General features: G+C 42.5%; 4 protein-coding genes across 15 annotated transcripts in view; 3 read left to right on the top strand and 1 right to left on the bottom strand.

Moving 5' to 3' along the window:
- IRAG1 (inositol 1,4,5-triphosphate receptor associated 1) overlaps positions 1 to 13,509 on the top strand; it is an 82,767-nt gene extending 69,258 nt beyond the window's left edge. For all 4 annotated transcript variants that reach the window (XM_008683771.2, XM_040630780.1, XM_040630778.1 and 1 more), the window contains 3 exons: positions 3,537 to 3,656; positions 5,014 to 5,148; positions 10,114 to 13,509. In XM_008683771.2, coding sequence (XP_008681993.2) covers positions 3,537 to 3,656; positions 5,014 to 5,148; positions 10,114 to 10,357 — 499 coding nt within the window. In that variant the 3' untranslated portion in view covers positions 10,358 to 13,509. The remainder of the gene's footprint in view (positions 1 to 3,536; positions 3,657 to 5,013; positions 5,149 to 10,113) is intronic.
- A 7,757-nt stretch (positions 13,510 to 21,266) lies between these two features.
- Positions 21,267 to 34,645, top strand: LYVE1 (lymphatic vessel endothelial hyaluronan receptor 1). Its single transcript, XM_008683766.2, has 6 exons — positions 21,267 to 21,531; positions 25,146 to 25,317; positions 25,427 to 25,566; positions 31,676 to 31,993; positions 32,633 to 32,711; positions 33,256 to 34,645. Exons 1-6 carry the CDS (start codon positions 21,450 to 21,452, stop codon positions 33,440 to 33,442), a joined length of 978 nt encoding a protein of 325 aa, XP_008681988.1. The 5' UTR covers positions 21,267 to 21,449; the 3' UTR covers positions 33,443 to 34,645.
- Positions 34,646 to 60,914: 26,269 nt separating this feature from the next.
- Positions 60,915 to 99,466, top strand: RNF141 (ring finger protein 141). 8 transcript variants are annotated; one of them, XM_008683777.2, is made up of 7 exons: positions 61,019 to 61,036; positions 62,559 to 62,600; positions 71,023 to 71,215; positions 73,509 to 73,617; positions 80,932 to 81,113; positions 85,298 to 85,405; positions 98,812 to 99,111. In XM_008683777.2, the coding sequence occupies exons 3-7, from the start codon at positions 71,073 to 71,075 to the stop codon at positions 98,975 to 98,977; spliced, it is 708 nt and encodes a 235-aa protein (XP_008681999.1). In that variant the 5' UTR covers positions 61,019 to 61,036; positions 62,559 to 62,600; positions 71,023 to 71,072; the 3' UTR covers positions 98,978 to 99,111. The 8 variants fall into 8 exon arrangements, with proteins under 8 accessions (XP_008682005.1, XP_008681998.1, XP_008682004.1 ...); XM_008683783.2 differs by lacking the exons at positions 62,559 to 62,600; positions 98,812 to 99,111 and adding an exon at positions 99,134 to 99,466 and having other exon boundaries at positions 60,915 to 61,036; XM_008683776.2 differs by lacking the exon at positions 62,559 to 62,600 and having other exon boundaries at positions 60,915 to 61,036; positions 98,812 to 99,109.
- Positions 95,469 to 140,486, bottom strand: AMPD3 (adenosine monophosphate deaminase 3). Of its 2 annotated transcripts, none has more exons than XM_040630777.1 (15): positions 140,380 to 140,486; positions 130,827 to 131,052; positions 120,584 to 120,788; positions 116,947 to 117,109; positions 114,517 to 114,736; positions 112,533 to 112,662; positions 108,221 to 108,415; positions 106,754 to 106,885; positions 106,061 to 106,224; positions 105,201 to 105,327; positions 102,679 to 102,842; positions 101,473 to 101,593; positions 100,212 to 100,385; positions 98,495 to 98,605; positions 95,469 to 97,398 (listed from the first exon to the last, which is right to left on the bottom strand). In XM_040630777.1, exons 2-15 carry the CDS (start codon positions 131,045 to 131,047, stop codon positions 97,222 to 97,224), a joined length of 2,304 nt encoding a protein of 767 aa, XP_040486711.1. In that variant the 5' UTR covers positions 131,048 to 131,052; positions 140,380 to 140,486; the 3' UTR covers positions 95,469 to 97,221. The 2 variants fall into 2 exon arrangements, with proteins under 2 accessions (XP_040486711.1, XP_040486710.1); XM_040630776.1 differs by lacking the exon at positions 140,380 to 140,486 and adding an exon at positions 135,360 to 135,754.
- Between the last annotated feature and the right edge of the window lie 3,693 nt (positions 140,487 to 144,179).

Genomic DNA, 144,179 nt, shown 5'->3' with positions numbered 1-144,179 from the left:
TCTATTGAAAGGGAGAGCTCAAGGAGGTGTGAAAAAGGCATCTTGACATGAATTTAGAAGACCATGGTGAGAGTCTCAGCCAGGCCTACTAAGTACCAATAATATGAACTTAGGCAAGTCACTTAATCAACCTGAGCTTGGGTTTCTCATCTCACAGATGGGATAATATTCTGCATGGGTGGCAATTTTTGCAGGTGCCAGACTTACAGGTTCAAATCCAAACTCTACCATACACTGGTTGTGTAATCTTGAGTTGGCTATTTAACCTCTCTGAGCTTTGGTTTCCTCACCTGCTAACCTGAGCACAATAGTATTACCTATCTTATGGGTCATTCATGAGTCTTAAGTGAAATCTTACCACAGAGCCTGATACATAAGATAAATGTTAGCTCTTCTTAATCACTGGAGGATCAAGCGAGGCAATGTATGTAAAAGCACGTTAAGAACTGAAGCCCCACAGGTGAGGTCGCTAAAATGGGCTTCCTGGCTCTACCAGGGAAAAGTTTTAGTCTCTAGAGAGCAGTGACCTGAGGATAGTGAAAGTCTGGGTTCCTCTGATTCTGCCGTGTCAGAGTAATATAAATCAAGTTCTCCTTTAAAGATATAAATAGTCACCTAGTAATTTCTCAGCTTGGATTTTTTTATGGATCAGGTTTAGAAGAACCTCAGATTGTTCCCCAAATTTACCAATAAATTTATTATATAACTAACAGTGATGATGATAAGGAGGATAAACATCATTTGTGGAGTACTATATTCCAAAAAGTTTACTTATATTTCTTCATTAATTCCTATAGTACCATCATCAGGTACATATTAGTACGCTCATTTTACAGTTGAGGAACCTAAAGTTCAGGAAGGGTTAAGAATTTGTACTTATTGGAGCTGGAATTTGAACCCAAGTTTGCCTCAGGCAGGTTCTTTTTCTCTATACTCCACTATCCTCTTTCATACATGTTTGTCACTAACCTCTTAGGTTGTCAGCTATAGATAAAAGAAATTAAAAGCCTGATATCAATATTTCATTTCTAATATATAAATATATTTCATAAAATAATTGCTTCCCCTGCCCTTGGCTGTAGCTGTGTTTTTCTGCTCTGTTCCAATCATTTGGACAAATAGGAAACAGCACATTAGGCAAAGGTCACATGGAAGGGAGTGGATAATATAATTTGCAAAAGGAGAAATGTTATGAATAGCTGATATTTTTAGAGCGTTATCTTTCTTGTTCACAATGGGTTTTGGTTTCCAGCCTGATGAAATATAAATTTTACAAGGTCTGAGGAAAACTAAGGGATGGGAAGCCAATGCCAAGAATGAGAAATATAAGGCTCACTCGTAGAGCCTATCTGAGAGGTTGGGGAGGGGAGCAGCTGGCGGTCTTTCAGAATCCTGGCTGAAAAGCTCTGCATACTGTTTTGCTTTGTTCAACGGCTCCTCCATGGCTTGACTCCCAGTGGGATTTCAGACAACTTAGGTGGGCTGCAGGGTTTATAGGAATGGCATAGCCATCAGGATACTTCCTTTAAACTCACACTTCCATACTTCAAATGGACTCCCAGCACTGCTCGCCATCCTACTATCATTTTTTAGCGTATTTGTTTTCCACCTTCTCACATTGACTCATTCACACTTCCTCCTCTCTTCTCAAACCTTCTAGGCCTATGTACCTCTCACTCTCAGCATATGACCTTGTCTTCCATTTTATGAAGAAAATTTAAGCTATTAGATAGGAGCCCACTCATCCTCCTTCACCAGATCCCGAACCCACCATCTTTATCTCCTTCCTCCCTTTGTTATAACTGAGAAGTTTCTCCACCTTTCTAAGGTCTGTCCCTATTTCCCTTTTCTTTTTTTTTTTTTTTTTTTTTTTTTTTTTTTTTATTTATTCATTTGACAGAGATAGAGACAGCCAGCGAGAGAGAGAACACAAGCAGGGGGAGTGGGAGAGGAAGAAGCAGGCTCCCAGCGGAGGAGTCTGATGCAGGGCTCGATCCCAGAACGCCGGGATCACGCCCTGAGCTGAAGGCAGACGCTCAACAACTGAGCCACCCAGGCGCCCCCCTATTTCCCTTTTCAAAGAATTTGTTCCTTTGGTCATCCCCTTACTCTCATCCCCTCTACTGGATCATTTCTATTCACATTCAAATGTGCTTTCATCCCCTGACCCACTTCTTCAGCTATGTATCCCACAACACACTCTTCTACTTCCCTTTCCAATCAGATTACTGTGTCTAGATCTTCTTCTTTCTTGCCTCGCATCCTTTACTAAGCCCATTCTAATCTGTCTTTGACTCTCACCATTTCACCAAAGCTCCTCTTGACCTCCATATTATCAAATCTAATAATCTGTAGATTTCTGTACTCATCTGACTTGGACTCTCAGAAACAAACCTGTGATACAATTAACTCCTCCTTGACATGCTCTCCTTTCTTGACTCCCAGGACTCCATACTTTCCTGGTTTTACTCCTACCTCTCTGGCTGCTACTCCCTCTGTAGGTTTCTTCTCCACCTGAGCTAAGGGCAGAGATGCCCAGGGCTTAGTCCTGGGTCCTCTCTTCATATTTCCTCATACTGTCTCCCTAGACAATCTTATCCATCCCCCTGGCTTTAAATATCATCTATATTCTGATGATGCCAAATGTAATCTCCAGCCTCTAGAGCTCTTCTCCAGCTCACTTTGGTATATCCAACTACTTACTTGGCATCTCCACCTGGATATTTCACTGGCATTGAAAATTTATCTTGTCCAAAAGTTAACTCCTGCTTCACTGCCTCTTTTCAGTTCCTCAAGTATCTCTGCATCTTTTGTGTCTCAGGGTCTTCACACATCTGCATCCTCCCCCTAGGATGATCTTCTCTCTGCTATAGATATGATCGACTTTTCATCTTTCGGGTCTTCACTACAGTTAAACCACCTCACAGAGGTCTTCTCTAACCACTCAATCTAAGTAGATTCTCCTCTTGTTACTTTCTGCACTGCACAGAGTTTGTGTCTTTCATAAAAGTTATCACAATTTGTAATTAACTGCATATTTTTTTTCTTTCCTTTTTTGGGCATTCTCTCCTGCTAAGCTCCATGTTGGCAAAGACTGTTTCTTTTATCATCTAATGTGACTGTGACTTAGTCAGTACTCAGTAGATACTTAAATGAATGAAGCAAAAGATGGACTACAGGAATGGAATGACTCTGACTGAACATTTGTCCCTCCTCTGTCTTCCTCATCTTAGTGCTATGGAGCTCCCAACAGCTGTCTGTTTACTCATAGAATCTCCTGGAATAAGAATAAAGGTGGATTTGGGTACATGAAGAAAAAGGGAGCTAGCACATTATTTGGTGTTGGAGGTCTAGGGAGGATTCCTAGACTAGGGACTTTATAAAATCTCATCTCAGGGTAGAAGGATTAAAATGAACTCAACCTAGAATGAGTTTCCTCATTTCCGAAAACTCATCAGGCCAAAGACATGGTTAGGTTTTCAGACACTCAATCTGGCTGAAAGGACACCCTGTACTTCCTTCCCTCTTCTCACTAGTGGAAAGACAAATGGGGACCCAGATTGTGAAGCCTCTGCTCCCATGCCAACTTTGAGTTGCCTGGAGGAGATTAGCCAAGAGACCAAGGCCAGGATGGAGGAGGAAGCATACAACAAGGGGTGAGTCAGACTTCGTCCACCCTGAGGTCACCTTGCAGGTCTCAGAAGATACCTTCCCACGGGCCTTTCCTGTTTCTTAGAGGATTTAAGGAAGCAACCAGTGGCCCTAGGACCTCCTCACCTCAGTAAAGAACTACATAAGAAAGAACAGTACTGTTCCACAGGAAGGACAAGAGGAAGCAGGGTGAGAGGGTGTGGTTAGGCAATAATTTGACTTCCCTCTTTTTAGGCAGAAAGCCACCAGAATGCCACTGTACAGAATGGTCTGGAAATAAGGCCCCTGGGTGGGTTCCTCTTGGTGATGCCTGACGCTTTCTGACACATGCTCAGAGGAGTGATGTTGCTATCAACAATGCCCAGGAGCAGTTGTAATCCTACTTCCTAGAACTGCCCTGCCATCCCTTCTTTCTGTAAACTGGAGTCCCCTCAACTTCCAAATGTCCCCTTTTCTCATTAAGCTTCAATAACACCTTTGGCCTGTTGTCAGTCACTAAGGGGACAGAGTACTGAGCAGGGCCCAAGCCCAGCCAGGTAGAGAAGTATCTCTGACCAGGCATAGCATCCTGAGCTTCTCCTTTCTCCAAAGCTCCTGAGGGAGACACAGCTTCCCATAGTTATAGAACCTGTGGGCTTCTGTGTGGCAGCCATATACACTGTGGTGGGGTTGCCCTAGCCAAACTGTGCTTGTCTTAAACATTCAGCTTATAGGACAAGCAAAAAGAGTACTGATCCTGGGAGAAGGACATCAGAAGGGTATCTCTTGGGAAGCCTATCTTTTCACCCACAACTATCTTTGATACTAAGCATGGATGGGAGTAAACACCTCCATTGGCTTTGTAAACATTTACTGAGTACCTTTCTAGGCCTAATAAGGGCCTGTCACTTCCATAAAACTTCCCAACAAGCCAGTATGATGGGTGTCACCCTTCCTAGGTCAAGTTATATGCCTGGCACTTCCTCAGAACATTCCCACACCCTGTGATATAGGGGCCACCCTTTCCATTTTATAGGTGAGAAGCTGAAGTACCCAGATTACACAGAAAGCAGATGTACTATTCTCTCCACTGAACATTTTGTAGGATAAGAACCCGGTCAGGACTATGCATCCACATTTTTTCCCTGTCAGTTTTGCCACACATTCACATATAAACAGGAAGGATGACTGAGGAATGAGGGGAAATTGTACTGACATGAGCCACCTTGGGATTCAGTAGAGCTTCCCAGCTTTTTCCTGTTGTGTAGAACCACAGGAAGTGTATAATTATTGGAGGTGTTCAAGTCCCCACCTCTAGGAACTCAGGAAAGGATGCTCTGTGCCTGGCCTTTCCAGACTCATTTGTTCCTTTTTGCCCTGCAGATACCAGGAAGGTCTAAAGAAAACCCAAGAGCTTCAAGACCTGAAGGAGGAGGAAGAAGAACAGAAGGGTGAAAGCCCTGAAGAAGCTGAAGAGGCAGAAGAAACTGAGGAAGAAGAAAAGGACCAAAGAAGCAGGTTGGAGCCCTTGCCATTGCTGTAATGGGTCACAATTAATTTAATTGCACAACATCCCTAGAGGTGCCCACTCCAGGGCAGCAGTGGGTCTGGGGCCTAAGTGAACAGCTAACAGAAACCAAGGAGGGCACTCATGTTGAGGGAGGAGGCAGAGGAAGGAGCCAAAATAGTTAACAAGGGGATGTTTGCAAGATCTAGGAGGTCAAAGGTGGTCAAGAATGAGGCTAACAGCAATCAAGAGCTCGTAGAAGCTGAGAAACTACAAGGACCCTGACTGGAGTCCCCCCGCTAGACCAGCTACAGTTAGCTCATTTCCCAGCTATCTCCATGATCCAAAAGCCAAGGTCAAGGGAGCTGGCCTGAAGCCCCAGAGGGGGTTTCTTACAAGAACAGGGGCAGAGAGAGCAGATGGGGGTAGGGGAAAACTCAACTCATTGGCAAGGCAAGTCTCCAAAAGGTTCCATGCTGACAAGATAAGCTTAGATTTTCACTTGGATTAGAAATACTTCGGCTTTTCTTTTTTAATGTACTTTATATTTCAAGTGTATTTTTCCGTAAATGGAGGAAAATATATAACATGTAGATAAACATAGTATAGATCCTGCATTTTGTCATACCTGTGCCCTCATCAGTGTCTTGGATTTTAATTCAAGACCCCCAGGCTATCTTGGAGTCCCATGTGGCTCCAGCCAAAATGACTGTCTAATCAGCTGCTAAACTTGAAACAGGGTATGTGTCTGTGCCTCATTGCTGGCAGACTCAAAATCATGCATGCAGTGAATAAGGTAATAAATAAGGTAATAAAATGAAGATTAGAAGTCAGATGGATATGCTTCAAAGCACATAGGAACAGCCAGTGGAGCCCAGTTGGAGGAAGATTCAGCCAGAGTGAGAGGTTCTCAGCCTACATGGGTCAACCCTAGTGTTCAAGGGAAGAATGGTCTAGGAGAGCTGGAGAAAATGCTTCACTGTTGAAAGCAAACCTATGCTAGGATGTACCACCTCTTCTAATGAAAGAATCCCCAAGTTTTAACAATGAAAGTAGAATCCCTACTCCAAACAGCTGGATCCTATACTCCTTACATCTTCTCTCCCTCTTGGGGGTCCTCTGCTCTTATATTTTAGAGGTCACTACACCGTCTTCTTCCCCTTTAATGCAGTCAAGCCGAGACCTAGACAACAGCCCTTTCTTTGGCTTCTTTGCATACAGCCAAGACAGGCTAGAACTTCTAACACTTCCATGTACTGAGAAAGAACAAAAGAGAACTAAACAGAGTACATGGAATATAAACAGTCTGGTTTACAAAGCACAAAACTGGAATCCTTATCTAGCTAATTTGATCTCAAATTTGAGCTGCTAATCACAGCTCCCTCCCATTTTGTGAAACTGCAGGGAAAGTAAGGCTATGCCTGGGTCCCTCTCTGTCCAGCTCCTGGTCAGCAGCACATAGCAATGGCTGCCTTTCACATTCATCGTCCAAAAGTATCCTCTTGGTCCTGCTGATCCTGAGAGGCCTCATTCTCTCCCCTAACCTTTGCTTCCTCTTGGATTTACTTTTTGATGTTGAGAACATATCTGTACCTCAGGTGATGGATACCAGACATCAGTACAGTCCTTAGAAGGGTCCTCGTCCTTCATCACAGGGGTGTAGCTTCCCCTTTTCAGGCCCAGTAGTGACACATATCTTCTCCATAACAACTGACACTGCTAACATATGAACTGCCCACTCATAGTTATAGGTTCCTTTCCTGTGTCACCAAAGTCAGACTGGTCCTCAGAGCCTATTGTCTTTAATGCCAGGAAATCCCCTCATTCATTCTTGAGTTCTGTAGACACACAGTTGCCTGCAGGCACCTGCGCTCAAACATAATTTTCCCCATTAAATTTTGGCATTGCACTAATAAGCAAGGTCTAAAGTTATTAAAAGTTCCACATCATACTTAGTGCATTTTAAAAACATTGGGCTCACCCCAGCAGCTGACCCCTTGTTTAAAAGATTCCACATCAAACACCAGTCTTTTTGTCTGAATTTCTCCTCTGTTACAACAATATACAGTTGACCCTTGAACAATGTGGGGGTTAGGGGTGCCCATCCCCCACAAGTCAAAAATCTAAGTATAACTTTTGACTCCTCAAAAACTTAACTAGTAATAGTATACTGGTGACCTGAAGTCTTACCAATAACATAAACAGTTCACACATATTTCCTATGTTATATGTATTGCATACTGTATTTTTACAATACGTAAGCTAGAGAAAAGAAAACGTTATTAAGAAAATTATAAGAAAGAGAAAATACATTTTACACTACTATATTGTATTTATTGAAAAAAATTGCATAAAAGTGGACCCACACAGTTCAAACTCATGCTGTTCAAGGGTTAATTGTATAATAATGTAAACTGTTGTAAATATTACTTTCTGGAGGATCAGCTTAAATGAACTTTGGGTGAATCAACCCAATATGTTAACCATATTAAATAATACATTAAGTAATACATTAAACAAGAGAGACTCACAAAGTGCAACAGAAAACTTTAGCCCTTTCTGCCTGTTCAAATCTGCTCTATGGAGTTTAAGACAATATTAGGCAGATTCCTTTACTTTGCCAGTAACTCTCAGAAAGCAGAAGTCCTCTGGTCAAGTTTAAGTCCCAAGAATAATCTAATTTCATTAATTAAAATGGCCAGTTCCCTAAAACAGTCAAAAGCCTGAACTTAAAAAGTTCAACCTTCTTTTTTCCTGCCGTTTGTCCGCTTCAGGAAAGAAGCTTGTAGTAGGCAGGGGGAACGTGGCTTCTTTCTCTCTATCCCTCTTGCACTTCTACCCTCTCCTCCAGTGTTGCCAGTGAAACATCTGACCTCTCTAGGATCAATGCTAGGGAAGGGAAATGAGATGAAGGGTTTGGAAAGGTATTACTTGAATAGTATTGTGAGCAGCTCCAGGGCTTGGCAGGGGTTTAAAGCTGACTTGCTGACTTTGATTAGTGTGTTGCTTTATGGGACATCTAGAGAAAACCACTCCTCCCATGTCCCAGCGTACACACACATTCACACCATGGCTGAGGTCCTCTCAGCTTTTGGTCCCTTTATAAGGTCAAATGCATGTCTTCTAGCTAGCCACTTAAAATCCCTCTCAGTCCTTGGGCAGCTGGAATTACACCTTCACTGTTCAGCTTCTAAGTAGCATTTCTGGGCAGGATCTGTGACGCCCCATGTCAGCTCCCCTTCTTCTGACTACATCCGGTCGAGGCTCACTATTAGTTAAAGGACAGCTTTCCCTATCATGGCCCACCACTCTGATGCCATCAAGCACATCAGCAAGATTCTTGCTCTTCCAACTGCTCATGTGTGAGGCACACACCAGTCCACTGTGTCCCCCAAACCTCAACATATTGAGCTCTCCAAGCAGCATCTCCGAAGCCCCTCTTCCCTAGGCCCAGGAGAGGGAAGCCACCTCACTCCTCCCTATGGGAGATCAAAAATCAAAAATTGATTTCTACAGAGGTTCTATTTCTAATCTAATTCTATTTCTAACTCTTTCCTAGGCTAGAAATGGGAGACCAGCTAAGGGTCACAAAGCCAGATCTTGACTTCCTTCTCAGCAGTCCCACTTCAGAGTGGGTTGACAGTGGGATTCTCAACACTCTAGCAGCTTGTTTTGGAGCATGGAAATACAGCCCCCAAGGAAGACTGCATTTTAGCATCCAGTTATGTCTAAGTAGAAACTAAAAAATCTAAACAGGGCTGAAAGAAAATAAGCTTCCATTTCCAAGATGTCCCTTCCCAACAGTTGTGAAAATAATCAGATTTTCCCCTCAGCTAATGTGCTGTTTTGCTTTGCCTAACTGTTCCTGAAACAACCATCAAATGGTTCCCATGTGGAAGAGAAACCAGTCGATACCTTAGCATCTGAGGCAGGCACTCTGAGCCTCTGGTCCCTTTCCGAGGAAGGTATTGTTGAGTCTTTCCATCAGTCATAAGGCATCTTTTTTCTATTAACTAAATTAGAACTGTCTACTTCTCAGCAAATGGCCTGTATATTTCAGTGTTTATGTGTGCCCCCAGATCTTCAGAAAGCCCTCCTGTCATTTTTCTCACCTCCTCCATTGGTGATCCTCAGTATCCTTATTTTTTATATTATTTTAAAAAATAGATAAGGGATTAGAAATAGGAAAAAATTCTAGCCTAATGAATGTGTCCAGGATTTCGCTAGAGAGCTCGAAGAATGGACTCTGCAAAGCAGGCCATATGACCAAATGTCTTTTCACTAGGTCACAAAGAGAGAGGGAAAGTTGAAAGGCAGTTGGGAAGAGAGGAAGAGGGAAAAGGGAAGTGAAATAGCCAAAAAATGGGGAGGGGGGAGAGAAATGAAAGGGAAGGAGGAAAGAAAGAAAAGAGTAAAGAGGGAAGAAAAAGGAAGAAGGGAAAATAGGGAGTGAAGATTACTGGGGTTGAGAAAATATCTGGATTAAGCCACTGAGAGGTTGCCCCTGGGATGGTTTGAAGTGAGCTCTTGAGGTTGACCTGGCTCCTTGTCACTTAGCATTGAACATGGAGAGTCTTCTGGGGGTTTAGCACAGTTCTACTCTGAACACAGTCAGATGTGGAACTGAGGACAATAAAATGTGCATCAGAACATGAAGGCGGGGGACAGATTAGAACTTGGAACTAATCACTAAATACCACTAAGTGCAGAAAAGATGCTGGTCCCATCTGCATGCATGGGGGTGTAAGTCAGCTAACCTTGTATCCTGGGGATTGAGAGAGTTCAGACATCAATGAACATTTCATGAATAGATGAGGGCATGTATGAATGAATGAATGATCAAACGAGTAAAAAGAGTGTTCTAGCCCAGTAGCTCCCAACATCAAGGCTATGGACTGGTGGCATTAAAATCACCTGGGGAAAAATTTTAATGTGCCTAATATACTAAACCCTTCTCCTATTTTTTCATTTGACAGCAAACTTGAAGAATTGGTTCATTTCTTACAAGTCATGTATCCCAAACTGTGTCAGCACTGGCAAGTCATCTGGATGATGGCCACAGTGATGCTGGTCTTGACTGTCGTGCTGGGGCTCTACAGTTCCTATAACTCTTGTGTGGAGCAGGCTGATGGGCCCCTTGGGAGATCCACTTGTTCAGCAGCCCAGAGGGACTCGTGGTGGAGCTCAGGACTCCAGCATGAGCAACCCGCAGAGCAGTAGGAAACCTGAGACCCAGGTGGTGCCCTGTTCCAGCACACAGCTGACTGCCCTTCCCCAAGCATAATGTTTCAGGCCGGGTGTGGGCATGCTGCCACTAGCCCATCAGGAAATGAGCAGGGTTCTTTCACACTCAGCACCCGTGTGGGAGCTATGCATATACAGAAACTGATGTTCTTGGAGGATCAACAAAACTGCCCTCGTAAAGCATCTGGTGGATGAAGTCACCTTTACCAAGGAACTCTAACAGAAGGGAAACTCATCTGCCCCTAGCTCAGATGGCTGGGGAAAATAAAACACCTTCACTGCAGGAGATAGTAAGAAGCTCACTCTCCTTCCCCTTTTCCCTCTCTGTAGTCAGAAATCAAGACGAATTAATTATGTCCAAAGGCTAACACTGACCCTGACGATCAGACCTAGAATTTGGAGTCACAACATGAATATCATCCCATTTCCTATCTTATCCTCACTGACTCTCCTTCAGCCTCCCCTCCTCCCCTTTGGAACCAGAGTTTCTCTTTACAGAAGTAGGAAAGATTTCTCAGAAAAATATTTAGGCTGAATTTAGACCAGTGCTTGAAATGACATGGGAAGATGTGAGTCAGTATATATGCATCTGTATACACACACAACACATACATACACACAGCATGCATGTGCATGAAGCCAACAACCCTCCAAACATGTGCTCTCAGTGTGTGTTCTGGATAAAGCCAACACACAGAATTTTCACTAGGTGTGGGGCAGTCACCAGGCACCTGTTCAATGAGCTCTCCACATGGATTTAAGGTGTTTGAAAAGCACTGAAAACTCATGGTTTCAACAGCGAACTTGCTGGTCTCCATTTCAAGTGCTAATTCTAAGCTGTTGTATAACACAGTCTATTCCCTATTTGTCCTCTCCTGTTGAGAGCAGTTAACCCACCTCTCAGGTGAAGGAGACACAGTGTGCTTTCAGCTCCTGTGTGCCCACATGCAAACATGCAGTTGCACCTTAGTGCTTTAGTTCAAATGGGATTTCCAACCCTATTATGTTTCAGAGCGTTCCCAGTTGTTTGGCATAAAACTGAAGGAGCACATCCCATCTCCAATTTGACTTCTTGCTCCACCTTTACAGCCACTGCTTTCATTCATCCCTCATCAGTTTTGGGGGGTGTTGGTTTCTTGTGGGTTTTATTGTGGTTGTTCTGCTCTTGTTTTTGTTTTGTTGTTGATGTTGTTTTGTTGCTAACACTCATATAGAACTTACTATGAGCCAAGCACTGTTATAGGTTTTATATAGGTATTGATTCATTTAATCCAAAAAAAAGAAAAAGAAAAAAACTATGAGGTGGGTACTAATCTCCCCATTTTCAGATAAGGAAATTGAACCACAAAAACACAACTTGCCAAGTACATCCAGTTAGTAAATTATGGGCCAGGAACTCAAACCCAGGCAAACAAGCCCCTGCACAAAATTGCCTTTTCCAGTGGTCTCCTAACTGCATACCTTCCATTTCAGTCCCGCTTCCCCAAGTAGCCCTCCAACCACTCCAGATTATTTCTGGTTCCCAGACTAAATCATTTTCTCATAGTTCTTTTCCTCCACTCACCAGTTTTTCTTCCGCCATTCTCCTCTTTTCTACTGGTTACTCTTCAGAACCAAATGCAAAAATTATCCCCTCCATACAGGCTTTGATGATCTCGCTCTGACTCCCTATTCACATAATAGGTCACACCCTCTTCTGTACTCTCTAAACATCTTCATTATTGACAACTGCGGCATTATATCACAATAACTTTTCTGTGTGTCTATCTCCCCTGCTATTTTTGCTCAAAGACAAGAACCATATCTGACCCATTCTCTGGGGTAAGTACCTAGCATGGTGGCTGATACATAGGAGGGTGTCATTAAATGTTGGCCAAAAGAACAAGTGAGAATTAGAGGTGGTAGACAACACCCTAGAGACAGATGACGTTTTGCACACTTCCCAGTCCCAGAACCATCACTGCTACTATCTCAATAAGAAAAATATCTTTATTAGCCTCAACTTATTCTATTATTTTTCAGTCTACTCTGTGAAAGAGCAAAAATGAGACCTAACTGGCAACACCATTCCAAGCTCAAGGACCAGGCTTGATGCAACCACTCCTTTCAGAAAGACCCACCTAGATCAGCCCTACTGTAAAACAGCATGTTGTTTAAAGGTGGGGAGGGCATCCTTTACAGGGACTAGAAAAGCACTGTGAGAGAAGCCCAAGCCAGGGTTGACCAAGAATGTGCCATTAAGGTAAAGAGGTGCAGATCAAGACAGAGGGACTTTGGGGGTCTGGAAAGATGGTTTTCCCTGCTGTACCAGGGGGACTGGACATGCTGAAAAATCTTTTAGGCCTTCAGAGTCACAGGCAGGATGCAAATGGAGCTCCAGAGACAGTAGCTGTGGGGCAGGACTCTATGCTGGCAATGTTCAGTCTCAGCCTCCCTTAAAGAAGGAGCAGGCTGAGCTGGCCCACTCTCCACTTGGCCACAGGGGTCCCACCTTTGTTACCAATTAAAACAAAGGCCAGGAGAGCAGCTACAGTGAGCTCCTGAACCTCCAGCTACTCCATAGAAAAGCCTGCAAGTGTACTTCCAAACATAGGCCCTCACCCAAAGTACTCTGTAAGAAAGGTCGAAGAAAAGAAGAACTGTAAGAGTAACCACATTTCCAAGGGCATTCCTGAAAAAAAAGTACTCATCAGCATTTCTTTTCTGAAAAGCAAAGTTTGATCTGAAGCAGGTAGAACATTACCAAAGCGGCAGTGAAATGGAGAGAAATGGGCCCTGTCTTTCCAACAGTGATATTGATCTAAAATAAAAGTTCCCCTCAAAATGCCTCTGAAGTCTGACATTTCTGCTTAGCCCTAGGACTCTGGGTGCCTATCTTAAGTTTCAGTGATGTGTAGTTTGTGTTGATATCACCTCCTAAAAGGGCCTTCACTTTCTGGCTGCCACAAAATCCATATATATCATTCCCAGTGTACAGCCTGGGAGAGTATATGGAAAGGGAGAGGTCGGATTTGTGTTATCACTGGCTGTCAGTTCCTAATGTTGTTAAACTTCACACAGGTGTGCTAGCATTGAACTATAGAGTGTCACATACCTGAGTTTGAAAATAAAAGCAATTTCCAAACCTCTGGCAGTAGCCAAATGCCTCCTTACTTTATGGAGCTAAGCCACAATTTTGCCCCAATCCTGATTAGATACCCTTATATATTAGTGCTTCCCAGAACCAAGCCAAAAGTCACCAGCCCTTGGGTCACTGTACTATGGGCTACCTCTTAGGGGTTGGATTGTTTCCCCTCTTTCTCCTTCATTCCCGATCTTAGTTTCCTACACCTCCTCAGCCTACAATTTTTTTTCAGGTGTACAATATAATGATTCAATAATTCTTTTTTTTTAAGATTTTATTTATTTTAGAGAGAGAAAGAGCATGAGTGGGAGGGGCAAAGGCAGAGGGAGAGAGAACCTCAAGCAGACTCCCCGCTGAGCACAGAGCCCGATATGGGGCTTGATCTCACAATCCTGAGATCACAACCTGAGCCAAAATCAAGAGTAGGATAGTCAACCCACTGTACCACCCAGGTGCCCAATTCAACAGTCTATAGATTTCTCAGTACTCATCAAAAGAGTGTCCTCTTAATCCCCTTTATCTATTTCACCCATCCCCCCACCCACCTCCCTTCTAGTAACCACCAGTTTGTTCTCTGTATTTAAGGGTATGGTTTTTTTGGTCTCCTTTAATTTTTAAAATTAATACATTTTGCTGTGCTAAAGACTGCTGAATTTTCACCAACATGATTTCCACAGCTAGACTACATTTTTCAGTCTTTCTTGCAGCTAGATGTAGGGGAATGTAGATTTTCAGATGTAATGTCCTGAAAACACTCTCCTGCAATATTTCACACTGTCTGTATTTCCCCTCTTCTTACCAAATTCAGAGGATTTAGTTGAGGACCTGAGGCCTGAGAAGATGGTAGAACCACTAGATGGAAGCTGGATCTTTGAATGGGTACTCACAGAATTCAGCTGTGACATAAGCAAGAAATAAAATTATAGCATATCAAGCCACTGACATTCAGGAATACTTGTTATAGCAGTTAGCCTACTCTGATTAATGCACAGATTTGAACCACAAATGGGGTGCTTCAAGAACAAGTTTTCAAAATATGAGGCACTGGCTTAGCAGTCAAGCAGCAGAAAACAAGAAAACTAATTTCAGGAGCTAGAAATATGGTGACTCATGTGGTAAATAAAACAAAAATACTTAGTAAAGTGTTACCCATGATAATTTGAAAGGCAGCCCATGGGCAGCCTATAGTCCTGGGAGAAGTGGGTGGAATAAATCTGTGTGAACCTTTATTGGCTGCCTTTGGCAAGGTATTGTAAGAAAAAGAAGCACTTGGGAAAGAATTGGCTATTTGGAAGTAGGAAAAAAAAATACAGAGGGTTCAGATTGAAGGCTTAGAAAGCCTGACTGTTTCTAAACTCCGAACAGTAAGAATAAAAAGAGCATTCAGTGGGAAAGAACCAATAAAATTTTTCAGTCGAACTCTGATCAACTCAGCCTATGGCAAAGACCAGATTAAGGATATGGCCCTTCCAACTGTGGTTTCAAATGAACTCAGTGTAGGCACCATTAAATTAGAGAAAGAGAGAGAGGAATGGAGCTGAGAAAACAAAGAAATGCATATTGATAATTATGACTGGGAAAGGATTTGGGGTATAATTATTGGCACATGGAATCAAATGGAAGCAAATAGGTCAGAAATCTAGGTTTGTGAGGAAATTGTATTTACAAAGAAACATAAGCCAAGGTGAACAAGTCCAACTGTTCAAATTAGAAAACAACTTTTGGAATCTTCAGCTTTATACTAACAGAAGGCAGACTGCAAAAGCTGTGCTACCGCCCCTCCCCGGGAGGGCATACACCTTAATTTCTACTTCAAATGTGGCCAAGGAAGATTGTATACAATGAAGGTCTACAGAGATCAGTGGACACATGGGACATGGGAGTTTCTCTCAGAAAGCAGAATCAAGATCTAATCAAAGGTAAATAATTGTAGTAGGAAGAATTTCTAAAACACCCCCCCCAAGATGTTCCACCCCAATCTCTGAAGCTTTTGAATACGAAATATAACTCCTGTTATGTTATATGGCAAAACTGACCTTAAAATAGGGAAATCGTCTCAGTGGGCCCAATCTAATCACATCAGCCCTTAAAAGCAGAGAGCTTTCTCTAGCTAATGGTAGAAGTAGAAGTCAGAGAGATTAAAGGTATAAGAAGGACCCAAAGTGTCACTGCTGCTTTGAAAATAGAGTTGGCCATATGAAAAGAAAAGCAGGCAGCCTTTTGGAGCAGAGAACAGACCCCAGGTGACAGCCAGCAAGAAAAAAAGGACCTCATTCCTACAGCCTCAAAGTAATGAATTCTGCCACCAATCTAAATGAGGAAGAAAGTAGATTTTTCCCCAGGGCCTCCAGGTAAGAGCACACCACTGCCTACACATTGATTTTAATTTTGTGAGACCCACAGCAGAGAACCCAGTTGAGCCCACCAAGACTTCTGACCTACAGAACTCTGAGATAGTAAAAGGGTGTTGTTCTTTGAGAAGATCAACAAAATTAATAGATCAGTAGCCAGACTCAGAAAGAAAGAAAGAGAGGACTCAAAATCAGAAATGAAAGAGGAGAGATAATATGATTTTACTCATATGTGGGATTTAAGAAACAAAACAGATAAACATAGGGGAAGGGGAAAAAAAGAGAGAGGGAAACAAACCATAAGAGACTCTTAATGATAGAGAACAAACCAAGAGTTGGTGGAGGGAGGTGTGTGGGGGATAGGCTAAATGAATGATGGGTATTAAGGAGGGCACTTGTTATGATAAGCACTGGGTGTTATAAGTGATGAATCACTAAATTCTACTCCTGAAACCAATATTACACTCCATGTTAACTAACTAGAATTTAAATCAAAATTTTTTTAAAAAAGAGGAAAAATAACCAACACCTCAGAAATACAAAGGATTATAATATTATGAAAAATTATATATCAATAAATTGGACAAACTAGAAGAAATGGATAAATTCCTAGAAAATATATAACCTACCAAAACTACATCAGAAAGAAATAGAAAATTTGAACAGATCAAATACCAGCAATGAAATTGAATCAGTAATCAAAATACTCCCAATAAAAAAAAAAAAGTCCAGGACCAGATTTTCCCAAATTTCCCAAATTTCCATGGGAAAATTCTACAAAACATTTAAAGAGTTAACACTTATTCTTCTTAAACTATTCCAAAAAATAGAAGAGGAAGGAAAACTTCCAAATTCATTCTATGAGGCCAACATTACCCTGATACTAAAATCAGATAAAGACACCACAGAAAAAGAGAATTACAGGCCATTATCTCTAATGAATATAGATGCAAAAACCCTCAACAAAATATCAGTAAACCAAATCCAACAGTATATTAACAAAATCACTCACCACAGTCAAGTAGGATTTATTCCTAGGATGCAAGGGTGGTTCAATATTTGCAAATGAATCAACGTGATGCATCACATCAACAAAAGAAAGGATATAAACCATATGATCATTTCAATAGATGCAGAAAAAGCATTTGACAAAGCAAACATCCATTCATAATAAAAACTCTCAGCAAAGGTTTAGAGAGAACATACTTCAACATAATAAAGGCCATATATGAAAAACCCACAGCTAACACCATACTCAATTGTGAAAAACTGAAAGCTTTCCCCTAGGATCAGGAACAAGACAAGGATGTTCTCTCTCAGCTCTTTTATTCAACATAGTACTGGAAGGCCCAATCACAGCAATCAGACAAGAAAAGACATAAAAGTCATTCAAATCAGTAAGGAAGAAGTAAAACTTTCACTATTTGCAGGTGATATACTATCTATAGAAAACCGTAAGACTCCACTAAAAAACTATTAGAACTGATAAATGAATTCAGTAAAGTCACAGGGTACAAAATCAATATATACAAATCTGTTGCATTTTTATACACTAATAAGAAGCAGTAGAAAGAGAAATTAAGAAAACATTTACAATTGCACCAAAAATAATAAAATACCCAGGAATAAGCATAATCAAGGAGGTGAAAGACCTGTAGTTTGAAAAACCATAAAACACTGATGAAAGAAATTGAAGACAACACAAGAAATGAAAAGACATTCTATGCTCATGGATTGGGAGAACAAATATCGTTAAAATGTCCATACTACATAAAGCAATCTACAGATTTAATGCAATCCCTATCAAAACACTAACAGCATTTGTCACAGAATGAGAACAAATAATCTAAAATTTGTATGGAACCCCCAAAGACCCCAAATAGCCAGAGCAATCTTGAAAAAGAAAAAAAAAAAAATGGAGGTATCATAATCCCAGATTTCAAGGTATATTACAAAGCTGTAGTAATCAAAGCAGTATGGTACTGGCACAAAAACAGACACAATAGAACAGAACAGATCAATAGAACAGAATAGAGAGCCCAGAAATAAATACACAATTATATGGTCAATTAATCTACAACAAAGGAGACAAGAATACGCAATGGGAAAAAGACAGTTATCAGTAAATGGCGTTGGGAAAACTAGACAGCTATACGCAAAAGAATGAAATCAGACCACTTTCTTACACCATATACAAAAGTAAATTCAAAATAGATTAAAGACCTAAATGTGAGACCTGAAACCATAAAAATCCTTGAAGAGAACAGAGGCAATAATGTTTTTGACATTGGTGGTAGCAACATTTTTCTAGATATGTCTCCTGAGGCAAGGGAAATAAAAGCAAAAATAAACTATTGGGACTTCATCAAAATATAAAGTTTCAGCACAGCAAAGGAAATAATCAACAAAACTAAAAGACAACCTGCTCCTACAGAATGGGAGAAGATACTTGCAAATTATCTATCCAATAAATGGTTAGTATCCAAAATATATAAAGAAGTTATACAACTCAAAACCAAAAAAACAAAAACAAATAATTCAATTAAATAATGGACAGAAGACATGAACAGACATTTCCCCAAAGAAGACATACAAAGATGGCCAACAGACACATGAAAAGATGCTCAACATCACTCATCATCAGGGAAATGCTAACCAAATGACAATGAGATATCACTGCACACCTGTCAGAATGCCTAAAATCAAAAACACAAGAAACAACCAGTGTTGGTGACAATGGGGGGGAAAAGGAACCCCCCTGCAATGTTGGTGGGAATGCAAACTGTTGCAGCCATTCTGGAAAACAGTATGGAGACTCCTCAAAAAAAATTAAAAACAGAACTACTCTACAATCCAGTAATTGCACTACTGGATTTACCCAAAGAATACAAAAACCCTAATTCAGAAGGATATAAGCACACTATGTTTACAACATTATTTACAACAGCGAAATTATGGAAGCAGCCCAAGTGTCCATCAACAGATGAATGGATAAAGAAGATGTGGCATATCATGCAGCCATAAAAAAGAACAAAATCTTGCCATTTGCAACAACGTGGATGGATCTAAAGGGTATAATGCTAAGTGAAATAAGTCAATCAGAGAAAGACACTGTATGATTTCACTGATGTCTAATTTAAGAAGCAAAACAAAAGAACAATGAGAAAAAGATTAAAACAACAACAGACTCTTAAATATAGAGAACAAACTGATGGTTACTTCAGGGGAGGTGGGTAAGGAATGGGTGAAATAGGTGATGGAGATTAAGAGGTACACTTATCGTGATGAGCAAGTAATGCATGGAAGTGTTTAATCACTATATTGTACATCTAAAACTAATATAACACTGTATATTATAGTGGAATTTTAAAAACAAATTTAAAAAAAAGAAAATGGGTCTGGATATTCTGTTTCCTACTCTCCTTTGCAACTTGATTGCTGTTCTCTTCATTTTGTGTAACTTTTCAAATTTCCCTTCTAATTCTACAAATTTTTTCTTTAATTGTTGATTCTCCTCGATTATACCATAAGCTCTTATTTTATTTTACTTATTTATTTTTTAGGGCAGATTGCTACTTTATTTTTTTCATTTAAATTCAATTAATTAACATATAGCATATTATTAGTTTCAGAGGTAGAGTTCAGTGATTCATCAGCCTTATATAACACCCAGTGCTCATTACATCACGTGCCCTTCTTAAGGGACATTAAGCATGAGCTGTTATTTCAGAAGTGGATAGTGCCGCTGCGGTTTGGTTTTGGGTTTTTGTTTTTGTTTTCCATATCCTAAATACTGTTTCTCAAAACAGTGAAGAGAAATTAACTGGCAATATTTTCTTTATAGCTCTCCAGTTTAGCTTTTAGCTCCTGGCAACTAATTCTTCAGAAACTTGCCTGGAGTGAGAGGCCTACAACTGAAGACTGAGAATATCCACATTTAACAAGAAAGGCAACAAGTTCCCATCAAGCATTCTCAATCACATTCCAATGGTGGCTTAACTTCTCTCAATATGGATATCCAAAAAATAACCTACCAAAACAAGCAAGAAGAAGTAGAAAATTTGAACAGATCAAATAAGATTGTTTCCTCTTCCAGAAACTCAATATTAAGCACCAGCACCATCATGCAGACTCTTTTTATCTACTAACTCCTCTTCTAGAAATTTATTTCCAGAATTTAGGTCCTTGCCTTCCATGATTCATTTTTCCCTTCCTGTCTTCCTTCCTTCTTTCTTTTTGAAACACTTTAGCAAATGCTTGAAGGCTAACTTTCTTTCAGGCATGGTGTTAGGCTTTAAGAAAAATGAAAAAAAAAAATGATTCCCGCCTTTTTGTCTACCTGGTTCATGGTGATAGAATCGCATATGTTTCTGAGGTACCTGTAACCTGGGGCTTGTGCTCACCCAAGTAATGAGTTCTATAGATAGTTAAGTATTAGAGATATTTAAGAGTTATCCCCTAGTCTCTTACAAGTTACCTAAGTGCAGAGCAAATTCTTCTTTCATTACTGGTATTTTCTGTACAGAGATCTACTTTTATGACTGATATCACTTGTACAGAAAATAAATTGTTATCCATCCATAAATGAATGACATTCATTTTGGAGAAAACTCATAGACCATTGCTAAAGGCATTATTTGCAAGCCAGAATTCCAAAATTACCACGGAAGACAAACCACTGGATATCCAGCTGGAAAAACAGAGAGCACGGTCTGCTCATAAATAGTACAGATAAACCTCACGTTCATCAAAGAAGAGAGGGGAAATCTAAATTGAATTTTGGTCTACCAGAATGCAAGAGAAGTTATTAAAGAGTTATTATATAAAGGACCCCTGTGGTGATTACTACCATAAAGTCAAAAATCCTTTTGTAAAGTGAAAAATGACTAAAATTTCATGAATTGTCCCCCAGTAGTGTTTTCTAAATATGAATTGTATGTCTTGTTTCTTTAAAGAAAGAATCACTTGCAGTGGTGTAGAAATTCCAAATGTATAAGAAAAAAAGGGAGGCATAAACACCCTGTACTCAGTATTTAAATGGGCATTTGCTTTCATGAGCCTCAGTATCATTCCTCCCCAGATCACAAAGATAAGTGGCTGGAGAAAAAAAAAATCACTGACTGTGGGAGGAAAGGAAGCACAACCCATGCTCAATCTCCTTTAGAGATGTACATTCCTAGGAGTATGTAAATGAATAGGCTCCACAGGTAATAACGATGAACTGTGTGAGAATGAGCTGGTGAGGGAAGTGGGAGGTGGCAGGGAATATGGGAACTGGGGAAACCTCCAGCAGTTCATGCTGTGCTATCTGCCTTCCTCATTCGTGTGTTTTCTGAGTCAGCATTAGTTAAATTTTCCAGAAAGCAATCCACAAAGTACAGCCTGGGCATTTAAGGGACGTCACTCATTTCCCCCAGTGACCTTGACAAGTCAGAAGCTTGAAAGCAGGGAAATCCGGATGTCTCAGTTATGAAGTAGAGCAGTGGGGCTCTAATATATTTCCAGAAGTCTCCATCCAGACTGGTGATTATCTGCCTCCGTTACTGCCAGTGACCATCCAGGGTGTTTCTCTGGCTCAGAAGGGGTTGGCATAATGGCCAAATGCTTCGGCCTGGTGTTGCTTTTTGCCTCCATCTGGACCACAAGGCTCCTGGTCACATCTCTCCGTGTAGAAGGTAGGTTTCTTACCAGATTTTCAACCTAAGGCAAGGCAAGATCTTGCAAACTGTCCTAAGCCTACCAAATGATTAACTGTGGATTGCTGGGAGTAGGGGTTACCCTCAATGTCAACAGAAGATCTAGTTGGTAGGATTGCTCTGCCAGAAATGTTTTCATCATATTGTTGACTTCACCAAAATGATTCACATTTATCTTTATGTTATCTTGACTTTCATTTTTGGTTATGGGATCGTTTTTTTTGTTTTGTTTTGTTTTGTTTTTTTTATTTTTTTTTAAAGATTTTTATTTATTTATTTATTTGACAGAGAGAGAGACAGCCAGAGAGAGAGGGAACACAAGCAGGGGGAGTGGGAGAGGGAGAAGCAGGCTCTCAGCAGAGGAGCCTGATGTGGGGCTTGATCCCAGAACGCCAGGATCACACCCTGAGCCGAAGGCAGACGCTTAACGACTGAGCCACCCAGGCGCCCCAAGGATCGTTTTTTTTTTTTAAATGGGAATATCTTGAATCAAAAACATTGAGGAGAGATAATTTGTTTTTTAAAGTGTTTCATTGCAGAAATAAACCATGATTGTAATGAATTTAAAGTTTGGGGAAAATGGCCAACTTTCACTAAATATTGACCTGTTTTATATTTTTGGAAGTGTCAGCATAATTATTTTAATTTCAATTTTACTATACTACCATATATGTTTTTAATATGAAGTAAACAGCCAATTAACTGAAAAAAATGTGAAAAGTTTGAAAATTAGTCATTAGCTCCCTACAAAAGAAATGACTTTAAGTGATTTCTGGGCTTTTGAGATGTCTAAGCAGTAACCTCATTCCGCAATGTAGGCAAAAATATTGTAACCACAAATCACTCAATTACAGCTACAGGCAAATGAAAATTTGAGCACTTTAAAAGGAAAATTGTGTGTTCCTATGCTGGAAGATGCTCTATGATATAAAATATCCTGGAATCAGACATCCTGAGTTGATTCATTTATTGTTGTATTTAATTTTATGAGAGGCTATAGTTATGTAATTGATTTTTTTCAAATACCAGAACTGTTCCTCTCAAATAAGTTTTGTCCTCTTTTAAATTCCCCTGGGGATACTATTTATTTTTCCCCACAATGATGCCATTACTCAAACTTCTGAAAATTGTTCTATGACAATGATTCCATCACAATCTTTAGACCATCTTTGATGATGGCAAAAATTTCCTAAGGAAATTAAACTATTATATATTACATATGTTATATATAATTTTTATATATGTAATATACAAAATTTCATTTAATCTTCTCAAGAAGACATTTTATAGATGAAGAAACAGGCTGAAGTAAGGCCAAGTGACTTGCCTAATGTGATATAGATGGTAAATAATAAAGCTTGGGTTTGAATTCCGCTCTGTCTGATCCTAAGCATACGATATTTCTACTATGCCAGCTGTTTCCTAAAAAAATCTTAAGGAAGAGATTAGTGGAGTAGCTCTTGGATTCCAGCTCCCTCTTTTTGTCTTTAAATGAAGTAGAAAAGCATAAAAATGACTACTATTTGTTGACTACCTATGATGGACCCAGCCCCTGCTAGGTACAAGTTATCTATTCTGACAAAACTTCTGTGAAGAAGATATAACCATCTCCATTTTATAGATGAGAACACTAACTTGTCCAAGGTCCCAGAGCCAATTAATAACAGACGAAATAACCAAGGCTAGGTCTATTGCCCAGAATAGGTCTATCATTACTCTAAATAATAACGTTTAAGGTAAAAATGCGTTGTGATGAAAAAGTAGCAAGACCACTTATAGTGTAATTAATAAACCTTCTTTGCAGGTATTCCCAAAGCAGCAGCCATGAGATTCGAGCAATAGCAAGCTCATGGACTAAATAAGCCAAATTCCAGGAAAAATGTGTGTTTGGAGAGTCCAGTTCTAGTTGTATCGTGTGTGTGTGTGTGCATGCATGCGCACAAGTGGGTGTGTTCATCTCCCCCATAATATAGTGGGAAGCAGGATAGTGCCCTAGTTAAGAACTGGGATTTTAGAGTCAGTCATAACTGGGTTTGTGCCCCCAATCTGCCTTGCTCTATATCCTTGGGCTTGGGAAAGTTACTTAATCTTCCTGAGCCTCCACTTTTTTTTAAAGGAGACAGGGTTTGACACAGAGTAGCATAAACAGATGATAGATGCTAGAATTAATACTAGCATTAGTATTAATATCAGTATTGGTATAGGTATTAGTATTAGTGCATATAGTCATAAGAGGCTGTTTCGTCACAAACACTCCTATTAGGGTGTTGGCTCTCTAGTTTCTCTTTTGGTGAGAGCAAGTTCTGGAAGCAAGTAAGGCCGTCTACAGTAATTGTACATCATATGCACATCCCCTCCTCCAGCCCCCTGCTCCAGAGCATAGCAAGGTTAATGAAAGACTTAGCAATGTTCATGTTTGCAAGAAGAAATTTTAAATACCAACCTAGAAACTGGTCAAAGCACTTGACTGGGCATCCAGTGCACAGATCTGTGTACAAGCAACTTCGTGGAAGATTGTTATGCCCTCTTATGGACTTTTGTGGGTAAAGCCCAAAAGGAAAAATGTACCTGAATGCAATACAACTTTGCAATTTCATACAGGTCTATAAATCCCAGAACCAAGAAAGGAGATCAAAAGAACTCTTAGATTCATTAACTTTTGAGTAAAATATATTCACAACATATCTGTTCAACTGCCTCAGCTTCCCTAGGGAGATCAATCATTAGCTGACTAAAACCAAAAAGCTTTGGAGATAAAAATAATGATGTTATTTATGATTTATTGAGCATCTACTATGTGGCAGGTACTATGCTAAGCATTTTTATTTAAATTAACTCTTTCAACTCTCCCTACCCTATAAAATAGATAGTTACTTTATCAATTTTATAAATAAGGAAACTGAGGCTCAAAGAGATGAAGTAATTAGCCTAAGATCACAGAGCTAGCAAGTGACATAGGCCAGATTTAAACAGCTCTGACTCTAAAACTCAACCTACTTTATTTGGTTTCTTTGCCATGCAAGTTTTACTGCCCAGTTCCTCCAGGAACTTCTGAGTAAGCCTGCCCCCCAATGGTCAGAGAAGACCTGGGACTGAGAATGCTCACATTCTGTTATACCAAGAGCAACATTTTTCAGCTCATCTCAGAAATAGCGGTATTCCCAAGCCACATTGGTTTGGAGTATTGTTAATTAGTCTATTAACCAGAGCCCTGAATTCTATCTTTCTCAAAGTCTCAGACCTTTCATTTTATAGACTCCAAAAAGGTTTGCAGCAACTGCATCACCTAGACCCAACCCCAGGAACTGGTAGCCAAAGCCTCCACATAAGGAAGAAGGCACCTTAATGCAGTGGGGCATGATAGACTCAGATCTGATGAGAGGTACAACTTGGACAAGAGCAAGGACCCCGCTAACCCAGCAGGATGTCCTTGTGGGAAATGCCTGGCCTGTGTTCTGTTATTTCTAAACTTTAATCCCAGCCATGAGGACCTCACTGCTATATCAAGACAATAATGTTTTACAAAGAAGAACAGCCTACAGGCTGGGAACAAGGACAGCAGCAAATTGAGGACTTCTGTGATTCCTTTGCAGAACTTTCCACCTCAGGGCCATGCAGAATTGTGGGGGTCAACCTTGTGAACAAAAAGACAGCCCTGCAGCTGAATTTTGCAGAAGCCCAGGAGGCCTGTAGGTTGATGGGACTAACTTTGGCCAGCAAAAACCAGGTTGAAGCAGCATGGAGGTTTGGCTTTGAGACTTGCAGGTGAGAAACAACTAGATTCATAAACACTGATGGAGCTCTTTCAGCGCTGTGTTCTTGTTCAGCAATAGAAATAAATGTATCCATTCAAATAATGTGTATTCTGTTGTAGCTATGGTTGGGTTGCAGATAAGTTCTTGGTCATCCCTCGGATTCTCCCGAACCCCAAGTGTGGGAAGAATGGGACAGGTGTCCTGGTTTGGAGAAATTCAGTCAGCAAAAAGTTCTTGGCCTACTGTTACAACTCATCTGGTAAGTCAGATCTATATCCTCTCAACGTTTTCTCTAGCTCTATGATGCATCTAAGAAGAGTAACCGTGAGCAGCAGTAGAAGAAATCATGGTGATGATCATTTAATACTCCCAAGAATGCCTCTGCGACCTGGCTAGAGGGGCCATGTGGCCCTTAGAGGAAAAAGTTAGGGAAATTATGACTAAATGGCAATATAGGGAGAGAGCATCCCAGGAGGCTCCATTACCCATGCCCCCCATCTTAGAAGGTAAGGAAATATCCACTATAGACAAAGCAATGTACGGAGTTATCACAGTGAACCTTGATAATCTTTCTCTGAGGTACACTTTGTCACCCCCATTTTGTAGAGGGGGAAATTTAGCTCAGAGGACATAAGTACATTTGTCTACATTCTCACTACTACAAAGATTTTAACAGAGGTCTAACTCTCAAACCATGCCCTTTCCCCTAACCTTCATTTTTTTTAGAGGAGAAGAAATTCAGATGCTACACTTAACCTCTTCAAGGATAAGACCATTTTATGAAGGAAGGAGTTAAAGCTAGAAAATAGAATTGGTTTGCTCATAGTCACACAGTTGTTCTCTTAACCTTGCTTGGAGACCACAACCATTTTATCCCAAGTGCTTTACCTAAGGAACATCTCAAAAGTTTTTCTTTCACTAAAATACTTGCTCTCAGTTTATCATAAGAACCTCTGCTGATTTATTATTCTTCATACATACTCATAAATCTGACATTCTGAAGGTCAGACAGCTAAATGGTCACACACAAGGATAGATTCCAAAGTCATACTCTAAGATCCAAGAGATAAATATGCACTAGCAACATTATGTTGCCCAAAGGCAACACAGGGTCCAAGCAGTTCTCCGAATCAGGAGGCTTTGACCTAGAAAGAGACCTGAAAGACACTTTGTCTTCTTTCCTCATTTCATGGATGAAATGATAGCTCAGATTGGAGGTTTGGCTTGCTCAGTTGGTGGCAGAGTCAAGACTGGAACATAAAGCTTCTTTCAACATTTGTTTCACCATCATCCTCCTATCCTCTGCCTCTTCTGCCCACCACTTTTGGCTAGGGAACTGGTGGTTCACAAGCCTGTATATCTCATAGCCAGCTCATGCCTGTCAAATGACCTGGTATTTTAACTTTCTGGCTTTCCTCCCAGCTGTCAGTGTGATGATATGATACCCAGCCCTCTGGACCTCACAAAATGGGGTCAGAGGAAGAGGACTGGGATTTGTGTGTTTCCTCGTGGTTTCATTTAACTTGTACTTCCATCCCCTATATTTCCTGTATAATTAAAGTTAGATCCAGAGGCTTGATTCGACTCTTGTTCAATATTTTTGGTAAAAAGACTACATCAAAAACTAATAAGGTACTATACAGTGGCTAACAGATAATAATAAAAAAAAATTTCATAGATGATACCGTGTACTTTAGATCACTTCTCAACAAAACACACTTAATGTCAGTATGTCCCATTATTAATATGCTAATTTTGATCATTTGAATAAGATGCCAGACCTCTCTAAATGAACTCAGAAAGATATGTTTTTCCCCTTGCAATGAGTAGGTAATCTACACTGTGATATTTTGGCACCATGCAAATATTCTGACCCCAACCATCTTGTACCTAGTAGTTTAAGCAGCCATTGGTAATTCTTGCTGGAATCAGTTATTATATGTAGGGTTACAAGATGGTGACTTTCTAAACCTTCCTTCTACATTTATTATTCTTTGATAAAAAAGAATTTCTCTCTCTTTCTCTCTCTCTCTCTCTCTCTCTCTCTCTCTCACACACACACACACACACACACACACCTCTTCCCTCCTCCTTATACTACTATGGACACATGACATTTTACTTATTCTGTGTATTCAACATGTTATAATCAATTTTACAATTATCATTCTTTTATTCTTTTTGATGCTCAAATTGTCCCAAATTTGGTGAGTAGGAGCCCCCTCTAGTTGACTTCTGTGTCCTTTATTCCATTAGTATTAGAGCAATTCCTTTCTTTCTAACATAATAACAGCATGTCCCAGACTTACTTTGTACTTCTCTGTCCCTGGTGTGGAATCAGCTATTTATTGCTCTGAGAAGCCCAGGTTCTTTGTAATGGAAAATGTTAATTAGAAACCAAGATCTGGATTCAAATAATTCTCATTACCACTGGAATTTTCATTGCTTCTCAGTATTTTTAGTGGATAGCTATGTGTATGTTTACACATATATACATATATCTAAAAATTATGAATTTGTATTGATATTTCCAACTCAAATTTAACAATTCAAATTTTTTCTTAGTTTGTTTTATACCTGCATCTTTTTTCTCTTACACAGAAGATCTTAGTTCCCAATAAATAATAGTAATATACTTCCTTATCCTATAAGAGTTTCAAAATTATAAAACAAACACTATTAGGAATAATGAATCTATTGAGTGAAATTTGAGATTTCTTTGCATTTGTTTCAGTCCCCAGAATATAGCCCTATAAGGGTGTACTGTCAAAAAACTACGTGCAAAAGTGACTTGAAAAATTCACAACTCTGTGTGGATATATTATCGTTCTGAAATAAATTAGGCTCACCTGCTTCTGTTTGCCATCTTTGTGAGGATCAGAGTTAACCTAACCCTTATCCTAACACTACTCCTAAACTTATCCTATGTTTCTTTGTTTTTGTAACTTTCTTTTTTATGGCTAACTTGTGAGGTCTGAGGATTAGAATAACCCTAAACCTGACCCTACACCTTATCCTAATTGTTTTTTTTTTATTGCTATCTTTTGTGGGCTTTGGGAGACTAGACCAAAGTGCTCTGAATGCTCTGCATGCGGCATCTGTTTCATGCTGTTCCAACTCTGCCGCAATGCCCATCTTCCTCCCCACTTAGCTAACTGCTACTCCTTATTCAATTCTCAAGTGCCAGCCTCTTCAAGAAGCCTTGCCATACCCCTTACTCCTATCCTTCCTCTTGAGAGTCCAACACACTCTGTGTTTAATATCAGAGTACTTGGCACATTCTAAAGAAATTCTATTCATAGTTTGGAGGGGAAGGAAGAGCTAGGTCCTAACACTCCTAGGTGTGCCCTCAACCCAGTAGGATCACAGGATCAGACTGCTGTTGCTCCCTCACACTGTGGCCCTCTTGGCTACATATAATGAACAGAGAAGCAAAGGAAACTAATTCTTAGATAGATCCTATCTATCATGCGCATATATTATGCTAGGCCCTACACATTTATTATCTCATTAATTCTCAGTAAAATGACACAAATGTATCCTTTCTATTTTCCAGGAGAAATAACTGATGCTTAGCACGTATTTTGCTATGGTCATAGTCAATAAGCGAAAGAGCCAGGATTTAAATATTGAGCCATACTACTTCCATGTAGCACTTTCCATGGTGATTACTACACATCAATAACACACCAGGCCTGGGTTGGGTTCTGGGCATCATGTTTTTTAAAAGCTCCCCAGATGATTCCAATGTATAGCCAGGGTTCAAAATCACTCTTTCCTAGGAGATCTCTAAGATCTAAGTTTTAGGATTCCAGGTACTTCTAGATTCCCCTATTTCTTTGCAAGTGCAATAACCTTCCTTGTTCCTGGATTGTACTCTCTCCCCATTGCATTTCATCCTCCACATGACTCCACTGATAATTGCATTACTCCTCTGCTCTACAGCCCTTGTGTGACTTCCTATTTGAGACTATGATGTAAACTATGAAGCCTTTTACACATAAAAGTGAGCATGTATGAGAACTCCTATATATCAGTTGGGAGGTTTGTGGACCCAGTTGAAAATTCCATCTCCTACAAAATAAATTCCAAATGCTTTAACATGGCAATTATGAATGTCAATACTCTGGCTCCAGCCTATCTTCCCAGTCATCTCCTGCTTGCAGTCTTTCACGCTCCCAATCATATACACACCCTACTCTCCAGCCACACTATACTCCTTGTCATTTTTCAATATAACTACATTTTCAAACTTCTGGATTCTTGGGTCATGCTATTCCTAATGACTGGAATATTCTATTACGTCTTCCATACTAGATGATCTACTGCTGTGTTCCAGCCATACTGGTCTTTTATTCATCAAACACACTGAGTTCATTCAACTTTGGGCTCTTGCCTGTTCTCTTTACTTGGAATACTTTTGCCCTAGATCTTCAATGACTGGCTACTATTTATCATTTAGGTCTCAGCCTAAGTATCACTTCCCCACTTTCTCTTATCATCCTATTCAGGGTATCCATCTCCCATTCCCTACCCCTACCAGTTTAATCTTTATCCTGTTTAATTTTCTTCTTAACATTTATCATCCTCTAAAGTTTCTGGCTTTTCTTTTTTTTTAAGAGAGATGGAGAGGGCCAGGGGTGGTGCAGAGAGAGAGGGAGAAAGAGAATTCCAAGCAGGCTCCATGCCTGGCACAGAGTCCTACACTGGGCTCAATCTCACAATTCTGAGATCACGACCTGAGCTGAAATCAAGAGTTAGATGCTTAACCAACTGAGCCACCCAGGCGCCCCTGGCCTTTTTTTTTTTTTTTTTTTCTTAATCTATCCTTCCATTAGCATATAGGCCCCTTAAAAAGTAAGGACTCTGTCTTCTTTGTACCATGAGTATTTGGCACAGAGTTGGTGCTCAATAAATATTTGTTGAACAAATATGTTAATCCCCTATACCATCTCCTCTGTGAATCCCCAGTGACCTCCTCCTACCTTTAACAAAATACATCTGTCTGATGGAAACTGAAACTATGCTGTATGTCTCTGTATTTTCAGTTCCCAACATAGTATGTTGTACTCAGTATTTCTTTCCCCTGATATTAAAAAATTTTCATTTTTTGAAGGAAAAACTTAGCATGTGCTCAAAAATAAGAAATGTAACTAAAAGTTCAAGGCAAAAGTCAAGGATGATGTGTGTTTGAATAGAGAAGTTTAAAAAGTAAAATAAATATTATAAAATTCTGACTTAATGTGTGTATAGTCAAAATGTTTTATCAGTAGTATCTATGACCTTAATTGATAATTTATTGTATTTTTCAAAAATGAATGGAATAACTTTTTCTTCTTAACTGACATTCCAGCTGATGCTACCCATTGCCAGAAATAAGTAGGAATTTAAAATAGATAGAAATTTGTATTATAATATATTACATGGATCTGTCATTTACCAACTAATATGAATTTGGGCAAGTTATTCAATTTCACTAAACTTCAGTTTCCTCCTATAAAATGAGACTTTAATAAAATTGTTAAATGAAGTGTCACAACTGACTCAGATAAGATGCTCAAAAAATGTTGTGTCCTCTCTATCACATTCAACAGATTAGAAAGCAAATCTATATCCCTCCTCTGCTCCCCTAAAAAAATTTTATTTTGAAGAGCACAGAGAAATCTGGTTTTTGATCTTTGTCCTGAAGTCTATATTGTCATGTGTGTATATTGTTTCCCCATCTACTCCTTCCATCCTGTCACTTCTCCATCCTTTCTTTATTCATTAAATATTTATCGAGCATGAACTATGTGTTAAGCACAGAGAACATACCACGATGACCAAGACAGACAGGGTTCCTGCTTCCAGGGAGCTCAGTCCAGTGTAGAGTGGTGCAATGAGAACCTTGACAAGGGAAGTATAAGGAGGTACAAAAACATATGCCTAGGGACCCAATCTAGTCATCAAGTCTGCCTAATAAAGAGATATTCAATCTGAGACTTGAGGGATAAATAAGCGGTAAGTAAAGAAGGGCAAAGAGTCTTACAGGTAAAGAAAGCATCATGGCCAAAGGCTTGGATATGACAGAAAGCATATCAAAGAACAGAAGAAATCTGGGAAGGCAGGAGGAATGAGAGACACACTGATCAGAGAAGGCTAGCCAGGTCAGCAGGGGACAGATCACTGGGGGCCTTATACGCCATGCAGTAGAGGCAGTCACTGAAGGATTCTAAGGAAGGAAGTGATATGATTAGATTTGTATTTTTGTAAGATCATTCTGGCTGCACTATAAGGGGACTGGAGAGGAGTAAGACTAGAGGCAGGAAGAACAATTAGGAGGCTGTTTTGATACTTACTTGTTACTTTATTTTTCCCTCCCCCAACAGATACTTGGATTAACTCATGCCTTCCAGAAATTATCACCACCAACGATCCCATATTCAACACTGAAGAGGCAACATACACAACAGAAATGATTGTCAGTGACAGTGCATACCCAGCTTCACCTACTGATGCACCCTACTCTGCTACACCTACTCTTGCTCCTACTTCTGCTCTGGTTTCCACTTCTACTCGAAGGAAAAGAAAATTGATTTGCATAACAGAAGGTTTTGTGGAAACTAGCACCATATCTACAAAAACAGAAACCAAGTCATACACTGAAAATAAAGCAGCATTCAAGAATGAAGCCGTCGGGTTTGGAGGTAAAAGCTTTCTATGTTTGCATTGTATGTGTGTGTGTGTTGTGTGTTTATGTGTATATATAACAGACAATACATAAAAACCATGTTGTCTCCAGATTAGGTATTTAGGACCTGCCAAACACAAGTAAAACCTTAATGCAAACTCAATTTTCAAAAAGTCATAGAACTTGAGGACTCTAAAGAACCTTAATGATTAAACTAAAAATCATAAGTATAAAATAGCTTCACTTTTAAAACTCAAAGCCTTTTAAAAATAAATCACTATCTATTAATACATCAAAGTTCTTTTTAAAATATTACCTTAAATGCCTATGATTAAAAAGTTTGTCTTCCTATTTAAAAGGAAGAGTTTGCACTTAATTAGCTCCAAACTTATCATCTCAAGGCCACAGAGAGGAAATGGACTCTCTCATATTGCAATTTATAGAACAGAGAGAGCATGCGAGGCAAGGCCAAGGATTTCTATAGGCAAGAAGCAAAGAAGCAGATGTGGGCCCAACATTCTAAGTAGCCCCTTCGTGATCACAGAGAAGGCTTTTCTCCTGCATTATCTGTTGTCTGGATCGGTAGAATCATTTGAAGAGTCAGACACAACAATGCCTAAGCAAAGGACCAACAGGCCATGTCTGTTTCCTCCAGGTGTCCCCACGGCTCTGCTAGTGCTTGCACTCCTCTTCTTTGCTGCTGCAGCTGGTCTGGCAGTTTGCTACATCAAAAGGTGGGTTTGTTGGCACATTGTTGGTCTTATAATCTATGTCATATTCCTATCTTGTGTTTTTCCAGGGTTGTTGTTAGCATTTTCTTGGTCAAAACAGAAACGATGGTCTTCTTATATTGTAAATTTTCTCCTTCATCTCACCTTTCCTCCCACCACCTGATCTTTCCTACTGTTTCAGCACATGCCTGTCATTCAGCCTTTAGCAACAGGTCAATGCTGCCCCTTTGAAAATCAAGAGATAAAAAGAACAGACTGACATCTAGGGAGAAAATACATGTTTTATTTTGATTCTCAATTCTTTGTTGTTGGTGGGAGGGTTATGAGGTCAGCCTCAAGTCTGGCCCGCAAACTTACTGTCTCATCTAAATGAATCCACTAAGGTGGGGATGCATTAATGTACTTGAGTGTGCATATGTTAGCATCTTTCTGAAATAAAGGTATCCAGTATACTGTGCTAATACGGGCCTTTACAGACAAAGCGTTATCTATTGGCGTATGTGTTACATATAAATCTCTCACTTTAATTTTATAATTATGCCTATAGGTATGTGAAGACCTTTCCTTTTATGAACAAGAATCAGCAGAAGGAAATGATTGAAACCAAAGTAGTAAAGGAGGAGAAGGCCGATGATAGCAACCCTAATGAGGAATCAAAGAAAACTGATAAAAAGCCAGAAGAGCCCAAGAGTCCACCCAAAACTACAGTGCGATGCCTGGAAGCTGAAGTTTAGAAGAGAAAAAAATGAGAGGACACACCAAGGCTGATTTCTTTCCTGATACATATCCTGGCCCCAGATGGGGAAACTTAAAGGGCCAAAGAACCAAACAAGAAAGTCCACCCTTGGTTCCTAAATGGAATCAACTCAGGGCTACCTTTGGACTATGGAGTTCACCAAACGGAATTCCCCTCTTCTTGCTGCAATCAGTTCTGGATCCTATCCTCCTACCTCCAGAGCTTCCCACAGACTGTCTAGCCTGGCTATGTCCTAATAATATCTCTGTGGGAGAAAGGAGCTTTGCAAAGCACAGGGACCTAAAACAGCTAATCAGAACACATTTATAAAGAGGCTTTTGGTTGGCTGAGAATAGGTGAGTTGAGAACCAAGAAACCACTGAGACCAAGGCTTTCTCTATTGATTCCACAAGCCAGATCCTTTCTCCACTCTGAAAAGGTAACACACATCATCTGGCATGCCCTTCTGAGCCAGGCAAGAACAAAAGGAGGAAAGAAAAGTTCAGCAGCTGAAGGCCATGAAGATTCCCATGACTTGAGACCTGATCTCTATAAAGCCAAAATAAGTAAAGAAAAAGAATGAGGCCAAGGATGTTGCCAGCATATTGTCAGCAGGGACTATAAATACAGATAGGGTCAAAGTAGTCATCTCTGAATAATCTGAGTTGGAATCACTTTTTAGAATACACACACTCTCTCTTTTCTTTCTCTTGCTGCTATTTTCTCTAGAAGTATACACTTTTACAAGGAACCAAATTTCTTACAAATTTTTATTTGAGTTTTATCTGAGAAACTATTACTGAGGAAAATTACTGTGTTAAAAAGCAGTAAAATTTAACATTTATTGACTATATCAGGTGCTGGGTATTACATTCTATAATTGAATGTTATTTATCAAAAACTTGTATACAGTAAAATGTATGAAGCTAATTTTTTCAGTTTTGATATTCCTAGCTTATCTACTTGCAAAACTAATTTTTTACTAAGACTAATCTATTCATTATTTTCTCTAACATGGCAGCCATTATAACCTTAATTTATTATTAACATACTTAAAAAGTACGTTATTACCTCTATACACTGAAGCACATTTTTAAAATGTCATTAACAAATGTATCACCAGTTCTCCTTTTTTCAGCAAGAAGAGCCCAAAAGGTGCAGAGATATTTGTGTCAAAAAAATAAAAGTATTTAGAAAATTTCTTTGCTCTCTTATTTACATAGATGCATTATACCTTCCATGCAAAATTGAAGTAATCTGTTTTTTTGCCAAAATAAGAAGGACAATTTTGGTTGTTGAAAAGCAAATATCTGTAAACCAGGTAGTACACATCCCACCATAAGGGGCTATTCTTGCTTCAGGTGATCTTATTTTAAGTCGGTCAAGTATGCACACACAAAACAGTCCTTTACTTAGGATTTGGGTTCTACATTATAATCCATGTCAGAGCTCACAGGGAGCTGAGGATTCGGGATTGTTCATTTGTGCTGTTTCTCTAGCTTTCTCTGTCCCTCTCTCGGGTCTTCCCTTTTGGACTGCTAATATCTTCTTCCCCTCACCAGTGACCCCACAGCTAGATCTATGATCCTTTCAGCTCACAGACCATAAACTGCTGGCACATTCTTATGCAGTTGGCCCACAGAGTATTATCTTAAATTTTGGTTTAATTGCCAAGAATGAAAAATCAAGGGGTGCCTGCCTGGCTCAATCAGTAGAGAATGCGACTCTTGATCACGGGGTTGTAAGTTCAAGCCCCATGTTGAGTGTAGAGACTACTTAAAATCTTTTTTTAAAAAATCAAGAGTTTTCACATATTTATATTCCTGGATTCCCTTGAAAAAATGGGAAGATCTGGAGATTGAGAGCCCATATTCCCCCACAGCAATAATTATCTCAGACTAAGTAGTGGCTGCCCCCTTTAAAAGGGCCTCACTTGCTTCACTTTACCACAGTCTTCGCGCTCTATTACATCTTCATGCCAAAATAAAGGTGCCATGTCCTACGGATCTCCATAACACTATTGCCTTTCTTTTCCTTCACACCCAGCCCATTTCACTCTTTACAATCTTCCTGGCAGTGAGGTCTGTGAGTTTGAAATGCTGGTTTGTCAGTCCTTAAGTTTTATCAGCCTCATCTAGTTCTTAGGGAGCGAAGAAGAAAAAGCAGAAAGAGCCTGTGTAATGGCCTTCCCTCTATGTATGTTAGCTGAAAAATAATCAGATCTTCCACACTAGATCTCCCATCTGTGGGCATCTACTATGTGCTAGGGTTCTATCATCTACTATTAATTTAGACAGATATATGCCCTACTCAGGAGGAGGAAGAGGGAAGGAGAAAAACCTCACCCATCCACATATAATCACTAGCCAGCCCAGATGCCGATTGCAAACATATTGATGAAATATGTAACTTTCATCATTATGGAAGAAAGGTGAGGAGAAAAGAAGGAGAGGAAGGAAGGGAAGGAGGAAGAAAGAAAGGAAAAACACTGAGTACCTACTAAGTGGTAGTCATTTTCACATGTTGTCCTATTTAATCATTGTTTCCCCTGAGAAGAATTATTACTGTCATTTTTTTATTAATTGGGAAATTGGATTTAGAGGAGTTAAATCACTTTTCTATGGTCACAGGTCTACATAAGTACCAAAGGCAGGATTCAATCCCAAGTCAGAATGACTGCAGAGCCCATACTCCTTTCCCTATACAACCACACTTCTTTTGCAAATGACAATATAGCGGTGTCAACTATTCCAGGATGTAAGCTTGAAATTAGTCACTTGCCAAAACAAATAAGAAAAATAACTCAGGACTCTTGTCTCAACTTCAGAGAATTTTTCTTAAATCCATTTGCAATAACAAGGAAAAAAAGAGAACCACTTAAAATCTTTGAGAACTATTCCCTCATTGATGCAGTCACCAACCTCAGCAAAGACTTACCTGGTCCAGCTCATATGGCTAGATTTTGTAAGTCTCACAAGGATCAAAGATAAGCTTCTCAAATTCTTCACAAAGTTAAAAAAATGAAGTCAAATGTCATAGATAGCTAGAAGTACAGCCTGCTCTAAAAGCCTCCTTCTTCCTAGTCAAATTCTCTTTATTCTCCATTGAACAAAGAGAAATTGGAAGAATATGACGGATGACCCCAGTTCAGACCTACAGTCCAGCCTACCAAAGCCAGTCTTCAAACAAGGCAGGTAGACAGCCATCTAATTACGTTTCTAGGTGGTGCACAGGATCTCCCTGCCCAGAAATGCCTCCTCTTCATGCCTGCTTCCCTGGCTCAAACAGTATACATCCACTCCCTTGTGAAGCTATCTGCTTTTTATAAAAACCAGGCCAACTATCACATATAAACATGCTGATGTAGTTCCAATAAAAACAAACTGGTTTCTAAGGGCAGAAAGCTCAAGTAAAGCTGGTGACTTGAGGCCCAGCACATGCTTGCACATAGTGGGAGTTTATAAATGCCCTTTGGCTTGAATAGGATTGAATCATGTTGATTTCCAGAGCAAAGAATCCTACATGTTATTGCCCTTCTCTAAACTTTTATCTAGTGCCCAAAGCAAAATCAATTGCTCTAGGAGAAAGCAGGTTTTAAGGACAATAATAACATGCAAGTAAATAAATTCTTACTAAGAAATGAGAGAGTCACTTACACACCAAAAAAGAAAAGGTTAAGTTTCCTAAAAGGAACAAAAGCAATTATTTGTTAATTCAATGTCCTAGTTAAATGTAAATAAAGTTTAGTTGTTTACCTTACAATAGTCTATATTTAAGGTCAGGTTTGATCTAAGAACATTTTAATCTACTAAAACTACCTGAGAGCACTCTCCTCTATCTATGTATGTTCCCCAGGAAATGCCCAAATTTCCAGACAGTGCTGATGTGATTTAGGATGTCCCCCTTTAGTATCTAGGCCATTTACTTTTTAAAAATAAACTTTTTTAGAATAATTTTAAATTTACAAAAAAAAAAAAAGTGAAGATAGTAACAAAGATTTCTCATATACCCTATACCCAGTTTCCTCTATTATTAACATCTTGTATTAGTATGGTACATTTGTCATGATTAATGAACCAATATTGCTACATTATTATTAACTAAAATTTATACTTTATTCTCACTTCCTTAGTTCTTACCTTAAATCCATTTTTTTTTTGTTTCAGGATCCCATGTAAGATACCATATTACAGTTAGTTGTAACACCTCCATAGGCTCCTCCTGGTTATGAAAGTTTCTCAAACTTTCCTTGTTCTTGATAACTTTGCCAGTTTTTAGGAGTACCGGTGAGGTATTGCTCATAATATCCCTCAACTGAGGTTTGTCTGATGTTTTCTTATGATTACACTGGAAAAGGGGAGAAAGACCACAGAGGTAAAGTGATATTTTCATCACAGCATATCAAACATACATACTATCAACATGACTTATCACTGTGGACATTAACCTTGAGCACCTGACTGAGGTAATGTTCATCAGTTTTCTCCTATGTAAAGTTACTCTCTTTCCCTCTTTCCATACTGTACTCTTTGGAAAAAAAAGTCACCATGCACAGCCCATACAAAAACAGAGGGTGGTTATGCTCTGCCTCCTCAAAAGCAGAATATCTAAATAAATTATTTGGAATTCTGCATAGGAGATTCATCTATTCTCCCTCATTAATTTATTTAATCTTTTATTTACATCAGTGTGGATGAAAATTCATTTTCTACTTTACGTTATAATCCAAAGCTATTTATGTTTTGCTCAAATTGTTCCTGCTTTGATCACTGAGAATCCTTTTAGTTTGTTCCTATATCCCTTTGACCTACCCCCATCATTGTGTTTTTATTGGGTACCTCCTTACTTTCTGACACTATACAATAAACCAGGCTTATCTTACATATTTCCCATCCCAGTCCGAAAATCAGCCACTTCTCCAGGGAACCCTTGTCTCTTCTAGCTTTTTTGTTTGATTGGTTGGGTTTGTTGTTGTTGTTGTTGTTTTTTGAGAATGATATTAGATATAAAGTGCTCATTGCTACTAGGCCCTCTCCCAGACACCCAGGCAATAGCAGTCCCAGTAGTTTCTAATTTCATAGACCAATAATTCTTTTTTAAATTTAGGGGCCGAAATAGGCTTTTTAACTCTTTAATGTTTTCAGATAAAGACATCTGAAAATTATACTTCTATTGCTATCATTTTACAAAAGAGAGCAAAGAGCAAGGATATAAAATCAGAACAAAGAAGTCACTAAATAAGTCTAGTTTTACAAAAAACTGACTACATGGACCTTATTTTCCTCATTTTACCAGTGATGATTCACTCATTGATAAATACCAATCAAAGGAGTGCCCTTTACCAATCAACTAGAGAAAATAATTCTCTGAGCTGTACTTAAGATAACCTTTTAGGATAAAGTGGACATGCTGAGACCTAGTAAACAAGTCCTACGATTGGGATCTAACTCCTTCTACCCTCCTAATTGTCTCTCCTTCCACATTCCATCCCCCTACCCCGGCCTTGCCTACTACATACAGAGACCATTAACATTAAGCAAAGAAAGAGCTCAGTATCTGGAAGGAGAGAGAGACAATTTACAACGCACAGTACTTTGAACCTAACTATACTAAACACTATAATTTAGGCCTGGATAACCAGTTGTGTATTGTGGCTGCTGCCTAAGGTATCATGGTAATAGGGAAGAGATGGGAAAAAATGAAGCTGGGAAGGTATGCAAGTGACCAGTACTGCAGTGTTTCCATTCCTAGGCTCCTGATTGGCTAAGGAAAACATCATGGCATTATGATCATCACAGAGATGTAATAAGATTTTTGGGATTCTGAAATGATTGTAGTGGTAGTGGTGTAAAATATGGACTAAAGAAATTGTTAAGCCAAACCTTGCTCATCATCAGACCCATCTATGGAGATTTGTAAAAGCTCAAAATCATGGGCTCCCAACCCAGCCCAAAATAATCAGAATGTTTTTTCATGCTTAGGACCTAGAGAGCTGTAGTGAAGCAAACAAATAAAAGCAAAAAACTACCAGAGAATCTGATCTAGAGGGTCCCTGGATCAGTGAATGGGAATTGCTGAACTACAGAGAAGAGGGATTAGAGACAGTAAGACAAAGCATGCCAGTGTGAAATGAGAAGGGCTTGGACTCTGGCAATGCAGATAGGACAGAAACTGGATTCCAGAGATATTACCGAGACTAACATCAGAAATACTGGCTAATTGATCAGATATTAAAGTAACCAAAAAATGACAGTGGAGTTTTCAACTTGGGCAACTACACGAATGGTTATTTCACTAGCCAAGTTAGGGTATGAGGAAAAAGGAAGCATATTTGAGATAGAAGATAATGAACTTGGCTTGAGAATGTGCTGTTTCTGGTACAGAAACAGAATATCTGGGTGGAAGTATCTAGAAGACAGGTAAATTTTTAGATTTGGGGAAAGGCAGGACTAAAGATAAAGATTTTTAAGCCATTAACATGCAAGTGTTTTGGTAGGGAATAAGGAGATATTAGTTTGGAGGTAAAAAAAAATGAAGAAAACTAATAGTTGACAGTGAAAACTGTGGCAGGACAAACATTAACATGCAAACTTTACTTCTCCAATCGCCAGTCTAATTTTCTCCATATCTCCCTCTCAAAAAAGGAAAGGTTTACTTTGCTGGAGAGAGAGTCTAAGTCAACCTTAGGAATGACAGGAGGCAGGGATGAAAGAGAAATGAGGAAAACAAAGAATTGCAGGGGGCTAGGTGTCAAGAGAGATTTGGGGGCTTTATGGAAAGAGATGCCCCAGAGTAGCTGGGGTCTGTGATGAAAGTAGATAGGATCGGAAGGAAATTCTTATAGACTTTGCTGAGGCGTATGTATAAACCTAGTTTTTGAGAAATGAAAAAAAAAAGGATTATTTTGAAGTTAATTTTGGTTGTTGTGCTGTATTTCTTTCACTTCAGCACCACTCCATAGATCATGGAGATCTAAACTTAATTAAGGATAAAGAATTATTAGACGTGATAATACAGTAAGAAAGTAGAGTTCCTGGAGTACTATCATTACATTAAAAAAAAAAAAATACAATCCCAAGAGTGGTATCACTCAGGATACCTGAATTAAGGGACAGAGTTTGAATGGTGGCATTAGATATTAACTGAATTGGAATGAACTCAATTTATTTTGTCTTACACATTCTCTCACCTCTCCTTGCTATTTCCCAGACCTGAGTTCAAGCTCTTATCACTTTTCTTCCATACTATTGCTCTGTTTCCGGTCTCAGCAACCTCTCTGTCACACCTACAGTCCATCCTCTTATACTACATAAATGAATTTTCTCAGATGAAGAGTTTATTATACCATTCCTCAGACCTTTGAGAGCTCCCCATTTTTTTCCAGAAGCAAATCTGAACACACTACTGTACTAAGTGGATATGGTGAGTTGGCATTCAGCATCCATTTTAAGTGTGTGCCTTATTTTTTTATAATAATTTTTATTATGTTATGTTAGTCACCATCCAGTATATCCTTAGTTTTTGATGTAATGTTCCATGATTCATTATTTGCGTATAATACCCAGTGCACCATGTAATATGTGCCCTCCTTAATACCCATCACTGGCCCGCCTTCTTAAACTGTAGAGGATGAAAAACTGAAACTACTCTTCCCAGACTGTCTATAGCTGGACTTCTGGAATCAAAGTTCTACCAATTAATGCACATCCACATGAGAAAGAAGGAGAGACCAACTTTATGCTACTTCAGCTACTGCTATAGCAAGCATGATCATGGAGATACTGAGCTTTTCTGCAGCACAGTTCCAGAATCTAGCCTAGCTTCTGGGTATTGAGAGGCAATTATAGTCATAACAGTGATCAGGCTTAGTTCTAAGCACTTCTAGTGATTTCATAAGCACTTCATAAGCACTTCTAGTGATTTCATAAGCACCTAATTCTCCATATTAAACTTTCATAAGCACTTCTAGTGATTTCATAAGCACCTAATTCTCCATATTAAACTTTTTCTGTTTAAAATATTTAGAGAGGTTTCTGTTTCTGTTTCCCTTGAGGGAACCCTTGACTGATTGATACAATGACATTAAACAATTTTACAATTTGGCCTCCAATCCTCATCTCAAACCTTATCTTGAGTCATTCTTACAAGGATACTTCATGCTATAGCCACACAAGATCATTTGCCATTCCAGAATTTAATCTATACTCTCCCCTCTCATCTCTGCAAGTGCCGTTCCTTCTGTTTTCATTGTTATCTATTGCTGCATAACAAATTACCCCAAAACTTAATCGCTTATAACAACATTTATTATCTTGTGTTGTTGTGGGTCAGGAACAGGGTCCTCTGCTTCAGAGCTCTCACAGAATTGCAATCAAATGTTGGCCAGGGCTATATTCATCTCAAGGCTAATCAATTCCAAGTTCATTCATGTTATTGTTGGCAAGATTTAGTTCTTTGTTTGCTAGTGGCCGAAGTTTGCCCTCAGTACTTTCCCATGTGGAACTCTCCCATTGGGGCAGCTCAGAAAATGGCAATTTGCTTCATCAGAGCCAGCAAGAGAAAGAGCCAAAGATAGAGAGTGACAGCAAGATGGAAATCATAATATTTTAGAGCTAATCTTGGATGTGACATTTCATTACTTTAGCTATTATTCTATTCATTATAAGCAGCACTACATCCAGACCACACTAAAGAGGAGGGGATTATGCAAGAGCAAAAATACCAGAAGGCAGGGATCACTGGGAGCCATTTTAGAAGGTTGCCTCCCACCACATAAATGAATCTTTCTCATTCCTTTTCTTTGCAATTTGTTTATATAATGCCACACTCTATTATTGTTGAGTTGTATACATATTTTATTTTTCCTTTTATCTTTAGTACTTGTGTAGTACATGCTAAGCTAGCACATACTTAGTTGGTTCTCAGTAAATGTTGTTGAATGAATGAATGCACGTATTTGGGATTTCATGAGTTCTAAGTCTCACCTTTATCCAGCTATCTGAACTAAGTGTTAAGATCATTTATTATAGGGCCAACTGTTCCTGTCTACCTAAATATTGTTCATCTTGATGTCTTACTTTTGGTGTAGAATGCAGTTGTGAGCAAACCAGAAGAATACATAAAGGCAATTGTATTTGAACTTTACTCTCTGAGTTGGCTATTGACTCACTGCTATAAGCAATCTCATATTAATATTTATTTTAACAAGGAAACTGCAGTGTGTTTTGAACTGTGGGCAAGTCAAAGACTGTGGTGCCTCAGCAACCACAAATCCAATAAATATTGACAAAAATTTGGTTTCTTGGTCTGTAGATTTTTATTTTAGTGTTTGAAGTCTAGGATGGTTTCCTGGCAATCTGGAATTCTGCATACTAAATACTATCATTTTCTAGAAGTTAGATCCCTTTTGGAACATTTACAGACTTCTACTTTTTACTACTCCAATTCTGTTGTTATTTTCTTTGTATTTGGCCTTCAGCTAAGTTGAAGACATTCTTTGTGATCAAAAAAGAAAAAATCAATTAAAAGTAAAATCTCTATGAATATGAAAAGACCTAATAGAACATTCCATGTACATATTCTTTTATCTGTAAAGATTATCATTTCAGCAAAAGTCAACATCATAAATAATAATAATAGCAAATTACAAAATGTATAAAACTGCTGTATCATAACAAAATATCTTAAAATCATATTATGTTAATCTCTATTAGTAGGTTTTTGGAAAGAATCTATTAAAAAGCAGCAAGAGGAAAGAACGACAGTTACATACAAGGGGAAATCCCTATAAAGCTATCTGCAAATTTTTCAGCAGAAACTTTGAAGGCCAGAAGGGAGTAGCAAGACATATTCAAAGTGCTGAAAGGGGAAAATCTGTAGCCAAGAATACTCTATGCAGCAAGGTTATCAGTCAGAATAGAAGGAGAAATAAAGGTTTCCCAGACAAAGAAGAGCTAAAGGAGTTCATGACCACTAAGCCAGCCATATAAGAAATATTAACAGGGACTTTGAGTGGAAAAGAAAGACCCTAAGTGAGAGTATGAAAAGTAAAAAACAAAAAAGCAGTGAAAATAAGTATTTCTATAAAAATCAGTCAAGGGATTCATACACTAAAATGATGGAAAATATGACACCATGTACTTAAAACATGGGGAGGAAAGGAGTAAAGAATGGGTTCAAACTTAAGCAACCATCAACTTAATATAGATTGCTATATGCAGATGTTTTATACAAACCAAATGCTAATTACAAATCAAAAACCAGTAATAGACATGCAAAAAATAAAGATATAGGAATCCAAGTATATCACTAAAGAAAGCCAACAAACCACGAAAGAGAGCAAGAAAGGATCACCAAAAAAAACCTAGAAAAACAAACACAAACAAGTAACAAAATGGCAATAAATACATATCTGTCAATAATTACTTTGAATGTAAATGGACTAAATGCTCCAATCAAAAGACATAGGGTCTGGGTATTTACCCCAAAGATACAGACGTAGTGAAGAGAAGGGCATTATGCACCCCAATGTTCATAGCAGCATTGTCCACAATAGCTAAATCATGGAAGGAACTGAGATGCCCTTCAACAGATTAAGAAGTTGTGGTCCATATATACAATGGAATATTACTCAGCTATCAGAAAGAACGATTTCTCAACATTTGCTACAACATGGACAGCACCAGAGGAGATAATGCTAAGTGAAATAAGTCAAGCAGAGAAAGACAATTATCATATGATTTCTCTCATCTATGGAACATGAGAACTAGGAAGATCAGTAGGGGAGGAAAGGGATAAAGAAAGGGGGTGTAATCAGAAGGGGGAATGAAGCATGAGAGACTATGGACTCTGAGAAACAAACTGAGGGCCTCAGAGGGGAGGGGGTGGGGGAATGGGATAGACTGGTGATGACTAGTAAGGAGGGCACGTATTGCATGTTGCACTGGGTGTTATACACAACTAATGAATCATCAAACTTTACATCAGAAACCAGGGATGTACTGTATGGTGACTAACATAATATAATAAAAAAACATTAAAAAAAAAAGACATAGGGTGACAGAGTGGATAAAGAAACAAGACCTATCATATGTTGCCTACAAGAGATTCATTTTAGACCTAAAGACACCTGCAGATTGAAAGTGAGGGGATGGAGAAACATTTATCATGCATATGGATGTCAAAAGAAAGCTGGAGTAACAATACTTACATTGGACAAAATAGACTTTAAAACAAAGACTGGTGGGGTATCTGAATGGCTCAGTAAGTTGGGCATCTAACTCTTAATTTTGGCTCAGGTCATGATCTCAGGGTCGTAAGATGGGGTATCGTATTGAGTTCTGCACTGGGCACGGAACCTACTTAAAATTTTCTCTCTCCCTCTCCTGCTGCTTCTCAGCCCCTCAAATAAATAAATACATAAATACATAAATAAAACAAAGACTGTAACAAAAGACAAAGAAGGAAACTATATAATAATAAAGGGCATAATCCAACAAGAAGATAGAACAATTGTAAATATTCATGTACCCAATGTGGGAGCACTCAAACACAAAAAACAGTGAATAACAAACATAAAGGAACTAATCAATAGCAACACAATAATAGTAGGGGACTTTAACACACCATTTACATCAATGGACAGATTATCCAAACAGAAAATCAACAAGGAAACAGTGGCTTTGAATGACACACTGGACTAGATGGATTTAACAGATATATTTAGAACATGCCATCCTAAAATAGCAGAATACACATTATTATCAAGTGTATATGGAACATTCTCCAGAACAGATCACATATTAGACCAAAAAATAAATCTCAACAAATTAAAAAAGATTGAAGTCATACCATGCATCTTTTCTGACCATAATACCATGAAACTAGATATCAACTACAAGAAAAAAGTCTGGAAGAAGCACAACTACATGGAGGTTAAATAACATGCAACTTACTAAACAACGAATTGGTCAACCAAGAAATCAAAAAAGAAATTTAAAAATTACATGCAGACAAATGAAAATGAAAACACAACAGTCCAAAATCTTTGGGATACAGCAAAAGCAGTTCTAAGAGGGAAGTTTATAACAATACAGGCCTACTTCAAGAAGAAAAATCTCAAATAAACCACCTAACTCTATACCTAAAACAGCTAGAATAAGAAAAATAAACAAAACCCAAAACTAACAGAAGGAAGGAAATAATAAAGACTAGAACAGAAGTAAATAATACAGAAACTAAAAAAATAATAAAAGATCAATGAAACCAGAAACTGGTTCTTTGAAAAGATCAATAAAACTGATAAACCTCTAGCCAGACTCATAAAAGAGAGAGAGAGAGAAAGGACCCAAATAAACAAAATCAGAAATGAAAGAAGAGAAATAACAACCAACACCACAGAAACACAAAAAATTATAAGAGAATGTTATGAAAAATTATATGCCAATAAATTGGACAAACTAGAAGAAATGGATAAATTCCTAGAAACACATAACCTACCAAAACTGAAGCAGGAAGAAATAGAAAATTTGAACAGATCAAATACCAGCAATGAAATTGAATCAGTAATCATAAAACTCCCAACAAACAGAAATCCAGGACTAGACGGCTTCACAGGCGGATTCTACAACATATTTAAAGAACAGTTAATAATTCTTCTTGAACTATTACAAAAAACAGAAGAGGAAGGAAAACTTCCAAATTCATTCTCTATGAGGCCAGCATTACCCTGATATCAAAACCAGATAAAGACATCACCAAAAAAGAGAACTACAGGCCAGTATCTCTGATGAATATAGACGCAAAAATCCTCAATAAAATATTAGCAAACCAAATCCAACAATACATTGACAAAATCATTCACCACAATCAAGTGAGATTTATTCCTGGGATGTAAGGGTAGTTTAATATTCACAAATCAGGGGCGCCTGGGTGGCTCAGTTGGTTAAGCATCTGACTCTTGATTTTGGCTCAGGTCATGATCTCAGGGTTGTGAGATCGAGCTCCACATTGGGCATGGAGTCTGGTTAAGATTCTCTCTCTCCCTCTCCCTTGCCCTCCCTACTCCTTCTATATATATATATTTGTAAATCAACCAACATGATACATCACACCAGTAAGAGAAAGAATACAAACCACATGATCACTACAAAAGATGCAAAAAAAAAAAAAAAAAGCATTTAACAAAGTACAACATACATTCATGATAAAAGGCCTCAACAAAGTAGGTTTAGAGGGAATATACCCAAATATAATGTACACCCAAACTACATATAAGGCCTTATATGTAGATCCATAGCTACCGTCATATTCAATGGGGAAAAACTGAGAGCTTTTCCCACTAAGATCAGGAACAAAACAAGGATGTCCTCTCTCACCACTCTTATTCAACATTGTACTGGAAGTTCCAGACACAGCAATCAGACAAGAAAAAGAAATAAAGGGCATCCAAATTGGTAAGGAAGAAGTAAAATTTTCACTATTTACAGATGACATACTATATATAGAAAACCCTAAAGATTCCACCCAAAAACTTCTAAAACTGATAAGTGAATTCAGTAAAGTCACAGGATACAAAATCAATATACAGAAATCTGTTGCATTCTTATACACTAATAATGAAGCAGCAAAAATTGAAATTAGGAAAATAATCCAACTTATAATTTCACCCAAACCATTAAAATATCTAGGGATAAACTTAACTAAGGAGGTGAAAGACGTGTACTCTGAAAACTATAAAACACTGATAAAATTCAAGATGACACAAAGAAATGGAAAGATATTCCATGCTCATGGGTTGGAAGAACAAATATGTCTATATTATCCAAAGTAATCTACACGTTTAATATAATCCCCAACAAAATACCAATAGCATTTTTCACAGAATTAGAACAAACAATCCTAAAATTTGTATGGAACCACAAAAGACCCTGAATAGCCAAAGTAATCTTGCAAAGAAAAAGAAAACCAGAGGTATCATAATTCCACACTTCAAATCATATTACAAAGCTATAGTAATCAAAACAGTATGGTACTGGCATAAAAATAGACACATAGATCAATGGAGCAGAATAGAAAACTCAGAAATAAACCCACGACTGCATGGTCTATTAATCCTCAACAAAGAAGGAAAGAATATACAATGGGAAAAAGATAGTCTCTTCAACAAATGGTATTGGGAAAACTGGTCAGCTACATGATAATGAAACTGGACCACTTTCTCACACCATACACAAAAATAAATGCAAAATGGATTAAAGACCTAAATGTGAGGGAGGCCTGGGTGGCTCAGTCAGTTAAGTGTCTACCTTCAGGTCAGGTCATGATCCCAGGGTCCTGGGATCAAGTCCTGCCATCGGGCTCCTTGCTCTACAGGAAGCCTGATTCTTCCTCTGCCTGCTTCTCCCTCTGCTTGCTTCTCCCTCTGCTTGTGCTCTCTCCCTCTTTCTCTCTCTGACAAATAAATAAAATCTTAAAAAAAAAAAAAAAAACCTAAATCTGAGCCCTGAAACCATAAAATCCTAGAAGAGAGTACAGGCAGCAATTTCTCTGACATTGACCATAGCAACATTTTTCTAGATATGTCACCTGAGGCAAGGGAAACAAAAGCAAAAATAAATTATTGGGACTATATCAAAATAAAAAGTCTCTGCACAGTGAAGGAAACAATCAACAAAACTAAAAGGTAACCTACTGTATGGGAGAAGATATTTGCAAATGACATATCCAATAAACGGTCAGTATTCAAAATATATAAAGAACTTATACAACTCAACACCAAAAAACCAAATAACCCAATTTAAAAATGGGCAGAAGACACAAACAGACCTTTCTCTGAAAAAGATGTATAGATGGCCAACAGACACATGGAAAGATGCTCAACATCACTCATCATCAGGGAAATGCAAATCAAAACTACAATGAGGTATCACCTCATACCTGTCAGAATGGCTAAAATCAAAAAAACACAAGAAATAACAAGCGTTGACAAGGATGTGGATAAAAAGGACCCCTTGTGCACTGTTGGGAATGTAAACTGGGGCAGCCACTGTGGAAAACAATATGGAGGTTCCTCAAAAAGTTAAAAATACGCAGTAATCACATGACTGGGTATTTACTCAAAAACACAAAAACATTAACTCAAGGGATACATGCACCATCCCTATTATTATAGCATTTACAATAGCCAAATTAAGGAAGCAGCCCAAGTGTCCATCAATAGATGAATGGATAAACAAGATGTGGTACATATATACAATAGAATATTCTTTAGCCATAAAAAGAATGAAATCTTGCCATTTACTACAACATGGTTGGATCTAGAGGATATAATGCTAAGTGAAATATGCCAGTCAGAAAGACAAATACCACAGCATTTCACTCATATGTGGAATTTAAGAAACAAAACAAATGAGCAAAAGGAGAAAAGAGAGAGGGAGAGAAACCAAGAAACATACTCTTAACTATAGAGAACAAACTGATGGTCACCAGAGGACAGGTGGGAGAGGGGATGGGTGGAATAAGTGATGGAGATTTAAAAGTACACTTATCATGATGAGCAATGAGCAATATATAGAATTGTTGAATTACTATATTCTACACCTGAAACTAATATAACACTGTATGTTAACTATACTAGAATTAACATCTTAAATTTAATTTAAAAAAAAAGAAAATCTATTAAAGATATACTATCAAGTAGAAAAACATAACGGAAATTTCTATGTAGTAGAGGTATGGGGAGATGTCTAAATCCAACTGGACCAAGCATGGAAAATATGTCTGGGTTGTAAATCTAGAAAGGAGGATGGCACAAGGTGTATGCCATCAGTAGACAACAGAGACAATGTGAATTTACCATGCGTATTAACTGGTATCTGAAGAAGCAAACCTGATCCCAATTTGGACTGAAACATGGCTTTGCCTGTGGGGAATCTTGCCCTATTTCTGAAACCCCAATGCAGGTAGATCAAAGTATTAAGATGTTCAGTCAAATAGCACTTTAATAACACTTAGAGTAAGCTGGGTACCCTGAATCTGCACAGGGGAAAAGTTCATGTGGTGGCAACCAGAGCTGGGGAACAATTCAAACTTTAATATAAGCAAGAAAATATTCCCATCCTTGCTCCCACTTCTATATGTCCCCTTCCTAACACCACTCTCCCATGGAAAAGGGAGGTACTAACCCAATTAGTAACAGCCAAGATCTCTTCTGGATCATATTTCCCTGGTAGGTGGAGTTATTCTGCTTTAAATCTCAGTGCCTATTCCTAGCACCCAATGGTCTGTTTTCTGTCTCAGACCATGGCAGGGCCTGGTCCCAAGAGGCCAAGTAGCCATCCTCATCTATCACTTCCACCTTATATATGTGGTTAGATAAGTGGACTTGTGGTTCTTGTTGTGTCCTTCTCTTTCTGGATCCTACTTAAGCCTCCAGGTTTAAAGCCCTATGCTCAAAAGTTCTGCAGAGAGCCCTGCACTGGAGGTTATTGGCTGATATCAACCAAGTCTGGGTAGGGTCAGACATAGTTATCCTTATTACACTGTCTATACTTTCTTTATTCTCTTTTACCAGAATGATGACTTGGGAAGCACCAATTTAACTTGCGTTTCTCTAGATCTGTTAAAGCAGAATCCTGCTTCTTGAAAAAAAGTTAACTAAGTTTATCCAGAAGTAGGACACTCAAACATGTTCACAAGCAAATATGGTCACCTATCATATGGCATTAAATTTTTTTCCCACTGCTCTTGGCCTAGTTACACTCCAGTGAGTACTATCATGTCTTCTACTAGACGCACTGACCACTTCCACTTGTTTCTTTCTCTCCCACCAAGCATCGTGACTATATCCTCTAGGTATCACCACAGCTACCAGATACCACTGCCTCTACTGAGTACTGCTTCTGTATCCTCTGGGAATTGCCACACCCACAAGGTGCCGCTGACTATGCCAAATTCTTTTATTGCTTCCTTGGTGATATTCTAGGTCGTATCTACCAAGTAACAATGCTACTTCACTAGATGATGACTTGTCTACTGGAGACTGCTGCCTTTTCCTCCAGTTACCACAAAAATCTTCAGGCACTGCCATCTCTGCCAGGTATTACTGCAGTTACTATTGCCTGACACCAGTGCTGATGCACTGGAACCCTTGAATTCCCAAAGTGAAGAAATGTGTCTAGATAGGCTTGTGGGATTTAGCAAAACAAATACCAGAAAAATCCAATTATATCTGAATTTCAGTCAATAACAAATAATATTTTATTGTAAGTATGTCCCATATACATGTGTGAAGTAATATCTGAGGCATAGTTATACTAAAAATTATTTGTTTACTTGAAATTCAAATTTAACTGAATGTCATGTATTTTATCTACCAATCCTTGTGTATGACAAGGTAAGAATTAGTACTTCTTGTTCCATTTGTGCTTAACTCCATTAGAAATGGACCAGAGCAGGGATGCCTAGATGGCTCAGTTGGTTAAGTGGCCAATTCTTGGTTTCGGCTCAGGTCATGATCTCAGGGTCCTGGGATCCAGCCCGCATTGGACCACAGCAGTACTTACCATAAGCTAATATACTGTCCTTTTAGTGCAGACAGCTTTGCAGTTTTTATGAACGTCCCTCTATAAATCTGTGACTTAGATTTGGTTTCACGGGAATTGGTTCATGGAAAAAATTTAGTCAAAATTGCCTTGTTCCATCTAAGTCATCTAAGGCTTTATTCCCCATCTAAGCTTTTATTACACGGTCATTCATAACGGCCTGACTTCCTTTTCCCTTCACAGATGAGTTCTCTTTCAAGGAGAAAAAAAAGAGCAGTAAAGGGGAAGGTTATCCCTACAAGATATTAAAACATATTATAAAATCTCTATAATCAAAACAAGTGCACTAGCACTTGTGCGTGAAAAGACCAATGTAAAAGAATAGACAACTCACAAATAGACCTAAATTTGTGTGAGAACTTAATACATGCCTTTTAAAAGGGGACAAACAAGATAGGAGGGGGAAAGATGGACTAAATCATATTGGAACAACTGGAGAATCACTTGGTAAAAAGGATAAAATCAGATCTACCTTTCACATAATATGCCAGGATAAATCCCGGATGGGTCTAAGATTTAAATGTAATAAATGAAACCTTTTAACTACTAGAAGAAAATATGGGTGCATTCCTTTATAATCTAGAAGAGAAGAAAATCTTCCTAACTGTGATGCAAAATCCAGAAGCAATAAAGACATGATTGGTATCTTGATGAAGCCTACATTACATACATATCTTGACCTATTTGACCAAATAAAAATAAAAAGGTTTGCATGGCCCCAAATCCCAAAGTCAAAAGACAAGTGATAAAGTGGGAAAAGGTATCTGCAATTTAAAACATAGACAAAGGGCTAATATACTTAATACATGAAGAGCTCTTAAACATAAAAAAAATTAAACCACTGGGGAAAATGGACAAAACAATAGACAATTCACAACAAAAATGAAAATACCTCTTAAATATAAGAAATAAGCTCACTATCACTCATAATGAGAAAAATGAAAATTAAAACTAATTCTTGCTATACCACTTCTACAGATTGGCACAAATCAAAAAATATGACAGAATATTCTTTTAATCCAGGTGAACAGAGCACTCTCATACATTACTGCTGAGAATTCTTCCCATAGAGAGGACTTCGGTAATATCTGGCAAAAAAAAAAAAAAAAAAAGTGAAATTACCTACATAAAAGATCATTCACTATTGAACTCTATGGGTAAAATTAATCATGTCCATCAAAACAGGCTCAGTTGAAAAAACTATGATAAATCCATATGCTGGAATTCTATGTAGTTGTCAAAAAAATGAGGTAAATCTTATTCTTTAATTACTCTTAATATTAAGTGATCTTCAGGATATATTACTAAGTGAAAAAAAAGAGGAAATCACCGAACTCTATACTTTGTGTAAGAATGGGGTGGAAAACACAAACATATTTTTACTTCTATTTATATTTGTGTGTGTTTGTATTTGCTTATATTTGCAAAAATCCTGTAAAGAAAGACCAAAATATTTAAATATAGGAAAAGGAGGTAACAGGGTAGAAGACTGGGAATGGGCATATTTCTCTAAATATGCCTTATTATGTAGTTCTAACTTTGGAAACAGAGAAAACTTTAACATTTCAAAAGTAAAGCTAAACTTAAGAAGCAATTTCTAAAAATAAAAAAACAAAATGAGGAATCACTAAAAGAAGAATTATTCCAAGGGCCTAGAACACAGCTATTTTGACTCTATATTTTAGTGATGCATATTCTAAGGACAAATAGAGCAGTAAGTACATGTAAATTTAACTCAGTAACCAAATTGTCAGTAGTAATATTGGTATTTTTATTTTGAATCTATTTCCTATACCTTATAATATAAATAATTATTTACTGTTATTAGGTAATAAGATTTTCAATGTGAGATTAAATAGATACAACTGTTAAAATCAATGTTATTTTTAAAATCTTGAAATATTAAATTTAAGTTAGGAATAGCAGTATGAACTCTAAATTGTTATTTTCTTTTCAAACATATATACTCTCAACATTTGCTGCAACATGGACGGCACTGGAGGAGATAATGCTAAGTGAAATAAGTCAAGCAGAGAAAGACAATTATCATGATTTCTCTCATCTATGGAACATAAGAACTAGGAAGATCGGTAGGAGAAGAAAGGGATAAAGAAGGGGGGGTAATCAGAAGGGGGAATGAAGCATGAGAGACTATGGACTCTGAGAAACAAACTGCGGGCTTCAGAGGGGAGGGGGCTGGGGGATTGGGATAGGCTGGTGATGGGTAGTAAGGAGGGCACGTATTGCCTGGTGCACTGGGTGTTATACGCAACTAATGAATCATCAAACTTTACATCAAAAATAAATAAATAAATAAAAATATTTTAAAAAACATATATTCTCAAAAAATAAACAAATAATAAATATATATTCCCCAGCTCTGTCCTCTGAAAAGGACTAGAAGTAATGACAATCCAATAGCTATGAAATACATCTAGCAACCAGATTGTGGTCTCTAAATACTATTCATTCCCCATCGAAAAGATCCAGAACTCCCTGGAGAAATGGCTGGTTCCAGGTCTGGAACAGTTAATATAGAAGATAAGCCAAGAAGGGACCAGAATGCAAGAAAGTTGTCTTGTCAACAAGATAATATGATATGGTTACCATTGGCCAAAGATGGAACTACACAACAAAAGTAATACCAAATGCGATTGATCAAGTATAAAAAACCCATAAATTTGTAGTTATACTAAAAAAATTTAAATTCCACACATTGGACATGATTGCTAGTAACTAGGTACCAACTCCTTAAAAGAAAGAATTTGGCATTTTTCTTCACTTTCCTGTATGAACAGTATTTCAAGGTAACCAAATACCCCTAGTTCATACGGAAAAGTTTTTTTTTTTTACAGAAATGACACTGATAAATAAATAATTAGAAAGTTACCTTTTTTTTTTAAGATTTATTTATTTGACACAGAGACAGCCAGTGAGAGAGAGACAAGCAGGGGGAATGGGAGAGGAAGAAGCAGGCTCCCAGCAGAGGAGCCTGATGTGGGACTCGATCCCAGAACGCCAGGATCACGCCCTGAGCCGAAGGCAGACGTTTAATGACTGAGCCACCCAGGCGCCCCAGAAAGTCACCATTTTGTAATCCCTAATAAAATGGATTCAGACTACCATCCTAATGGATACAATTATTAGATAAATTATTGATGAGAACCCCAATGATCAATCTTAAAGTGGGACAAGCAGATATTGTGGGCTTCCTGATGTAACATGAAGCACACAACACCACCTACAAAGTATTTTTCCAGAAAAGTCTGATGGAGTCTGAATCTAATCAAACCTCTAAAGTCAAACTGCATTTATAGAAAAGATGGGCAGAAAAAGAACAAAGTAAAAGACACTACAAGGAAGAAAACAGATAAATCCAGAATGTAGGAATAGTCTATACAACAAGTGACCTAATGTGATAGTCTTTATGTGTCAATGTGGCCAGACTTTAGTGCCTAGTTATTTCAATCAAACACTAATCTAAGTGTTGCTGTGAAGGTATTTTGTATATGTAATTAAGTCCATAATCAATTGACTTTAAGTAAGGAAGATTATCTTATATAATCTGGATGGGTCTGATTGATCAGTTGAAAGAATTTAAGAGCAGAACAGAGGCTGTTCAGAAAAATTCTATCTGTGCCTAGTGGTTTCAGCTCATGCCCACAAGTTCCATTTCTATCTTGTCTTACCAGCTCTCCCAACTGAGTACCCAATTCTTTGCAATTAATCTCTTACTATATATCTCCCACTTGTTCTGTTTCTCTGGTTGAACCCTAATACACCCAGTTTCTTCAATAAGGTAATAGTATGAAAAAAGGAGGGGAGACGGACTGCTCTCAATTAAAAGAAATTTCAAATATAACAATCAAAATGTAATGAGAGTAAAAATTTACTATCTGTAAAAGACATATTTTAGATAATCTGGGAAATATAATCATGAACTGCCTGCTTCTAGACCTTGTTTTCCATGTAGCAGAGTGATAAACTGACCTGGGTTTTTCTTTCTGGGAGTAAACTTTGTCATTTCCCATTGGTCTGTCTGTGGAAACAAGGACCCAAAGACCAAGGTGGATAGCTTCCAGGATTGGATCAAGTACTCTCTATGTTGTTCTTGAACTTTCTGACTTCATTTCCCCTGGCCCTGTCAGTATACATTGGTTTGATCTTTCCTTGCATTATACATGATAATGGTAAGGTTTGAGTTTTTCACTTGCATAAGGAGAAATGTGACTTCTTTGCTCTGCTGTTATTAGGCTCTGCTGTATTAGGCTTTGCTCTGCTGTTATTAAACAGACTTCCAGCTGGAAGAGTTTAAAGGAGAGAGACAGCTGATTGATAGTATAAAAACACTGATGAGACAGGATGTGACAGCTAGGGAAGAGAATGTTAACTTGTCTCCTAGCCAAAAAGGTTGTCAGGGAAGTAGATTCCTCTGATTTCAGTAAGGTAGAAAGTGTTCAAAGGAAAAGGTAGAAAGTGTTCAAAGGAAAAGCAGATAATGGCAGAGGAGTTGTTGGCAGAAAAATGGGAATTCCTGAGGTCGAACTGAGATAGCGAAGGCAGAGAGGAAGCTAGACTGGGGTGGGTGAAGATGAGGTATGCCAAAGGAAAGTGGGCTATAGAGAGTTGCAGAGATCAGTGATCGTAGGACATAGCAATAAAGGACTGTGGGGGAGAGTGTTAGGAGGTGGTTTGGAATGACATGGTAATAATGGAGGTAGGCAGTATACAGAATGACTCTCCTCAAGATCCAGGTAGATCTTTGACACAATGGGATGGTAAAATCATCCATTTAAAATGAGTTCCCAAACACTGCAGTCCATTTTATTTATATATTCTGGCCTAATACTGAACACCAGCACCTTTATGGTATAGACTTAATAAAGCTAATGTTTTAAGTTGCTTGGTTTGGCAGCAAGATACAAGATGGGCCAAATAAATATGTTCAGGATAAGTTGATCGGATAAGACGTTATACTAATTTATATATATGTCAGATACCAAGGAATTTAGATTGAGATGATAGTATGGAATGGGTTAAGTCCAATAGTAGAAATATAATGCAGTAGATAAAACTTGAGGTTCTGAAATCAGACAGTGGATTTGAATCCCTGCTCTACTATTTATGAACTATGTGACCTTGGGCAATTTATTTAACCTCTCTAGGACCATTTTCTTTTCTATAAAACTGACATGATATTGGTATCTATCTTTCAGGGTTGTTGTGAGGCTTACATAAGATAATACATATAGAACACTTTTGGTACCTGGTACACACTAAAAACTCAAAAAAAAAAAAGGATAAAAGAATAAAACAAGAAGAAATTATAAAGAAAGTACAGGATACCATGACAGAATGCTTTAGGAGACAGAAAGCAATCTCTTCATATGATTTAGCCTGGGAGACCAGAAGGAATACTGAAGCTCCTCTGATATGGAGATTGTTGAATTCAGGCGTCCATTACTGTGGTATATTCATTCCTCTGGGAGATACTCCATATAAATATGGAAATACAGGATTAGAACACTAATGAAGGATAACAATTGGTAATGCTGATTAGGAAATCATCTGAATACAGATGATAATTGAAGCTATGAGTGCCTGAGTTCCCCAAATTTTCAAATATAAAAGCAGAAAACAGAGGACAGAGCTTGAGAAGAAACAGCCAGAAAGGACCTAAAAACCACAAACTGTATCACCCTAGAAAATGATGAAGCTTTAATCTTAATTACAGGTGGCCAGTTGTTCCTCTGTATTCTATACTAATATAATTAAAAGAATTAATGTATTGAGGAAAAGCACTACACTAGTGGCCAGGAAATCTAGATTCTAACCCAGTTTAGTTAACTTGCTCTGTGGTCCTTAGGTCAATCACTTGTCATCTTTGGATCTCAGTTTCCTCATCTATAAATGAAGAATATTGGACCAAGTGATTTATTAGTTCTTTTAACTTCATGATTTTATGAACAAATTACAGGAAGTTCAAAATGTTTACAGTCCAAAATCACTCAGAGCCTTCCTCATATATTCCCACAGTCCTGTCACAGATGTTTAGTGACCTTACCAAAAGCAGGAGGCATTGGACATACTTTCCTAGAAAACGAGTTTCACAAGTCTCAAATTTTCCTAGTCTTCACTACAGGGCTGTGTTTACTACAATTTTCATGGGCAAATACCTATGTAAAATATGAAAATCTGAGTATGTATTACAAGTTACAAGATTCATTACAAAAGGATCCATTTCTCTTAAAAAAGGATTAACTTTATGGTTTCTTCTTCCATAACTCTTGCTATTTATACTTTCGGTTTCCTACATTTTACTACACCTTTTTTATATGTAAGAAAAATAAAGATCTCCTTAGCCAGCTACAACATAACTTCAGAATTCCTTCTAATCTCTTCTATTACAGTTTGTAAGATAATCCTTATTACTGTCTTATGGTTTTATATTTTAGTTAAATCATTATGCTTTGGCAAGTTCAGAAAAAAGCTATCGTGGTGAGAAGAAATTATCTAGAAATGTTGATAATAATACTAACTTTAAAATATTTTAATCTTGTAGTCTCTCCTATAGTGCAATCTTCACTACACTCTCCATGACGTATAAAAAGGACTACTTCAGTTTTATAAATTGAAAGCAATTTGCAGTGATTTTCTGACTCCCAGGCTCAGATTAGGCTGTAATGTAAAGCCTCCTAAAATTTAAATAGGTATGTTTTTCCCTCCCAACCTTATTGAGGTATAATTTGTATATATTAAACTGCATAAGATAAAAGTATACAATTTGAGAAGTTCTGACATATGTATACATCTGTGAAACCATCACTACGAGGGAGAAAATTAACATGTCTATCACTACAAAATATTTGCCCCTTTGTGATACTGCCCTCCCACCCATCTCCATGCCCCATTTTTCAGCCCTCCCATCCCACTGATCTGTAACCACTGATCTGCTTTTATCACTACAAATTGGATTTTCTAGAATTTTATATCAATGTAATCACACAGTATGTATTCTTTTTTGTCTGGCTTCTTTCACTCAGAATAACTATTCTGAGATTCATCCATGTTACTGAGTCTATCAACTGTTCATTCCTTCTTATTGTCAAAACCATTGTGTGGATATACCACAATTTGTTACTATTCACCTGTTGATGGGCATTTGACTTGTTTCTAGGTTGGGCCTATCACAAACAATGAATATTTATAGTCTTTGTGAGTAATACCTAAGAGTGGAATGGCTGGATCGTATGGTAGGTGCATGTTTAGCTTTTAAAGAAATGGCCTGATGAGGGAATGGAAGGCAAGCTGAGGACAAAGCAGAAGCTGACACCCTGCAACAACCCCCCCCCCCCATGGGATATATGTGACATTCCTCAGGCACTCCTGGCTGCCCTAAAGGACAAACAGTTAACCTACAGATACCACAATCTTGCAAGACTTGAGTCTCCCTCAGTTTACAAATGTCTTAGCAGTTTATAAGAACAAAGCTATCAGTAACCTAGCTTCCAGAAGGGAATGTATGTAGACACAATCAAATTTCCTTACTACCTACAGCCCATTGACAAGTCCTTGAAACAGGCACGGTGACATTCCTCTAGGAACTCAGCCGCCTGGATGTTAATACTTTGCTAAGGGCAAAAGGCAGTCCTAGCCTGACCGCCTCCCCTCCACCAAGATCCTGTAAGTCTACTTTAACGTATAAAAATTCCTTTGGAAACTTCCTTTATCTCTAACCCCCCAAGATACTTGTTGGCAATCATCCCCCAAGCACATGGCCCACCAATATACATCTGAAGGGTCTCATGACTCAGGTTTTATTAGACGGTAATGAATGACCTTTTCCCAACAGTAGCTAGCCCCCTCAAAGTCCTGGAAACCTTGCTTCCAAAATTCCTTAGAGACTTACGCTATCCCTAACCCCCTCCCAACTTGAGGGTATATAATGGGCCATTCCTCATGACTCCAGAGCAGCTCTTTCTGCCCACGGGTCCTGTCCCCGTGCTTTAATAAACCACCATTTTGCACCAAAGACACCTCAAGAATTCTTTCTTGGTTGTTGGCTCTGGACTCCACCCCGCTGAACCTCACCTATATTCCACAACCTCATCATGGCCAAATTTCCATTTTAAGAAATGGTCCAATTTTCCAAAATAGTTACATCATTTTATATTCCCAAAATGCAGTATATAAAAACTCCAATTGTTCCATATCCTTGCTAACAATTCGTATGATCAGTCTTTTTAATTTTAGCTATTCTGTGATTAGGGTATGCGGTGATACCTTATTGTACTTCTACTTTGCATTTCCCTGATGACTAAAGATGCTAAGCATCTTCTCATGTGTTTATTTTGTCATCAATGTATCTTCTTTGATGAAGTTTAAATTTGTTTAAATTTGATGCCCAATTTTTAAAAATTGGGTTCTTTGCCTTCTTACTGACCTGAAAGAGTTCTAATTAGAAGTCCTTTATCAAATATATGCTTTGCAAATACTTTCTCCCAGTCTATGGCTTTCCTTTTTACTTTCTTTTTTTTTTTTTTTTAAAGATTTTATTTATTTATTCGACAGAGATAGAGATAGCCAGCGAGAGAGGGAACACAAGCAGGGGGAGTGGGAGAGGAAGAAGCAGGCTCCCAGCAGAGGAGCCTGATGTGGGGCTTGATCCCATAACGCCGGGATCACGCCCTGAGCCGAAGGCAGACGCTTAACCGCTGTGCCACCCAGGCGCCCCTCCTTTTTACTTTCTTAAGTATGTTTTGAAAAGACGTTTTAATTTTGATAAAGTAAAATTTATTAATTTTTCCCTTTTAAGATTCAGGTTTTTTGTGCCATGTTTAAGAAATCTTTGCCAAATCCAAAGTAACTGAGTTTTTTTCTTATATTCTCATCTATGAGTTTTACAATTTGGAAAATTTAATTGATTTTCCTGTTTCTTCAACTGTAAAATGAAGGTATTAATAATATCTACCTCATAGCATTGCTATGAGGATTAAATTAATACCTTTGAAGTACTTAGAACAGGGCTTGTTCTAATGGTCAATAAATATTATCCGTTATTAGACGGCAGGATTAATTCTTCACAGGATAAATCTACAAATGATTGACGGACAAGTGTCCAAACATTAAGAATCATAAATAGTTTAATTTAGCTGCTAAGTAGCCTAATTTAGTTTCATCTACCCTAAGTAGTTTAAACCTGAGTCTAAACCCTTGCTCCGCCGTGTACTGGCTATGTAACTTTGAGCGAACCACTTACACAAGGGCAAGGCCTGGAAGGTGACCTAGTATGGTACGTGGTACACAACAGAGGCTTAGGGGCAGCACTACTATCACCAGCGTGTGTTGAGACTAACTGCTGCCATTTATGAGGGCTTACCGTTTGGGAGCCTTAATTACTTTCCCTACAATCTTCCACGCGTCTTAACCTAGCTGGGTGAGTGTAATCGGCCCCATCTCACGGTACAGGAACAAGATTACCTGTGTGTAGCTATGACGAGTGCGAGGCTGGAGGCCTAGTAAGTGGTGGCTCGGACTCCACCCTCGACCAAACCCGGGATTTACTGTCAGCCTTTGTCAACAGCTGCGCCCTCGACAGCTGCGGCGGAGATGGCGCCAGGAGAGGCGGCGGCCGGCAGGCGCGAGCCACGGCCGCCTCACGGAGCCGCGCCTCAAGAAGCCCGCCAGACGAAGCTTCTCCAGCCGCCTCTTGGGCACGGCCCATTCCTGGGCCGCCACCCTCCCCTCTCAGACCGCCTCCGAGGCTCGGGCGTCGAAGGTCCTCAGACAAAGCGGCGCGAGAGCGGAGCTCAGGGTTGCCGCGAGAGGTCGGGCAACGCGTTTCCAGGCAACGCGCTGGGGGCGGGGCTTCTGCGTCACTGAGGCGCGACCCGGTCGCAGGCCGAGCCCGCGTCGCCGCCGCCTGCGGATCTGAGCTGCGGGCTGAGGCGGAGCTGCTACCGCCGGAAGCGCGATGCCTTGAACCTGGGGTGAGCTGCGCGGTGTTGTCCTTTCGCCGTTTCCCTTCCTTGTTGCTCCAAGACCCTAGGGCTGGGAGGAGAAACACCCGCCAGTCCCCGGCTGCCGAGAGGCGCTTCTTTGAGGAAACAGTTCTGGCCCCGCCACCCTTTCTAGGCCTCGGCTTAGGGCGCAGCGCTGGCTTGGGAGGCCCTTCGTGGACGCTTCGTCCCTAACCCGACAGTTTCCAGTGACCGGGTCTGCAGATGGCTTGTCCCGTTGGATGGGTGATTCTGGGGAACCAGGAGAGAGTTTGTCCTCCTCGAGCTGGGAACCGCGTTTGAATATTGCCGCCGGCGCAGCCAGTGGGCCAGCGGACGTAGCTGTTGGTTAGAAGTGCAGGTGCGCTTAAGGAGGAGCAGAGGCTGCTAGGGTGGCCAGAGGGTGGCGAGTGTGCTTAGCAAACACGCCGATGCTGCAGAAACCTTGTGTGCCCCTGCCGCACTGGACACCGAGATTAGAAACCCTTGCCTCGGGCGATAGCGCAGAAATGGCCAGGTCGGTCTGCTTAGATGGGGTTGCGAAATTACCTTACACTGCCAGTCTTCCCAAAGGGCTTGCCTGGTCGAACCAGCTACCTTGGCTCCGTCGGAGACAAAAAGTTACCTTGCTAATAATTGTAGTAACTGTTCCTGGAAAGGAAGCCTTCTGTGTTAGCTTTTGCAGTGATTTATTGTTATGTGTATCGTGTTACAAAATGTGGATTTACTGCTGTTATTCAAATTTATCCCTAGCCCTTTTATTAAATTTCAGCCTACGCTCATATCCCAACCTGCCCTATTTCATGTTGCCATATGATTTAGTTCTTTCCTCTGGTGGATTTATAAAGCTGCCTTAACACTTACTATGCTTTGTAAGTCTTAGATCTTCTGCATAAAGTTATTCTTTCCCAGCTCTCTACAGCCCGTTCTTGCTAGAAAATAAGCTCCATCCCATTCAGAATTTCATCTGGGCTATGAGGTCTCGGGGATCAACGATCCTAATCAGTAACCTCTATACTGAAGTCATTCCTAAGCCATGATGCTTTCTGAATTAAGAGCTCAAAAGTAGTATCGGTTTTTCTCCTTTCCTTTGATTCTGCCTGACTGCGGTTTCTAAGTAGTTTCCTGCAGAATGTGATCCTATATTTCCAAAATGTGTTGTCATTTGGTGTAAGTGAACGGTGTAGGCTGATCCTTCTTACTTCATGTCTAAACACTTAACACACTTCCCTTCCCCTCCTCCCAAAAAGGCAGGGAAGGTCCAGAGAGAGTTCCTACAAGTCTAGTTAGTATGTTTTTCTCAATATGAAATGTATTTAGTAAACACAGCAATGCTATCAGAAATCCATAGTCTTCGTCTCAAGTACTCTCTTTTTGTAGTTTTTCTTTCTATAATTTTTTTTTTTTCTAATTAAGTGCTTGCCCAGAACAAGCATTCCAGCTCCTATAGTAACTGGTCTAATTGTTTCCTTATGAATCTGTTAATAGCTGCTATTAATTTCTTGTCTTGCAGAACAGCTGATACCTACTTACAGATCTAGAGTTTGATTAAGCAGTGAGTAATAAAATAAATAGTACCAAAAAGGATCTAGTTTTTAGAACTTAGTTTTTACCACTAATGTTAAAGCTAACTTAACAATGAGAGTAGTTGATTATTTCAATTATAAATATCATTTTTGTAAGTAAAAAAGTTGATACAAAAATTCATGGAGAACAGATTTCGGAGAGGTTTTCTAAATATGACAGCACTTGTCACGTAGTCATTTTACTGTACTTTCAGGCTTCTTAACTTTGCTTTAATCCTTTTATGAATGGATATGGTTTAAACATTCATGGAGGTTTTTTGCTTTGTTTTGTTTTTTGTTTTGCCGGTTACCCATGATGTGATTTTTATATCTTTGTAATGAATATTTGAACTACAACAATTCATTTGTTAGAAAAATAAGTGATCAAGTGAATGTTACCACCCACTCGAGAATGTGGCATTTTTGGAATCCTTGATATTCTTATGAGTTTCAAAATAACATTCGTTCTTTATTTAGAAAATCCTTCAATCCTGGTTTTTCGAAAGCACATTACAGGCATACCTTGGCGATAGTGCAGGTTCAGTAACAGACCACCATAGTGAAGCGAATATTGCAGTAAAGCAAGTCAAATGAATTATTTAGTTTCCCAGTGCATATAAAAGTTATGTTTACACTATACTGTAGTCTACTAACTGTGCATTATGTCTAAAAAAACAATGTATATACCTTAATTTAAAAAATACTTTATTGCTAAAAAACGCTAACCATCATCTGAGCTTCCCGCAAGTCGTAATTTTTTTTTGCTGGTGGAAGGTCTTGCCTCAGTACTGATGGCTGTTGACTGATCAGGGTGGTGGTTGAAGGTTGGGGTGGCTATGGCAATTTCTTAAACTAAGACAGTAATGAAATTTGCCTCATCAATTGACTCTTGCTTTCCTGAATGATTTCTCTCTAGCCTGTAATGTTATCAAAATTGGAGTCAGTTTTCAAATTGACTTCTCAAATCCTGTCACTCCTTTGCTAAGTTTATGTAATATTCTAAATCCTTTTTCATTTAAACAGTCTTCACGACATCTTCACCAGAAATGGATTCTATCTCAAGAAACCACTTTCTTTCCCATCCATAAGAAGCAATTCCTCAGCCACTGAAGTTTTGTCGAGATTGCAGCAATTCAGTCCCATCTTCAGGCTCTACTTCTAATTCTCATTCTCCACCACATCTGCAGTTATCTCCTCCACTGAAGTCTTGAACCCCTCAAAGTCATCCATGAGGGTTAGAATCAACTTCTTGCAAACTTCTGTTGACACTGATATTTTTACCTCTTGTCATGAATCACGAATGTTCTTAATGGCATCTAGAATGGTGAATCATTTCCAGAAAGTTTTCATTTGACTTTGCCCAGATCCATCAGAGGAATTGCTATCTGTGGTGGCTATAGCCTCACAAAATGCTAACAAATAAGACTTGAAATTACTCCTTGATCCATGGGCTGCAGAACGGATGTTGTGTCAGCAGGCATGAAAACAATATTAATCTCACTGTACATCTCCCATCAGAGCTCTTGGGTGACCGGGTGCATTGTCAATGAGCAGCAATAATTTGAAAGGAATCTTTTTTTCTGAGCAGTACGTCTTTGCAGTGGGCTTAAAATATTCAGTAAGCCATATTGTAAACAGATGTGCTATCATCCAGACTTCATTGTTCATTTTTAGAGCATAGGCAGAGTAGATTGAGCATAATTCTTAAGGGCCCTAGGATGATCAGAATGATAAATGAGTGTTGGCTTCAATTTAAAGTCACCAACTGCAGGGGCACCTGGGTGGCTCAGTAGGTTAAGCGTCTGCCTTTGGCTGAGGTCATGATCCCACGGTTCTGGGATCGAGCCCCATGTCAGGCTCCCGACCGAACAGGGAGCCTGCTTCTCCCTCTCCCTCTTCCTCTGCCAACAGCCCCTGCTTGTACTCTCTCTCTCCCTCTCTCAATAAATAAATAAAATCTTTAAAAAATAATAATGAAGTCACCAACTGCATTAGCCCTTAATAAGAGAGTTAGCCTGTCCTTTGAAGCTTTAAAGCCAGGCATTGACTTCTTTCTAGCTATGAAAAGTCCTAGATGACATCTTCTTCCAATAGAAGGCTGTTTCATGTACACTGAAAGTCTGTTGTTTAGTGTAGCCACCCTCATGACTTATGTGAGCCAGATCATCTGGATAACTCGCTGCAGCTTCTATATCAGCACTTGCTGCTTTACTTTGCACTTTAATGTTACAGAGATGACTTGTTTCCTTAAATCTCATGCACCAGCCTCTGCTAGCTTCAGACTTTTCTTCTGCAGCTTCCTCACCATACTCAGCCTTCGTAGAATCGAAGGGGGTTAGGACCGTGCTCTGGATTAGGCTCTGGCTTAAGGGAATGGTGTGGCTGGTTCAATCCTCTATCTGGACCACTAAAACTTTCTCCATATCAGCAGTGAAGCTGTTACACTTTCTTACCATTTGTATTTTCCCTGGAGTAGCACTTTTAATTTCTTTCAAGAATGTTTCTTTTGCATTCACAACTTGGCTAACTAGTGCAAGAGGCGTAGCTTTTGTCCTATTTCAGCTTTCGGCATGCCTTCTTTACTAAGTTTAATCAGTTCTAGCTTTTGACTTAAAGTGAGAGACGAGTGACTCTTCTTTTAACTTAAACACTTAGAGGCTATTGTAGGGTTATTAATTGGCCTAATTTCAATATTCTTGTGTCTCAGGGAATAGGGAGGCTAATGGAGAAGGAAAAAGACGAGGGGAACAGCTAGTCCATGGAGCAGTCAAAATATACACAACATTTATCAATTAAGTTTTCTGTCTTATATGGGTGCCATTCATGGCACCCCAAAACAATTACAATAGTAACCTCAAGGATCACTGATCACAGATTACCATACAAATATAATAATAATGGAAAAATTTGAAATAATATTGCAAGAATTACCAAAATGTCTCAAGAAACGAAGTGAGCAAATGCTTTTGGAAAAATGGCACCAGTAGACTTGCTCCATGCAGGGTTGCCACAAACCTTCAGTTGGGGGAGTGGGGGTAGAGGCAATATTTGTTAAGCACAGTAAAGCCACGTGCAATAAAATAAGACGTGCCTTTATATCCTGCCAGAAAGGACTAAATTATAGGTGGCATAGTAGTATGAGAGCTGCTAGTTCTTTGAAATCTTTTGACAGGAGATTTATCTTTTGCTGAATTCTATGCCAGTAGTTTGCAAATTATATTCCTCTGCTATATTACTGTTCCATGATCTGGAGGTAATTATTTTGATAATATCAAATAATGAATATTTCTCAATTTTTGTACACATTAATTTAGTGATACATTTTTACAATTTTATATTTTTTCTTTCATGTATTTTTAAAATTTCAACTTCTCTTCAAGTGATTACTAGGTGAATGAACAAATTAGCAAGAGTCAAAAGAATACTAAGTGAACAATATTTTTTAAAAACCTGTCAACAGTATTTACTGTATCTGTTCATAAACATTTATTGTATGCTTATTTATCTACCAGAAGAGAGAACACAGCTTCTATCCTCAGGAAGCTCACAGAGGGGGGTTGGTCAAGTGACCTAACTGATGATGTGTGCTATTTTATGAAAGAATGTGCAGAGTCACCGAAGAGGGACACTGAAAAACCAGTGGCGGGTGACTGGAGTGTGTCCACAACAGACTGTTTTTGTGAACACGCACCCTTGGTTTTGGTTTTATAATGCACATAGATCACAGAGCTATGATGGATATGCTAGTGATGGATATTAATATTTATCATTATCACTATTTTATGGTATTCAAAATAAAGTGTAAATTCCAGGCCCTATCCACTGAACCAGATTGAGAAGCACTGCCCAGGCTCTCTTAGTGTCTAAATAGTGTCCCCTTTTAATCAGAGGAATTACAGTGATTAGGTTTCCCAGATACCAAATGCGGTTACAGGATAAATTAATATGCTGCCTCAAATTATAAACCTCATTCAGAATTAGGGCATCAGATCAAAACAATGCAGAAACAAAAGGGACCATCTTCTAACTCAAATAAATGGCCTTGGCTGCTTTTTAATATCTATTTGGTAGGCACATTGGTTAAATTATCTCTACATATTTTACACTAAATATTAAGATCATTTATTTCAAACGTTTAATTTTTTCTTTGTTAAGCAATGTAGATGTAATTTAAAGTTTTCAGTCTGGTTGATTAGAATTTTTTATTGTATTTGGATTGGATTGGTACAGAAAAGCTAGAGAGAATTTAACTTTCACTTTGGGATGAAACACTAGGTTAGAAGTCACCTACTCTCTCACCCAAGCAAAAATCTTCTGTAAAACTTACTCATTAGATGAATTTCTAGTCTTTATTTAAACACCTCCACACTTCCAATGAAAACAAATTGACATGCAAGATAGCCCTTAATACCTTTGGATAATTGTGGATGATACGAACTTCTTATTTGACCTGAATTTGCCTAATTTATACTTACTGGCCATTCTTTTCACTGTAATTCTGTAAAATAAATCTTACTTCCTCTTCTACATGAAATCTCTTCAAATGTTTGAACAAACCTATTGGTTGTTACTGAATTATTATCTAGAATAAATCACTTTGTTTCCTTTTCTAGAGCCATAGCATCTTGTATACTCTTCTAGTTATGTTCAAATGATTAATGCCCTTTAAAAGTGTGACTGCTTAGGGGTGCCTGGATGGCCCAGTCAACCAACTCTTGATTTTGGCTCAGGTCATGATCTCAAGGTTGTGAGATCAAGTCCCGTATCAGGCTCTGGGCTAGGCATGGAGCCTGCTTAAGATTTCCCCTCCTGTTCTGTCCCCGCCTCCCTTCCTTAAAAAAAAAAAAAAGCAGCTTTAACTGCCTAGAGCTGACTACAGTACTTCAGTGTGGTAGACCCGTTACAGAGCACAATAGGACTAGGGTCTTGCTCTGGACATCTGCTTCTAGCAAGAGTTTAGGACTATTTTAACATCTTCTTGTCCTTATTTTACTGCTCACTTATTTTGACTAAAACCCTCAGACTTTATATTTTAACTGCTTTTAAGCACATCTTATATATGTGTTTTTGTGCAGTTGGATTTTCAAAACATTCAGGATTTAACTTTTAGTCATATTTGACATAACTTACTCCATTTCAGAAAATCATCATCAATTTCAGTCTTGATCTTAGTACTCAGTAGATACAACTCATTCATACAATTTTAGCCATCCACTTCGATGGGTAGGCTTGCAGGCTTGTTTCAGGTCATCAATAAACGGTAAACAGACCATCTCTTGGTACCAGTCTCCCTCTCCTTCTGCTTTAGTCACTGTAGCCTTTTCTTATTACCTCAAAGGCACCATGCTCCTTCCTACATTAGACACTTTCTATAACCTCTACCTGAAATGCCCTTTCCTCTCCATGCCTCTGCCCCTATTTGGCTAACTCTAACTGATCTCAAATAAAATGTTGTTTGCCCAAGGATTTCCCTGACACAACACTAGGTCAAGCCTCCCTTTTATAGGCTTTTGTAGCACTCTGTACTTGTTTGGCTTAGCTTTTCTCATCTTACAATTACGTATTTATTGGTGTGATTGTTATCTCTTCCCCCACTGTATCATATGCTCCATAATGGCAAGAACCGTGTTTCTTTTGCTCACTATTCATGTACCACAGTGGCTCCCCAACACCAGTTTACAACCCGAACTCCTAATGATGTTTTTACACATTTGAATTAGAACAAAATAAGGACAAAATGTACATGTATATGTGTAGTATATGTCAGTTTGAAGTTGCTGCCTTCTTGGGAAAGACTTATTTTAATATTCTTCTACTTTTCATATTACAAATGGCTCTTTTTAAGTTTTTTGTTAAGTTTTGGGGCTATTTTGTCTATTTTTGGAGACTGTCTCTACTCAGAATAAAAATAAATATGCAAACCATGGTACTTTGATATTTTACTAGACTGTCAAACCAGAAACCACTGATGTTGAATACCCTAGAGACCATCTCTAAACTAAGATCTTTCTCTTTGGATACAGTTGCTATGAATCCACTAGGCCATATTTAAAATACATAATTTCGCCTGAGAGATTTTTTTGGTGACCTGGATCTTCCTCAACAACTTCCTTTCATTTATCTCTGTAATATAATATTTATTGTTGCCAAGTAGGCTCAGATTCAAAACAGTAATTGTTGGGTTTTCTTTTTTAGTATAATAGTACTTTTCCTTTATTTAATGTGACTAAAAGAATAAATCTCAGTACAGTAACCTAAATTTTAATACCAAATTTATTTAATACTAAATAAATACAGTAACCTAAATTTTAATACCAAAAGCAAATTTACATATTGTTACTGAAAACTCTTATTGTAAATGGTTTTATATTTTAAAGTTATACATATTTTATGCTTTAGAATTAGAGCTTTATTATTTTTTAATTAAATAATAAAGCAGATTTCCTGGCAAACATTTCCTATAAAATTATTACTATTTAACCTGCTTTATATGAGTGTTAATTTGTGTGCAATAAAAATGATAGTTTTTGGTGAGTAGATAAAATGGAATTTCTTGGGACAGGGGATCAGATTTTTTTAATTGTAATTCTTTTCTTTTTTAAGATTTATTTATTTATTTATTTTAGAGAGAGAGTGCGTGTGCAAGCGAGTGCCCTCACATGCAGGGGTGGGGGCAGAGGGAGAGAGAATCTCAAGCAGAGTTCCCGCTGGGGAGCCCGAGGCAGGGCTGATCTCACCACCCTAAGAAAGTGACCCCAGCTGAAATCAAGAGTGGTCAGTTCAATCTACTGAGCCGCCCAGATGCCCCTGCTTTTTTCTTCTTCTAACTTTATATTACAAAAAAACCCTGTTAGCTATGTGACTTTGTTACTTTAACCTCTCTGTGCTTATTTCCTTGACTATCCTGTTTCTTCATCTATGAAATGGTTATTATGGAGATTTGAATGACTGAGTTCGTGAATACATGTAAAGTGCTTAGAAGATTGTGTTCTTAGAAGATCACAATGGGAATGATCGAAAGTAGTAGTAGTAGTAGTGTTTGTGCTGAATAGGGATTTTCATATTAAGTTACAGAATAAGTCAGCATAGACAAAAATACTAAAACTTTATTTTCTATTTTAACCATATTCTCAATACTTGATATTCTGATAAATCATTATTTACCAAAGGAAAAAACTTTGTAAAATAAACACATTCAATTCTTCTCTAGCCACAATTCATAGACTTATATCTTTCAAGACTTTAGTTGTTAAATAAATGTTTTGTGATTATATTTTTAAGGAATTCAATAACTTATTGATCTATATTGATAGTAAAGTATTAAAGTAGTGATCTAGCCTTTTAACTAAAATGTCACCATACTTAGAAAACAAATTATATAAACTCTAAGTTTAAAACACCTGGGGAAGTTAGAAAGCAAAAGTCCTTTTTTTTTCCTAAGCAGAAAATGGAAGGTGGTTAAATTATTTAATATTTTAATTTTCTTAGGTTTTCAAACCAAAAACCTGTTTAATTTGCATATATTTTATAATTAGAAGTAAGTTACACATTTACAAATAAAGTAATTCAACAACAAATGTTATTTGGCTGATGTAATTATATCATGATTATATATCTTGGTAGTGGTCAAGAACATGAGCAGTAGAATCTGAAAACATAAGTTCAAAGTTCACTTCAACCACTTACCATTGTAGGTAAGTTACTTAGCTCTATTTCATTTTTTGTAAAAGTAGAAATATAATAATGCCTACCTCTTAGGGTTATTGTAAGAAATAAATGTGGTAATATATGGGAAGCCCTTAGTAGTCTGACACATGGTAAGTAGTCAGGAAATGTGCCTGGGAAAATTATGTAAACAAGCTTCCTATTAAATACAAGCACTTAAAGGCCTCTGTGTGTGTGTGTGTGTGTGTGTGTGTGTGTGTGTGTGTAATGGTTTTGAATTGGCAAAATTAGAGGAATTAGAAGTTTACCACCCTAATAATAACATAAGTGAATTGTTTTTTCATTTAGCTATCTGATCTTAAAAAGTAGAAGTATAGGGGCACCTGGGTGGCTCAGTAGGTTAAGCATCTGCCTTCGGCTCAGGTCACGGGTCCTGGGATCGAGCCCCGCATCAAGCTCCCTGCTCAGTGGAGAGCCTGCTTCTCCCTCTCCCTCTGCCACTCCTCCCTGCTTGTGCTTGCACTCGCTCTCTCTCTCTCTCTCTCTCTCTCTGTCAAATAAATAAATAAAATCTTTTTAAAAACTTATTTAAAAAATAAAAATTTGGTCTTTTAAATAAGTTCCTCCTTAGATTCATTTAAGTCTACTGAACTCTCACTTAAAGGTATTCCTAGTTTTTCTTGAAGGGATGAGTATATTGCTGCTTTTATTGTGTATATAAAAGTAACTTTTGTATATATTTGACAGATAATTATGTGAAGCAACACTGTTTCTGGATTTCAAGACATCCTTTCATCATGGGACAGCAAATTTCAGATCAGACACAGTTGGTTCTTAACAAGTTACCAGAAAAAGTAGCAAAACATGTCACATTGGTTCGAGAAAGTGGCTCCTTAACTTACGAAGAATTTCTTGGGAGAGTAGCTGAACTTAATGATATGTAAGGCTTGCTCTTTTTCGTTTTATTTTTTCTCCCTGACATATGCCCCACATGCCATGACCGTCTAAGAGGTAACCAGAAATATTGATTGGTAAGACTGAATGTCTCAGCAGCAGTTAGCAAATATATATTGAGTACCTACTACAAGACTTGCTATGTGGCTATTTTAAAACATATAATAGGAACAAAGAAACCAAATGAACTTAAAATTGAATTTTAAACACAGGCTTATAAATCGATTCTTGTTTGAAAGCACTAAAGGGACGCATAATAGAAGAGAATAAGCCAATTAGCCACTCTAGAAAAAGGTTCCTGGGATACTCAAAGGGCACTCAGGTTTCTATACATCAACCAATTCATCTGGTTAATAAATAAATCTTCTGTGTTTGTTCACTGAGCATTATTTTTGCCAGAGAAATATATAAATAGTAATAATTCATTTGTCGCCACTGAAGAATAAGGTATTTTGTTTATTAATATTTTCTAATTAGATACCGTCTTTAAATCTCTTTAACTCTGGAATAGATTTCTAAGATTGAATTTAAGTTCCTTTGCCTTCTTAAAGTGCATATCTACTAGAACTACGCCTTTTCTTTGTGAATTTATTCTTTATTATACCGATTTTTATACTAATCTGTGTAGAAGCTATTAAAGTAGAATCTACTATTATTATCCAGTCATGAAGAATAAAGAATGTCTTAAAAGTGAGTTATCTTAGAAGATAGTTTCTTTTAGAAACACTGGATTTCCTCTGAAACTAATAATGCATTATATGTTAATTAATTGAATTTAAATTTTAAAAAAGAATTTAAAAGATAAAAAGAAATATTGGATTTCATTCATTAAAAAAAGAAAGAAAGAAATCCTGTAGGGATATATGGATGGATCCTGTATGAATATACATATAAATTCATAGAAAATGAAATGTAAGTATACACACTGTTTCTGGGAAATCGGTGGAAAAGAGGGCGGTGAAGAGAGATTGTACATTTTACTGTGTATATTTATGTATTGTCTGATCTTTTATAATAAAAATGTAGCCATAAAACTCCAGCATTTTACTTTTTTCTTTTTTTAGATTATCCAAATGGTAGTATTTGAGGCATTACTTCTGGTACCATATTCTTAAGGAGTAAAAATAGATAAAGAATTTAATAGGAGCATGAATGGAATGCTTTTTTAAGTTTATTGTTTTGACTCTTATGAAGAGTAATCAATGACATTTACCATCCCTTTAGAATCTTGAAACTACCAGATAAATTATGTCATACGTAGGGATGCACAAGCTAAGCTTACTGTGTAATACAGAAATAATGGTAAAGAATATCTTCCTTTTATTTATTTAGCGTAGGACGTTGACTGGATTTGGTTCTTAAAACGGATTTCCATGGGTCAGAGTTGGGCATTTCACAAGGGCAATGCCGTCTGAGAATTATAAAGTTAAACCTATACAGAAGCAGCATGGCTTGATAGCTAGAAAACAGCTGGGAACTGCCACAGATGAATTACTTTCACTGGCAGACTTTGCTACCCAGGGCTAGTTGCTTCATTTTCAGTGGCCTCTATTTAGCTGTCCGTCATTTAGTTCTAAGGTGACATCCCCACTGGTGCTCAGAGAGAAATGGATTAATGATAAAAGGGAGCCACAATATTTAAGTATATCTTTGATCTAATTTAAATTGGCATTAATGGGAAGATATTGAATTACCTTCTAAAAGTTATATTTTTATGCTAGAATCCTGTGACTCTCTAAATTAAAATTACTCTGCTGGAGGAAAACTGCAAAGCTGTATTTAAGGTGTCTCAAAATCATTTGCTTTGATCCAGTCCCAAATTATTAAAAAAAATTTTTTTTCAAAGAGGTGTATGTTATTGTTTAAATTAGAACCCAACCAAGAGCAAGATTTTTTCACACTTTATACATCCGAGGTAATAATCAAAATGTGGATAAGTGAAACCAGCTAAACTTTTTCTTTAAGTATCTGATTCCTTGGGCATGTTTTTTCTAGATGTCTTTGTTAAGCATTTAAAAACCAGTGAGATAGGACATAAAAAGATTTATAAATATTCTGTCAGCTATGCTGTTGATGTTAAAAACTTAGTTGTATGTTTATAATCAAAACATTCTCTATCCCTGTGTTTTAAGAATCTGTTATGATTGTTATTGTTATTTGTCTCTGTATTTTCTTCAAATTTTCTTCTCTGTTTTAAAGTGTTTCTTGAATCTCGTTTCATAACTCCATTATTTTATAAGACTTTGCATAAAATTAACAAATGTGTTTTCGCTTTTCAGAACTGCTAAAGTGGCTTCTGGCCAGGAGAAACATCTTCTGTTTGAGGTACAACCTGGGTCTGATTCCTCTGCCTTTTGGAAAGTGGTTGTACGTGTGGTCTGTACCAAGGTGAGAATGATAGAGACTTCCAACTCTGAACTTAAATTCTTTTGGTGACTAGAGCCACATTTAATACTATAGTATAGTAGAAATAAATGCTAATAATTTGCTAATTATTAACAATTATTAACATTTATTTGTAAAACTGTGTAAGACACAGTTTTGTTAGTGTTATTGCCTTCCAGTTTAACTGTTTGAATCTCATTGGTTATATAGTTGCCATATAGCAGAGATTTTTATAATAAAAGGAGGTGGTAGTAACCTCTTATCCTTAATCCTCTCTTTTCAAATTTTAGCTGGCTATGAAATCCTGAGGTAACACCCTGCTTAGCTCTAAGACGACACCTTAAAAATTAAGGTTATCTTAGGAGATCATTTCTTGTAAGAAGAATAATTTCATTCACTTAATAATTTAAAAATCCATTAGAAAGATTTGGGTATTTTTAGGTTTTGTGTTTTGGTTTTTGTGTGGTTTTTGGTTTGTCTTTGTTTTTAGAAATTTTTAGTTATAGAGTGGATTTTTCACCATCAGTGCACTGTCTTTTTTTATATATAATTTTTATTTTGTTATATTAGTCACCATACAGTACATCGCCAGTTTTTGATGCAATGTCTTTTAGCTGGTTTTTAAATTTTAGATAATTGAATATATCGACTATGCTAAAAAATATAATGGCAGCTATCATAGAGTATGACTAAGACTCATCCACCAATGGGTAGATTAGAAAGGTGGTTATTAACCTTTTTGAGGCCACAAACCTTTTGTTGAAAATAAAGGAATAAATTTTACTAGGCCTTCTCCTACCCTAGCTCCTGCCCTAAAATAAACAATAAAACCATCCATATGCATGTAAACAATAAATTGAGCATTCATGAATGCCCTGAATTCCATTCCTGATTAACCCATAAAGAACTACTGGGTAAGGATATTTTTTCTTTTGTGTCATGGACCCCGGGGGTTACCCTATGCCATGTTTTCCCAGTGGGTCAATTGCCAGTAGTATGCTTTAAGCGTAGAAGGATTGATTATGGATATTTGATCAAATTAGATGTTCTAATCAATTTAACTAGTAAAAGAACTTTAAAGAGTTCGGGGAAGCAAGGACAGAGAGATGTTAATTCCAGACTTGGCTAAGTGCCTGAAGGTGAATGGCACTTGTTAAAGTTTACAGTTGATTTAGAGAGAATACACAGCATAATTTAATACAATTCAGCTGGGTCTGTCCACACTAAACATTTACTTAGTTGATTATTTTTAAAAGTCCAAATGTTAAAGAGCAATATAATAGCTGTCAGAAAACATCATTAAAAAATTTTGCATTACTTATCACAGAGGTAGCTAATAGTAGTACTAGTGTGGGCGGCAGTGTAACTTTATGCAGTGTGTAATGTGTTACAAATCATAGTAACAGAGCACACACTGAAACACTGAGAACTTGATCTGACATCCTGTTTGTTATTTATACTTTGATTCCTAGACTCAACACTTGTATACCAACCACATATTTTTTTTCATTTTCTGGTTTTTTTGCTTGTTTTTGTTATCGGGTTTATATTTATGTTAAATTCATTAGGGTTTTTTCTTTTTACAGTGTTATAAATACACATACTCTCAAAAGAACTCTGGGAATCTGCAACTTTTGACTTTGCAAAGGAATAAAGTAAACAAGAAATGAAGAATGAGCTAAAAACTTGTAAAATTCATTCAGATAGGCTCAGTATCTCCCATACTCCCATCATCTCACAGCTGCGAATTTACACTGCACATAATGTTGAGGACTATTTGAAAGTCAACTTCAAAGGACACAAGGGTGAATTTATAAGAACTCTAGTCACAAAGGTGGTTTCTGAAAAACATACATTCTGACTCCTTTTCTTGCCTTCTCCACAGTAATTAGCTCTCTGATCTTGTCAATTTTACCTCTACTGGGATTCATTTCCAGTTTATCCATAAGACAAATTCCATGCCGTCTAGGAGACTGTAACTATAGTTCATGCTCCTCTTCTCATCCAGATTACCTTAGATTCGTGATTAATCACCACATCTCCAGATTCTTCTCTTAATTCTAACTAAGATAACCTTTCTAAAGCACAACTCTCATCAGATCACTTTCCTGCTAAAAACTCCTCAGCAGTTCTTCAGTGACTACAAAATAGTCCCAGCTCGTTCACCTGGCATCCAAGGTCCTCTACAATCTGTCAATCCAGACTATCTTTTCTGCTTTATTTACCACTGTCACCTTTTGCACTCCAGTCTCACCAGGCTTAACTAATTGAAGGCTGTAGAGCTGTTACTTTCCCACCTTGGTACCTCTGCTCATTGACTTCCTTCAGCTAGAATGTCCATTCTTCTGTCATTTAAATTGCCGTCACTTACTAGTCAGAAAACTCCTGTTACACTAGTTTAAAGAAAAACAATATGTATTTTCTTACTTAATCCTTACAAAGCAGTTCCTGGATTGGTTAATTCAAAGACCTAGCAGATCCCTCTTCTCAATTCATCAGGTCACTATTAGCTCATGTCCCCTTCTTTTACACTGACGGAGGGACTTCGATTACTGTGATTGGTTTAGGTTAGACTGACCAGGACTGACTCCTGAGTCATTTCAGGGAGTGGTAGACACCAAAACAAAATCAGGGCTCTGCTGGCAATGAAAAGAGGGAATGGCATGTCGGTAATCAGCTAATAGTTTCTGCCACATCTTTTTATCGATGTCAAACTTGATGTCTCTTTAAAGGTCCAACTCAAATTCCATCTCATCCATAAACTCTTCCTTAATAGAAATTCTCTTGCCTCTTCCAGACTCCAATAGCATTTTATTTATACTTCATAACTAAATTCTGCATTAAGAATTCTGCATTATTTGGGTTCTAAGCTCCCCTAGTAGATAGTAAACTTCTGAGGGAAGGAAATCTATATAGATTCATCCTTGTATCTCTTACGGCCTGTACTACTTTGCACCTGTTAGGAACTCATGTAGGAACATATACTATGTTGAGTGAACAAAAATCTGTAGAAGAAATACTGTCATTTTAAATGACTGGGAAAGGTTGAAGTCTTCCTTGTTGATTGATACAGTATAATACCTAAATTACATTCTCTATCCATCTTTACCTCATAAAGTACTCAGCTCACATCGAAGAAACCAGTATAAATTGTAGAGAGCTGTGGGAATATGACTGTCAGGTTTCTGATCCCTTGGTATTCTGTTGCTCCTCTTTGGCAAATATAGAATTAATGTTTAAGATGTTAATTTACTGTTAGTCAAATTTTTTTCACTTCAGTATCTCTAACCATTACATCTGTATGTGACTAAACATCTTCCCTAAGATTCTAAATAGAAAAACACAAGTATTAAAGACATACGCAGGGGCACCTGGGTGGCTCTGTCAGTTAAGCAGCTGACTCTTGATTTCGGCTCAAGTTATGATCTCAGGGTCCTGGGATCAAGCCCCATGTGGGGCTCTGTGCTGAGCGCAGAGTCTGCTTGAGATTCTCTCTCTCCCTCAATAGGCAATCCGAGTTCTCATTTGTGTAATTTTTCTTACTTTTAGATCTACTCTAAAGAAATGTTTTATTTGCATTCCCTAGGTTCTTTTTGAAAGAATCTATGAGAAGTCAGTGTTAACATTAGAAAAAAAGAGTTGAAATCCTATATGGAAAACTGATTGAGAGGAAATTTCATATTTCTTAATATTAAACAACTAAACAATTGTACTATAAACTTCTGTATTTACAAAAAGACCTTATCATGACTGTCAAATGCTACCATGATTTTCCTCAAACAATATCTAATGCATTATAAGAAATAATCTAAATGATGTTTAAATGAAATATTTTGTGGGAATAATAGCAGAAAAATTAATGGGTCAATTAAAATTATGGACTAAGATGGCTATTAAGAAACTTCATTAATTGTATTTTCATCCATCTTGTTACTTAAATCAAAACCTTGGCACCAGCCATCCTTGTCTTCTTTTTCTCTCCTATTCCACAGTCAGTCCTTAAATGAATCCTGACAGGTTTCTCTTCAAAATATATTCAGAATCTGGCCAGTTTTCACCATCTCCACTGCTACCACCCTATTCTTAGCAATCATCATCTCTCACAAGGCTTGTGCTAATAACCCCCTAAGTGGTTTCCCTGCTTCTGCCCTTGCCCCCATTATTCTGTCTAGTCTCAGCACAACAACCAGTCTGTTCCACTTACAATCTGAAATGAAATCAAATCGTATTAGTCCTTGACTCAAAATTTTCCAGTGAGTTCCCATGCACTTGGAATAAAAGCCAAAGTTATTACTATGATTAGTGACGTCCTGTACATTCTGTCTTCACCTCATCCCCCTAACCTTAGCTTCTACCACTCTCATTCCCTCTCTCATTCTAGTCCAGCCACCCTGCGCTCCTTGATGGACACCTCGTGTTCCTCACCAGGTGCACTTCTGCCTAACAGCCACCACACTTCCTATTCTTCCAACCCGGAATAATCTGTTCCCCAGATATCCAAGCGACTCATTCCTGCTCCTTTTCCAGTTCTTAAATATCACCTTCTCTGTGAGGCCTTCCCTACAACCCTTCAGTATATCCTCTTCTCTGTTTAATCTTCTCCATAACACTTATTTCCATTTCACCTAATCTGTATTTTGTCTCTCCTGCCTATAGTGTAATCTCCATGAGGGCAGGGATTTTATTTGTTTTATACACACAAGATCACCAGTGCACACAGTACATGCATGAATCCTATGATTATAGAAGCTTAGTTTAGTAAACCTTGCTATTAGATACCAAGTTTATAGGAATTATTCCCTTATTTCTTCTGAACTGTGCAGACTGGTCTAATTTCCTCAGCTCTGAAAGTCTGTTGTATAAGCCTCTATAAATTCCTATCACCTTTAATTTTATATATTTGTCCTCTGTCTCATATATAATCTTTTATTACAAAGAATCTTACATATCTGCATCTCCATATAGATTTTACCTTCCCCAAATGTAATCAGTTTTAGAGATTGTTCTGCCATCTTCACAACATAGAATCAGATTCATACTTGATTCTTAGTTTTTTCTCACTGCCTTCTCAGATAATAAACAGTTAATCAACATTAGTTACAACTATTATTATTTTCATTCCAAGTATTGAAATGTTGATATAATTTTTTTAATATGTAACCTATCTACTTCACTTTCCCATATGCCCAGTTCCATCAACACATTTCAAAACCTACTTTGTGCACAATTTTAAGGCTTTCTGTCCCTCTTCCTGCATTCATTTCTTTGTAAATTTTTTCTGATTTTGTTTGTTCTATTAACTTTGATATGTACTTAGTAGATTTCATTGCTTCTGTTCCCACAGTCTTCCATACCATCCCCTGTGCTAAAATAAAAGTCTTTCACATCACTAGTCTGTCACTGATTACTTGAGATTCTCCAAGAACAGTACCCTCTCAACCCTACTTACTTCAGTCACTTCAAAAGAAAATATATGCCCCACTCTATGATTCCCTAAGTCTTATGAAAGCAGTATTATCTCTCCTTATCTCTTACCTCACAGTTGCCCCAAATATCTCCTCTCATTAAGAATGTAAGCCCCAGGCAAAAATAGACAAGGCAAGAAACAACAATTGTTGGAGAGGATGTGGAGAAAGGGGATCCCTCCTACATTGTTGGTGGGAATGCAAGTTGGTACAGCCACTATGGAAAAGTGTGGAGGTCCCTTAAAAAGTTAAAAATTGAGCTACCCTATGATCCAGCCATTGCACTACTGGGTGTTTACCCCAAAGATACAGACGTAGTGAAGAGAAGGGCCATATGCACCCCAATGTTCATAGCAACAATGTCCACAATAGCTAAATCGTGGAAGGAGCCGAGATGCCCTTCAACAGATGACTGGATTAAGAAGTTGTGGTCCATATATACAATGGAATATTACTCAGCTATCAGAAAGAACGAGTTCTCAACATTTGCTACAACATGGACGGCACTGGAGGAGATAATGCTAAGTGAAATAAGTCAAGCAGAGAAAGACAATTATATGGTTTCTCTCATCTATGGAACATAAGAACTAGGAAGATCGGTAGGGGAAGAAAGGGATAAAGAAAGGGGGGGTAATCAGAAGGGGGAATGAAACATGAGAGACTATGGACTATGAGAAACAAACCGAGGGCCTCAGAGGGGAGGGGAGTGGGGGAATGGGATAGACCGGTGATGGGTAGTAAGGAGGGCACGTATTGCATGGTGCACTGGGTGTTATACACAACTAATGAATCATCGAGCCTTACATCGGAAACCGGGGATGTACTGTTGGTGACTAACATAATAATCATTAAAAAAAAAAAAAAGAATGTAAGCCCCAGGGATGCCTGGGTGACTCAGTCAGTTAAGCGTCTGCCTTCGGTTCAGGTCATGATCCCAGGAGCTTGGGATTGAGCCCAACGTTGGGCTCCCTGCTCAGCGGGGAGTCTGCTTCTCCCTCTCACTCTGCCATTCCTCCAGCTTGTGCTCTCTGGCTCTCTCTGGCTCTCTGTCAAATAAATAAAATCTTAAAAAAAAAAAAAAAAAAAAAAGAATGTAAACTCAGGTGAGAAGAGGTACGATCTGTAGGCCCTGGTTGCACTTCATATTAAATGAATTTTTTGCCAAAATAAAGGGGGGGGGCTTGCCAAAACACAAAATAGCCTCCTGGGAAGAATTCAACCACTTTTTGTTAGGATTTACTTTAATGTAATTTTTCTTGCTTTAGTTTGGGAATTTTGGTATAAAATAGAACTTTAAGATATTCAAGAAAACAATCAGTTGTTTCAGTTATAGGAGAATGGCATGTGGGTGTTGGATTCAAATAAATCTTTTAGTCAAATTCTTTAAGAAATTAAAAAGAATTGTCAATACTGATCTCTAAAATTCATGTTAGGTCTGGGAAAGTTGTCTGACCTCATCAGCTCTAGACGGGGTGATGCCTAATCAACCCTACAGAGTTATTTTGAGGCTCAAATGAGATAAATGTGTGCAAGTCCCTTGAACTCCACTTCATTTGCTCAGACTCTTTCTCTCTTGTTAGTTAATTTGCAAACATTGAAAACTTTTATTTCTTAGGATGTTTGACTAATATTTGTTCCGCCTTTTTGGGAAAAATTGATCGGAGAAGGGGGATGGATGAGATAGGTGGTGGAGATTAAGGAGGACGCTTGTGATGAGCACTGGGTGTTGTCTGTACTAAATTCTACACCTGAAACTAATATTACACTGTATGTTAACTAACTGGAATTGAAATAGAATATTTTTTTAAAATGGCCAGAGAAATTATGAACTTTTTTGTGTGTGTATTTTTAGATTAACAAAAGCACTGGCATTGTAGAAGCATCACGGATCATGAATTTGTACCAGTTTATTCAGCTTTATAAAGACATCACAAGTCAAGCGTCAGGAGTATTGGCCCAGAGCTCCACCTCTGAAGACCCTGATGAAAACTCATCATCTGTAACATCTTGTCAGGCTAGTCTTTGGATGGGAAGGTATATAATGCATAAGTACCATGTTTCTCTTGTTTTCTAATTTACAAGCTACTGAAATCTCAGTAATACTTTTACTGGTGCTCTTTGTGATATCTTAAATCACATTGCTTTTTATCTCAGTTGATATTGTATCGCAGATCAGCTTTTGGATTATTCTTCGCGTCAGGATGTTGTTAGAGTGCTGAATTAAAGAAAAATTAAAGTGGCTCACACCAGCTAATGTCTCCATCAGCCCGGTTTCCATGAATGCACTTTCCACTCTACATGCTTGCATTTAATGAAAAAGGATATTAATATCTCTCTTATAACGGACTTATATTATTAGACAATCAAAGCCCTTCAGGGAATTAGGTCTAAGAATCTGGCAAAATCATTCCAGTTTTCCTTTAAAATATCTGACTAATTAGAGCATTAGAAACTGTAAATATTGGCTCTAGTACTTGGCAGTCCATTCAGGAATGAACAAGTAGTTGGTGCCCATACTGCATATACTGAGTTACCAGAAGGAAATGAAGTCAGCCAGAGTTTTCTTTGATGGCGCTTGTTTACTCAGGCCTAATATATTATTGTTCTATCTAAACTTTCTTTTCCTTCTCTGTAATGCTCTTGGCATGTGAAAACTTCCACCTGTGGCCATTTGACAACCATGACCATAATTTAAATTTGTAAATGCCTCATTGGAAAAAGTCTTACGTGGGTCCAGACATGTTGACATCCTGTCTTATTGTCATACTGAATGGACAGCAAAAATCTGTAATGACAGTATTTTTTACCTTAAAATTAAGAATATGCTTAGCAGGAATTACTCTTTTGTTGCTTGATTTACAGTTGCATTTTCTGGTCCATTCCTAACCAACTGGTTTCCAATGCTATATTGCAGTAAATTTGTATCTCCATTTATCATTTTCTGTCTATCTTTGTAGGATTGTTTGGTTTTCTAGGTTTGGGCTGTACAAGTACTGAAATGCCAAGTGAGTTTTAGAACATGACAGGCAGTGTGTAGGCTTTTCTTTTCTGTATTTTGTAAAGTTAATCTTCCATAGACAGGTGTCTGATTTTCTGCTTTTCTTCCTCTCCCTCTTCAGAATGGTGGTTTTTGTTGTTGTTGTTGTTGTTTTGTTTTAAGTATCTTGAAAGCTGAGAATAGGATTTACCAGGATATTTAAACTCTGTGGTAGCAAATGAAATGAAAGTAATACTTTTTCTTGTTGCAGTCATCTCAGTGAAAGGAGGTAAGGATGTTATCCCTGGAAACTCAATTCCTGATTGGTAGGTTAGGGCTGCTTCTTTCCTTTGTATGTTTTTTGGTTTTGAGTTATACCCTGATACTCTAGTTCATAGAAAAACAGATTTTTCAAGTTGAAGGGGGTTTTAAGAGATACAAGGTTTCGGGGCTGGCAATACAACCATCCCCCTAACCTCTGCATTATTACTCTCTTATGTGTAAAGAGCTGTAGTACAGTGCTTCTTGGACTTTGTATTCAGTGGTTTTGAGGAGGAGCTTGAGAGTCCTTCAAGCTCCTACATGGTGTCATTGCTGCTAACCCACCAACACTTTGACTTTGAGTAGGAAGACTTGCCACATTTAGTCCAGCTTGTACTTGAACACCTGAAGGTATGTGGGACTCACTGCCTCAGAGACACAAGCCTTTTCATACAGAGATGGCTCTAATCACTATGAAATTTTCCCTTTTGCATTATATTCCTCAGAATAGCCAAAAGCTGACTCTCTTGAGACAGCATAGCACAGACTCTAGAACCAAATTGCCTGTGTTCAAATCCTGGCTCTACTCCTAGCTGTGTGACTTTGGACAAGTTACTAAACTCTTTTTCCTCTGTGTCCTCCTTTTTTTAAGAGAGGATGATAGCAATAAGTATCTGCTTCATAGGATTCTTGAGAGAGTTAAGTTGATACATGTAAAATGCTTCCAACAGTGCCTGGCGTGTAATAATATGTAAGAGTTCACCGTCATTATTTTGAAATTATTACTGCATTCTACTTATTTGTAAGCGGCAGTGCCCTCTGGATCCCACCAAACAAATCTGTTCTCCCTTTCACCCTTCAAATATTTGAAAACATGAATCAGATTCCCACTGGTCCTCTGTTCTGCAGGATGAGCATCCCCAGTTCCTTTGGCCTTTGTAATATGGGTATCTTTTATATCCCAGAGGCTTTCCTGGAAAATCCTTTATCTGTCAATATATCTTTCAGGGTAGGGGGCATAGAACTGAGTACTCCATTCTGCAAGTGGTCTAACAAGGACAAGAGCAAGACCTTTTCTCCTTCCTTCTTCTGGTTACTGTAGTGCTAGGAAGGTAGCAAAAAAATCAGGTGAAATTGTACAGTTCCCACTGGCTGCCTCTGTGTTTTCTCTTCTTTCTTTTTACTTCGTCCAGAGTGGTGCTCTTCTTCATAGCCCTCTAACCTTCAGAACTCTGTCCCTCTTCATGGATTCAGTTATAGTCTCCGCTATTGACACAGAAGTCCAGCTCCTTAGACATAAATTATAAGCTGCTCAGAAGTAGAGACCCCAGTTCATATGGGTCTGGTGGAGAATGTAGTACCTAAGAGACGCTTAAACATTGAACTAAGTGCATCTAGAAAATGAGATGCACGTCCGTCCACGTTTTCATTCAGCTTCCCCACTTCGATTCAGTGGCTGCCTTCTTTTGCCCATAGGTTTAACCTACTACCACATCCTGATGACTTATCTTTTGTAATGTCCCTTTACTGGGCCCTAATTTTCTCCCAGGTTAATTGCTGAAGTAAGGATCTGATTGGTTTTCCTCCCTCTAGAATGTCCCATACTGCACTGCCAATTAGTCTTCCTCAAATATTATTTCAGTGGGCGTTCACTTTTCTTGTGAACAAACTCTGATTCTAGTTTGCCTATCAGAATAAGTTCAAACAGATTATTTTGACATTCAAGGATCAGATTATCTCTGCTGTAGTTAAGCAACTTTTCTCTCAGTTTTCTCCCCAGAGCATCATGCCACCTCCTTGTTATACACACACTCCAGAGGTGTTTTTTCCCCTACCTCCACAACTTTGTTTATTCACCTCGAATGTCCTCTCTCTGTCAAAGTTATGTCACTTTTCAGTCTCATCTTTCCAACAAATTTGAAATACTCATTTGTTCCTTCTTAGCACTTACTACTTGGATATTTGACATTTGCTTACATTCTTTTTTATGTTCAAATTGGCAAATTTTAAAGTGTTATTACAATGTCTTGTATATACTAGTATAAGCCCAGCAGGGAATAAAAACAAGTCAGAGATATCTCCTGCCTTTAAGAAGTTTATAGTCTAGTGACTGTCCTTTGAAACATTTCATTTTTGCATAATTATGAAAGTAATACTTGCTTGATGAAGAAAACCTAAAAATTGTAGAACAGCAAAAAGGATAAAAGCAAATTAAAATCACTTTAAGAAACATTTATTGAGAACCTAAGACAAACTGCCTATATTCAAAGAACTTTGAGTTTGTAGATAGACCAACCAATTAGCAGCCAATTAAAATGCAATATTTAAGTCCTTTAATTGAGGCAAATGTTGGTTTCAAGAGCAGAGAGAAGATACTCTCAGCTGAGTTTACCAGACTCACAAGGATATTCCAGGAAAGGAAAACATCACATGCAAAGGCACCTGACTCACTCAGGGGTACTCTACACTGGGGCTGGAGTAGAAGGTTCAACATCTCTTTCCAAGATGAAAGAGCTCCTTAAGGACCTGATTATTAAGACCAAGTTATTCTTTCATTTGTATGCCCATTATCAGCATCAGCATGATAAGGTCCAATGGCAAGGTTCGTATTTTAGAGAGCTTTGTATCCTGCATGGCAAGTAAATCTTTTATCGGTTTATATAAATGTGATATGATTAAAATGGGCTATTATTTTCGGAAAGACCTGAGTATTTCCAGTTCTTGTTTGTATATTCTTTTTAATCTTCACAGTATTTATCTATTATCTAGTTTTTCTTTATGAAATTTGTCTCTCTTAGTACTTCTTACCTAAACATATTTGCTATTCCTAAAATTCAGTCTGATTTTGCATGAGTGCTGTTTTGCTTTATACTGAGGGTACATAGATGTTTGATAATGTGTTCTAAGGCAATGGAGACAAAGTTTAAAGCATAATGACAACAGAGAGTGTTTATGCTCCAGCTCAGTTTTCACATTGCAGGGTGAAGCAGCTGACTGATGAGGAGGAGTGTTGTATCTGTATGGATGGTCGAGCTGACCTCATCCTGCCTTGTGCTCACAGCTTTTGTCAGAAATGCATTGATAAATGGTAAGTTACCTGCTACCCTTCTGGGATAGGCAAAGGCCAAATGGGAAAATGTATATGAATAAACTCCAAAAAATACAAAAATATTATAGTCAAGTATAACAGATTTTGTTCTTTCGTACTTTGAATTGTGTGACATGCTTCCTTCTCTGCTTAAAAATATTTTTATATTTAAAGTTTATAAAATGTGGTAATGTGTCTTAGTTTTGGCAGTTTACTTTTTCGTGCCCGACTTGAGTCCAGAATCACAAGCTTCTCTTTTTCTTCATTTTTCTCCTTATTTCTACATTTTTCTTCTGTATATGATTAAAAGGAGTAATATGAATCCTTGAATATTGATTATTGGACCTGGAGGGAACTTTAGAGATCAGCTAGTCGAGTTCATTATTTTACGAAATAAGAATGAAGCATTTAGGTGACTTTATAATTGACATACAATAAACTACATATATTTAAAGTATAATTTGATATGTTTTGACACATGTACACACCCATAAAAAAATATCACAATCCAGAGAATGAACAAATTCATCACCCCAAAAGTTACTTTGTGTCCCACTGTAAAGTCTCCTTCCCAGCCCTTCCTTCCAGTCCCCAGATAACAACTAATCTGCTTTCAGTCACTATAAAATAATTCAGATTTTCTAGAATTTTTATAAATGAAATCATACAGCATGTGCTCTTTTTTTCATTCGGTATAATTATTTTGAGATTTATCCATGTCGTAGCATGTTATCAATAGTTCCCCCTTTTTTAAGGTTTTATTTATTTATTTTGGAGAGAGAGAGAGAGCATGAGTGGGAGGAGGGACAGAGGGAGAGGGAGAAGGAGAAAATTCCGATCCCATGACCCTGAGATCGTGACCCGAGCCAAAATCAGAAGTTGGGTGCTCTACCGACTAAGCCACCCGTGAGTAGTGTTCATTGTATGATATACCACACTTTATTTATCTAGTCACCTTTTATGCATATTGGGTTGTTTCCAATTTTTGGCTATTACAAATGAAGCTGCTATATACATTTGTGGACAGGTCCTTTTATGGACATATATTTTTGTTTTTTTCTTAGTTAAATACCTAGAAGTAGAATGTCTAGATCACATGGTGGGTATATGTTTAACTTTTTAAAACACTGCCAACTGTTTTCCAAAGTGGTTGTACCATTTTGCACTCCCACCAGCAATTTATGAGAGTTCTGATTGCTCCACAACCTTGCCAATACTTAGTAGGGTCAGTCTTTTTTTTTTTTTTTTTAATTCCAATTCCAGTGTAGTTAACATCAGTGTTAGTTTTGGATGTACAATATAGCGATTCAGCAGTTTCATATACTACTCAGTGCTCATTGAAATAAGCGTATTCTTAATCCCCTTCACCCATTTCACCCACCCCCCCACCCACCTCTTCTCTGGTAAATATGGTCAGTCCTTTTAATTCTAGCCATTCTAGTAGATGTGTAGTGGTATCTCACTGTATTACAGTTTGTGTTTCCTACTGGCTGGTGATGATGAGCATCTTCTTATATGCTAAATCTGTATGTCTTCTGTTGGGAAGTGTCCATTCACATCTTTTGCCCATTTCTTTATTGGGTTATTTTCATATTTTTAGAGTTCTTTCTATATTATGAATACATGTCCTTTAGCAGATATTTAACTAGCAAGTATATTCTCCCACTTTGTGATTTGTCTTTTCATTCTCTGAAGAATGTCTTTGAAAGAGTAGAAGTTTTTAATTTTGATGAGGTCCAGTTTATCAGTTTGTGATTTATGCATAGTCATTTATCTAAGAAATCTTGTCTAACCCAAGGTCACAAGGATTTTCTTCTATTCTTTGGGAAGTTTGATAATTTTAGGTTTACATTTAGGTCTATGGTCCGTTTGGGGTTAATTTTTTGTATATAGCGTGAGGTACCAATTAAAACTCTTTTTTTGCCTGTGGCTGTCCAGTTGCTCCAGCACATTTTGTTGGAAACATTATCTTCTCTTCACTAAATTGCCCCTTCACCTTCATTGGAAATCAGTTGTTGAAATACACGTTGGTCTGTTTCTGGACTCTGTTCTGTTCCATTGATCTGTTTATTTCATACCAATACTGCACTGCCTTGATTAATGTAGCTCTCTGAGTCTGAGTCTTAAAATCAGGGAGTGTTCTCAAACTTTGTCCTTCTTTGTCAAAGTTGTTTTTGGCTATTCTAATTCTTTTGCATTTCAAAATGAGTTTTAGAATCGATCTGTCAATTTCCACAAAAAAAGCTGTAAGGACTTTTGTTGGAATTGCATTAAGTAAATAGATCGATTTGGAGAGTGTTGACCTCTTAACTGTATTGGTTCTTCCAGTCCACAAACACAGTATACATCTCCTTATATTTAGGTCTTCTTGCATTTCTCTTATCAATTTTTGTAGTTTTCAGTATTGCATATCTTTGGCAGATTTATCCGTAATTATTTTGAATTTTATAGTATTTTAAATGTATTATTTCAATTTCTGATCATTTGTTGCTAGTATATAGAAATACATTAGACTTTTGTGAATCAGTCTTGTATTCTACAAACTTTTACTAAATCCATTTACTAGTTCTGATAGCTTTTTTGTAGATTCCATAGGATTTTCTTGAATGTCTGAACATCCTTTTTCAAAGATATTTTTTCTGGGTATAGAATTCTAGACTGATACTAGTTTTTCTTTCAGTACTTTAATGATGTTGCCCCACCCTCATTTTACTTGCCTTGTTTCCCATGAGAAATATGCTATCACGTTTATCTTTTTTCCTCTGTAGGTAATGTTGGCCCTTTTTTTTTCTTTTAAGATTTTATTTATTTGAGAAAGAGAGAGAAATCATGGGGCAGAGGGGGAGGGAGAGGAGACTCCCTGCTGAGCACAGAGCCCAAGGTAGGGCTCAATCCTAGGATCCTGAGATCATGACCTGAGCTGAAACCAAGAGTCGGAGGCCTAACCAACTGAGCCACCCAGGCACCCCTGGTAATGTTGCCTTTTTCCTCTGGCTGCTTTTAAGGGGTTGTTCTTTATCATTGATTTTGAGCAGTTTAATTATGATATGCCTTCCAATAGTTTTCTTCATGTTCTTTGTTTGTAGGGTTCATTGAGCTCCTTGGATTTATAGGTTTATTGTACCATCAGTTTTGAAAAATTCTCAGTTGTTATTTTCTTAAATATTTTTTTCTGTACTCTCCCTTCTTCTGGGACTCAAGTCACACATACATTAGACCACTTCAAGTTGTCCCACAGCTCACTGTTGCTATTTTCCTCTTTGAAATCATTTTCTCTATATTTCATTTTGGATAGTTAAAATTGCTGTGTCTTTTCAAATTCACCAATCTTTATTTCTGCAATGTCCAACTTGTCATTAGTCCCATCCAATGTATTTTTTACTTCAGACATTATAGTTTTCATGTCAAGAAGTGTGATTTGAGTTTTTAAAATATCTTCCATGTCTCTACTTCATATGTTTGGTCTTTCCTCTAGTGTTTTTAATACATAGAATACAGTTATGATAACTGTTAATTTTCTTGCCTGCTAGTTCTAACATCTGTGTCCGCTCTGGATTGTTTTTGATTGATTTTTTCCTTTTCATTTGGGGTTGTATTTTTCTGTTTCTTTTTATCCCTGGTAGTTCTTGACTGGGTGCCAGACATTGTGATTTTTACCTTTTTGGGTACTGGATATTTTTGTGTTCCTATAAATATCCTTGAGCTTTGTTCTGGAATATCGTTCCTTGGAAACAGTTTGATCCTTTTGGGTCTTGCTTTTATGATTTGTTAGGCAGGACCAGAGCATTGCTTAGTTGAGAGCTAATTATGCCCCACAAATGAGGCCGGACCCATCAGAGTACTCTGCTCAATGCTCCGGAAGTTATGAGGCTTTCCATTCTGTCTAGTGAGAGCAGGCAATATCCCAAACCCTGTGTGTGAGTTTTGGGTACTGTTCCTTCAAATCCTTTTGGGTGATTCCTGAGCCTCAAGTAGTTTCCTCACATGTACAGACTGATCATGACTGCCGAGTATACTCTAGAGGGACCTTCAGTAGATTCCAGAATTCTCCCTTTGTGCAACTTTCTGCGCTTAAGTGCTTCAGTGCTCTGCCCTGTGAATTCTAGCTGCCTTGGCCTCCTGAGAGTCTCAGCTGTGTCTCTTCAACTCAGAGAGTCTGCCAGGCTCCATCTGGGCTTCTCCTGCTTGCTCCGCAGCCTAAAAACTCTCAAGGCAATTAGCTGGCAATTTATAGGGCTCACCTTCTTTGCTTCCCATCCTCAGGAATGATTGTCCTGAGTTGTCTGATGATGTCCAGTGTTGAAAGCCTTGTTTCATGTATATTTCCAGTGTTTTAATTAAGTGGGAAGATAAATCTGGTGGCCTATTGGCCAGAAGCAGAAGTTGACTCTTAAAATTGTGACTTTTGTGCACAGAAGAGAACATACAATTATCTTAATAAAATATCTCTGAGGAACCAGAAATGAATCTGAATAATATATGCCAGCTCTAGCTTTCACATTTAGTTTTTGGAACAGATTTCTGAATTTTTGTACAAAAGCCAAAGAGCAATTGATATAATTTAATTACTTTGGTCTCAGATTTCACTGAGAAATGAAGAGAAAAACATTTTCCCTGCATGACATGTTTCTGGCTCAAATGTGGTATTTTTGAAATTTCCAAAATAATATTTGTCAGGACAAAAAAATCCCTTCGGAAAATATAATCTCATTCAAGTGATCATATATAAGTCCTTTCCCTATCAGAAAAATTATTCTGCATGTAAGGTTCATCTTCTATTTTAAAACCTTGAATGCTTCCATTCCCTTGTTCATAGCTGCAAAAGATAGGGGAAAACTTAAATGTCCTCTGCAGGAGACCAATTAAATGAATTATGGCCTGTCCATAATGTTATGTTTAAGAAGAACAGACAGTTTTAACATGTACTGCTACATAATGGCCTATAAGATATATTGACAAGTAAAAAAAAAGCAGTAATGTATAAATACACACAAGTTTAATCATGCCTAGTCTATTTCTAGAAGAATATGTAAGAAACTACTAACAGTAATTTCCCCTGGGGATAAGAATTAAAGATTGGGGTGGAAAGAAGAGATTTATTTTTCACTGTATACTTTTATTGCTGTTTACTTTTTTTTAAACCATGTATAGTATTACTTTTCAAACACACCAATTTTTTAAAAAGAAGAAAAAGAAAACAAACTGTTCTTTATTTGACTTCTCTGATAGGAGTGATCGGCACAGGAATTGCCCTATTTGTCGCCTACAGATGACTGGAGCAAATGAATCTTGGGTGGTGTCAGATGCCCCCACTGAAGATGATATGGCTAACTATATTCTTAACATGGCCGATGAGGCAGGCCAGCCCCATAGACCATGACCTTGGGGTGAAGGCCTTCTGTTGCTATTATGAGCTCCAAACATTTTGGTCATGGGAGAAGAATGCAGGGATATTGTGGCAGAGACACAGAGAAATCAATTTTCCTTACCCTCTTATTTTCGCTATTCTGACAATTTGTTCCATTTCTTTTGATAAACTTTCCATGTCTTCCATTTATAGTAAACTAAAATTTGCTACTGTTTTAGACCATATTTTTCTATTATTTATCTGTTCTAATATATATTAGAACTAATTGCTCTTGAATTCTTTGCTGAGGTAACAGCATTTCCAGAGGCTTCTGAGACACTATTTTTCAGGGCAGGAGTATTCTGGAATCTATTTAGTTAGGTTTAAAATAAACCTTGAATGTTAAAAAGTTGTAGCCATCTGAGAGAAAATTCGAAGTTACTGAAAATGTAGAATACATCAAAGTGCATGTTACTACTTAACATTAGTCTTTCTGCTGGACTCTTAAGGCGTGTGTATGCCCCCTTGTGGTTAATTATTGCTCCTCTAATAATTTTTACTTGAAACGATCCACAATTATTTCATAACTTTAGCAGTGTGTTTTGGAACTACATGTTTTTTACTCAAAAGTCTTTTTTTTTTTTTTCATGTTGTATAATTTGGGTGAAGACTATAAAGCTGGGTGTGACTTTGCCTTGTAAATGGATTTCTGCTGGGGAATCTTCTTGGCTGTTCTGGAAGTGCTTTCCCACAGCTGGGAAAGTGTTCTAAGTAGCTTTTGATAATGCTCTTGCATCTTGGAGTTTCAGAAGGAAATTTTTCTTCATCACAGATCCTGAATTTTATATTTCCAAATTATGATAAATCATTCAATATTGGTTCATGGTGCTTTTATTTTCTTAACTTGAAGGCATCTTTCTGAGGTCTCAAAGTCTTCAAATTTCTAGTATTATTAAGAGAGAAAATAGGGTAGAGCCTTTTAAACATATGTACAATACACACCTCTGAAAATTAGGAGATAATTTGGCTTTCTGCTGTTTCACTGTACTTCCTTTGAAATACTCTGAGAGAGTATAGTCCTAATGGAATTATGATTTTCAGTGACATTTCATTTTTTTTAATTTTGCTTATAAGGTAAAATTTTTGTTTTATGTTAAGCATTAACATTTAGCATATAATAAAACTAGAACCTGATGTCTCCTTTAAAACGTATGTTAACATTCCATGGAACTTTTCTGACTTATTATTGGTAAGTTGCAGATATTACTATTTTCCAAAATACCAAAGTATGCAATTTAAGTTGCTGCTTATTGATGGCAGAATTTTGGGATACTAAGATTTTAATAGGCATGCAAATTAAATAATTCATTTCTATAAAAAATGATCAAAGGTAGCTTGATTTTACCCAAAAAATATTGATAACTAATTGGTTGACATTTAAGATGGGGACAGCTCAGTACCAAATAGCTAAACACTCACTATGGATGTTTATACAGGCAGGGTACTGGGGCTCTGTCATATCAACCTGGCACTGCACTTAATGGTTTGTGTGACCTTAAAAAAGTCCCTTCTGCTGGTTTTAGTTTCCTTCTTTAGAAACTAAGATTTCATCTGTGGTTTTCATATTTTATTTCAACAGAACCTTTTTTTTTTTCCAGGTAAAATCTTACTCAGAAGCCTTACACATGCATGCTGTACCCCCCCCCACACACACACTACCCCTCTATATGAAAGTCATATTTTATTAATATAAATTTCCTTATGTCAGATTTATTTATATACCATAATAAAATAAAGTCAACCAATAAAAACACATATTAATATATTGGAGATATCCAGGATATTTGAATTTAGTGAGTAATATAGTTGTATGATGGGAGTTGTTTTTTAAATTAATTTTTTTTCCAAAAAGCTTTTTTTTAATTAAATTCAAGTCAGATTTGCAGAACATTAACTCTCCTCCATGAAGTCTTAGTATTCCATGGGACATATTTTGAAAACCTTGGGATAGATGATCTCTGAGATCTTTTTCCAGCTCTAAGATTCTAAATTGTCCTTTTGGATTAGATTTGCTGAGTCTAACTCAGATTGCCTAATTGAAGAATGTTTCTGAAAATGAACAAAGTTGCTGTACATGGTTTTGGATCTTTCCAGGTATAGCCAATGATTTTATCCCCCCAGAATCCTTTACCTTTCAAGGAATTATTTAACAGTAAGCCCAGTGACTTGATGTTGCCCAAACCTTTTTACTTTTCAATATGATATCCAGGATACTAACTGATCTACTGTGAAAAAGCAAGTGTTTTTATTACTCTTATTAAATAAATGAGCACAGTTTTTTGTCCACTCCGTTAAACTGGGTGGTAATTCTTTAGATGTGAATGTTAGGTAGGTTCTATTATACCTAATCATAAAAGTTGTAAATTTGTTTAATGGATGAAATGTACACTTTTTGTATTCTGTACAGCTTTGTCTTTTCCAAATACGAAGTACTTAAATGCACTAAGATAGGAAATATGATGTGTGCCTTGTAGGATCTGTGAAATGTCTTCATGAAGTCTAAGGGATTTGTTTTATAAATTATGAAGTTTTCCCTATCCTAACTCAGTAACAAAAAGTTTACTCATACTGTAATGCTACAGAGATTTCGTTTGAGAAAATGTACTTGACTGGGTACTGAATTTAGAAATTGAGAATAATAATAACTGCTTTATTCTTAGGAAAAACTGATATATTGTGCAATAAATAATCTTTAGCAAGTAAATTTTAGCTCACTGGAGAGACTTTTTCTTACATAGTTTCACATTCTTATATACTAGATGTTTCTATTCCTCAGAGGACTGTTTTGTATTGTGCTTGGGGGTTGTGATGTTTGTGTGCTATGTTTTAAAATTTATTTCAAATTGGATTCAATTTCCTTATACCTAACATATATCTGGGTTATAAGGCTGCTTGAAAATATCTTTTGGTTCCGTGATTTTTAACATTGGAAAATTGGATTCATTAAAAGCCAGTCCGAAGAATTTGCATTTTTAACTGTTTTTTTTTTCTTCATTAAGTCGAGCTTACTTTGTCTATCCAGGAATAAGAAAACTAGTTGGAGATGAGGGAAATCAGCTGATCCACCCACATTTTGATGGGCAACATAATGACAATACAATATAAATAGTTGACAACAGACTTTCATTTGTTCTCGTGTCTTTTTGCCCTGTTGGACAATAAAAAATATTAGATAAAATACTCCACCCTATGTTAGTTTTGATGTTTACCTTGTAAAATCATTTCCAAAATTAAAGACTATAACTAGAGAAGCAAGGTGGAATCTTAGTGCTGAGAAGAAAGAATGGTGGTTGATCATTGAATTTGCTGGTGTATACCATCTTGAGGAGGTACACATTTTGGTATCAAGAGACATAAAAGCCTCCTCAGAGATATTTTTAATAATCTTGCCCCCGATTATAGCTTTACTCACCGGCATCCTCGATCTTTCTGATAAAATACTTACTTAAAGGTTGAGGATTTTAAAATTTCCAAGAAACTGTTTTTCTGATTAGTGTTCCTTTTATTGCAGTTAGTTACGCTGTTCTTTATAAAAGTCATAGTCAGATATCGAGTGCTTAGGTACATTACCAACATATCACCTTCATTTGTGTCTGCAAACCCCAAAAAAGATAAATATCGTTTCACCAATGCAGCACTCAGAAACAAGTAAAGAGAAAGCCCGAAGGATGTGCTTACAACTCTTCTTTAATCCAGGATAAGAGGGAGTAAAGGCCCAGGACAGGCCTTGGTACAGACCAACCCAGGAGCTGTGATTTGTTTTCATGTGGCAGAGAGCAATGTCATTAGTCATTTCAGCAGTGCAGTTCGAAGGAACACATACATGAACCTGAGCCTTTTAGAGTAAGGGATACATGTCTCAAAATTTGTTCTTTTAGAAACATGAGCTAGTGTACACTTGCCTTTGCTTCCAACTGTGAACACAAAAGAAAGTAGGGATTTATCCCCAGCCCCCTGCAAAAAGGCCAGTTAGGTACAAAGATGTGACAAAAGTGCAAAGCGCTATTGAAAAAGGTGTCTGAAAAGTTTGCAGGACAGGTAAAATCAAGTGTTAGCTGAATAGACTAAAGTAATATCCAGGGAAAAGGAACCCGTGTGGCTTTGCTCAGGAACTGTAATGGGCAGAAGTTAAAGGAAGAAAGATCGCAAAGGTTTGCCTTCTGGGTCTAGTGAGCTTCAGTTTAAAAATTTTGAGTATTTGTTGTGAATGTCATCCATGTCTGAGTCTTAGTAAAAGATAAATTAGTGGTTATTATTGATAACTTTTCATGATGCCCCATCTTTTTTTTTAATGTTTTTATTTCAATATAGTTGACACACAATGTTACATTAGTTCAGGTGTACAACGTAGTGATTCAGTTTCTCTTACATTATGCTTTGTCATCACAAGTGTAGCCAGCCACCATCTCTCACCACACGATGCTATTACAATATCACTGACCATATTCCTTGCGCTGTGCCTTTTATTCCTGTGACTTACTCCATAACTGGAGGCCTGTATCTCCCCCCGCCCAGGTTACCCATGCTCCCACCCCTTCCCTCTGGCAACCATTAGTTGGTTCTTTATATTTATTGGTCTGACTCTTCTTTTTGTTTGTTTATTCATTTGTTTTGTTTTAAGTAGTATTAACTTGAAATCATTTTAAATTATTGATCCACAGTCCTAACAGACTTTATTTAATAATTAAAAATAAATACTTGGTACAGATAAAATGACAATGAAAAACTGTACAATAATTGCTATGTTAGGACAAATGTATACAAATGGGGGCTTTTCAAAAATAATGCGTCAGATAAAGTCTGGGTTTTCAGTCCGTTTCATCATTAGCTGGAAGAGCACACGTGTCTGCCCGATAAAAAGACTGCAGGTACTGTTCTCTATGCTAAGTTAGCCAGCGGAAGGGATGAGCGTTATCAAGTCACAGGACAAGACAATCTAAAGTCAAATAAGCATCTTCACAAGCAAAAATAGAGTTCTAAGTCTATAATAATTCAGAGGCGCTTCTCATAATCTGATTTGCCCACAGAAATAGACAGAAAGTTCTTTGAGCAGCTTGTGGAATACTTGGAGCACATGGCCTTAAAAAGTTGCCAAAAGAGAAATCCATTCAGTTATTCAATGTACATTTATTGAGCACCTACTATGTACCAGGCACTAGTAACACAGATGAAGAGTACATTGGTAAAGCTTAAATTCAGATTGGTCTTAAAAAATGCTTTCTGATGAATCACTAAATTCTACCTCTGAAACTAATAATACACTATATGTTAATTGATTTTAAATTTAAAAAAAAAAAAATGCTTTCTACCTGGCCCCTGGGACCACTTATATCTTCTGAAGAAGTCTGCATGTTAGATAAGGGAGAAATTTCACCTTAAAAAAAAATGCAGAGGTTATAGTGATAAAAAATCTAACATCTGTGAGGCGTGATGGAATAGTGGGGAAAGGACTGGATTAGGAGTGGGGAAACTAGTTCTGCTCCTATTATTTATTATCTGTGTGACCTCAAGCAGATTTCACCTCTCTGGCCCTGAGTCTTCATAAGTAAAATGGTAGTTGGGCTACAATCAGAATATTGGAGCCAAAAGGAATAGAGATCATCTAATCCTATGTTTTCCACAGTCCTTAGTTCAAATGGAAATAAGAAGAAGGCCCAGTGTAACAGTGATGACAGCAGAGTTGCTTTGAAGAAGGCAGCACCCAGAACCTCCCCGAGCCCTGGAGGGGGATTCACAGAACAACATTTGAAAACCACTCATCTAGTCCACACCCTCACTTTTCAGATGAGAAAACCAAGACACAGAATAGGATCAATTGGTTCAGTGTGCACATTTGGCTTCCTAAATAGAAAGGAGGGTGGAGGGCTAAATAAAACAGCATAAGAAATTCATAAAAAATGCAAATTGTCAAGAAGGAAATTTTCTATTTTAATTCTCTCAAAGTAGTTCCTTTATGAAAGGGAGCTTTAAAATCGGTTTTGTTTAAGGCAGCCAGCCAGCCAGAGGCTGAAATGAACAACTACCAACTAGCCTGCAGGGTCTATAGAGGATTTTGGCAGAAAACCACACAGACCTCCTGTCAGTAGGCACTGGACCTTGGAAGATCCTGGCCCCAACAGTGCAAGCACTAACGGTTTCAAGAGAAATATTTGGAAAATTTGGAATGAGTACAGACAAGTGTCCAGCTCCCAGATCCCCAAGGAGGAGTCATGCTCTATTACTCAGAAACACTAACAGAAGGGGCATGTTAGATTGTAAAGTGAACAGTGCAACCAAAATCACTAGTTTGAAAGTTCTTTAGAGGCATCCTCTCCATGGAGGACCATCCCAGTTTGGTATTTTGACCACTGTTAATCACAGCGGACTTGAAATTAAACCAAAAAGTTAAAATGCATGTCCACTGCTGGACCTATTGGGTCAGAGCTGTGATCTCTTCTGATTTCATGGCATCAGACAGGAAGCTGAGCTCATTGCATAGGGTCTCATATCGGAACGCCATCCGGATCTGAGCAACATTTGTCTTTCGAATATCATTTCCTTCAGGTCCTTCTTTGTAATAATTTTGTCCCAGAAACTTTTGCTTCTCCTGTGAAACCAGAGAAGTACCAATGAAACCATATACCTTAGGTTCAATTTCTATATCCACACGGCAGCTTTGACATTAGCCACACCACATCAAACCAGTCCCCCCGAAGCTGATCCCCCACCAGGACATCGTTCCTCCAGGATTCTTCAAAATTCCTCCTGGCCTCTGTGTCCTCGAGGATGTCACCCTGACACCCACATTCATTCCCTTCATTTCTGACTAGGTTCTCCTTGATCAGGAGACAAAAATAAGACCCCCAGTGCTGCTGGCAATAAAGAAGGCAAGATGAAGACGTGAAGACAGTCCCCCCCCCCCCGGAGAGCCAACAGGGGCAAATGTGTTTCTGGGGAGGCCCAGTCTTAGGAAGCAGGTCTGCACAATTGAATCTTGAGCCTGTAGCTCTTCTCTGCATCAGCATCCAATAAGAGCAGGACCAATGCAGCCTCTTCCTGTACCAGTAACATCACCCAGCGGAGGGACTCAGGAGCCTAAGACACCATGTTCTCAACCCTGGCTGCACGTCAGGTCACCTCGAGAGCTGTCAAAATAAGTACTGATCTCCAGGCTTCATCCCACCATTTTGTATTCAACCTAGGTACTGTTCACTGTCCAAGAAATACCTAGGGCCTTCTATGTGCCAGGGACTATTCTAGGCCCTGGGACATAACGCTGAACGAAACAGTCTAATGGAACTACTGTAATGGAACTCACATTCTAGAAGGAAAGACAGGAAAACACATAACTACATATTACAATGTCGGTAGTAATAAGTGTTATGAAGGAAAACAGATTAAAGGAACAGAGACTGATGGCAAGTGTGGGGCTACTATAGAATGGTGATCAGGGAGGGCCTCTCAGAGGAGGTCACATTTGAGGACAGGTCTGAAAGGGTCAAAGAGCAGCCTTGAAAATCCTGGGGTCTCCCCAGGTTTCTCTAGGACGTGAGTTTCAGTGTGATAGACACCCTGCCTGTTGTCTTCACTGGTCCCAGCCCCTAGAAAGCGGCTGGCCTGCAGCTGGCACCCATGGTACACATGCTGCAGGGACAGGGACAGGAGGGACCGGTTGGGGGGAGCAGCACCCTCACAGCCCGTACCTGATGCGAGAGACCACTCTGCAGCACGCTGTTCCTGGCGATTTCACACAGGTCACAGGTGCTCAGCTTCCACACCTGAGCCGCAATTGCGTATTCTTCCATAAGGGCTTCCTAGACCCCCCCAAAAGTAAAGGTATTAGATGGTAGGCTATCCCTTTCAATCCTTCGCGTATCTCCAAAGCTAGAAATGTCAGACAGACGTTGCAGATTTGATTCTTCTTTCATGTCTGGCACCCGGATAACTGAACAACATTCCCACCCCACCCCACCCCCCCTTAAGTGATGAACTCCTAAGAGCATTTTTGGCAAATTCTCAGGTTCCTGAGGAAATCTATCGAAGAATGCCTATGCGTCGATTCGTTGACCAGCACGTGTTTGAAGCCCTGTGTCAGTCATGGGGATGCCTGCCTCTGCTCTCCTGTAACAGTGTCCCTGGCCACACACATGTTAATTACATGCCCTATAGCTTTGCTTTTTATTTAACGTCACTTTCAGAAGATTGTCCAAAAATCAAAGTTAATCTGAATAAAGTATGAAGAGTGGAGGTGAATATAAAATAAGAATGAGAAATGATCAGGTGGTGAGACAGTAATCCCAAAAGGATTTAGGTTTGAGTTGTGCTTTCACTTTATCTCCTAGGATGTGAGATGTCTGCCGTTGATCACAAGCTCTTCTGTTAATCTCTTGGACACCCTGCTGCCTCTGTAAGCGAGAGCAGCAGTTCTCCAAGTGTGATCCAGGGTCCCCAAGGCCTTTGGAAAGGTCATCCCTCTTCCAGCTATGTACCTTTGTGAGGCAAGATTTTCTTCATGTACTTTGATAAAAACAAGGCATCACAACCGATTGAATGCAGATGCAGATATGAGAATCCTGCTTGTCTTCTATTAAGCCAGACATTAAGGAGATTTGCAAACATGTAAAACAATGCCATTCCCAATGCCATTTTTTTGTTTTGGGAAAATATGATTCTTTTTCATAAAAATTGCTATTTATGTTACCATGTAATAGGTTTGTTAATATTATTTTTAAATGCGTTCACATTTTTCAATTTCGCATCAGTTTCTAATACATCTAAATATCACTAGATATAACTTATGTAATCAACAGCTTTCTGCGGGTCTTTAGTTCTTAAGAGTGTAAAGGGGTCCTGAGACCAAAAGCTTGGAGAGCCTGTCCTAGAAGACACAGGCACTTCTGTTTTTACTCGTCAATGGCTGGTCCCCAGGCATGACTTCACCTCTCCCTTCCTCTTCCCTTGCCCCACAGACCCGAAGTATTATAATAATAAGAGTATTACCAAAATGTTAGCTAACATTTCGGTACATGCTGTATGTATTCAGACACTCTATTAGACTCTAGTTCATTATCTTCATGAACCCTCACAGTACAGTAGAGGTAGACCTAGAGACAATTGCATCCCTATTCTACAGATGAAGAGGAATAAGATACAGAGATCAAGTAACTTAACCAACTTCACAGAGATAGTAAATGCTGAAGAAAGGGAAAATGGAGACGGCAAAAAGTTAAACTGTGCCTTCAAGGGTTCAAGAACGCCAAAGACAGGGCTCCTGGAAGGAACACTTTTCGCTCACTAGGAGCTTACCTCTTGCCTTCACTGACCACCAACCCCCACCCCAGAAGCAGAACTGAGCGTGCACTCCGGTGCCTGCAGTGGGGGCAGGCCAGGATGGGGCTACTGGGCACGCAACACCCTCACCTTAGTGTAGTGGAACTGCATGGGGTCGTCGGTGGAGAGAGAAACATGCAGTCCCTTGTGCAGGAATTCCCTCAGAGGGTTTTTGGAATATTCAAGGAACAGGCTGTTGTTGCTAAGAGGAGACATGGCAATGGGGATCTGAGCAAGGTAGTAGAGATACTGCAACACCGGACTCTGCAAAAGAACCACCACACTCAGCTGACGAGTGCCAGAGAGGGGAGGGAGGAAGGGAGGACAGGAAACCAGGGCTCTGGGGAGTGTCTGTGCAATTCCCTAACCAAGCCCGAGTTCCCCAAAGCCAGGGCACCCAGACCCCCCCCACCTCTACGTTCTTCTCACCCACCACATGCGCCTCTCTTCCTGGGCCGCCCTCTGCCCGTCTAGGCTCCGGAAAAGACCCAGCTCAGGGCAGGAAGGCAGCTGCAAGGCCCCGGGCTGCCCCCAGCCCACATACTCTGCTCCCCGCCCCCAGGCACTGCCCCCCGCCCCCCCCGTGGGTCAGCCCCGGAGATGCCCACTTTTGTGTTGTGTTGCTTTGAGGTTGAGTCTGTAAACACTCTGGCTCCTCAGAGATGTAAGGGGCAGACCTGACCAGGCTAGAGTGGTTTTCTGCTGTAATACTCGCCCTCCCCCCCGGCCCCTGGAATTGTGACACACCGTTAGACCTCCCCAGGATCAGGGCATAAGAGGAGTCGGAGCAAACATCCTTATGGAAGTGATCCAAAATAGGGAGAAGACCAAAGGGGCAGAGTTCATGGTTGCATTATTTATACAAACGAAAAGTTGGATGGACTATATCCACAATCGGAGACTAGCTGAATCAGTTACAGACCATCCAAGTGCTGGGCCATCCTTCCAACAGCCTTTAGGATGCAGAACATAAATACTGTGTTGCAGCATGGAAGAATGCGTATTCAGTTAGCAGAAACAACGGACTCTGTGCTCATAGTAAGCACGTTAGAAATATGCTCTGGTAAAAAAGATGAGAATTACAAATACCAAAAAGCAATAAGGGTTTTTTCCCATTTCTCCATCTTTTGGAAAATCCAAATTGCAATGTGTTTGATTATATTGCTTTCATAATTAAATATGAAAGCAAAGTGACTACAGACATCCCAACCCAGAAAAAGGCCCCTGCCTTTTAACGTCACTGGCCAGAGCCTCTCGGGGGCAGACAGGAGCCCAGGGATCCCCTCCCCCCAAGGGGAGCCCAGAGCAGGACCATCCTTGCAGGGTAGGCTCCCGCGAGTGGCCTGGTTACCTTCTTGAGGAGCAGCCCGTGGGAAATGTTGTCAGCGGTCAGGAAAGCAGACACCAGGTGGGTGATGGAGCCGGCCTCCCCACAGTGAGGCCGGAACAGGAAAGTGCTCAGGCCCCGTTCCCTGCAGAAGTGAGGCTCTTGGTCAGCAAGAACCCCTGGTCCATCCTACTTGGGGCCCCACAGGCCTGGGGGCTGCACCCCTAGGCTCAGGGCCTACGCCAGGGGAGACAGTTGCCCATGGCACAGTCAACACAGCTGACACAGGGCCCTCTGAAAACTACCCCTCCCAAAGTATGGAGCGCCAGGTCCAGAGATCTTCAGAGCCAAGAGATACCACCCCCAGGGAACAAAAAGGGAACCGAGTCGTAGAAAGGGACCCTGCTCTGTCCCCATTCACCCCTCATCTTCTCTTCACCGGGCCTTGGAGCCCAGGTTCACAAAACTTCAGAGCAGCAAAGATCATGAGAAATCACCAAGTCCACTTGGTCATAAAAATGGGCAAACCCAGAGGGTGGAGTCGGGCACTAGAAACCCCTGAGCAGGTCAGCAGCAGAGCTAGAACTCAAGCCCCTTCCTGCAGAAGCTCAGCCTGGACTGCCCCTCCCCAACACGCGGCCGTCTCCTTTCAATCACGGTCCAGCCGAAACCTTCACACCCACAGACTACACTGGCTTAGGCTGAGCTAGCGAGGCCCCATGGCCCAACAAGGGCAGGAGGGAGGCTAGGCTTGCAAGGGGGGAATAATCAGCTCAGTGTCTGCTGCCCCAGGCACCCGACTCCGGCCACAGGCGCCCCGTGTGTGTGCATCGGCTGGAGTCTGTGCAGGTAAGACCACTGGCCGGGAGCCCCATGTGGGCATGGATTGAGTCTGTGTTGTCCCCTGCTATATGTCCCGTGCCCGGGACAGTGCCTGTCACACAGCAGGTACGGTAATTTGTGACACGCATCAATGCACGTGTGAACACCGCTGGTAGAGTGGAAAGAACACGTGCGTGCGTGGACGCATCCCATGTCTGTGTCACACCCGAGATGGGCAGGAACACATGCAGGTGTGGGGGCACGTGATGCACGCGTGTACAGTTGTGGGTTTGGCCGCACCGTGTGTACGAGCGCGCCTGCGGCCCGGGGACCCGCCGGCGTGCGCGTGTCGCGGGGGGGCGGGGGCACCGCCGGGCTGGGCGCGTGTGCAGGGCCGGGCGCACCCACCTGCGGAGGTTGTTGAGCACCATGATGTTGGCGTACATGTAGTACAGGTAGTAGCTGTAGGGCGGGTTCTGCTCGCTGGTCCAGACGTCCGGGCTGGGGCTCTTGTCGGAGAACATGTGGTCACTGTGCTTGGACTCGTCATCCACGCTGTCGAACCCCGTCACCTGCGCAGGAGGAGGGGTCTCGCATCAAGCCAAGGCCGCTGAGCTGCCAAAGGCCTTGGAGTCCAGGCCTCCCGGGGTCATACCTCCACTGGGGACCACAGAGCCCGAGGCCACGTTCCTCCCAGAATGGGGAGTGGGCACAAGGCCGCAATCTGTCCCTCCGTGGCTTCTATTTTTTTTTTTTTTAAGATTTCATTTATTTATTTGGGGCACCTGGGTGGCACAGCGGTTAAGCGTCTGCCTTTGGCTCAGAGCGTGATCCCAGCACTCTGGGATCGAGCCCCACATCGGGCTCCTCCGCTAGGAGCCTGCTTCCTCTCCCACTCCCCCTGCTTGTGTTCCCTCTCTTGCTGGCTGTCTCTATCTCTGTCAAATAAATACATAAAATCTTTAAAAAAAAAAAAAAAAAGATTTTATGGCTGAGCCATAATCAAGGCTGAGCCGTGATTCCCAGGAGAGAGGTGCTCTGCTCCCTGACTATTCTCTGGCAGCTGCCCTCTGAGCGTCCTGACCTTCCATAGCAGCTACACCTCAGCTGGGGCCCGAGCCTTGCCCCTAGTCACTGGCTTCCTGGTCACCTGGTCGCAGGCTTTGACCAAAGTGTACCTACAGAAGATAGAGCTTCTTGGCCAGCACATGGGGCAGTTCTGCTGACATGTCTCCCCCCTTTTACTCAGTCACAGCAGCACTCTGGAAGGGACTTCTGAAAGTCTGTCCACCTTGTTCCACATCTGGCCCAAACTGGGGAGCCCTGGCCAGGTCTGCCAGCCTCTCCCATTCCTGTATGGACAATAGGTGCCTAGAGGAGCAAGGGACCATGAGGGTCTTGGCAGAATCTTCCATCACAGAAGCACGTGTCAAAGGCAACAATAGGGCTGCCGCCACAGCTTCCAGCATAGCCTGGGTGGGGCTGGGGGGCCAGGGAGGCCCGTGAGCCCTGCTCTGTGCTCACTAGCCCCATGACTTAACTGAACTCTCCAGGGCCTGGCATGGAGGTAACGTCAGCCCCTCTCCTGAGCTCTGTATCCAACAGATGCAGGGCCTCAAGCACAAAATACGTCCAACCCCCAACTCCTCCTGCTCCCCAGACCTGCTCTTCCCCCACTTGTGGTGGTGACCTCTGAAGGTACCCTAGGCTCCTCCCTCTGGCTCACCTTCAAGCTTTGCCCAGGCCCTGTCGAAGCTACAGCGAGCCCCACCTCGTGCCCAGAGGCCCTACGGCGTGAGGATAATAACACCCGCTCGGGAATCAGGCACCGGTGTATGAATTCCAGCTCGGCCACCTCCTAGCTCCATGTAATTTCCTCCCGTGTGAATTGAAGCTAGTAGCTTCACAGGGCTGTTGTGAGAATTAAACGAGACAACCCCTGGAGAGCACACAACAGTGCTGAACACACAGAAAGGACATGATGATTCTGCTTAGCATTAACACCAACAAAATGACGCAAAGTAATCCTGAGGCTGAAGTGAGAGCGTGTCATGGCGTGGGTCACGAGGGCAGGTAGCCAACACTCAAAACCGTGAGCTGTTACTGCTGATCAAGCCCCCAGCATCTCTCTCCATCGCTGGAGCCGGGCCCTGTCTGTCATCTTGCCCCTTCCCACCCACCTCCAGGCCTTTCTCCACACAACAGCCAGATGTCCAAAACATAAATTCAATGATGTCCCTCTAGCCTGTTTAAACGCTTCCTGGCAGACTCAACACACACACAGACTCGATCGCCCTCCCCCATCCACCCAGGTCTCTGGAATCTTCCCTGCCTCCCTCCCCGTCAGACCCCCAGAACCTCCACGGCATACTGAGCTTGCTTCTCACTGTCTACAGCCACCTGTATTCTGGGAACCCAGGGGGAGGGATCAGCTCCGGCCCCACTCATACGTTTTCTGGTTAGCCTCTCCTCCATCCCTTCTTTCCCTCTCCCATAACGAGCCAGATAAATACATGTTGTTGGGCTCATGTACTCAACCAAACAAGACATGCGAACCAGTATTTCAAGGTAAAAGTAGGAGCATTGAAATGTCTGTGTTTCTAAAGACCTGGGGCTGCTGCTGGGTGCTGCTGGGGACAGGAACCAGTCTTTCCAGCCCCACCCGGCCAGGGACTGACTCCTCCTCGGTCTTTCCCCACTGCTGTCTTCCTGACACCCCTCCCACACCCCAGGGCTGCCCCTGAGGAGATGGGGACTTCCCCTACCTGGAGCAAACTCACTATTTTAGAAATTCAGTTTCTTGCCCACGCTTGGAGCACACGGAGCACATGCGTGAGAGGGTCTAAGAAGGGAAGCCTGACCTAACCCGCTTGGAACCCTCTCTTCCCTCCACCACTATACACATCGCCTGGGGCACCACCCACACTTACATATTTGAGGAAAAGATGAAGCTCTTGGTGATCTTGGGGGTTGATTGTGGCCTCAAAGAGGGGCAGGAAGATGTTCTCCAGCATCTTCCCAAAGCTTGGCAGCAGCTTCTTTGCCCTAAATATGTCACTGGGGGAAAACAGAGACTTGCTGATTAAAGTGAACCCAACAGCCCCCTTGGCCTGTGGAGGGCAGCCCCATCCTTTTCTCAAACAGCTTGTGTTCCCTTCTAAACTCCCAGAGTAGAGCCAGAGATGTGGCTTGAACACAGGTCCTTCCTCTCCTCTCCAACTCCCAGCAAGGTCTGCAATACCAGGCATTGGTTTGCAAACTCAACACCCACCCCTGCCCACCAGAGAGCTTTCCCAAGCTAGAGGCCATGCTGGGAGTGGGATGTTGGGACTCAGGCTGACCCAAGGTCTAAGAGATGAGTTCTCAAATTTCTCAGTGGTCCAAACTCTCTGCCACTCAGCTCAGTTCCCCTAAACGGCATATCCCAGCCCATTAAGGGACCATGAGCCCCACACTGGCCAGACGGGAGAGGCCAGTGGTCGTCTGAATCATGGCCATGGAGAGGGCCAGCAGTGTAGGCCACCACTAGGTTACTCATACCTGGGGCTCACGCAAAAGGATTATCTACCCTCAAACCCTAATGGAAGATGGGCTTGTTCTTTAAAGAACAAGGGTAGAAGTGTCACAAGGACGTTTGCCGACCACCCCTCACTATGGGACAATCTCTAGGGAGGAGAGGCCCAAGCTGGCACCGGCACCAGCCCCACCAGAATAGTGCAGAGCCAGCAGCCCGTGAGGGACGGGCTGTGTCCCCAGAGGGCATGGGCAGACTGCAAGCCACCTCACTTACTAGATCCGGGGCACCTGGATGATCCAGCGCATGTTGGGTGAGTAGACCTTGTGCTGGATGAACCAGCGAGCCAGGTTGGGCCACTCCTCGGGACTGCGGCCGTAGATGGAGAGCCGTGGCTCTGAATACTGGTACTTGCTCTCCTCCAGCTCCCTGGCCACCTCCTAGCACCAAGAAGAGCTCGGGTCAGCCCAGGAGCCCCAGCTGCTGGATCCTGGGCTTCCTCAGCCACCTGCTCCCTGGCGGGGAAGACCTGATCTATACCCCCTGGCTGCCATGTAACACCTTCACCTCCGTAGAGGCTCCTTCCTGGGGGAGGGGAAGGCCTCTGCACAGTCCCGTGCATAACCAGGCCAGGCAGCAGATGCATCTCCAAATGGAGCTAACCTGCCCCCAGCCAAATTCAGGCTGCAGACAGACAGGGTGGTGAGCCCGGACACCGTGAGCACCAGGATACCCTCCCCTCCTCTGGCCTGCAGTCAGCACCTGTAGCACCAGCCTGCCTGTGCTCAGGAGCTGGTGGCCGGGGATACCGCACGGGCCGCCTGGGCACCTGAGCGTTGCCTGAGCTGGATGGTGGACCCACAGGGACTTGGCGAGGGGAAACAGGAGGCTATGCAGCGCCCCCACCGTCCGCAGGCAGCTGCTGTCAGGTATCGGGGGAGAGCTTGAAGAGGCTGAGGGCTCACTCGCCTTGACCATCCGAGCGAAGTACTCTCCTCCCAGGTAGTTTTCAGTTTTCAGATAGAGGTCGCGCAGCTCACTGGCCCCCACAGGGTTGTATTTGGAGTTGAACTTGTCAAAGCGATGGAATGTCTGCCGACCCTGGAGAGAGGAGACCACCAGGCAGATCGCCATATTGTTCTGTAGCCACGGTACATGCACGTTTCCCTCTCCAGGCCTTTACGAGGTGCCTTATGCGTGGCCATGCTGACAAATGTCTTCTCTGTCCGTTCTTGTGTGAACTCCTGGAAAGTCCTGGAGCCAGGACATGTATCCTCACTCAGCCAGCCTGGGGGTCCTTTAGTGATCCTCCGTGAGGATCAAGGGGCCTCGTGCTCCAAGGCGCCACGGCTAGGAGCCCAGCTGACTGAGTGAGCAGAAAACACCAAACGACTGAACAGTCAGTAACACAGGGCGTCTGTTACGGCTTGGACTTCATAAGGCACCTTCTCCACATTACCTCATTCCGTGTTTTATTGGTTTTACGAAGATTCTTTTATTGTGGTAAAATATACATAACACAACACTTATCATCTTAACGATTTTTAAGTGTACAGCTCAATGGTGTTAAATGCTTTCATTAAGTTGTGCAACCGTCACCACCTTGCATCTCCAGAACTCTCTATCTTGTTGACCTGAACCCTTGTACCCATTGAACCATGAGTCCCATGACACCTGGTAACCACCACTGTCCTTTCTGTGTCCACGAATTTGCCTCCCCTACGTACCTCACCCAAGTGAATCGTACACTAACTGTCCTTTTGTGTCTGGCTTTTTGGACTTAGCGTCATGTTTTCACGGTCCATCATGTCGTAGCAGGTCCAGTACTCTGTTCCTCCTTAGGACTGAATCACATTCCACTGGGTGTATTTGCACATCTTGTTTATCTATTCACCTGTTGAGGGACACCTGGGTTGTTGCCACCTTTCAGCCCTTGTGAACAAGGCTGCTGTCAGCTTGGGTGTGCAAGGATCTGTCTTAGTCCCTGCTTTCAGGTCTTTGGGCTATATGAATGGAATTGCTGGAAATATGGTAATTCTGTATTTAACTTTTTCAGGAAATTCCATACTGTCTTCTATAGCAGCTGCACCACCATTTAGTCCTTCAGTAGCTGTCATGTCAATAAGGCACATGGCATTCCCCATTGTATAAGCAAGGAAAGAAAAGCTTCAGTGACTCGCTTAAGGGCCCACAACTCCCAACCGGCAGAAGGGGAATTAGAACTGGGACCTGTCCGACTCCAAGTCGCGCCCACTTTTCCCCTGTCCCATGGCCCTGTTACTCCCTAAGGCCAGATTCCCTTTCACATCGCTACGGCTGGAAGAGCCGCAGCTGCTTCCACGGCCAGCCTCTCCGCAGGCACAGCCATGGCTTCTTTCCCGGGGGCCGAGCACCCACCCAGCATGGCGTGAGGCACTGGGGACGAAGCTCACTCACCGCATGGACGTCCAGGGAATCCACGGTGAGGTCGTACGGGTCCATGTGCAGGCTGTCGAACACCTGCCGCAGGGTGACCTTCCGGCCCCGCTTCTCGGCCACGGTCCTGTCGGGCTCTGTCTGGTACGTGTGCTTGATGAAGCGCAGCAAGTGCTTCTGGTTCATGCAGGCGGCCGCGTGGATGTGCGTGTCCACCTGCGATGCGGTGCCCACCAGCCATGAGCCAGTCCCCCTCCTTCCCCACTGGTAACCCTCAAAGTGACGTGCGAAACCTCAGCACCCGCGGTCCCACCACTGCCTGGCCCTACGCCCTCTGCCCCGGCGTCTCGTCTGCACTTTGAGACTGGTCCTCCCTCTAGCTTTACTGCCCTATCAACCTTGTTATAGCAGCCAGAGATCTTTTTAAAATGTAGATTGGGTCTGGCTACTCCCCTACTAACAAATCATCAATGGCCCCCCCAAGCCTTCAAGAGAAAGCCCAAACTCCTGAGCCTGGGATTCAAGGCTTGCTTCTAACCAAGGTGTTGCCACTGCCCTGTCCGTGCTCCAGCCATGACCCACCACTAACAGGTGCCCGAGGCACCGTGCTGTTCTGCACTGCGTCACTTTGCCCGTGTGTCTCCTCTCCTTGGCGTGCCTTCCTTGCCCCTCACCTATCCCGACGCGGGATTGCTTACAACCTCCTCCACTTGGAAGCCAATCCTGACCCCCCCCCAGCACGCTGACCGGGTGTCCCCTTGCCCAGCAGGGAAAGCTAGCACACGCACTCCCATTCTTGTACGTGTGTTCCCAGTTCACGCTGCAGAGTCCCCTTCTACTCTGTCACTAGCCTGGGGGCACAGTCCTCAAAGGACGGGGACTTCATCTGATGTGTCAAAGTCTCCAACGCTCACCCCAGAGCCTAGTATGATGTATTTGTGAATCAACGGATGGATGAATGAACAGATGATGATATCCACATCCTCATATAACCCCAAGGGCCCACCAGATGCCCCGCAAAATACCATTCTTCCCATTGACCTCTCTTGGAGCATTCCCTTCAGCCAGCAGCCCTAACGAAATGGAGCCCTAGCTAAGCTGAGGGATGGCCTGAGGTCACAGTGGACATCCTGACGCCCCTTGCCTGAGCCCAGGGGGCCTCAGAGAGGTCCCCAGGGAGATGGCAGCAGCCCACAGGCCAGGATGCTGCTAACCACCAGACTGTGCTCTGCAGTTCCTGCCACAGCCGACCAGGTCCTCTGCCAGGGCTGGGATGAGGAGGCGGCTGACCTGTGGCCAGGGAATGCTGTCCACAGCTGGCCAGGCATCTCCAAGTCATGCCAAACCAGACATTTGAGCTTTTGAATCTCTGTGAGCATTATACAAGCCAGCCCATGTCACTGGCCACATCACTGACTCATCGGGGCCCTCTTGCCATTCATCCTGCCACTTCCAACCAGAAAGATAGACCCCTAGACATCAGAGCAATGAAACCATTCAAAGCACCAAAAGCTAAACCATCACCCCAAGCACAGTGTGAAGGTTGGGTCACCTCAGGGACGGGCGGGGCTCATGTGGGATGCCCAAGTGGTCAGCCTGGCTCAGCCCAGCCGGACACAGCTGGACTCGACTACCTCAGCATGACAGAGCACATTCTGGGTTTTCTGGTTCTGTCCTCCAGCATACCAGTGACACACTGCAGGGGGTGCAGGCTGTCCTTACCCCACAAGTCACAAGATGAAGGAGAAAAACAATTGGCCAACCCAGGAAGCATCCAATCCAAACTTCAGAGTCCAAAGTGATTATTTTAGGAACAAGTAAAAGAGCCTGTCGTTGGATGTCAGTGTTTTCGATTCACCAGAAGATACCAGTGCGTTCCAGGTCTAAGCAAACAGTACAGTTTACAAACAGAGCTGGCCACTACCTGGCCCCTGCGCCGACACGGGCCATTTCCACATGCACATCAGACATCACTGATCAATTACAGTACTTTTCACTAAGCTCTGGGAGTAGCCACTGCCAACTGGTCAAGTTTGGCACAGAAGATGAAGTCTATCTGCTCTGCGTGATACGACACTTAAACCAGAGTGGAGAAGGCCTAATCTGACCCAGCTCCTAGGCAGTAAACACACTCGGCCCTGGTTCTTAGCTCTGAGCAAAAAACAAATGTCTCAGTTACATAGTCCTGCTGGCTGGGCCACATGGTGTCCTAAGTCATGCCCTGTCGTGATGTTGCCGCTGCCTTCCCAAACACCACCCACTCAGACCCGTGGCCACTCACGGCTTCTGCCTCAGAGCACGGCCCTGGCCTGCCCACCCAACACTGACAGCTACCTTGGAAATACAGAGCCCACCCTCCCAGCCCACGCTGCGTTTCAGAAAGCCAGCTGTCTCCCCACAGAAGAAGCTTCCAGGGTAAGATAAAGCAGTCAGCACCCAGGAGGCAGGGAGGGGCAGGCAGAGGCCTGACTTGGAGCAGATCCGGGCCCGTGTTTATGGACTGCCGTGGTGCCAGAGAACAGGCCACTGAGTCACACCACAGGGGTCAACGTCATCCCTATCCAGAGAACACATTAACCCCCAGACCGGTAACAACAGCCCCCACCAGGACTCTCTCCCATATCCCAGCCAGAGAGCAGCTGGTTGGCCCAGGAACACCCACTGGGCCCCACCTCAGAAGCAAACAGCGTCGGAGCCAGTGCAGTTAGCAGTTAGCAAAGACACCTCAGCCCCAGGCAGCAGGAAGCAGTCAGGCCCAGGGTGCTCACGCAGGGGCAGGGCTGCACTGGGCGGCATGGAGCTTCCTCAGGCACCCATCTGGGCATGTGGGGTGCATTCAGGCAGAGCTAAGAGGAGTTGGCATGGTACCTGAAGCATCTACCTGTCTGAGCACCTGAGGCTCACAGAGAAGGAGCAAAGAGTGTTCAAGGGTGAGAATGCTGGGTGGGTGAACCTGGAACCTGGAACCCCTGAGACACTTCCACAAGCCTCACAGCCCATGAGTGGAAGCCACCTCTCACTCTTAAGGTCCCAGCCAAGTGGGAGTCCATGCCAGACCCCATGAGGCTTAACAGAAGTGACCCTGAGGCCTCCCTGGAGGAAGCCATCTGTCCATCACGGCTGATTGTTCCCAATCAGGTCAGGGAGGCCTGGGCTCCACAGAGGAGCCGCATCCTCCCCTGACTAACTGTCCCTTATTAAAGCTGACCCCAGGGGAGGGCAGTCCTCGAGGGGTCACATCTGGGACAGAGGTCCCAATGGAGATGAGGACCCCACTGTGAGTCAGCTCAGGTCTGGCCATGAGGCAAAGCCTTATCGTCACCCTTCCCCGCTGAGCTTCTCTCCCAGAATATTACCATGCCCCCTCCCTGCTCCCTGCTTCCTCTGAGAAACCCAGGGCCCCCACATGGTCCAGAACCCCACATACCTGTGCCACCTCACTCTCCCCACAGCCCAGCACCACGATGTCCCCCAGCACCTGAGCTCCTGTCACCCACTGGACACAGTCTCTCCTCTCTCATGGCACAGCCCTCTCTCCCTCTTGGTCTTTGGCTATGCTGTGCCCTCTGCCTGGACCGCCATGCCTTCCATTCCCTCGCCCCAGCCCCTGCCCAGGCTGACTCCTATGCACTCCTTAAGTCAGCTCAGTTCTGGGCTCTTCCTGCAAGCCACCCCTGCCACAACACTTCACACTGAGAGCTCTGGGCTAGGAACTTCTCGGGGACGGTCAGTGACTCCTGTTCAACATCAAACACCCCAGGCTTAGCACTGATATTAGTTAAATGGAAGAAAATGGAAAAGCTGGAGGCCATGACCATTTAACAGCCACACCTGCCCCAGCCGCAGCCCCGCAGGCCACGGGCACCCGGGCCCAGGCTAAGGCTGCTCACGAACCCCAGGGGAGCGGTAACACGGGAGCACGTGGGATGCTTTTCCTTACCTACTCCTGATCCAGAAGGAAGCAAAACCACAAACTCCCAAGTCCAAACAAGTCTTAACAGCCTTTTCTCTCCATGATGAATTTAATACACCCTCTACCTTAAAAGTAGCCTGGCCTCGACTCCTATAACCAATTAACGAACCACACCCTATTTTTCAAGGAAGAGGGCACATAACAAGGACAAAGGTTTCCACCTAGAGTCATACTAAGTTCCGTCTGAGGCATGGCCCGACAGAAGGCAGGCAGCTGTCCAGTCTTCTTTCTGCATATACACATCCCACTCCTCTAGCCAAGGAGGCCACACAGGGGACCAGCCCGATTGGGTCGGGGCATCCCAGTGGGTTGGGAGGAGGCCCGGGAGGGGTGGCGCTCAACAGCGGCCCACTGACGCACCTTTCTCACGTTATAGAAGTCTCGGTGGGGGTTACTCTTCAACTCTTTGAACTCAGACATTTCATTTAACATCTCGTGAAGGCTGAACTTGGATTCCAGAAAGTTCAGTCGCCGGTGACAGTATGTTTTCCTGCAGGTGGGGAAGGGGGAGAAACCACAGTTGAGGAGAAGTCGCATCGAGCTTTCCAGTTTGGGGAGTTCCAGCGGCTTTGGGGCCCAGCCCTCGGGTGGGAGGTGAGGATGCGGCAGGGACGGATGTGGCCAGTCCAGCTTTCTGCAGACCCGGCTGGACAGTGTAACCACCTCCCTGTGTTCTGTGACGTGAGTGCAGAGTCCGTTCGGCGACCTCGTGCAGGTTCTCTGACCTCTAGCTGTAAGTGCTTAGGCAATTCATCCCAAACCTGTTTCCCACCAACAAATAGGGAGATGGCCGTGCCCAAACTGAGCAGGGCAGAGGCTCAATAAAGGTCTCCCTCCTCGTCCCTTCCTTCCGTCTTCCTATCGATCCTCAGCCGCCTTTAATTCCCTAAAAGGAATTTCACTTCTGCCCAGAACGTCAGTGATACAGCCAAGCTACACGGGGAGGAAGCATCCTGTGACCTAATGACAAACCCCGAGCCCTGGAGACCCTTCAGCTCTGAGGTATCAGGACAAGCGGAGGACATTTTGCATCACAAGCAGATGAGGAATGCAGGGATGTTTGTCACTAGGACAGAAATCTCCTCAGGGACTGATGCTCCCTCCCACCAGCCAGCAAAGGCCACCGAGGGTGGGAAGGCTCACTGCTCCTGGCCAACTCCCGGCCCACACTCAGCCCAGGGGCCTGGCCATGTGCCTGTGCCCACAGCCACACGGAACCTTCGACCACAAGTGACGCCACCCTGCTTCCTTGTGGCACACTCGGACTTTCATAAGGAGCCACTGCCGACCCTAGAACAGCACCATGATGTCCACGGCGACAAGCCCCAGCGCAGAGTTCAGAGGAAGCACGGAGACTCTGAGTCAGGAGGGATTTCAAAGGCCATCTCACCTGCTCCCTTCCCCAGCAGGACTAGCCTGGACAGCCTTCTGGACAGGACAACCACCGCTCACATACCTCCTGGAACAGCTGGGGTCCTCCCCCACCACTGCCTCCCCAGGCTGCCCCTCAAAGCTCCCCCTCACAAGGCAGAGGCAAGCCTCCTGGAGACTGACCTTTTCCCTCCCAGATCTTAGCTCTGCCCTCAGATCAGTGAGGCCCGAAACCCACTCTGCTTACCCCTCTGGGGCCCATTCTCCTCCCTTGCAAACTGGCATCACACCATTCCCAGCAAAACCCTGAAGGCAGGGCAAGAGAGGCTCCTGGACAGTGACCGCACCCCTTCCTGCCCCAGCTTCCCAGTCCTGGCCCAGCACTTAGCACAGCCGCTCCCCAGCTCAGGGGCCAGGCCTGCCCAACCTCCTTTGCTGATTAGCTGAAGTGCTCACCAAGAAGAGAGGGGCCAGATGCAGGGAGACAACTGCCTGCCCGCTTAGCTCAAGCCAAGCCGGAGAGCGAGCGAGCATCCTGGGGGTCATGGCACAAAATTCCCAGGCTCCCGGCACTCTCCCCTCCAGAAACACGGAAAACTCAACACCCAAAGCCACAGTCTTCTTCTCTCCTCCACCGTCTGCGATGCTCTGGGCTGGATCGCTGCAAGGCTGCCGCCCTGCCTGGGGAGAGGGAGAGCAGCCACTCTAAGGCACACAGGTGGCCCCCAACGAACAGGAGCTCCACCCCCAGGATGCAGAAGAGACAGGTGGTGCCAACTCTAAGAACACGCCTACGGTGCAAAACTTGCAGGAACCCACAAAGCACGGGGGAAGGGGGAAGTACTTTCTTCCTGGCATGATTTAAGTGCAGGAAAGCCCGGAGTAAAAAGGGGACCTGGTTGGCCTTTGCCAGCCCCTTCCTACAGAACAGCCAGCATGCAGACAGAGGAGGGCTCGGGGAAAGCCGGCTTACGTGGGGCCATCTGTGATGAGAGCCAGGATGTGGCTCATGTCCACGGTGTAGGTCTCCAGGTCGGGGTAGGGCAGGCTGTGGGGCTCCTGGCGCTCCAGCATCTTCTTGTTATCGTACACAAAGAGAATGCCTCCCTGCATGCGAACCAGGTAGCCCAGGTTGGGGGGAGCATCATCCAGGCAGTAAGGGTCTTCCTGGGGCAGAGGGGGAGGGTGGAAGTCTGCAAAACAGGAATGAGTGATGGCAAAGTGCCCTTGACTTCATGAGCTCACGTGAGCTCAGAAGTCCCTTCCTCAGGCAGTCAGTCACTCACCTACCCTCATCATCTCATCTAAAATCCAACTACCCCCACCACCCCCACCGGCCCTGACGTCACATATCCCCTTCCCTGCTTTATATTGTCTCCTTGGCATTTGCCACGATGGAAAATAACTCCACTTCCTTATCTTGGGTCCTGTATGTTTGGTTTGTTTACTGCTATATCCCCATTTCCTAGAACAGTCCCTGGCACATGGCTGGCACTTCAGTAAATGTTTTTAATTTAACTGAAATGAGCTTCAGCCTCCTGGGCATGACAGGGACGCCAGGCACATTAGAAAGGGCCGCTGTGTCTTCTAATACAATAACAGGCAGCACCTGGGACTGCCCAGTGGGAGAAGCTGTCCCTGTCCTCCCAAATCTTCCTGAGCCCACGGCAGCCGAGGGGCTGGATGGAGGGAGGCCTCGGCTCCTCCCCAAATAAGCACAGAATAGGCAGCTCACCCCCCACAGAGCAGGGAATGGCAAGGACAGAGCTCTCTGTCCGCAGGGCTGTTAGCCCACAGGAGGCAGAAACCGCCTCTTGGCCATTTCCCAGCTGAGACTGAACAAACCACTTCACCTCTCCGATTCTGCCTGCTCATCTGAGAATAACACACCCTGCCTTGATGGGCTGTTGTAAAGACTGCAAAAGTGGGTATAAGAAATGCTCTGTAACAGTACTGTCTGCGCCATCAATTAGAGGACATCATTCCCATTACTTTTATCATGAGTTCTCCTGACTCTCGGTAAGCTCCATCTCTGACCAAGGAACAGGTTATGCTAAACAGAAGTAGAAAACCAGGGTGGGGGACTCCGACTCTGCACACCAGCCAACCCCACGTAGGGCACAGCTGCTCGGCGGCCAGTCCGGCAGGGGGACAGCCCTGGAATCCTCATCGAAGAAAGCAGCCAAGGCCAGGTGACCTGCCTGGGTGTCCCCGAGTCAGTGTTCGGAACAGACCGGCTCCGAGCAGCCGTGAGGCATCACAGGGGCTGAAGCATGTTTCCCCACCAGGCATAGCCCCAGGCTAGCTCTGGAGTCCCTAAAGTGTGCCAGGGGCCTGCAGGAAGCCACAGCCTCTGCCTCACTAGGCTCATTCCCCGGCCCCCTGGGTACTCTGTTTTGTATCAAGTACACGTTTGACAGTCGGGCCTGTCTGCCCTTGCCCAAACTGGGGCAGGTGGCATCAACTTGCCTCAGACAGAGAGCGAAATGGGCCCAGAAGCGCTGAGATTTAACCAGGGTCCCAGGTGGTCACAGATGCTCAACATCCAGGTCTGAGAGTTTCCAGGAAAACCCAGGAAAATGCAGACAGGAGACCCCTTGGCACCCACTACGCCCAGACGGCAGCCAGGGTCCTAGGCACCAGCACAGACCAGCAGGCCCTTGTCGGATCCCGCGGGGCCACCTTCGCAGCTGGTGGTTTCTTGTTGTCTTCGTTCATCTTACCTAACTTACAGCCTCTAGTGCTCCTAGGTCCTCCTCAGGCCAGACTCGCCCAGAAACCATCCTGCCACCTCTGATCTCTTCTTCCCCAAATTCTGCAGCGTAAACGCAGCTACCATTGACTGAATGCTCACTCACCAGGTGCTATAACTGCACTAGGTACTTCACCTGCATTCTCTCATTTGATCCTCAGAACGGACGCAGGGCACAGATAGTAGTCCCATTTTACAGATTGAGAAACTGAGGCTTGGAGAAATACCTTGCCCAAGAAAGTGGTGGAGCTGAGATCAGAACGTAGGTGTGTGTGACTCCAGAGCCTACTTTCTTGCCCCAGAATATGCACTCTGCATCTACCCTCCCTCTACCCCACCCCACCGGCAAATTCAGCACTTACTGTCTGATGGCGTTGTTTTAAATATCCAGGATGAGATTGCTTATCTCTCTGGAGGACTCTCAAACTCAGCTCTCTCTGAACTTCTACAGCTCAGTTCTACCCAGGGCAGAGCACACAGTGCGCACAGAAGCAGTGCTTGGGGAAACCAGCAAGCATGGGGGTAGGAAGCCAAAACCAGGGCCCTGTCCTTAGAACACCATCAGGGACACAGACACCAGCCAGTGAAAAGTCCTGACCGACTCCTGGGCCACGCCCCACTTAGGAACCCCATGCACCCTCAGTGCCCTACCTGGGAGGCCCTCTTCCGGAGGTGCAGTGTCTACCCGCCGATGACCCAGGTACCGGGCAGTGGTCCGCGGGAAGCGGTGGTAGGCAAGCCTGGCGTACCTCTCCCGTATCATCAGGGCCTTGGCCAGGCTCTTGGCGGCCTGCTCGTAGTCTTCCACGGTGACCTGAGGGAGGGGGCAAAGAAGGGTCCGCGTTGCCCGCGCTGTCTGCAAGATCTCCTGCAAAGCTGGCTTTCAGCTGGCAGCTGAGCACCTGGGTTTCGGGTGCATTCCCACCACTTGCTGACAATACGAACAGCTCGTCAGGCCTAAACTGTTTGCACAAACACTACAGTTTATGCCGAACACCTGTTTTCTCAGGGAATCTGGAAGACGAGGTTTTTATTAACCTTGGGTGCTGAGTCTCTAATGAGCTTCCATGGCAGACGACACTTCAAACATGTCACAAGTCGATGCCGAAGGAATGACGCGTGTTCTGCTGACACCACGGGGAGCGAGTCTGGGCTCCTGCACACTCTACCCCCTGTGCCTCTTCCCTGTGCTGACTTCGCTCTGCATCCGTTCCCTGGAACAAATCCTAGTCCTGAGTATGGCTCTGTGCTGGTCCTAGGTGTCCTCCGAGTGAATGACTGAACCTGGGGACCCCCGGCCCAGGCGGAGAAGGAGGGCTGCTGGAGACGTGCAAGAAGGCAGATCCTCCGGCCTGCACACCCAAGACCAGCCTCAAGGGCGGCTGGTCAAGCCACAGCCCTGCACCCCGAACGTGAAGAGCCAGGGCCTGGACGGGGGTGAGGGTCGTCACTTTCGTTTGAGAAAACGCAGGGTCCCTCAGAGGTAAAAAGAACAACTCTGCGGGCTCGGTCGGCTGCTTCGCCAACCCCTGGCTTCTGCTTCGTCTGTCAACCGCCCAATTCGCCCAGTCCACAAGCACTTCCTGGCAAGTGTTAGATTTCATTCTGGTCCTGACGGCAACCCGTTCTACCAATGAGGACACCGCGACCCAGAGAGGATAAATCACTCGCCAGAAGTTACAAAGTCAGACTTCAGATTCTGATCTGATTGGCTCCCCAAACCTAAGCATGTTCTGCCTTCCCAGAACCGCCTGTTTCTCAAAGACGGAAGAGATGATTCCCACCTTCCAGGGGGCTCCTTCCATCTCCATCTGTCTGGGAAGGAGGTGTGTGGCAGAAACCCGAACAAGTCTGGGGAGACAAGCAGCTAAACAGACAGTCATAACAGGACGTAAGTGTCACACAGCAGAGGGAGGTAACAGATGTCGGTGGAGCATGGGGGGTGCGGGGTGTTCCTGAAAGTTTCCTCTCTGCTTTAATTAAAAACCACTTTCAGTTTTAAAATATTTTAAACATACAGACAAGCACTGAAGATAATATGACAGACACCCATGTGTCTACCTTCCAGAGCTTTAATCTTTTTCATTACTGTTCCAGATCTCCCATATATTTGAATAAATAAATCATCACAGACACGCGAACACCCTCCCCTCCCCCCTGCTCCACCCCACTCCAGGCTCAGAGGGAAGAAGTTGGTATATATCTTTCCCATGCATGTTTTTATACTTTTACTCAATGTTGTTCCTCACTTTTGTTAAGAAAGTAGCTTCTCCTTTCCTGATTGCAAGTGTCCCCATGAGGGTGCGTTAATTCCATTTTACACCCTCCGGGGCACAGCGTCTGAGAGCAGCAGGAATAGGTGAATAAGCACAAACGTCTTAGAACCTTAGACAAAAATATGTCCCGGGGCGCCTGGGTGGCACAGCGGTTGAGCGTCTGCCTTCGGCTCAGGGCGTGATCCCGGCGTTATGGGATCGAGCCCCACATCAGGCTCCCCTGCTGTGAGCCTGCTTCCTCCTCTCCCACTCCCCCTGCTTGTGTTCCCTCTCTCGCTGGCTGTCTCTATCTCTGTCAAATAAATAAATAAAATCTTTAAAAAATATATATATATGTCCCTGCCAATGACAAAGCCAAACGCTTTGCAGAGCCAATGGACTCAGCAGGGCCAAGGGGCTCAGGCCATGGCTAAAGGTATTAGAAAGGGGGCTCAGGATCCCAGTGGACCAGCAGCCACCAGCCGACTTATAGACACTGCAGACCCCATGCCCAGCAGCAGGCCCACTAGGAGCCAAGATGATCCTGCAAGGTCAGCCTGCCTCTCCTGGACTCATAGCTCTCTGGGGACCCACTGCCCATTTCAGGGGCTCCATGCCAGGACACCAATGGAAAGAACCTAGCTTCTGCACGAGGCCAGCATCCTTCCATTCATCTGGCTGCCGGTCCACCTCTACTCCCCCTTCTCCTGTCCTGCCCACATGTCAGAGGCCAGGTAGACACCAAGGACTCCTGGTCAGGACAATGCATCTTCAGAGAAGGCCAGCATTGTGTCCCAGCCAACAAAATTCCCATCCATAGGAACTTAAAGTGTGATACACCCACACAGTGGAATATTATGCACTCGTTAAAAAAAAGGAAGAAAAGGAAGAACAAGGATGTTCTTTATTTATTGATATGGCATTATCTCCCAGAGGTACTGTTAAGTGAAAAAAGCTAGACTCAGTCTAATGTATATAGTAAACTACGATTTATGTAAAAATAAACAAATTATATGTGGCTAATTAATTGTAGATACACATAAGAAACCAAAACCAAGGGTTGCCTCAAAAAATAAAATATTTTGGGGGCACCTGGGTGGCACAGTCGGTTAAGCATCCGACTCTTGATTTCAGCTCAGGTCACGATCTCAGGGATGGGAGATGGGGTCCCGCATCACGTCGGGCTCCACGCTCAGCGCAGAGTCTGCTTGGGACTCTCTCTCCCTCCGCCCCTCCCCCCACCTTGAACACGTGTGCGCCCTCTCTCTAAAAAAAAAACAAGAAAAAGAAGAAGGAGAAGAAAAAGAAGGAGAAGAGGAAGAAGAGAGTTAACAAGGACAAGGACAACTGAGGTGTGGTAGAAGGCTGGGGCCAGGGAGAGAGAAGCAAACTTAACCACTTAACCCTCCACTAAGTGATCCTTCTCTTCAAGAAGGAAGCAGTAAAATGCACCATCCAACCAGGAAAAGTAGCACATTTTCAGTGACCGAGCTAACCAAGTTGGTTACTTGTTCACTTTCTCATCGAGACCCCCTCTTCCTGGTTGGGGGGGATGTCTAGCCGGTATTTAAGGGTACTGAGCCAAATCCTATAGGAGGAGCTGAACCGGCGATAACCGATTCCACGCAAACCAGTCAACTTCGAGTCCACTCAACATTTGGAAACACTAAAGGGTCTGAGCTGGCATCCTCCTCAGTGGGCTGCAGGGACGGAGAGCAGCATTCTGGACCCACAGAACACAAGGAACTAGCAGGCCACAGGCACAGTGCGCCAGCTCGCAGCCCTTGGCCCCGCTCACAGGGATGAGCCGTGCCCTAGACACACCTGTACCCCACAACCTCCACTAAGACCCTCCTTCTCTTCAGACTCCAATGCCTCCTGCCCACCACCTCCCAGACACCCACAGACCGGACCAGGCTTCAGCGCTAGGCATGTCCCCGGTGGCCCAAGGACCCCGGCCTTGCACAGGGCACATCGGCCCTCACGCAGCCCCCGGAATGCAGGTAGAGAGTGGGGAGTGGGAGACGCCTTACCCCGGCACAGTAATCTCCACTGATGGTGACCCGCTGGAACTCGGGCATGGCATAGGGCACCGGCGTGGGCTGGGAAGTGGAGCCAGGGAGCACAGGGGTCGTGGGAGACATGACCGGACTGGCTGTCGGGGGGCCCTTCCAATCTTGCTGCGTCGGCATTTGCAGAGACAGAGACTGGGACCGAATCATCTTGAAACTTTTCTTTCTAAAAGCCAAGGACAAGGAAAAGTGGGAAACATCAGCCGCTAATTGGGGCAAGTGATAAGTCTTTGTTATGTACACAGCAGGAGAATTTCCCTCTGATTCATCACTGGTGCTGGCCCTGCCATTAACAAGTTGCTAATTATGCCTTCCTCTCACACACATCTCTGCCTGAGGTACAGAACAGCCCTTCAGACACCCCTCCCCGGGATCATTAAGAAAGACCGTGGCCTGTGTTTGCACGGCACACAGAACCTCGGAGAAAGCAACCGTCTTGGGAGACAGAGGGCAGACCACACTGCCGGGGTCTCACACCGAAGGCAGGAGCAATGAGGACCATGTCAAGTCACCCACACTCTAAGTCCCAGCATGTGAACAGCCTCGGGAAGGACAGGGAACAGGGTCACAGACGACAACCGCCCTGTATTTCACAGAGTTCAAAATTTGGGGCACTGGAACCAGGAGAGAGCATGGCCACCAACTAGCCCCACCTCTGTTTTTCATGAAGGAGTCAGGGGTCCAGAAATAGAAGAGGGCTTGCTCAAGTTTACCTGGCAAGGTGGCAGCTAGCCCTTCGCCTCCCGCCCCCCAGGTTCCCTGCTCCACCCCGTCACCCCCGCTGTTCCTTCCTCAAACAGGACACGCGCCATCCTGACCGCTGCTACTGCGGGGCAGGCACAGACCTCTACCTCTATTATGGGAAAGAGATCGGTCAGCATCAAGTTCAGGGCCCTTTGGACCTGTCACCTTAGCACCAAAAGACGATTTCACAAACTCTTGGGGACGTGGGCACAGGGCGGTTTAAAAGGCCACAAGCTCGCGCTTATGCGCAGTGATTCACGAACCCTCACCTTTCTCATTAACTAACGAGTAATGTTTCAATGATACCATCCCAAGTCCTAGGGTCCCCAGGAAGGGAGCTGAAGGTGAAGCAATGAGGTGAAGCCATGAGCACTCCCCTTTCCCATGTCTTTTTCTGCCTTTAATGACCCCAGCCCCCCAGCATTGCCACCCAGAAGTATCCAATGCCAGAAACTAGCTGAAGGCCCAGCAGGATAGCCAGGGCCTACAGCTATCAGCAAAGGACCCAATGACCCACCAGAACCCCTAGAACCCCTCTTCTCTCCAGGCACCATGATACCTAGAAGGGGTGGGGAAAGGGCTTGATCTCCAAACGGGCCTTATGTGTCACCTGGAAGCAGTTATCTTCCTCCAGACACTTGGCCAGGTCTCCTCACAGGCCCACCACTAATTTTTCAGGAACCACATTGACCTCCTCTGTCTATACACCTACCACTTGCCATGGCTCTCTGGTCCTTATCTGCCCACCTGTGTTAGCCCTTGTTTGGGGCCTGGCTGTTTACACCTGGAAAGTAGAGGCAGCCCCTTTCCAGAAGTTTGCCTTTGCCCAGCCCATGGCCCTGCATAACAGAGGTACTAAGTCGTTTCCAGAAACTCAACCTGAACTCCAGAAGCCTCCAGCCCAGGCTCTCTCCAGCCTGCCATCCATCCATTCTACAGAGCTGAGCTAAGCATCCCACCCCAAGGAAGATGTCCACTCATGCTAGTCAATCATTCCTCAGAGGCAGATTCACCTTGAGCAATAAAGTTCCCACTGGCATCTTCTGGACCTTCACACCTACAGGAAGAGCTATTACTCTGGGCTCCCTCTAACGTTCTGACCGGTTCAGCTAGATCCCATGAGACTCTGGCGTTTGTGCCACTCACATGCCTGCCAGCTCATGGTTTTTATCTCTTGGCCAACTTCACCCCCCCATGCCTCAGCCAATGCCACTTGAGGGCTGGTCTCACCAAGGAGAAGCAAGATGACATCTAAGGTGAGCAACAGGTAAGAAAGGTAATAAAGCCCACCACATTCAGGAAGCTGGAAGGCTGCCTAAGCCAGGAGCCACCAGGCTTTTCCTAGGAATATCCATATTCTTCTGCTGCAGCGAGGAAGCCAGTACCCACCAGCTGTGCCCAAAGAACTCTTCTTGAAGACATCCATTATGGCTCCATCTTGGTCTTCAAGTCAGTGCCAGATTGTCACATGTGAACATCCCTGGGCTGAGAGCTCTGATTTTATGGGCACAAGGGACATGTTTAACAACAGATGGGGCATCTCCTCAGGGCTCGTTCACCTTGGGCAAGGGCTTAGAGTAACCAGAGCTAACGATTAAGCTGGTATCTCACAAAACTGGAAGAGCTAAACGGAGCCCAAAGAGAGGGCCCTGTATTGTCTATGGCTGCATAACAAACTGCCACAAGCTTGGTGTGGCTCACAGTTCTGTCGGTGAGAAGTCTGGGCGGGCTTGGCTGGGCTCTATGCTCGGGGTATCGAAAGGCCAAAATCAAGATTCTGGCTTCACTGAGTTCTTATCTGGAGACTCTAGGAAAGAATCCACTTCCATGCTCATGCAGGGTGTTGGCAGAATCCAGTTCTGTGCAGCCATAAGACTGCTGTGCCATATACTACAGTCTAATCGCAGGAGAGATGTCTCGTCATATTCAGAGGGTCTGGAGAAGGGAGATGCCATCTTTGGCGGGGGGCATTGTAGAAATTCTGTCTGCCATAGACCTATATGTAGCATCCATTCCATCCAACCAAGGCTCAGTCAGCGAAGGTGGAGAGCGGCGACTGAGTGACCGAATGTGTGCGTGTGTGTGTGTGTGTCCATACACCTGTCTCCCTCTCAAGACCATCTGAAGCCCCACATGTGTAACAGTAACAAAAGAAGGAGCTATATAGGCTTTATTTGAAGGAAAGAACCATGGGGTGACCTGGCTGAAAAGGATTTTAAATACTACACTCGAATGGGATAGACCGGTGATGGGTAGTAAGGAGGGCACGTATTGCATGGTGCACTGGGTGTTATACACAACTAATGAATCATCGAGCCTTACATCGGAAACCAGGGATGTACTGTATGGTGACTAACATAATATAATAAAAAATCATTAAAAATAAAATAAAATTAAAATAAAATAAATAAATAAATACTACACTCCCCAGTCCCCTCACTAAGACAGCCTCTGCTTAAACACCTCCACTGACAAACAGCTCATTGCATTTCTGAGCAAGACATCAGCCATCAATCATTTATTCAAGAAACCTTCACCAAGCACTTACTCTGGGCCAGGCCAGTGCTAAGCACGCAAACAAGGTGAACAAAACATGATCTGTTGTCACTGTTAGAAAGCACTTCCTTATGATGGGCCAAGATCTGTCTGTCCACAGTGCCACCTGTTGTACCTCGTGCTAGCCCTTGGGGCACCAGAGTGAGCCAGCTCTCTCTGCCACAGCTGGCAGGCCTCCTCCTTCCCCCACCCACATATCCACCTGGCAGAAACTCAGTCCTGCCAAAGAGCTGGCAGGGTGTGGGGCTGTGAGGATACCAGCTTCAGGCCAAGCCTGAGGGCCCAAGGGGCCAGAAGCAGCTTTGTCCTCTCTGAAATGGATGGTCTTCCTAGGCCACAGAGACCTTCTTGCCCAAACAGGCCCTCAACACAAGGATGTGAACCGGTCACGTGGGCTGTTATTACAGTACCTCTCAGCACCTCTCTGGTACCCCTCCCGCCCCAGCTCTATGGCCCTTGGCTGCCCCTGAAATTCACTGTGTCCCCACCTTACCCTGCCTCACTGCCCGGCTCTCCTCAGCTCCTGGGCACCTCAAAGCCTTCCTGTAATAACATTTGATTCATATGCCAAACCCAAGTTAAGACCTCAAGGCCCTCCTCGATCTTCTAGAGAACAGCATCTTCCCAGGGACCTTCTGAAACCCGCTGCCCTGTGTAGTCTGTCCAGAGGACTTCCAGGCAGGGCAAGTCACCAGAGCAAACCTTTCACAGAAGGCTCTCAATTGTGTACAGTGAGTCGGGGGGCCACATGCAGACCTCATTTGACTCAATAAAGTACCAAGTGCCAGGCCCCAGGGGTAGACAGAGATAAACAATACCCTGGATGCCAGGGGCTGACTGATGATGGCATAGATGGCCAGACAATTCAACAGACTGTCATTACACAACGTGGTTGGTGCGTGAGATGATCTGGATATTTGGGGATCCCAGAGGAGACACCTAATCAGAATGGGGGTAAGAGCAGTGAAGCCACAGGGTCAGAGAAGTCTCCCTACATCATTCCCAAAGGGAGAGGGGAACATTCCAGAATGGGCAGTCTTGTTTGAACCCTCCCCACACACACGTCAGATCATTCTGGCAGCCTCTACCCCTCCACATGAGAATTACCCCTTTACCTGTTTGAGGCAAGAGTCCCAAACCAGCATGGAGATTTACTAACAGTTTGAATCTGAATGCCAGGCATTCCCCACTTCCAGAGGTTCATCTGTCCCCATTGCTTCCACCATCACTGCACTGATTCCTGGGGAAGTGGGGACCTGTGGTCTAAAAAGGGGAGCAGTGATTGAGACCCAAGGTCGCAGCCTATCCAGAAAGGAGAAAGCAGATACAGCTGACTATGGTGTGTGCCCATGAAGGGCGGGAGCTATGAGAAGGGATGCCAGGCCCTTGGGCCCCGTGGACATCTGTGTGCACACCAAGTGACCAGCGGCCTGCCCAGCCAGGCATAGCTTTGATTTGCACACTTGAAGCCTATCAGGCCTAAAGACTCACAACCTCAACCCCTGTCTCTCCCTTCACTTCCCTCTGATAACCTGTCCTCACCTGTCACCGTCTCCCTTCACTCCCTCCTGACCAAATGTGGGTCTCCATTGCCTGCCAGTTCCCTTCCTCCCTCTGCCCAGTCCATCCCAGCTGCCCTTCCTCCCAAAAGACCCCAGAGGGCAAAATGAAGTACAATCTTTACTATCTTTTAAAATAGGACTAATACTCTCTATTCTTAACTTTATTTATTTTTTTATTTAATTTTTTTAAGATTTTATTTATTTATTTGGCAGAGAGAGAGACAGCCAGCGAGAGAGGGAACACAGCAGGGGGAGTGGGAGAGGAAGAAGCAGGCTCCCAGCAGAGGAGCCCGATGTGGGGCTCGATCCCAGAACACCGGGATCACGCCCTGAGCCGAAGGCAGATGCTTAACGACTGCGCCACCCAGGCGTCCCTCTATTCTTAACTTTAAAAGCAGATGAATCAAACTGTTTTAAATGAAGCTCCTTGGGGCACCTGGGTGGCTCAGTCGGTTGAGCTCTAGACTCTGGATTTCAGCTCAGGTCATGATCTCAGGGTCCTGAGATCAAGCCCTGTGTTGGGATCCATGTTGAGCATGGAGCCTGCTTGAGATTCTGTCTCTCTCTCTCAAATAAATAAATTTTTAAAAATATTTTTTAAAAAATAAATGAAGCTCCTTTGTTAATGGCCCTGAATTTAAAAAGTTACCCACCCCTGATTGAAGAAATTTCATGCAGCAGAATGATTTAATAACACTGTAGCTGTACTATGCTCAATCCCTAACAAATACCTCTTTATCTATTACTTGGGAAAGCAGCTGTTCTAGAAAGCTACATTTTTCAGAAAAAAGTTGGTCCCCTTATAGCCTAATTTAAAAAAAAAAAAAACCAGCTATGGTGTGGCTTTTTTTAAATGAAATTCATAAATCCTATATTTTAATCAGTGCATGCTGAACATAATTTAAAATTCTCTCGATGACTCACAGTCATCGTTGTATTAGCCAGTCATGAGCTTAGAGGCATTTTGTCCCAAGACCGCTGTGCTTCGAATTCTTGTGTCTGCTTTTCATGACTTCCTCCTTCACTGTTGACTGTCAAATAATAATGATGACAGAAACAAGAACACGAATGATGTTCCAAGCACCGTCCTAAGCAGTCATGCGCATTAGCTCACTTAATTCTTGCAAGGTAGGTGCTTTTATTACCCTCGCTGTGCAGATCAGGAAACAGCCTCCTGCAGTTAAGAGCCTCGCCCGAGGCCCCTCGGGAGTAAGAGATGGGCTGTCATCTGAACCCGATGGCCTGACTGCCACGCCCGAGCTCGCAGTCACCACACACCACTTCTGCCACCCTGTCCGTGGAAATCCCTCTCCCCATTTCTAGTCTCCTTCCTTAAATCTGTCACAGGATAAGAAACAAGACAACCAAGGTTATTAGAACTCTGTGTGAAGAATAAATAGGAGATGGGATGGGAGTATTGGGGAGATGATGGCTGAAAACTATAGGGTTTCTTTAGGGGATGATAAAAATGATCTAAAATTGATTGTGGTGATGGTTGCCTAAGTCTGCAAATATAATAAAACTGAATTGTACACGTTAAATGGGTGGATTGTATGGTACATGAATTCTATCTCAATAAAGCTGCTTAAAAGGAAGAAACAGGAGAGCTGGGGAGCGCTAATGTACATTTTGGTTGCACATTCTTCACGTTGCCGTCCGTGTCGTCCCAAGTTGCAGCTTTGTACTTTCGTAGAGTAGGTGAGCTCTGGCCAGGGAGGATGACAGGACTCAATACGGACAAAGGATAGCTTCTGGGTACCTCTCGGCTTCTGCTGTCTTCTTTTCTCTGCCCCCTAACTTTGATTCCATAGATCGTCTGCCCCACCATCTCACCTTGACCTGCCCCCAAGTCCCAACAGAAACCTGGGACTCCCAACAGAGTCCCGGTGTCATCTTCCTAAGGCGGCAGGGCCCTGTAGCACGCTGTCCCTGCTGGTCTCCTCATCCAGCCTAGCCTGCAAAACAAGAGCTTCTGTGAGAAGCCTGGAACATTGGCTCCCTGGAGCCAACTCCCACCCTAGAAGGGTGATGTCTGAACCCACCTCAACTCTTAGACCTGCTGGCATCCTGGACGGCCAGGCTCCATGCTTCAGCTGCTTATGTTTCCTATTTACCATCCAGTTTTTCTTCTTTTTATAAAAAGCTGGCTTACTTCCTGGTGTTAGTTTGTGCCTTTACATGAGACCTACAACAGTCCCTTTTCTTTTCTTTCTTTGATTTTTTTTTTCTTAAATAAGAGAGAAAGAGGCAATGGTTGTAAAGAAAGGCCTTCTTCAAGCGCCAGGAATATTTAGGCTTGTTGCAGGAGCTGGGCTTTTTCCAAACTGGATGCCCTTTCTCATGTCACAGTTTGAAACACAGACCCGCAGACTCCAGGTATCTGGAGATGTGCTGCTGGCTCTGGGCCTGTGGGCTCCTTGCATGATGGCTCCACATCACCATTTATACTCCAGAATGTCAGGGAGGAGCCAGAAATAAAGAGGAAGCTGGGGAGAGGACTCCTCCAGGGACTGCTCACATCTGAATATTTGCATAACGGTGCCTCTACTGAGCAGTGAAGCTGAAAGACAAATTAGGGACGTACAGCTCTGGAGAACACTGGGACTTCCCACAGGTAAGTCCAGGGACCAGTCCGTCCTTTGGCAGAAAAGCCAGCGGGCAGTGAGGAGGTTTGGCCCAGCTTCCTTTCCTTTCATTCAAAAGCCAGCAGTTATACCCTGGCGAGCAGCACCCAGTGTCATTCCAGCATCTGCCGACCTACGGTGGACCCAAAGACTCCACCCCTGGCCAGAGATGGAGTAGCCCTGTAATCAAAGTTGGGTTCTAGATTCAAAAGACATGGGTTCCAGTCCCTGCTCGGTCACTTTCTCACTATGCATTCTTGTGCAGGCTCACTCTCTGAGCCCTAGTTCCCTAATCTGCAAGATGGAAGTAAGAACATCCAACCAGTGAGCCTGGCATGGGGAGTAAAGAAGGCAAGCAGCCCAGCATCTGCTGCCACTGTCTCCTCGGCAGGGAGTCGGGCACACCGTGACCAGGGACACGGGGCCTCCTGTGACCCAGGCACTGTCCTAAGCCCTTCCCATGTCGATCCCCTCATTTCTCACAACGCTTCAGGTTTCTTCTGTTACCATCCCCACTTTATAGGTGAGGAAGAGACTAGGGCACGGAGAGGCTTCCTAATTTTCCAAGGTCATAGAACATTCTAGTGAGTGGCAGAACACAGAGGTCCGGAGAGCTGTAGCCACTCTGATGTGGCACTGAAGAAACAGGACATCTTTTCTCTGCCACACATCCCCCGCTCAGCACCACGGGCTAAGTCCTGGGCTGGATCCTGAGGATACGGTGGGAGCCAGAGGCAGATCTCAAGGAGCTTCCAGAGAAGGACAAACCAAGACAACCGATCCTAGTAAGGACGGACAGAATACGATTTCTGGAAAGGAGCCTACAGAAGAATTTCTGGAAACCATGGAACACCATTTAGACTAAGAGTAAGAAGGTTTCCAATTTGCTGTTAGGCTGGGCACTGATAAGAAGAGAACAACCTCTTTTTGCAGATGTCAGGCCCAGCATCACCCTGTAATGGAAAGTGGCCTCAGAAACCCACTATTCCTAATAACAAAAAAAATGCCAGGACTTCTTCTCTTCTCATTTTTAAGGGTCTAAAATGCACGATTCACAAGACACTGGGAGCCCTGCACACCATTCAGTCCCTAAGGCCAGCCCTCTGTTAAGCCAGTGCGCAGGGGATAAGGGTCTCTGCAGTCCTGCTCTTCCTGGCCCTCCAGGGGTGAGCACACTGCGGGGCCGACAGCCACTCCCCCTCACCCAGACAGGCTGGCTCTCACAGCTGATAGACGGCACCCTCCACCCCTTCACTTGGGGGCCTCAGAGCCCCTCAGAGGAAGGAAAGCACTTCTTCTGGAGGGTGAAGCTCTTTCTTGCCTTTATACCAGTACTTGACTTTTTACTTTCCCAAAACGTTAAGGAAATACTGAAATTCTAGACTACCAAGAAAGCAAAGGGCTTGCCTTTAAAAATAAGGAGATATCTTAGGAAGGATCTGATTGCTGACGAGGTCACAGATAGGGCTCAAGTTCTACTGTGTTCGTTAGCTCTGAGGTCTGCAGTGTGCAGACTGGGCAGGCACCCAGCTAAAGCCCCACTAGACACTTTCTCAAAGCTCTTTATTCTTTAATTCCACTCTCCTGGGTGAGATACACTGAAAGGATGACTTCACATTGCCCTTGGACTAGGATCCAAACTGCTTATCAGGGAGCCCAAGGCCAGTCTGACCTGAGTCCTGACCCTCCATTCAGCCTGAGGTTCCTTCCTCCCTCTCTCTCTCCCTCTCCTTCAACTCCATATTCATCCATTTCGTAGCACCCATGCTAGGCCTGTTTGTCCTCAGATCCACTCCTCATCTTTCCCTGTTTCCAGCTTTGTGTCTGCTGGCTTCTGGCTAGGTTTGGCCCATGGCAAACATTGGGAGAAACCGAAAGGTGCCAGAAGGATTAAAGCCAGGTATCTCCTGCTTCCATCTCTCCCTTGGAAGCATCTCCGCAGCCATGGCCTCTCCTCCTTGGCTCATTTCCCTTGAAAAGGCCACCACGGTTCCGGCTTCCCCACCCCGGGTGCCAGCAACGCCACCTCCTCCCATTACCCCTCCAGCCTACAGTGGCAGCTGCTTCCTACGGGCTCTAGTCTCTGGCCCGCCTCCCTGTCCTCTGCTTGTCTTCTCAGTTCTCTACCGCCTCGGTAACCATTCCCTGCGTTAAAACCTATTTCCAGTACTTACGTGGCTTCTGTTTTTCTGGTTAGGCCCTCACTGATACAGCCCTTATCAGAACTTGCCATGTTTTACCTAATCTGTCCCGTTACTTAATTATGGTCTAGACCAACTAACTGTAAGCTCTACAGGACAGGGGCTGTATCTCTTTTGTTCATTAGTGAGCCTCAGTGCCCAGCACAGCACCTGGCAAATAGTGAATGGCTTATTTAATAACGCCAAGTACTTGTCGAGTGATGAAGAGAAGTTAAATTGGTGTTTCCCAAGAAATCCTCAGATTTCCAATAAGAACATGGAAATATCACTGGCAAGTGGTGTGTATTTACGCACATGATTTGTTATTCAAACAGCAGCACAGAAAAAGTGGTTTTTGATCTTTCAACCAAACACAGGCACTGAAACGGCCTTCAAGAAATAAGTGGTAAATTAAGTGGTCTTGGTTAAGAAACAAAATCAGCTCCCAGGGACAGGCCAGCTTATCTGAGGACGCACTCCCACGGCCCGCCTGGGCCTGCACAGCGGTGCACGCGTGAGCTGGGTCGTGGGCACAAACCTTTTCGCCGTCTCCACAGACTTCTGCTCCGCCAGCTCCTTCTGCAGCTCCCTCTCCTTGGCCTCCTTCTGCCCGATGGGGCAGTCCTCGGGGACGGTGAAAAGGGACAGGGCATCTTTGCTGTCCTCTTCACGGAGCACTTTAGCAAACACCTTCTCTGCCAGGAGCCGGACCTGCTCATCCACCTCAGAGATGTTCAGCTTGGGAAACTGGCGCGGCATCTCGGCTAACAGAGAAAGAACAAAGCGTTAGCCTTCCTGAATTCCTGCACGGCCTGAGTCAGCGGGGTGGGGGACGAGAAGGTACTAAACTAAGGGCCTGGCCCTTGGGGTCAGCTGTCTTACTCAGGAACTCCCCCAGAACAAACCCAGCAGGCCAATTTTTAAAACTAGCTCCACGGGGCGCCCGGGTGACGCAGCTGGAGGAGCTTCCAAGCCTTGGTTTTTGGCTCAGGTCATGACTTCGGGGTCTTGAGATCAAGCCCTGAATTGGGCTCTATGCCTTAGCATGGAGTCTGCTTAAGATCCTCTCTCCTTGGGGCGCCTGGGTGGCACAGCGGTTAAGCGTCTGCCTTCAGCTCAGGGTGTGACCCCGGCGTTATGGGATCGAGCCCCACATCGGGCTCCTCCGCTGGGAGCCTGCTTCTTCCTCTCCCACTCCCCCTGCTTGTGTTCCCTCTCTCACTGGCTGTCTCTATCTCTGTCGAATAAATAAATAAAAAATCTTTAAAAAAAAAAAAAAGATTCTCTCTCCTTCTCCCTTTGCCCCTCTCCCCCCAATGCGCACGCGTGCTCTCTCTCTCTTAAATAAAAAAATAAATCTAAAAAAAAAAAAAAACCTAGCTCCATAAGTCACTGGATGTGAAGAGTGTAGTGCCACTCACATTTCCTGAGAAAGAAAATTCAGAAGTCCAAGAATGAACTGTCTAACTGTGCTGCTCTTTTCCAGAACTCAGGGAACCCGCAGCACGTGGGCAGTCCCACCTTTCCTGGCTTTGTTTCCATGACAGGGATGGGGGAGGAAAGTTTAGGCCCCCATCCTGCAGACTATCCGGCGATACAGCCATGACCAAACCTCACTGCCCACTGCACAGAGGGGAGGACTAAAGCCCAAAGGTCTAATGACTAGCCTAAAGATGACCACAGGGCTCTGGGGAATCCAAAGCTTCGTTCTTCCTCACATAAAAGAAGGCCTTTCTCTGAAAAGGAGTCTACCACCACGGTTCTACCATCTCCCAGACTTTCTGGAACATTGAACAAGACATGGCAAATAAAAGAAAGGTCTGGAGGCTGGGATACTCTTTACTTTTCACAGCCCAGCTGAAAACTCACTTCCTCAAAGAAGCTTGCCCCATCCACCTCTCTTCATACTGCTTCCTTACTATCAGTAGTTGGCCTAAATACCTGGTTGGTTCCTTTCTTTTCTTTCCATCTGTCTGTCTTTCTTTCAACATTCATATAGGACTTATTAGGTACACTCTGCCAAGCCCTTTCTACTTATTCACTCAGTTAATCCTGTTATTCACATTTTACAGATGAGAAAGTGAAGGCACAGAGAGCTAATGTGCCCGGGTCACACTTTTATTAAGTGGGCAGAGACTTGTGCTGTTCTGAGCCTCTGGCCCCCCTGCCCCTTTTCTCTCTGAACCTCTGCTCAGGGATTTGAACCCAGGCACCTGGTTCCCACGTCTGTCCTCTCAACCACTGCACCGTGGTGCTTCTCTTTGTCCATCTGGGGGTCAGGCAGGTCTCCTCGTTGTCCCCGGCATCACATTTATGGAATGGGTGACTACTACATCCTGTCAACGACCAAGCTTCACTAGGAGCGGCCCTGGACAAAGAGTGTCCTGTCTACTTATTACCACAGTTTATTTGAGGAAGATTTAAAGAGAGAGATGGTTTAGTCAGCCGAGAGATGAGGATGAAGGTAAGGCAGGGCCCAGTCGCTGTATGGCCAGGAGAGGAAGCAATTATGGGGGAGGAGGGGCTCGCTGAGCAACCTTAGGACAGTCACTCTCTGTGCCCCCTAGTTTTCTCCTCTGTGACATAAATGGAGGAGACGGAGCAGTCTCCAAGGCCCTCTCAGCTCTAAGTGCTGTAATTTCTAGGTACCAGAGAGGTTTCCAGTGCCCAGGGAGGCTTGCTGCTCTGGTCTTCTCTGCGGCCCATTGGCCTAATTCATGACACAGACAGGAAGGAAGAAAGCAGGCTAGTAACACCTGTCAAAGTACATCTGTGGACCCCTTGTTTATGAAACCAATTTCCTCCTTCCCTCCACCCGCAGGACCATGCCTTCCCTAGGCCTCTCTCCCCTCCAGGGGGTTCAGTGGGAGGGCACTGCTGGGAGGAAGGAAATTGGCACACAGCTGTGCTGGTCTGTAGCAGCAGAGAGCAAGATAGCAAAGGCCTGACCTGCACAGAGGAAGAGGACCACAGCTAACTGTGAAGATGTCCACATCCTGATAGCAGACAGAAGGGGAAGCTGGAAACCATCAGAACGGGGCTTGGAGAGGAAGGTGACAGAGAGAAATGGAGAGGAAGACAAAGAACTAGAACCAGGAGGAGCTGTTAGGTGAGAACAAAGCTGGACCCCTGTCCCCCCAACCCTAAGGCTGCAGGGCAAGTACCGCATGCCAAAACCTCACAGGGCATCCCCGAAGTAGACATCAAACAGGCCCCAGGCAAGGGGCAGCCAATGCCACAAAGCATCCATACCATTTGACAGAGTAAACCCACTTCCAGAAATGGCTTCTAAGAAAAGAATCTGAAGGAAGGGAAAGCACAAAGATGTTTACCTGCGCTATTTATACATAGCTTTAAAATGTCAAAAAAAAAAAAAAGACATCCACACTCACATGAAAAAAAAGTTAAGCAACCAAAATTATAATTATGAGGACAGTGCAATCACATAAAAAATACTGTGAAATGACAGTAAATGAAAAAATTAATACATACTGTACCCATGCTTTGATTACAGTGATACAAAAACGCACCCCCTTAAGGATCAGGGCTGCAAGAGAGACGCTCAAATGACCAGATGGCAGGACTGCCTGTGTGTGAGGAGGTATCCGGTTTTGATCATTAATGTTGTTATAATGTCATTTTTTAAAAGATTTACTTATTTATTTTAGAGAGAGTGCACGAGGGGGGGAAGGGGCAGAGGGAGAGGGAGAAGCAGACTCCCCTCTGAGCAAGGAGCCTGATATGGGGCTTGATTCCAGGACCCTGAGATCATGACCCGAGCCAAAACCAAGAGTCAGAGGCTGAACCGACTAAGCCACCCAGGTGCCCCTAATGCTGTTATAATGTCATTTAACAAACACAAAGAAGATGGAAAAAAAAATAGACTAAAGAGTTTTTTTAAAAGAAAGGGTTAGGGTTAGGAAAAACATTTGGACTTCTACATCCCCAGTTTTGGTCATTAGGGTCTTCTCCCACCTAACCCACATCAGAGACAGGCCAGCCTGTGTTAGCTCTTGCCCTGGACAGAAATTGCCCACCTCCACCTTCCTACCCTAGCCCTAACCCTACAAACACACCCAGGCCCCAACCAGCCACAGCCCACCAGGCCTCCTCAGAAATGGGCATGGGGTGGGGGGGTCCTTTGTGTCTGAGGGCTCTTATGTCAGATCTTGCCATGTCTTTCCGTGAAGCATTTTTACCTTGCTGAAGTCAACTAACTATACTTTCCTGGATGCATCTTTCTACAAAAGATCTTCCTTTTTCTTTAAATAGTTTAAATCAGCCTTTTCCAAAGTGGGTCCCATGAAAAGTGGATGCTCGTTGCTGGTGAAACAGGTCTTGTGGTCAGTTATTGGGGAGATGCTACATCCTGAGTTCCTCACCCCATATTCAAGACACATCAAAGGTCTGAGGACAGGATCGTAAAGTAGCATTTCCCCATCTAGATTCGTTTTGTTGTGGAACCCATATCAACCTCCTCCAGAATTACTACCAGTGTCTTCACTAAGTGGGGGAGACTTCATTCCATACCTTAGTATGGACCAAGTAACCCAGTTGGGGGGTGGGCTACGTCAGGGGGCCTTAGCAGCCTGTTACACCCCTGTTTCTGGACATCCTTGGCAGACAACTCCCACCTGCCAACCCCTCCCTCCACAGCTCGTCTCTCTTCTCAGACCTAGAGACACCTGGCAGGGCAGGCATGCCCAGGAGAGCCAGCTCTGTCGATGCCAAGCCAAGCCTCAGCTCCAGCTGCTTCTTCAAGCCTGCCTTACGACCGTTGGCCCACCGTTTGTCAGCTGAAGCCAGCCGGCTTGGGAGGCTTAACTGTGAATTCAATCGGCTAGGGTATAGCTTATCTCGTTGTTACACACGACACCCTCTGATGGGCTTGAACAAGTGTCCCAAAGTTAGAAAGCTACAAAATGCCACCAGTTTCCACAAACAGTAGCTTTTCATGGCCCCATAACCCCTCCGGAAAGGAAGCACAGTACTGCTTAAATCCCCTTCCAACACAAATGAAGCTGTTCCTTGCTCTTGCCAGACTCCCACCGTCAGAACCCATGACACAGACCTGAGCCTGGTGCTGGAGTCTCCATGGCTGATCTGAGGATGCCACACCGGGACACGCTCAGGCCATGGGCAGTGTACGCCCCGAGGCTGAGCTGAGTCAGTGTGAGCGCGGCTCACTGGGTCCTGCCTGCGCTGCTGGGGTGGGAGGTCTCTGCTTTGCATATCTGTGAGCAGCCTTGAGCAACAGCAGGAAACGTCTGGGCTGGAAATTCTTCCATGAATATGAAATGTAAGTGGAAAATTTCCAAGGGTCCTAAAGGGCCCAGGTAATGCCAACTACCCACAGCTGCTGTGTGCCGAATGCAGCGTCCGGCCGCGTCCACAGCCCTCTCCAGGGCAAAGCCACGAAGGCCGCGCCGCCCAACCCAACAGTACATTCAGCCTTCCTGAGCGCGCAGAAGGTAAGCCAGAGCTTCCCTCTAACGACCAGACCCCTGGCAGCCGAGCCCGGACGGGCCATACCATCACCTTGGCCGCTTCCATTTGAACTCCACCTCAGGCCCGGCCTGGCAAGCAGGTTCGGTTTACCAGGGGGATTGTCTGCGGCACAACTTGCCCTGCCTTCCCTCAGAAGGGCCCCCAGAGCAACCTCCCTGAAGGCACCCCGGGACTGACAGGGGAGGCGCTGAGCCCAGGTGCCCATAGAGTTCCTCCCTCCCCTCCTCCTCTGAAAGAGCCAAGGACTGTGAGCTGCTCCCTCCTTTCCCAGGAAGGACAGAGACTGGGGGGAGGAGACTCCTCGGTTCAGGAGCAGGCTTAGGAGGGAAAGCTGGCAGGCCTTGTCCCTCTCCCTCCTTTCTTCCCAGACAGAGGCTGACATGGCAGGTGACTGGGGAGCCTGACTGGCTCTACCAGAGCTCGAGGGCGTGAGTGCGCGCACACACCCCAGAACAGAAGGCTGCCCTCCTGCCCCACCCGAGCCCACCCACCCCATCCTCCTCTTACTGCCGCTCTTGATGCCCACGTGGGCCTCCAGCTCTGAGGAGCCTCCTGCGCTCGACCCCCAGCCCCCGCAGCTGCTGCTCTCCCTGGGGACGCGGCGCTGCCTCCAGTGAGCAGTGCTCTGAAAGCCAGGCTCAGAACCGACGCAGTGACTTAGACAAATGGTGTGGGTCTGGGAAATAACCGTGAGCAAAATGGCTATTTCTGTGATGCTGTTGAAATCCTGGGGACAAGAGCCCAGAAAGGACGGGTCAGTTGTTTACCAGGAGGCTAGCTCTAGCCCTGACTTGGGCCTGAGTCACCTCCTCATGTCCAATCGTGAGATTGTGCCTTCCTGAGCCCACATAATGATTCCTGTGTGTGCAGAGCGGGATTACAGGGTGGACACATGATCCTGGGGCTGCTGCTGGGCTTTAGCTAACCCAGAGATTACAGCCCACCTGTCCTCACAGCTGTTTCATAAACAGTGCCATCAGCAAGTTACAAGCAACCTAGAGGGAGGGTAATATTTATTCATTAAATAATTAAACGAACTTAGAGTGTAAGGGGGGAAAGGTCCAGGTCCTCAGTACTGTTCTGCCAGAAGGGAGGAGGGGCAAGTGATTCCTTCTGCTGACATATTTTGGGGAGGGGGAGGCACAAGGGGGGCTGCAGTGGGAGCATCCTAGCCCATGCATCTGAGAATCTACCTGGATCCAGTTCAGGGAATTCTATTCTGCACCTGTAACCGGACCATGCGTAGCCTCGGTTTGACAAGCACTTTCCAAAGTGTAGTCTGTAGAATGTATAAGGTCAGAAGGCTTGGAAATACTGTGTACCATAATCCCTTATGGGGATTCACGCACAATTTCTACTAGCAAATTCTAAACACCAGAAAGTCCTTTAGTAAAGAAAGCTGTTTGACTTTGTCTAGCCCAACACACTTATTTGACCCTCTGACCACTGCCACCATAGGGAAAAAGACCTATTAATATCCATGGCACAGGCTTTGGAAAATGCCTTCCACCTGAGCCTTCATTTTCCAACACAGAGAAAGCTGTCTTCCTGAGGCCCAGGTATGGATGTGAGACCCACTCCATCAGGTCCGGACACAGACGAGCAGCAGCCCACCTAAGATAATACAGGTTGGGACAATGGCCAAGGGTCCGGCTAGAGCCAAAGAGATAGAAGAGGCTCCAGAACAGTGGCAGTTTAGGAGGTCACAGAGACTGTGACTCTGTCTTGGGAGGGCGAACTTCGCTCATGACCTCACAAGCCCATCTTGAGTCTAACATGTCACTGCTCTTCAGAACCTAGAAGTCTCCTTGGGCCACGGAGCTGTGGTCCCAAGCTCAAAGCCTTATTTCCTTTTTTGAACAACAATGAAGACAATCTGTGATAACCAGGCCCAGGACCTGCATCTCCTGCCCGGGAGACTGGCTGCATCCACTTTTACCACTTAAGGACCCCTTCCAAACTCCAGGACTGGAAAGGCTGGAATCAAATTATGTCTCACTGAGAAAGATACTACTCTCCCTTCCTCTGAAAGGATGCTTTGGGTTTGCCTCTAAGGGTTCACTTTTTCCTTCTCATCTCTCTGAAGCATGCATGACTCTCACAGGAGTTGGACAAAGGGGCTTCACCTGCTAACTATCAGCTCCATGACAGACCTTGCTCACGTCATTCACTATTACATCCCCACACCTAGAATGCAGGAGGTATTAATAAATATTCATTGAATGAGTGAATGTATAAAATAATGAATGAGTGAATGAGTTAAGTGGTTAATCTATCTATGGCAATCCCAAGAGTCAGTACCGTACATGGTTAAGGATATAGGCTCAAGACAGACTAGCTAGGTTTGAATGCTGTCCTGCAACTTAGTTGCATGACCTTGAGCAAGTTACTCAATTTCTCTGGCTTGGTTTTATTCCCTATAAAATGGGGATAATAACGGTACCAACCTCATAGGTTGTCATGGCAATTAAATTAGTTAGCATGGTAAATATACTAGAATAGGCTTAGAATAGTACCTGCCACAGCATATATGCTTTATAAGTATTATTTATCAACATTATTCTCATCATGATATGAGGTAGAAGAGGCAGTCCAACTAGGAAACCAAACATGCAGTTTCATCTAGACACTGAATCCTTTTATTCAATATTACTTACGGAGCATTATTATGTGCCAGGCACTCTCTCAAGCTCCTCTTTGGGAGCAAAGAGAAGGAAACCGTGTTTAAATGTGAAACCAGATCAGGAGAAATAGCCTTCTCCTCTATGATGCTATTTCTTGCTGACTTTGCATGGCCAGTGTTCCAACCACGAGCCCATCTTTCTATGCCCTAGCCCCTTACATATCAAAGCCCAAAGACAAGGTCTCCTCTCCGAGATATGCAGCCAGCACTCAGAAGATCAAAGAGATTAATATATTTGGGGGAAGAACCAGGAAGGCCAACGAGCTTTAGGGGAGAAAAGGTATCTCCCTGCTTAATCCCAAGGCTATATTTTATCTGCCCATGATATTTTTAAGATCTGGGATTGATTTTGAGGCCATTTGAAGAGTTATTCACCTAGTGTCCAGACAAGAAAAACAGGCCTCATCTCTCAAAGAACTTTTTGACCCGGCTGAAAGCTACCCATCCGTCATCTAGGATCTCGGAAGGACTAAGGGTGTGCCAAGGGTGGGGCTAAAAGGTCCAAGAGTCTTCCGGGAACCCACCCAGGCAAACTCCATGATTCTGAGACAGGGCAGCCCGGTTCCATCGACTTCACAGCAAGCCAGCCCCTCAGAGTTTCAGCCCAGGCTTCTTGCTCCAAGCCTGCTGCCAGCACTTGGAGAGGTGAGAGCTGACAGGGGCTCTGTCTTCCTGGCTTAGTAGCTCAACTACCACTCAGCACTGATGCTTCACAGCCAGGGGAGGAATTTCTCCCATGAGGGCTCCAGCCACCATCAGCTTCTCCCTGAAGCTGGCCAATTGTTGGTCACCACCTGAAGGGGGAGAGCCAACACGGGCTCAGGGCCATGCTAAAATTCCTTCCTTCCAGCTTCACCTGGCTCCTTTGCTAATTTTTCACCCCCAAGCTTCCAGACACATACAAGTACCTAACAGTGTGGGGAAATGACACTGTAGTTAGCATGCCTCTCCTACTCCAGGGTCTCTCAAAACTTACCCCAGAGGCCTCTGCCAGCTGCGCGAGCCATTAGGAGCTCCACTGGCATAGCAGCTACCAGGAAGTTCAAGCGCAGAAAGCAGACTTCCAGAGGCCAGGACACCTCCCATGCTGGGAGAGAGCCAAAGGGGTAAGGATGAAGGCCTCAAATGAACCCACACTCTGTCATTCTGTCCATCCCCCGGCCTTTAGGTGGAAGCCCATCCCAGCAGCGGGCATCCAGCTGGTCGTCAAACACCTGGAAACTTGTCCGGCAGCTTAAGTGACAGCATGTCCCGGGTCCCTTGAATTTCTCTAACCCTCGCGAATCCAGTGTAGGCCGCCAGGGAGCTGAGATGAGGCTGGCTCACCTGAGGTCTCTGGACCCCAGGCCACCGCAGAGACAGGGCAGGAGCGCAGGCAAGGGCCCGGGCAGGGCTCAGTCCGGGGTTGGCGCCGCCGCCAGGGTGGCCTGGGAAACCCAGAGTCGAGGTTCGACCTCCGGGGGCTCCGGCTCGCGTCCTGGGCAGCGGGGCCGCGGGGCGCGGGCCCAAGGTCAGCAGCGCAGCATCGCGCGCACTCATCGGGTTCCGGGGCCGGGGCCCTGCCGTGGGCCCGAAGGGGGCGGCCCGCGGGGCTGGAGGGCAGTTGGCGGCGCGGCGCAGGGCGCACGGCAAGCACCGCGGAGGGGCTGCCCGGCACCGCAGCCAGCCGGGGCCGGGGCCGGACTTGGGCCAGGCCGCGCCCCCGGCCGGCTCACCGGGAGCCGGCCGTGCAGCCCGCGGCGGGGGCGGGGACCGAGCGTTCTGCCGGCACAGCGCGGCGGCGCCCGAGCGCCCGCACCCCGGCCTCCCCGAGGCCCCCGGCCGGCCCCGCGGGAGGAGGAGAGCCGCCTCCGCACGGAAGAAGCCCGCCAGCCGCGCGCCGCCCCGGTCGGAGCCCTACCTGCGCGCGGAGCGGAGAGGCGACGAGCGGGCAGCAGAGGGGCGCGGGCCTGCCCGCCGCCCGCCGCGCAGGCCTGCCCGCCGCTACCTGAGGCGCCCCGGCGGCGCTGCCAACAGGAAACTTGAGAGCGCCAGGGGCGCGGCGGCCGCCCTGTCCCCCCGCCGGCCGGAAGCGCGCCCGCCGCAGCCCGGGGTCAGCCTCCAGCCCGGCTCCTCGGAACTCGCCTCCGCGGCCACCCGCCGGGCCCGAGAGCGCTTGCCCGGGTGTTCCGACTTGCCCGAGCCACCTCCCTCGCCAGGACGTTTCCCAAGGTGAGAGTCTGGGGTCACGGCCCCCACACAGGTGACTTACTCCGTGTGGCTGAAGGGACCGGCAGGCATCAGCCGGGCGTCAGCCTGGTCCCTTGGATCACCTTCCTGCCCCTCCCAGCACGCGCACACACACAGACGCACGCACACACACGCGCGCTCACACCCCCATACTCACTCCTGCTCCCACCTCCGGCTCTCCAGCTTATACACCCGCCCCTCCAAGTCCCGACCGACCTCCTAGTTGATCCAGCGATCCAGCCGGTGCCTTGTAGCCCCTTACGCGCCTCTCCCCAGCCTTCGAGCCTGCTGACCACGCCTTCCTTTCTGGATCGCTGGGAGCACGAAAGTTTCCGCAGTTGGCGCCTGCTCCTATCTCTCCAAATCTCCTGCATACCTTGGTGACTCCACCTTCTCACCCTCCAAGGCTGGGCTTTTCCATGGTGGTGTTCCCCCAGGTCCCACCGCAGCCTGTCTCCTCTGTCACTCTGCGGGCCTACCCAGTCTTGTGGTTTCAACGACCTCCTGCCTGCCGATGACTTTTGAACTCACATCCAACCCAGGACGTCCTAGAGCTGCAGGTGGTGTATCCAGCTTCCTGGGGTCCGTCTCCACTGGAGGTTTGTAGTCCCAAACTCAAACTCCTAATTTCCTTCCAGGAACGTGCCAGAAGCTGCTGCTGCTCCTGTGTTTCCAGTCTTAATGACGGATAGCACCACCTCCCACTCCAGGCCGTACTGGGGAGCCATCCTTGACTCTCTCCTTTTCATCTCTCACGTGAAATGTGTCACCAAGGGAGGAAATGGAACCAGTCATTAGTGAGTACCCACTGTGTCTTCCCTGTGCCAGCTGCTGTTGCATAGTGGCTTCCTTTAAGCACCATTTTATTCCTTCTACCTCACAGCCTGGTATTTGCAATCTACCTACTTATAAATGATATGCACATGCAATTGTATTCATATATTACATATTATAAAGCATACCTAAAGCTGATGTCAAAGGATATGGTAAAGACAATACTTCATTGTTAATGAATGGTACAATATACCTTTTTCCTTTCACTTTAAAGTTATTTGCAAAAATCTGTTTAGGGAGAGCAACATGATTAAAAATGGTTTTAATAAATCTTAGTTTAATATTTTATGAAACTACAAAGTATGCTTTTAAGTTCAGTTAATGTCAATACTTAGTCCTAATGGCTGTTGTTGCCACCCCTCCAAAAAAAGATATCTCACAAAGATAAGTAGACCCAAATGGGAGAATTCTATCTTTGACTACACTTAATAAATCATAATTCTCGTTTAAATCCCATCTACCAATTTTGCAAATGTGAAATTCCACCAGAAAGCTCTTCTTTGTCCGTGAAACCCACGTTCTCATGATGTTTTCATCAGATACTTTTGTGAATATTTTTAACGATGGGATTTTTTTTTTTTTTAAAGATTTTATTTATTTATTTGACAGAGACAGAGATAGCCAGCGAGAGAGGGAACACAAGCAGGGGGAGTGGGAGAGGAAGAAGCAGGCTCACAGCAGAGGAGCCTGATGTGGGGCTCGATCCCATAACGCTGGGATCACGCCCTGAGCCGAAGGCAGACGCTTAACCGCTGTGCCACCCAGGCGCCCCATCGATGGGATATTTTTAAACTCTTGAAACTCTTCGTTTGGAAGATTGTAAAGTGGATTGAAAAGTGTATTTCTTCTTAATTATGAAGACTATAGCTAGCATAGTCTATTTTTTTTAAGACTTATTTATTTATTTGTTTGTTTATTTATTTGAGGGGGTGGGCAGAGGGAGAGGGAGAAAGAAACCAAGCAGGTTTCACAACCCAGAAATCACAACCCCCAGCCAAAACCAAGAGTTGGACACTTAACCAGTGCACTAGCCAGGACCCGCATTTAGTGACTACATTTATATTCTATTTTACTTTTTTTCTTTTCAAATTTTTACTTAAATCCCAGTGAGTTAACGTAGACCACCATATTGGTTTCAGGAGTAGAATTCAGTGATTCATCACTTACATACAACACCCAGTAGCACAGTCTATATAGGTGACAATGACACACTTATTTTGGCATTAAAATCACATGATAATGGAAACAGTTCCAAACATCAGTTTTCAAAAGTCTTTCCNTATAACATGATTCTTTTAAAACACAATTATATTCATTGCGAAAATATCACCTTTCTCTAAGGGATACACTGGGTGTGAATGTGTGTGTATGCATACACACGCATCCGTGACAATCACAAGCCAGCACATCAGAGGTCAGCAAATTTGGAATCCTTGGTCCTTTTGTTAAACTCATCTTTAAATTCCACAGTGCTTAAGTTCTTTGCCTTGGGTTAATCAGTAAACCTTTGAGTAACGTAAAGGATTTCATAGTCTCATTCCACATTTCATTACAAAGTATTGTAAAGATTCTAGTATTTTAAGATTGTGTTCAAATGAGCCGTATTATTGACACCCTGTAGTATCGTGTGGTCTTCCAACTTCAGTTACAATAAGGAGCTTGTGATTTGTGAATGAGTGAGGCAGCGGACAAGTTTCATGTGCAGCCCCACTGCTCCCAGCTCCCAGTTTGTATTCCAGTCAGGGCGGCCGCTCCATCAGTGGTTCCTTCTACGCATAAAAACCATAGCATGTTGGGGCTCCTGGGTGGCTCAGTCAGTTTAGTGTCTGACTCTTGATTTTTGGCTCAGGTCATGATCTCAGGGTCCTGGGATGGAGCCCTGCTTCTGGCTCTGGGCTTAGTGGGGAGTCTGCTTATGGATTCTCTCCCTCTGCCCCTCTGCCTGCTTGTGCTGTCTCTCTCTCTCTCCCTCTCAAATAAATAAATAATCTTTAAAAGAAAAAAACACCCACATCATGTTATAAGCCATTCACATTGCACATATCTTTCCTTTTGCAGATCACAAAAAGTATTTCTTTATGTTTGCCATCATTGAACAGTATGGCAGAGGGGTAGGGAGAAACATGCCAGCAATGTGCACACACGTCGTGTGTTCTGAGCCTCTTCTACAATCTTCAACAGGGTTTTCTGTGTGTCTTTCAACAGACTGCATTGTTTGGCATCGTCTTCTCCCCTCTGTACTGATTCAGTCACCCTAACAATGGCAAATAGAACAGAGGTTTTTTCCAATGACGCTGACATTTTGCCTTTTACTTTTAAGTAAAAGGGATTTTGCTCAAAAGAGATTTTTAGACATGTTTATTGCATTTAATAATAGCTCACAAAAGTACTCAACTAAGTACTGCAGGACTTGGAATATTCCCCCTCAAAAAATTGTAGAGATGTGTCTTCACGCTCTGGTTGTGTAGAATTCACACGTCTTACTGATTATGAATGGCACATTTGTATTATTATTAACTGATACCTCAAGGCCCAATATACCCTTAGGTTAGTTGTTAACTACAGTGATGTAAACCCACATTCCAAGTTTGAACTTTTTTCTGGTCTACTCCCTTCCCAGAGAAATCAACATAATGG

This window comes from Ursus maritimus, unplaced genomic scaffold, assembly GCF_017311325.1.
Source record: "Ursus maritimus isolate PB19 unplaced genomic scaffold, ASM1731132v1 scaffold_16, whole genome shotgun sequence".
Lineage (NCBI taxonomy): Eukaryota > Metazoa > Chordata > Mammalia > Carnivora > Ursidae > Ursus > Ursus maritimus.
Note: the sequence above shows the minus strand (reverse complement) of the source record. Positions and strands in the feature narration are given on the sequence as shown.

Bases quoted from the DNA above. Each gene is read 5' to 3' on its own strand.
- RNF141 (XM_008683777.2), top strand. From the start codon at position 71,073: ATGGGACAGCAAATTTCAGATCAGACACAGTTGGTTCTTAACAAGTTA. The intron at 73,618-80,931 runs GTGAGAATGATA...GTGTATTTTTAG, and splicing joins TACGTGTGGTCTGTACCAAG to ATTAACAAAAGCACTGGCAT. The intron at 81,114-85,297 runs GTATATAATGCA...TTCACATTGCAG, and splicing joins GCTAGTCTTTGGATGGGAAG to GGTGAAGCAGCTGACTGATG.
- AMPD3 (XM_040630776.1), bottom strand. From the start codon at position 135,384: ATGGAGACTCCAGCACCAGGCTCAG. The intron at 120,789-130,826 runs GTTTGTGCCCAC...CTTGGCTTTTAG, and splicing joins TCTGTGGAGACGGCGAAAAG to AAAGAAAAGTTTCAAGATGA. The intron at 108,416-112,532 runs GTGCGTCAGTGG...ACCGCATCGCAG, and splicing joins ACTTCTATAACGTGAGAAAG to GTGGACACGCACATCCACGC.
- LYVE1 (XM_008683766.2), top strand. From the start codon at position 21,450: ATGGCCAAATGCTTCGGCCTGGTGTTGCTTTTTGCCTCCATCTGGACC. The intron at 25,567-31,675 runs GTAAGTCAGATC...CTCCCCCAACAG, and splicing joins CTACTGTTACAACTCATCTG to ATACTTGGATTAACTCATGC. The intron at 32,712-33,255 runs GTGGGTTTGTTG...TTATGCCTATAG, and splicing joins GCAGTTTGCTACATCAAAAG to GTATGTGAAGACCTTTCCTT.